Source organism: Aplidium turbinatum, chromosome 8, assembly GCF_918807975.1.
Source record: "Aplidium turbinatum chromosome 8, kaAplTurb1.1, whole genome shotgun sequence".
Lineage (NCBI taxonomy): Eukaryota > Metazoa > Chordata > Ascidiacea > Aplousobranchia > Polyclinidae > Aplidium > Aplidium turbinatum.
In genome coordinates, this window is record NC_137479.1 from 23300564 (window position 1) to 23444742 (window position 144179).

Here is a 144179-nt window from a genome sequence, read left to right on the forward strand (position 1 = left end):
ACTGGGTAGAGGCAATTATCGTAAAGTTTCTTGCCCAGAGAAACAACAGCAGTGCGGGTGGCTGGAGTCGAACATGCAGGCTCTCGGGATTCTATTGCATTCCCAGTGAATGAACACAGTAGCTTATTCACCACGCTATCGCAGCTGCTTTTGATTCTCGAATTATTTAGTTGTTTTTAAAACGCTTTTTATGGTGATGAATGATGATGGATGCTGACATTATGTATAGCCTACGCTAACAAAACAGATAATGAGGATGCCAGCCTAATTTATCGAACAAAATCGTTAGCATAGCTTCCAACCAGCGTAGCCTACTTTCTGTTTTCATAGTCTACACTCTAGGCTACAGTATGGCTGTACGTGTACGACGTATAGTAGGCTACATTTCATACTGCATAGAACGTTAAAAAATTTCGGGGGGGGGGGAATGTCCCCAATGCCCCCCCCCCCCCTGGTTGCGGGCTTGATTGTATTTAACCCTCAATACGAGGAAGGATTGAAGGAACATAATGATGATGATGAACAATGTCAATTATCACGTTGATTGACAACAATGTCCTTTCAATTTTCATATAAAGTGTTAGTGGTCGGTTTTATAGCCTTGAGCTGCTGGTAATTAATGGTGATTCACCGAAGCATCTCTGACAAGCAGTGATGTACGCGCATACAAAAAATATTGACGCCGTCAGCGTAAACGCAAACGTTCGAAAAACCATACGCCGTATGCGTTAACGGAACGTGTAAAAAAAGTTGGCGGCGTCTGCGCATACACTAGCGTAAACTCATTTTGTTTGCTAGGTGCCAAGCATTCACACGATAGGCTATAAACCAATCGAAACAAACGTGTTTTATTTTGAATTTCCACGAAGAAAAACAAGCATCTGAAAGTGTTCATCTGACATTTTGCTGCGTTTTGGTTTCCATATGTCTTTGCCCATTGAAAACATGCTTTCAACTTAGGCCTATTCAAAATTTGGAAAGTTTCATAAAAAAAAATGCAAACAACAGCTAAGACATTAAAAAGTATGCGTTGACGCTCGGGTTGACGCTATGCGCTAAAAAACCGCGAAAACTTTACGGCGTAGCCTCAAGCGACAACTATCCAAAAAAATGTGGCCGAAAGCGTTAGCGTAAACAAAAAGTCTACGGCGTAGAATTTGCGGCGTATACGGACATCTCTGCTGACAAGTCATCATTAACTGAAAAACTTTAGCTTCACGCAGTGTTGGGCGCGATAACTCATTTTTCAGTTGAGCGATAACGATAATCGATAAACGAAAAATGCCTAAAGCGATAACGATAAACAATAAATCAAAAAAAAGTTAAACGATAAACGATAAATTATCGCCGATAATGTCCGATAACAATAATTTTTTTTTTCTTGATTAGCGCTGCCCCATCCCATGCAGCACGAACTGTTTTCATCAACATGACGAAAAATCGAACATAATATACTGTAAAGGGACAAAACTTTTTGTAAGTTATGTATGAATAGAATCGCAACAGCGGCAGTGGGTATCGAATCTTCAACCTCTTGATCCAGAATCAAACCACTGAGGTAACCGCCGTGCTTATAACCTTCAGATACTAGTTGGATGCTTTTATCAATTGAGTTAGGCTACACTGCCGATTACGTGTAGTAGGCAAAATAATTAAATCAAATGAAAATACCATAAAAAAATTCAAACTTTGTATTTGCTTTCTACTTAAAGAGCTGTTTGGGGAGATGCAGGAGAGTTGAGGCACAAGGAGAGTTGAACCACCACCTCTAGCAGAAATTCTGTTTAACATAATTGCACTCTACTGTCACTAGTGGTATGAAAAAACAATGTTACAGCTTCACTGTTGTCAAGAAGGCTTTACGATATAGCCACGGAAAGTTATCTTTGAAAATGCAAAAAATGTATCAAAAAGTAGATTCGACAAATTTCAGCATTTGCTTAAATAACTCTAGATCTATAAAAGATACTTAAATTACAAATATAGTGCAGGGTACCTTTGGAAAAGGTGATTGTATGCAACAATTACCATGCAGCTTCTTAAAAGCGTTTTGAAGAAATCCACGCTAAATTCAAAATGGCTACGATTAGGAGAGTTGAACCATCACGTCAAGGAGAGTTGAACCACATGGCTCAACTTTCCCTTTTATTTAATGAAAACATTTTTTTCTCAAATCTACAATTCTAGCGTTTAAATTGTTGTTTTATGCTTAAAAACGACAGGCCTATAGGCGTACTTGCTTGCAACAGTTAATTATTGAAGCAAAAATATCAGAGCAACTGGACTTTTGCTTCAACCTATTTGTTAAAACAGTCTAGCCAATCATGCAAATGTTTCAGGCATTGTGGTGAGTTCTACAAAAGAGCCCAAGCTAATCTTTGCTGAATTATTTGTTATACTGTGATTGAATAGCTAACCTAACGTAACGGCTTATCTATTACAAGGGTCATCAACAATTAACGTTACAAGAGATCCAATTCAAAAACTGGCAAAGAAGGCGATCGTGGCCTATGGAACCATGTTCACAGTTCTCAAAAAGGATTTTAAGATGAGCCCATTAAATAAATGAAGAAACAGTTGCTAAATGTCAATACTATTGAGAAACGTCTCTCCAGAGCCAGTATTCTGCTCTCACGCATTGAAGGAGGCACGCTGCCAAATCTTGTGTTCAGCGATGAGAAGAAATTTGATGTCTAGCATCATTTTAACAGTCAAAATGATCGTGTTTGGTCAAGAAATGGTTACATGGAACCTCGGGTAGTCACTCGGAGACAAGGGGCGGCAAAAGCAGTGATGGTGTGGGCCGCAGTAAACAAATCAGCAAGAAGGAGTCCATTGATTTTGTGGACCAAGGAGTGAAAATGAACCAAGAAAACTACTGAAATGATGTTCTTGAGGGTTCATTGTTGCCTTGGGCAAAGAAACACTTCAAAAAAACTTAACTGGTCATTCCAACAAGATTCTGTCCCTTCACATGGAGCTAAGAGAACGCTAAACTGGCTTTCAGCTATAATGTGCCGTTCTTCATTTCCAAGGAAGAAGGGCCTCCTTCATCCCCAGACCTGAACCCCCTGGACTTTGGTATCTGGTCTTACCTGGAGAACAAGATTTCGACTAAACACAACCAAAGTTTGGAAGCGCTGAAGGCTAATCTGAAAAAAGAATGGACCTAAATACCTCAAAGAGTTATTCGTGACTCTTGCAGGTCCTTTTCGAAGCGTCTCCGACTTGTTATCGAAGCAAATGGCGGACACATTGAGTAAAACTTGTTTTTCCTAAATACAGTAGTCTATATGTCTTGTGGCTGAAAATGATAGCGATCCATTACAGTTGCAAGTTTATCGAAGAAGGTACCAACAGTGTATCTATTAGGCCTAAATGCCGTTGCCCATGCTAATCATGTCGCTTCAGGAGTAGGCTATGTATCGACAACTTCTGGCGATCTTTGAATCCCAACCAGAAGCTTTGTCCTGCTTTCTTGTCCTCTTTCCAGCTATCGGGAATAACAACGTTACTTCTCACAGCAAATTCGTAGGCAAGCATGCGACATTTGTCTTTTAACCAGCCATAATTAGATAGAAACCAAGTCTTTCACGTGATTGGCTAGCTCGGTTTCCATTTCCGTTGTAAATATCATATTAGCTGTTTTACATTTCTTGTATCCAAAATTGTCATGACGTTTTTCTTTGCGTTTCTTAATATATCGCTCTAAAGTTGACTTGTTGTTCACCCCAAATTCGTTTGCAGCTGATCGAATCCAGGTGCCACGTTCATTTTCTTCAGCAGCACGCTGGAGATCTTCTTCAGAGCTACTACGAGTAGAAATCCGGTTGTATTTTATGGCATACTGGTTACAAGCTTGATGTTTTCTTTTAAAAAAGTCTGCACTCATAAAATTCTGTGGTGCATAAATATACATTACTTTAGGCTTACAGATAGCTTACTGTTTAACAGAAAAACTCATTCCTAACTGCACTGATTGTTTGTCGAAAGCCCAAATTATGACTCACAAGGTTTATGAGGCTTTTGCAGAACATTGCTACTTTAACTTTGAACTTCTACATTACATGGATCAACTCTCCTTATCCGGCTCAACTCTCCTTAACACTATGATCAACTCTCCTGTAGGTGCAGGAGAGTTGAGCCATTTGGCAAAACTTTTTTAAAGTTAAATTCTGAAAATACGTTTGATATTGACTAACATTTAATCAGAGTGATTGGAAGCCAATTGGTTCTACTTCAACATAAGCACACAACATTTGGACCAGCAACCATACAATCGGAAATATGGGCTCAAAAGCAAAAATTGGCTCAACTCTCCCGCATCTCCCTACAGCAAAGTCAGCAATAATTGAAAAAATTCCAAAAAACGCAAAATCAAACGAAATTTATATCGAAACAACAATTTCGGATATTTCAATGTTAAAATTAGCCATTTAATGCCATAAACTCTCTGATAAACTCCCTGAGCTTCCGATCCTCGGATTCCACTGAGTGAGTTTGCAGCGCTTCCCTAGTTCTCTGGCTGAATTTTAAATGATTTTTCATTCAAATTCACTAGGCTATTATTTGTTACGTTTTTGTCTCTGTGGCCTCTCCTTATAAACCGATTTCTTATTATGTTGAATATACTTATTTGTTAACTCTGATTTGCAAAATTACCATTCAGCATTGATAATATTGTTGCTCCACCAAAACTTATGGCGTTTATTATGTGACCGGCTTTTTTATGACTTGTTCATTAGGTTAACATTTTGGTGCTCTCTCACTTTGGGCAGGTGCCCTCCCTCTCTACTTTTTTCGCTCTGGTGAGAGCACTGAACTATAGGCCTACTGTATTGTTCTTGCATCTTTTCTCGACGGTCAAACATAGCTTATCTACTTCATACTTACTGCATGGCTAGTTTTTTTTAACTTTAAACAGAAACAACTTTTAACTTGCTAAGCCCCTAATCTAAGCCTAGGCTATGCAATAAAATCCCACTCTCCAGAGTTTTGATCTTGAAAAGTGCGGTAAAATGCACGATGCTGCAATCAGAGTTCTCTTTCTGATGCAATGCTTAGGCTACTTGAAAGCGGCCTCCTATTCGTAGGCGTAGCCAGGGGAGGGGCAAAAGGGGCCATGGGCATGGCCCCTCCAAATTTTCCAAGTTTGGATTCCGAAGTTGAGCCCTTTGTTGAAAATGTAATAAAATTTGTAAAAATTTATTACATTTTCCAAGACATCTGGCTATTAACACCTCCAAGGACTTGTTTTAGACACACAGAAAGACACCAATAAATTTTGCAAATCGCAAATCGCGCAAAATTTACGCGATTTACGTTACTTTGAACTAATTTGCGGACGCAATTTCAGAATGGCTTACTCTGTTGGGTTTTTGTGTAGTTATTGAGTTGTTGTGTAGCTGAATTTTTGGTGTTCTCTAATTTTAGCCGCAGTTTTGCCCGTTCGTGTGTAGGCTAAGAGCTACCTTTAATAAGTTAATAGCTGTTTATCTGCTAATAAATTTCATACAAATATTACCCTAAAAGTGTTTCCACAAAGCGCTATAATCCATTATTTGAGTGTAATTTTTCAACAAATTTTCGGGGGGTATGCCCCCGGACCCCCCTAGGATACGCGTGCCTTAGGCACGCTCTAACTCCCTACCAGTTTTATTGCTTGCCTTGCTCAACCCATTACATATCACGTGGCGATGGCTTAAATCAAACACTTTGTTGTTCTCTTCAACTCATCAAATGTTTGCCCCCCCCCCCAAATTTTGTTTTTGGCTACGCCGCTGCTCGTATTGCGACACTTTCACAAACCACTTGCCAATTTCTTTCGCTTCGCTTCAAAGAAAGCTGTGCACCTGTGCGCTTACATTTTAATTGTAAAACTCACTCGCGATTGCCGATTGCAGCAAAACAACAAGAGAATTGTTGCATGCATTTCATTGCAATTTACAACTCTAAAAATTATTGTGTTGTCAGGGCCGTCGCTGCAGGGGGGCGCGCCCCCTCCCCTGACAACTACCTGTGCACACACACTTCAGGCACTGAAGAAGAACAGGTTTCAATTTTAATTTCATTAACTAGGTGGCTAGTAAAAATATCACTTTTCATAGTCCTTCCACTTGTGTGTTGATCCGAAATAAAATTTATCGGCGATTAATTATATCGGCGATAATCAAATATTGCCTTTGGCGATAACGATAAACAATAACTGAAAAAATAATTGAGCGATAACGATAAGCGATAAAAATTTATCGCCGATAATTATCGCCGGTAAATTATCGCCGATAATGCCCATCACTGGCTTCACGATATAGGCTAAGCCTATTGTAGGATTCGTAGCCTACGTACGCCGATAAAATGTAAGGTAAGCAGCTGGTAAAGCAAAATCTCAAGCGTTTGTGTGTCGTCTCGACCGCATCTTTAGATGTTATTTCTCGACCTTGCCACAAAGAAAGAAAAGTGAGTTTCGGTTTCGACAAGTCATATCTTACTGCAACGCTGTCAGTATAAATAAGGTGGATCAGTGGTTACGCGCCCTGCTCAAGACCACGCGGCGCAAATTCGACTCTCGAGGTGTGCGCTTGAGCAACGCACGTTAAGGACTACTTTCCGTTCAGCGGCACCCAGTGAATGGAATGATTTCCCGGCATCAACAATAGAAAAACTTCACTCTGCCAATCTCGGTAACCGGCCCTGCGTCAAAAGCCTCCTCAAGTATGCGAAACTACCAGGAATAACCAATCAAGGCTTTGTCAGTCCGAGGATAAAGATTCAAAACCAAGCAAATGCGATATTGTAAGATCATCATAAAAGCCGCTTTTGCTGTTTTGTAGTGACACTTTTTCTCGGAGGAAAAGGCCCGCTAGATGGCTTCAGTTTTCGTTTTACTTTATACAGTAAATCTGTAATTTTCTGAGCTGGCTGGCAGTGACAGTAAACGAAATTCGTCTCATGTGTCATGTCTGTCTGGGATCGATTTGTGAAGTTCTTGCTCTCTGCTGCGTGGTGTGCTTATGTTATTGACTTGTTAATTTTTCATCACTTAGTACTTCGCTAGTGTGCAGCATAGGAATCTACGGTAAACGTATTTGTAATCAACCATGGCCATGATTCTCTATTTTTGGTGGAGACAGGTTCACATAGTGTAGCTTTAGCCAGTGGCATAGCCAAGGGGGGGGGGGGTTTGGGGGTTACAACCCCCCCTTTGGCACGCGTGTGACGTCACGATATTGAGAATGATGCTTTCAGTCTAAAACAAATTGCCTTATTTTAAACAAAATTGCATTAACCCTTAAACGCCTATGTGTTTCACCAACCGTTATTACCTACCGGTATCTGGGTCTCAAATGATCCGGCCTTTAAAGGGTATTGCTTTATCTTTCAATTTGTATATACATCTTTCTTAAATATGGTTATAAAACAAATCACTGTGTTGCAATTTCACTATTATACACTCCAAAGCATAATACTCCGAAAAAAACTAACAAAATTTGCAATAATTGCAAATGTATAATTGAAATAATGTGTAACTTCAAAACTCAACAAATGCTAAAGTTAGTGAAAGAAAAGCAATAAATTGCAATTTTCTACTAGGCTACTAGGTGCTCTAATGTGGTAGCCTAGCCATGATGACTCTAAGCACAAGAATCATGCTGCACAATAGGGGCATAAAACCGTGACTTGTAGGTGATCGATACAACACGGCTCATTACATTCCTCGCACACATGAGGTGTTTTACGATCCAGAGAAGATGGACAAATGTGGCACCACCGTCTTTTACGCTTTGCACCCTCATGTGTAGCTGATGATTGAGAAGAGTCGATGTCAATTTTGTATCCACATTTTTGCAGCGATAGTTTAGCAGCTCTTGGAAGCTGTTTTACTTGCACTCGGCGTTGTAGCCATGGATGAAGCAAACTCATATCTAAGTTTGCCAGAAATATTCGGCGTCGATGACTTGCTTCTTTTTCCCTTCCTGGAAATTTAGCTCGGAAGACCACCATGCTATTGATACCCGCAATATTGAGGCAGTTGTAGAAGTAGGCAAGTGGCCAGCGATTTGTCCTTTTCTGCACACTGTAGTTGTGACGAAGTTGGTCAACTTTGTCAACAGCTGCTTTAGTAGCATTATCATAGTCTTGTATCATGTCAGGTAAACCTTTATCTGCATCAACTTTGCTATCATCAGGCCCGGATTTAGGGGGGGGGGCAGAGGGTGCAGGTGCCCCGGGCCCCCCGACTTTTCAAGAACCCCCTTACGTGGAAAAAATGTGATTTTATGTTATTATTATTTTTGTTCTTTTAGTCTTTGAAGTTTCTTCAAAATGCTGTGCAGTGCAGTGCTGGATTAATGCTACTGTAGACGTAGAGGTGTTTTGTTTTGAGCGGGGACCCCCCGATCTAAAAGTGCCCCGGGCCCCCCATCAGCTAAATCCGGCTCTGGCTATCATTATGCATAGTTGATCTAGTAAAACTACAACTTTTTATTTCTTTGGCACATATGATACTAACGTTTGCCTGTCACCAAAACCAAACAAGCTTGATCCAACCCTTTTCGTTTTTCTTGTTGCAAATTCAACGGGAAGTTCTCGCCTATTTTCAACTATACAAAACTTTCACCAATAATTGAAAAGATAGAAGTTGCTTTATGGTTTATTTATTATACAAATTAAGTTTAATGTTTGTGGTAGCCTACTTTAAAGAGTTACTGCTGGCAAAATAAACTGTTAGTCAAAAAAAGTTGCACTATTACCTAACATGGGTCTCTAGAGACCCTATAAGTTTTTTCTTCTAAAACAGTAGTAACTATTTTACCAGTGGAATATTTTTAAAATTATAAATATAAAATGGGAGAAGAATAAATGCTTTGAGAATACTGGAAGTCACACAGAATATGGCTAGACGTCCCAAGAGATATGGGGGAAGTAAAAACCGCTCGGATCACTAGAGACCCACATAGGCGTTTAAGGGTTGAAAGAGCAAGTTTTGCCAATACCAAACATCTCAGCCAGGAATTAGCAACAAGAAAACATAGAGACTTAGCTTTATTTCCAAAAAATGCCGAAGAGAACATGATCTTATCCTTTTGCTATGCCACCAGACACCACCATTTTACAGGAATATTTGTAACCACATTTTTGTTGAAAATGCTCTCAGAATGCATCAAATTCAAAGTAATTTTTCAAAATTTTCTGAGGGAGGACCCCCCGCCGCTGGGTCGTCAACCCCCCCCTTTCAAAATTCCTGGCTACGCTACTGACTTTAGCTTACGACCATTCAGTACTTTGTTTAGTATTTGTTGAAAAAATGGCCAAGTTGAACAACAATAATTCAATTCTCAGCAGATAGGCTGTGTACTTACACAGCTTCTGATTTATTTAAACCTATCATAGTAAATGAATAAGGTGTAGGAATGACAACAGACTACGTATTTGGTGAAGGCAAAGGGATAATATATTGAAAAGTAAGAGTGCTTTTGTTTACTTTTCTTTGTATTTTTCTTTATATTTGTAAATTTTTTCCTGTTTGGATGTAGGCCTACTGTTATTTCAATAACTATTTGTCTACACTTGGTTTGATCACCCTGTATAATATAGGCCTATAGCATTTTTTTCAGGACACAATATATAGTATAGTCCTTATACAGTGTTGTTGGCAGAGCCTGTCTAATATTAGCCCTCTATAATAAACTGTAAACTTTTGACTTGGTAATGAGCTACTACTGATCTAATTATTGTTTGACCAGCCTACAATATTTTGTATTTTCAAAGGTCATTGAAAGATCAACATTGTGTCACAGTATCTTATGAAAATATTTTATTAATGTTGCTCAAGAGAGGATTTTAAAGAATGTACAGTACTGGTATTGTTAATGTCTCAGTTTTGTGTGAAGAGATCAATGTAACAAACTATGATGCAGTTGTATCAGCGATTTGTGCAACACTATGCCTCTTTGGATTTGTATATACATTTTTTGGTAAGTTTTGTATTTTTATATTAATTCCAATAGATTTGTATACTATGATCTGTATCAATCATAAAAAGCTATATAGTGTAAAGGTAGCCTCAATAGCATTGCCAGATAAAGAATTCTGTCCTAATTTGAGAAAAGTTTAAAGCTGTTGAAAACAAAAACTTGTATTAGTCCTGGGCAAAGATCAAAACCCTAGGCTATAGTTATTCCTAACTCTAACCCTTACCTTAACTCTTCCTAACTTTAATCGTAACTCTGGCAACACCTAAGTGAAACTATGGCAACAAGTGGGTAAAAATAGCCACTTTGATCATAAAACAACAGGCTTGGAAAAAATTAAAATGACACACTCAAGATATAATAATTATGCTTTTAATTTTTGGATTTCTTTCTTTGAACATAATTAACGCTAGTTTATTTATATATGCTATTTTATCAACTTATTACTATTTTTTAATTGTAGGCTGTAAATCTTAATGTCATAATGTAAAAACTAAGTGCTATAAGATACAATGTAAAGTTTTAGTGACAGTCACCGGATTAAAATTAGAGTACTACACTACACACTGAAGACCTTTTGTGATTGAGACATTTATGCACTTCACCTGTCATCAACTTTGTCTTTAAAATCCGTGGGAAATCAGTGTACTGTAATATATCACAAGAAAAAAGAAATGAAAAACGACTGTTGGTGCTGAGAAAAACTTGGCCATTTTAAATTGCCTTATTGTTTATGCAGAAGATTTGTATCTTATAGTTTGTTGCATCTGGTCATTCATGTGATAAATTGTTGAGTGTCATCAATGCTAGTGGTGTTTAGTCTACAGAGTTAGGAGTGGTGGTAGTGATTTTTAAAAATTTGTATGTGATTTCAATGTGTATGCTATTGAAAAGAATAACATTAAAATCATCAGAATTATTGTTTTAGAAAGTGGTTTGTAGATCACCCGTAAGTTTGGATATAACTGTTAATAACTTTATCTGTGCAGGATATCGTTGTTTTAAAGCGGTCATGTTCCTGAGTGGCTTAATATTTGGTGGAACAATTGTTTTCTTGATGTGTCGAGAGGAAAGGATATTCGAACAAAGCCTTTCTGTTGAAATTGCTGCTGGTAAGTTAACAAGTGCAGTATAGACAATGAAAATGACAAAACAGTGTCCACTATTCAAGTCGTTTTAGCTACTATTCAAGCTCCACAATTCGAACTCTCACTCTGACTGTAATTCTTGAATCGTGGTGAATGGTGATATTGTATTTCTAGGAAGCTTCAGCTTCCTAGAAGCAATACCCTGCCTTCCAGGCCAGTATGGACAAGGCAACATTGCTAACTGAGGTGTTAAAGCATAAAACCCTCATCCCCAGATACTCAAGTGAATGCAATCTAAAAATTCCGGTCTGCTACTATTCGGCGAGTTCCCTGTTCAGCGAGAGCCTTTTTCGGCAAGTTCCCTATTCGACAATTTTTTGAAAATCCAACGACGCCTTCTGCAAATCCAACGATTGAACATTATTCAATATTCAGACATTGAATCAATGTAACTACGAACTGTAATGATTGTATTTCCTTTCGAAGACCAAAGAAATGTTGCAGTACTTTTCCAGCATTAAGCCACCTGACATTTGTATAAAGTGGTAAATCACTGAATTCTGCATTTAACTCTTCTAGAAACGTAATGAAAGGTAGAAACAGTATAGGCCCTGCAGTCTACAACTTTGAATTAAATTTTTGACACTTTTTATCTAAATGCTATATATACTTGTTCTAATTGAAATTACTTTCTGTAACATAAAAACAAATTAAATCAATACTATGAAAGCTCGTGGGTCGCAAAAGTTCTATCCGCGGGCCTGTAGTTGGACCACGCTGATCTAAGTGATTCGGAATAAAAAGTAACTGTTTTGTATAATTGCTTAGCATTTAGTACTTAATTAAATTATTTGATCAACTCAAATTGTTACCTTTGCCTTTAACCTTGGTCAAGTTAGTAATACAAAATTGATGACTTAAGTTTAAAACGAACGATTTGTCAAAAACTGCAAGCAGAACACATGATACTTGTATTCTTTAAATAACCACTACTTATTACAGTAGCAATTACGTTTAATGCAACAGTAATTGTTGTAGTACAGTTTGCGATAACAAATACAGTATAATCTCTAAATTATTATTTAGGGCTGTTTTCTTGCCATTTAATGTTTTTCTTTTTGCTTATTTTTTCTGCAAAAGTTAATATGTAACTTGACTTAGTTCAACACTTCATTTGCCGAACGATTTTCTTCACCTTTTCTCATATCCACATATCACAACTTTTCAATCTGTATGAGCAAAAAAGCAATTATTTTAATCGCCATTTGGTGAAATTATATCTTTTGCAATGTTTAAATAATAATTTAAATGTATTTAATTTCAGGTATAGCTGTTGGAATTGGCAGTTTGTGTGGCCTTCTTACCATGCTAATCAGACATGTGGGATTATTCTTACAAGGTTTTTTTCTTGGTGTACTCGTAGCGTTTGCAGGTGCGCGTGTGTCTTTATCCTTGTAACCGAACAATTTTTGTTATGACTGCTGATGACATACAGAATGATTATAGAGTTTCGCTTTCAGCAGCACCTGATTTAGCCTGAAGCTGCGAGTCCGCTGTGGTACTAGCGGTTTGCACTCGCTTTCGGAACACAGTTGCCTAGTCATGTGCTAGGGAACTGTGACTACTGACTAAGCACATGACTGTGGAACTGGGAACTGTGTTCCGAAAGCTACTGCAATTCGCTACTACCACAGCGAACTCGCAGCATCAGACTAAAACAGGTCGTTGGTTAGTATCTACATTGTGAAGTGAACTTTATGATTCTTTTTCAGGCATCCTCGCGTTACAGTCTTTCTATCACCCAAACACTCCATGGATTCCAGTTGGTATATTATTTGGAACTGGAGTTGTCTTTTCTGTGCTAACACTCAAGTTCCAGAAGCAGTTTGTTATCATCAGCACTGCTGTGTTTGGAAGCGTCCTAGTAACACTGTGCATTGATTATTTCATTGAACGCTTCCTTCTGTTTATGTACGTATTTACCCATTTATGGGTGGTTGTTTTTAACAGTTTGTGTAAAATTTCGCAACCATTGAGATTTGAGATATTAGGTTTTAACTACTGTATTGTTGCACAATTTTGAATTGACCAAGATGTATGGCGTTGTCAAGAGCACATTGTTCTCATACGCAAGGTTGTTTTTCCTTGGTTTAAAATCTAGCCGACCTCCACTGATTTTACTTGAAGTGTAACGTTGAACAAATAACTAATTGTAATTTTTATAAATTTTTCACAACTTCAAATCGACAACTTTTTTTCTATTAACTAGATTTAACGTGAAATCAATTTCCTTAATTTCTCGTCCACAAACTAATAACCACTAAGACAGCAGTTGTTTTTTCTTAAGTCGTGTTGAAAACTCTGCAATTTAAAATATATATATATTACGAAACATTTCTTCAGATTCTTAGCCAGGCATTGTGCATAAATCCTATGGCTCTTTGGTTAATTTTTGCAAAACTACGATTATTTTTGTCAAACCAAAAAATTTTATCAGGATCCTAATCAACTCATACCTTAATTTCACGTTTTCAACTTGTCGTTCTTCAAGTAGGCTACCGTGATCAAGACCAAACAAGCAATCACCTTTAGGAAAGATGCTAGCTGTGTAGCCGAAAAGTTCGCGCGTTTTGTGCATCATGATAAATGTCGAGTAATTGCTCTGTTTCGTCTCTTGTGATTCAACAAAGCAATTTTTAATCAAAACTCTGCATCAGTATGACTACTACCATAAACTGTCCATCTTGTGCAGGTACGCTTGGGAAGCTTTGTTGGCCGCTCCAACGATACCAGTATGCTGGTATACATGGGTTATCATATCTATATGGCCTGTTTTATCGCGTAAGTATTTTCTTATGAAACACTAAAGCTTTCAGTCATGTTAGTTCTGCCGTATTTGGGTCATGTTTATGTTACACATAAACTTTCTGTAAATTCTTATTTGATGTTACAACTTCGCATGCAAAACAAGATCTGTTTTCATTTTATACAAACAGTTGTCCTGTTTTCAGCCATCCTTGTTTCGTGGTACCTGCTGTTCATCAACTTTAGCATGACTCATAGAAAGTGTCCAATGTTGTCATCAATGAGAAACCGCTCTACGATTACAATTTTTGTAACTTCCCAGCCAGAAAATTAGTTCTTTTTTTACAATAATTAAATCAATGCAGACGTCGAATTTGTGTAAGATAGTCAGATTTGTTGGCTGGATTATGTTCATCGTAGGTAGCCTCATAGTTATGGGGTAAATATTTGCAAGAAATTGTTATTAACTTATTATTAAGTTTCACTTCCAACTCATAAGCAAGAAGAAGAAGATTTGTCAACTTACGTCATAGGCTTATATAGGCATTGTCAAACTTATCAGGAAGCCTATTCTCATAACGGATAAAAAAATCTTCACATCTAATCTTTTATTTGTACAGAATATAATTTTATTTAACGATTTTGGGTTATTCTTGCTGTTGCGTATACTATTGTACTTGTTGCTCAAAAAAAAAATGTTTCATTACTGTGTGATTTAAAACTTCAACCTCTACTGAAGCAAGCGTTTGCCTTCTTCTAAACATGTAAATTTGAACAAGAGGTATTGAATATTATATCAAGTGATCACCATGTGATTGTAAATAGGTAACTTTTAAACCTCTATGTAACTTCAACAGTATTGGGAATCTTGCTTCAGTGGAAAGTCACCTCGAAAGGCTATGATCACACCGATGGTAAGCTATTTGCACTTAATCAATAGAATCTTAGTTCAATCTAATATCGCTTGTTAAACTCTAATGTTGTAATGTAAAACAAATATTTTGTCTTGGTCAAAGCCTTGGTTACTGTACACTGGAGAAAAGAAGAACCATTAAAATTAGTCCTTAATAGTCCTTATTTTCCATAAGCGTATAAATGATTAAATCAAGACCTTTGCATATGTTTTGCTATGTTGCCCAACCCGTCAATCATTTTTAGCGTTTGCGTAAAGCTAGCTTATATCTTAATTATATGCAGATACCTTATTGAGAGCTTTAACATTTGCTGTTATTTATGCACTGTACAGCGCTTGAAGTTTCATAAGGTTAAAATTTATGTTAATATCTGCTCTTCAAGATGACCTCTAAGTGGTATTTAACTGATTAAAATATTGAGCGATTCAGTTTTAATGGAAACGATAACTCCATGATCAGTTTTGGTCGCGAAAACGTTTTTGTGAAATTTATGGGGTGAATTGAAAATTTGTGAAAAAACTAGATTTTGTGACTATTCAAAAAAGAGGTTTTGAATCATTATATTCGTCCGGTGGAATAGAAACAAACAACACACCGTTATGGAGGTAGCCCACACCGTTATGGAGGTAGCCCGAAATCGGCGATTCCTCAGTCCTCACCTACAATTATTAATTCAACGCTCTGATTATTTCAGTATAGGCTACACTAGAAATCTTAATGGTCTTTGTGTGTGTTAGATTTCACTTTGAAGCATCGTTGATAGATAGCACCGCATGTTAATTAGCAAGTTGCGTCGAAAAGACCATTTCAGTAGTAAATATCAATTCCCTGATGCATTGCTGAAGCTAAAGGGAGATGGAAAAGTCCACCTCAGCTTGTATCAAGGAAGATTGGAGTTTGTCAGAGTTTTTTGACATTTTAAACTTAACTTCATTGTATTGTAGTTCAGAGATATTCCAGGAATACCGGTAGAGACCGATGTCCGTTTTCAAGTCTCGATAGTTTTCAGGAGATGCCGCAAACTTCACCTCGAAGGCATAACAGGTTCTAGATAATTGAGTCGGTGCACGCATTCTAGTTTTCAGATCATCTATTGAAGCAGGGCACCCGTTTACCTTAACACCCTACAAGTACAGTGTATTGCACAGAAAAGTGTTGAGATAAAGTAACGTTTGTTTAAAATTTCACCTTGATTATGAAGACTAGAAAAGAAAGTCTCATAACTAAAATTTCAATGCAAATTTCGCGTAGATGACAGTCAAGAAATGTGGCTGCAGGCAAGGGGAAATCTTTATATGATGGGGTTTCCAGTTAGCGTCAGGCTAGTGAGAAAGGATTTGACCGAATAGGAAATGTAACGATTATATTTGTGAGATATTTTTACGTGCTAATGCAAGTACGCAGAGAGGTCATTGCCTGATTGGGTCATGTGTTTTTAAAATGTGACACATTGTCCAAAAACGACTGTTAAACAGATAAGAGCGTCTAGAGCCTACAAAATATAAATGGATATTTTTAACCCATTACTTAACCATCAAACGTAAAGTGTCAGTACAAACCTTTATGTTTTTGTATTCTGTTGAAGAGGTTGGTGAATTGTTGTATTATCATAAATGATATTTATTTTTTTAATGAAAAAAACTCTTGAAAAATATTGTGATTTCAAGAGTTGTTAATTTTTCTATGGAGTTGGTGTGCTTGCCTAAAACGATGCAATTCACATCATCAAATGTACGGTATGCAAATGTCGCACAGCGTTTATGAATATGCTTTGTAGAAGCACGTCAGTGCAAAAATCATTCCATAAACAAACCGATAGGTCTGCAGACGTTGAATTCATGTAAAAATGACGGATTTTGCTGTCTGGAAACTTGAAAACTTAACTTTACTTAATTACTAAATTTTACAAATGTGTGACACTGTGGCAGACGCGGTCATAACATTTTCTGCCAAGATCGTTGCCATTTTTATAATTAGATAAAATCAAACCGCGCAACCTCTTTAATGATTTTGTCTGCATTTCGAGACAAGTGATTCCAATGTTGGCCACAACTTGAAAGCCAAGAAAACATCTTAACTCATATTTACGCTATTCCTCGGTAGGCTATTTATGATTTCCAAGAACCCAAGCATGGCTGTGTTCTTGCATGGCAGCTGCTGACAATTTTGCAACAAAAAAATTTAAATTTCTCTGCTGCCGCAATTTATTTAAGTCAAGAGCTCCATGAAGGAGCTAAATTATTTTCCATTCTCCATTTTATAGTTTTCATTTACGCTTGCGACGTTGAACCAACGTAGAAAAAAAACAGTTCATATGATTAACAGAACAATCCCAGATTAATGACGTCCCTTGCACTGTTATGTTCAAGTTACTTCAGAGTATGACTGCTTAACTATGGTGAACTATTAGGCGAAAACAATATTTGAAAGTAATACCGCCTGCTGCAGCATAACATCATCATCATCATTTAAATAATATTTTGGAGCATAGATTTTCCAGCCGGATGCCCTTCCTGACGCTAACCACAGTTATTGGCAGTGGGCCTAGCCTTTACTTAAAAAGTATTTCCTGCAAGGCAGCAGGATTTCTAACAAGTTTTAGCCAACCAGTCGAGGTTGTTGCCCATGAGGTGGGACGTGGACCCACTTGTTAGTTTTCTATACGTTGCTGTACTGTTTTCTATACATAGCCTGAAATACCCCATATTGAATTACTCAGTTTGAATTACTCAAACTGGCAAATTGGGATGAAGTTTTACTGTCGACATATTCCAGTACGCTTGATGAAGATAGGCCACCAGCATTTTTCACAAACAGACTTTGTACAATCAATTTTTGCCATGTCATGTTTGTGGTTTACCGTACTGATTGTAAGCTTAGAAGGCTGTAAATGTTTCGTTCATCAATGCAATCTGTGCTCCCTGTTGGAGTGTTGGTCAAACCGCGTCCAATTTTGCAGTTTCACCGCCTTACCATCCTAGCGCGATTTCTAATCTAATCTTCATTCTTGTGCAGTCATCATATTGCGAGGTCGTCGCAAGCAAGTCCGGACTCACTTGGTCAGGCCCCATCGCAACGAGTCGTCGTCGGTCGGTGCCCGGCCTTCCGCCCGCCGAAGCACTTCCGTCGTCGACGAGGCTGGGACATCTCGTTCCGGCGCCTCGACTAACCAAGGCTTCACAAGAGAGAACTCGGCAGTTGTGCATGAGACGGAAGCGCAAAATTCCACGTCGTCCGCATCTCCACCTGTAAGTTGGTTTGCTTGAAATTTCTGGTGCTTATTTTATTAGATGGTGTCTGCGACAACTTAACCACAAAACGGATAATTGTCTTAAAAAATAATTTAAATATCCCAAATGTTATTAAAACATATTCTAATCTGGATCGTTTTAAAGAATCGTTTTACCTTCACAGCAGGTTAAGCTGCTGGACTGTATGTGTGTTGAACCCGAGTCAACACAACTATCATTTACATATTTTTTACGGGTTTAAACGTAAAAAATATTTACCTATCAAAATATTTTATTAACAATTTTTTTACTTGTGCTAACTGTTTGAAGCAAGGCTTATTTCAAGTAAAAAAAAATTGGTGTAATGTTATTTTTGTCTGCTCCTGACTTTTCTACTCTTATTGAAAAGCATAATAACGATTTTCTAGTGGTGTAATCTCCACGCTCGCAATGCGGCCATTGTTCGGACTTCTATCACTGCTTACGGTCAGTTTAATCCGGTTTGAACTGCACTTTGCATCGTGTGTTTGCGGTGGTAAAACACTAACTAGTTAACCAACTGCATTGGACATTAATATGACTTGTGATTGCAGTTGTAGTTTATTTAAAAATTACTGTATGCAAACAGCACTGGCGCAATTAGTGACACATCTGCGCGTTTCCACGACAGTTTTTTCAATTTGTTAAAACTGAAGTTTCTAGTTCAGTGAAAAATTGTTTTAACATCGGTTTTGGACATTTTTTGCAAATGAAATCATGCTGATGCGTTGGAACTACTTTCGAGCAAATAGTTTGTATTACAAAAATATCGGCTGCGCAGTGCACAACTTAATGGTGAGAACCCTGGAACGACGTTCGAAAGGGCGCCGGTTCGACACCGCTCAAGAGCATGCGGCTGTGTCTTTGACAGACCACGTAAATGCATGCTTGATGGTGGGCACGAAGATTGGCTTTTTGCCTTCTCGTTCACTTTATCTAAATCTTCAACTACTACGCGTAAGCCTGGATACGTCAGTAAAATCATGGGATTTTTAAGATACAACTTTAACAAAGTTTTGAATACTCCAGCGTCACTGTGCTTGCATGAAACGTGTTTTTTTCTCGATTGAAACTTTGTAATTTTTTCAATTCACTTGCACACACAAAACGTGTGGCGTTCTTAAAGTTTGCGAAACCCACTTGCTGCTATCAGGCATTCCAATGTTGACAGCGTGATCGTTCCGTTGTCCATTCATTGACAACATTTTTTTATTATTTCAATGAGTAGGTTTGCCTGTTGTGCAGCTTGAGCACCGATGTATGACCTTCGACAGTTGTTTTAATTATCCGAAAACCATCACAACTTAAAACGTTATTGACAAGCAAGAAGATTCATTGTTCAATTTGACTTGGCAGACATATGGCATGCACTTTTGTGCCATGGCATATTAATGTGCCGTTATAAATGTCCTATGACGTCCTTCACATATCGTCTCGCCTTATGATGCGAGTGAACTTTCACGTTTAAAGCACCCAAAGAATAACCGGCTGACACCTATGTGTTATATAATAGGGTGCGGTGAAAAATTAAAATTTTAGAATTTCAACAAAAAGTATGTCTTAAATGGTGGCCCTACACCTAAAAACATGTCTGATGGTGTTTTGGAGTTGTTGCACCCCTAACTGTCCGTGCAACTTTGGAAAGTTGTATGTGGGGGGGCCAAAATCATAAAAAATAGCATAACTCATGATCCATGTGTCGTAGAAAGTTAATTTTTGGCTCTATGGAATCAGAAACACCATGTTTCTATTTGTTCCAAGAGAACTTTTAGCTCTAAGAGCAATAGAATTTAAGTTATGCTCAAATATCTAAATTTGAGACATATTGTGGGCAAAAATGTCACAAAATTGACAACAAGTTTGGACAAACCAATGACAAAATTTAAACAAGAAAAATTTTCATTTCTGTCATGTGTCAGTGCTTGACTGTTGAGCTTACACTTCAAATTTCGATAATGGAGCACTGGCTTATAGTATATTGGTACTGTAGCCTACAAAACAATGATGCAAAATTGTGTATGATGCGCTCAAATAACTTTGGGACAAGAAATTCTGTAGTTTGGGCTAATTCCGGTACTTAAGCTAAGCTCTTTAAATGTTGTCACTTGACTAATCAACGTGTGGGACATTAATCATAAGCAATACATTACACAATCATAAGCAGTGCATCAGTAAACACAATACGATGTGTTGTCAAATTTATTTTCTAAGAGAGTTTGTCGACAGTAAATTGATGCTTAGTATGAAACTTTTTCATAAGTTTTCTTGATTTGATTCGCTGGCGTATCATGCCATCTCGTTTTTCAAAACTAGCTACTGCTCCAGCAGCTTCAGTAACAAGCTTGACATGTCTCTCTACTCTTTGATTGTGACAGGGATGCTTTAAACTCAACGGTTTGTCATACAGCACGTTTAAATCAGCATCACTTAAGTCCTTGACAGCAGGTGGCTCTGTGATGCTTTCGAGTGCCAAATCAGTAAGTTCATGATATGACTTTGCCTTGACATTAAGTTTTGGTAAAACAAATTTTCGAATTGCTTGGTTGGAATTATCAACATCTTCAACAATCACATCTTTTTCTTCTCGATGCCATCCAGAAGTAGAGCCATCTCGTAATGCTCGTATTTTATTTACACCCAATCTTCGAATATCATCATCCTCTTCACACAACATTGCAAGCAAGATGTTTTCGTGGTGGCCAAAATAAGCATTTCTTTGAAGAGTTTTCAAGGCCTCATCTTTTACTTGCTGATTTTAAAATTTGATAACACGTCCGTCGTCGTCAACATTCTGAAGAAATTCTTGCTGTCATCGGAAATCTTGTTATTCAGTTTGATGTCAAACCAAGAAGAAAAATATACTTTCAAACAAAATCAGCCAAAACATTAAGGTTCTTGGTTCTTCTACATCCAAGAGTTAACCACCGAGAGTGCACGATAGGTCCTACTTCCATAAATCTCAAATCCTCATCTACTTCTCCTAAAATGATGCACCAACAAATTCTATAAGCGTAGAATTGGTCTGAACTTAGATCATCAGTAACGTCATTTGGTAAAGTCGGGAAAGTGGAATATGGAAGTGGCTGAAACTCTGCAATAAGCCATTCGGAAACTGAACCGCCGATTTCTTTTCCAATTGCACCTGAAAAGCTGTCAGGACTTTTTGTGCAAGTGCAACCATCTAGTAAGGAAAAAAAATCGTAATGGCAGTTCATTGCAATGAAGTAAACAAATTACCCATTGCAATGGGAGTTGAGGGTGTCTCTCCAGGTTTACAATACAGCCATTGATATTGCCAGTGTTCACAGCAGTTCCATCAGAACCAATAATTTTCAGTTTATGCTCCAGATCAGTTCCTGACAAGACATGATACAAATTTTCAGCAAGTGTTTCTCCTTTACTATTGCTTGTTGTAAAGTGTGTCAAATAAACTAAGTCCTCTGACTCACCCACAACAACAACGTGGTGTCATGGACTTCTAAATAGTAGCATAGCATGCTACTATTTAGAAGTCCATGGTAGTGTTCTTCCAATTGTGTAGACATTGAAGTTTTTCCTGTTTGTTCTTTTACCAAAGTTAGAGTTAAATCCTTTCTGCCATCAAAATAAATCGCATCAACCAGCTGAAAAAAGTTCTCTTCGTTTACTCTGATTTCTGTTCTGAACTTTTCTCGTTCTCTTGGGCCTGAAATTCGATTTTTACGCGTAACTTAAATTTTATTGCTCTTAAAGTTAAAAGTTCTCTTGGAACAAATAGAAACATGGTGTTTCTGATTCCATAGAGCCAAAAATTAACTTTCTACGACGCATGGATAATAAGTTATGCTATTTTTTATGATTTTGGCCCCCCGCATACAACTTTTCAAGGTTGCACGGACAGTTAGGGGTGCAACAACTCCAAAACACCATCAGACATGTTTTTAGGTGTAGGGCCACCATTTCAGACATACTTTTTGTTGAAATTCTAAAATTTTAATTTTTCACCGCACCCTATTATATAATTGGCCAACCCCACTCTTAGATTATAACAACGATTTTATTAATGTTAATGTGTTTTATGGTTTTGCAGTTGGAAATTGCATTTGTGTGAATGGAGTGTTATTTTTTCATTTATCGTTTGTCTTTTTACACTTTAACGCACACGAAAAGAAAATCTGGGTGACTTGTTGCTTCATTCAACCTATAATATGTTAAAGCATGGGTGGTCTTAATGTGCATAAATAGGTTAACTGACTTACAAGAGCGGTCGATTTGCTACTTGCTACAGTCATTAAAGCATGTAGGACTGGCACATGCTTCCTCAAACCAAACAATTATGTGAACGCTGTGTCGTAGTGAGTCACTCGTTTTTACATTGATTCCACTTGACAAAATCTATTATGCTCTTTTTTTAATTCCCCAGAGTTACTTTGAATGCGTTGAGTTGGGAGTTGGAGAACCCGTTCGCGACGATCATACCGTCATACGTACTGACGCTGGGGCTTACGTCTCTCGTCCCTCTTCCATGCAAGTTGAAGCCATTCAAAATCCTGTGGTTGAACAACTTTGCAATGGGGATGGTTACTCGCTCGAGTTGAACCAGCCAACGACAAGCAGCGCACATGCAGAGCGCTCGCCTTCCCGCGCACCTCGACCCCGGCAACAAACCGATAGCCCCAGCCGCACAACCCCCTCTCATCAAGCGACCGGTCGCGCTAAGTCAAGTCCTCGATCAAAAACCCGCTCTGATCCGGATAAGCGGCATCGATATCCTAAAATCACTATCAACCATCGATCCCTTAGAAGCGGCGCACGGCGCTATGACGTGTCGCCTACGTCGTCAACTTCACGCTCGACTGAGCAGGCGGGTCGGAGCAATCCCACCCAGCTGCTTGTCTTCGATTCTGCCAAAGGTCGAAGCCATCGCGACAGAGTGGCCGCTCATTCTCAGCATATACAGGACATCGAGACCCGTCGCTTGTCACAACTTAATCCATCGCAACAAACCCCTGCCGACAACACGTCGTCGTCATCGACTGCTGCTCCTGGCGGTGTCGATGTGTGACGTGTTTGATTTAAGCCATCACAGCCATGCATTCTCTACGTCATAAGTAGTTCGTGTATTTTCGAACAGTTTAACACGAAAAGCAATCGAATGCTATGTCTGACACGGTTTGAAGCTTTTGTTTTGTGCCAATTCTAGCCGACTATATATTGACGCAATGTAAATTTTTACGTGATGGATATTTTTATCTTCTAGTTCGATTATTATATCTAGCCAGCAAATTGGTGATTTTTTTCATTGATTTAACTTTTGAAGATATTGAATCAATATAAAAAATGGTTTCTGGCTGGGTTGCTGTCTTTCGACGTCTGTGAAGCATGTTTTCTTTGTTGGAGTTTTTTAGAAATCCAGCTGTGGCAACATCGATTATTTTTGCTGCGGCCAAGGCTACATCTTGAAACAAAACAGCTACGAATTTAGGGTAATTCACGCCAACCATTGGTGGCTTTTAGTGATGATAAACGCTATTTTTAAATAGATTCAGTTTCGCTTTTAGCAGCATCATCGTTGCTTACTTCACAATGTAGATAATGACGACTTGTTTTAGCCTGATGCTGCGATTTCGCTGTGATAGTAGCGGTTTGCACTTTGCTTTCGGTGCACAGTTTCCAAGTCATGTGCTATGATGATCATAGAACAATTTTTCATAGCACATGACTAGGAACTGTCTTCCAAAAGCTAGTGCCGCTACTACCACAGCGAACTTGCAGCATCTGGCTAATACAGGTCGTTAGTTAGTACCGTATCTACATTGTGAAGTTAGCTTTAAATATGAGCTTTTAACATTAACAGGTGCATATCTAGAGGTAGTTATATTTTATGTTTATATTTGAAATGACTTGTCATATCCCAGCAAGCAAAATATACCTTTTTACATCGTTCTGACGTCGCTAAGAGTTAAAATGACGTCTCATTGAATCTATCTCGTGCAAGCAATCATTTTCATATCAGATATCCGAGAAACGTAATACGCTGACTCTGCAACCGAATATTTTGTAATAGCTTGGGATTTGGTTAGCATGAGGTGAAGTGAGATGTGCACACACGTGGTCTCTCTATTTTAACTCTCAACATATTGCAATATCCTTACAATGTTGTGCCTTCACTCTAGAATACTTTAAAACAACATTTACTTTTTCTTTTGCTTGACATTACCTTACGCAAGAACGCTTAATTTACAAAATATTTTCAAGGTTTTTGCTCACTTTAATTTCAGTGCGATTGCATTGGTTAACACATATTTTGTCATTTGTGTAGTCACTTATACGATACAAGTCTTTGTCTGCAGTTACGTGCCACTTTTGTAAAGTTGCGTGAGTTTTATACCGTTTTAAATATAACCTTTCTTCAGTTGCCAAAATATATCTCCGAACAGCTGCAATGCTCTGCGGCGACAAACGTTTTATGTGCAACTTTTTTTGTTCATTGTATGTGCTTTTGTTGGTACTACCTTTCAGTACAATATAACACTCGTTAGAAGGCAATTCTGTGTTAGCTTAGCCAACGAAAGTATTATTATTATCGCTATCACTGCAAGCTCGAAAATTGCCATTTTTGCTGCCATTACCATACTCAGACAGGAAAATTCGTGGTTTTCAAATTCATTCAACATCTGCAGACGTTGAATCAATGTAAAAATTATGGATTATGCTGTCCGGGTAACTTGTGGTTCATGGTTTTTTAGTGTCAAAAATTTGATGTAAACATAGTCAGGTCAATCAATTCCTGGTCGTTGTTGCAAGGAGTGCAATCCATCCAGGAACAACGTTCGGTACCTTTTCACATTCCCCCTTATTTGCTTGTGTTGATTTCCACACGCCGAATCAGTCCATTTTTACATTGATTCAACGTCTGCAGACGTTGAACTAAAAAGACTGATTTGCTCTTCGGGTTGTGAGTGTGATGTACCTAAAACAAATATACCGTAGTAAACACATTCTCACCCCTTGCCTTGGCACCGGAGGCGTGTGCTTGAACAATGCGTTTTTCGACGTCTTCCACAAGTTAGTCATCTTTGGTTGATAACACGTTGAATATAGCCTTCTCATTGACAAAATCTCGGTTCTTTACGTTCATCTGAAGGTAATTACTATCCATGAAATACTGGAAACAAACGACTTCCCGATCAAACCAATGACTTTAATGTAAAATAGCGAAAACGTTTCCGCAAAGCAAAGATACAGAATGCCATCTCATGAACCGATCAATAACTGCGATGCCGCATCATCTCGTTGTGTTAGTTTAAAACCTTTTAAATGCCACGGCATGAATATCTGCACAAGCAACTTCGAGCACGATGCACCACTTTTATCACCACATCAACCGCTTGATTTATTTTCACAAATTTTTATTGTAGACGCAATTTTTAATTTATGTATCAAGCATTGACAACAAGCGCGTGTGGACAGCTACAGACCCAACCAAAAGACAGCTTTTTTACGTCGATTCAACCTCTTTAAAGCATCTAGTAAATGTAAAAAGGTGAATATTTTGGCTTTGTTGCTTCCTTGCAATCGCCCACTTGCCGCATTGAAACCGAGATTTCGTTTTTTTTTTAGTTGAATGATGTGATGGTTGGGAAGTTACCCAAACAGCAAATTAACCGTTTTTTCACATTGATTCGACGTCTGCAGACGTTGAATCAATGTAAAAAACGGTTGATTTGCTGTCTGGGATACCGTTCGCATTCCATTATTTTTACAGTGGGAATCTAACCGAAATAGATGCGATCTGATTTGCTGTTTGACTTGTTTACCTGCACGTTACGTTTCTGTCCTTCATATATCTTTTAGAATTTGTGTTAATTTCGGTTTTATTTTTTGTTTGTTTGTTGCGAAACTTAATATAAAATAAAAACATATGTTACACCTCACTGTGGTTATGTTTTGTGGACACCGGTAACCCTCATAATGTTAAATTTTTTTCGATTTTCTCAAATGGTCATTTCGCCTAACAATCATATGCATTTTCTATTTTTAAGTAAGCCATTATTTTTTTGTCTAATTCATTTTACCGTGAAAGAAATGCTCAGCGTATTTTGCAGCGGAAATACATCGCCTGGAAAGGTAGGCTACGTAAGATTACCGACGCAAAAATAAGCAACAAATATTTTAGACCTTTCAGTGCCGTAGTCAAGTTACAAATTTTGCTAAAAAAAGATACAGATAAAACCAAGCAACCACACGGCGTTGAACATAATACATTAAAGTGAACATAAACTATGAACTACGAACGTTTTTTTTTAAATATACGAATAGTTTATGTTCACTTTAATGAATTATGTTAAATGCCGTGTGGTTGCTTGGTGTTATATGCCTATCGTTGAAGAAAGTCACCTCTTTACCAAAATTGTATTACTAAAAAATATGTTACGTTTTCAAAACGTAAGGAAGCTCCAATTGTTTTGTTTCGATGTATTACCTCTCGAAAGGGATCTTGCAAAATGTAAATCACATCGCGATATTAATCGATGACAACTGAGATTATAAAAATGACATAAAGTCACAGACGTCAATTTCCTGTAACGTGACGCATTTCCATTATGTCGCTTTGAAGCTTGAAGGGTCGCGAGAAGATTGAACTAGGCTCCGTTTTTAAAATATTACCGCTTGGAAATCTGTTTACTGCTTGCATACGATGATGTAAATTAACTCACCGCAAAAGCACAGCAAAATGTTTGGGCTGTTCAAATATTATTGGTGGTATTTTCTTACTTTTTTACCCTCTCTCCTCACATGGTACCATAATATACAACGCACAATTTTTGGTAATCACCTATCTCGAGGGCGTGATAGGAGTATAGACGTATACAATATTTAATGCAAACAAAATTTCATTGTGTTATAATTTTTGACTCCTGTTTTACATTTACTTCTTGCGCAGAACAGGCGTAGGAAACTGTGTAGCCTATCCAGAACCATTGTGAGGCCAGTTTGGGTCGGAACTAATGATATTAACAAGATACGTTAAAAGTACTCTTTAAAAAACCTAAGGAGGAAAAATACCAACAAAATCATCGACAAAAACGTCAGTGTTCTTCAAAAATCAGACGATGTTTCCGAAATAAAATGAACTTGATGTAAATGTACTGTAGAAAGTAAAACATGCTTTGTTTTCTTTAATTTCCTGGCCTCTTGGAAAGGTTCCGGACCCCTAAAATCATCTCAGGCCCAAAAATACCTCTTGGAAACCCGTCTGCGGTACTGAGCCTACCTGTGAAGAATTTGTAGCAGTTCTTCTGTCGGGGTGTCGCTAGATTTGTCAAGGAACCGTTGGTAGGCACTGACTGGTGTCTGGTGTCATCTTCAATGGAAACAAAGCCCTCAACACCATGAGGAGGTCTGCACAGCAGGCAGTCTTTGGTTATATGGCCTACCGTGTACCGTCTGCACCGTGCTCTCAGGCATCACTTTCTGTCAAGCCCAAACGCAGCATAACTGCCAAAGCGTCCAACACCAGAAAGCAGACGGTCACGCCTTGATGAGGCAAGTATGGGAAAGCAATTAGCCTACCGTACTCAGCTTACTCTCAGATGGAGGTCACTCACACATGTCAACCGGATTTCTTAACTATTTTGAGAAACGCTTCCTCAATCTAAGAGCAATTCTTTAGGCTATGAATTCGTTGTACTTTTTTTTACTTTAAAAACAAGATGTAGGCCTAGCCCTTCTACTTTTTCAGTTGAAAAAGTACGGCCCTGTACTCTAGCCTAGTAGGCTAGTATCGATATCCATACGGATGATTTATCGAAAGTTATCGTTGCATAACTTTACATCGCCATACTGGTTGGTCGGTTGAAAAACGGCTTCAACAAAAAACCTTTTATTTTTTATAATCGGATAATAATTATTCATTCTTTTATAAGTTGAATAACCTACCTGTCTGACTTCCTAATATGCACCCTACGCGCTAAAAACAGAAAAAAATCATTATTTTTCAATTTTTATTACAAAAATTTATAGACTGATAGTTAAGGTAAAGTGTCCAATGCGCTTTTGATTCACTTATTTCTATCTGTCACTACGCAATATATAAGCCAATACCTCCAAGTCATCAAAGCAAGGAGTCCAATAATTGAAATTCGAAGACTAATAGTGCTTAAAGTTTTTCGTTGACACCTAAAACCGTTGTAGTCTATTTCTCCATGACATGCATTAATTTTGGTTTTAGCATGCATCTATTTCACCTTGAAAATCCAGTATTTTCTTCTGATTGTACCGTTTTTGATAATTTCCTTACAAATTTCTACAAATAACTTAAATTTGTAGTTGGACTTTTTCAAATGAGAAAATGTCTTCACAAGTCAAAGCCCTGATTGGAAATTAATGTAATCTCGCTCACATCGAAATGCCCTGTGCTGAGAAAATACTTTGATATTTTGGTTGTTACTAGGTGGCGCACTGGAGCTAACACCATGCAATGTTTAGAAGGAACGATCTTCCTGGTGTCAGCTCTACCCGACTACTCACAAAAGAACAGCGAGCATTCTGTTTCGCTAACCATTCCGGTGCAGCCTCCACACTAGTCATCAAGACTTTTCCAAAAACCTGTGTTTCTCTGCAGTCAAGTGTAGCAAGAATTGACAGCGATAAATACCTTTGTGAAAAAAAAACAACTAAACTAACTGTCGCCAAGGATATGCACTGTTGAGAAAGAACGATCTGGTAAGGAGTCAATTGACTGACAAAAGCAGCGGTTGAGAACTACGTGGCATGAATTAGTAGTGCAATACTGATGAGCTCAGCCTCATGGGCAAAACACGTGTCTTTCGCTGTCAATTTTTGCTAAAACACTCAACCATTCAAATCATTTGCTGTGCCGGTAACAATCAAGAACACAGTAGCTTTTTCATGTGGTTAGCACTCAGTTAGGCTACTCGCCGTGATCATGCACTACTAAGGCCGTATTTGAACCAACTAAGGCCGTATTCGGCCAACTGCACACAAAGTCTATCCACCTACCGTAGCCTACTGGGTTTCATCAGTAGGCTACAGTTTTTAAAAAAGAAAATGGATTGAATGTAATTGCAGGACATTTAATTAAAGCGAAGTGCTGTTTTAAGTCTTCGGGGCCCTCAAAAAGGTTTTGGTTTCCTAAATTCATCTTGGGCCCAGGCTTAAAAGTCCCACCTGAACCCCTTATGAAAATTACTGCTTACGAAGCCGTGGTATAAACTCACTTATCATTAAACCTTTAGTGCAGAATTCAAGATTTGCAGAGCCATTAAAAGAAGTTTATAACCATCCATACATTTAAAATGACAATGACTGCAACTTAACTATAAGCTACAGCAAGTTTTTTTTTATGTTTAATTTTTTTAACCTACAGAAAAATGCTTATGTTTTTTCAATTTATTACTTTTGTAGTAGGCAGGGCCGGATTTAGCTGATGGGGGGCCCGGGGCACTTTTAGATCGGGAACCCGTGCAAAAATTTTTTTGCGCCGTGGGCGTGAAAAGCCACCTCTACGTCTACAGTAGCATTTATCCAGTACTGCACAGCATTTTGCAGAAACTTTAAAGGCTGAAAGGAAAACAAATAACACAAAATCACATTTTTTCCACGTAGGGGGGCCGTTCAAAAGTCGGGGGTTCGGGGTACCTGCGCCCTCTGCTCCCCCCTAAATCCGGGCCTGGTAGTAGGTAGGCTATATAAAAATATTTCATTTAAATTTTTTTATGTGAGTTTCTATTTTGACATACGCAGCTTATACGTTGTGCATCATAAACTTTCTCGTGAAGTTACAACAGGTTGCTTTAATTTAATTGTTTAGCTCAAGGCAACAAGGTATAAATTTGCGATGCTAGTCATTCAGCAAACAGGTGAATAGCCAGAGGGTGATTCAGCTACTTTCTATCAGTCATTGTAGACAGCTTTGTCATTGTGACGTGATAACAATATATTCTTCACCCATTGATTTTGCATAGCGGGCTAAAGTCACCTGTTCAAAGTGTAAAATACCTCACAGGGTTTAGCTTTTAAGTTAAGAAGAATCTTAAGTTCCAGGGGGGGAGTGAGTATTTTTTTTAATTACGCAAAAATAAATAAAACAATATTTTCGGTGATAACTTTTTAGTTTCTTTGACAATCGATTCAACACAGCCACTATGTAAACATAAGTGATGAATGTCTGTCATCAATTGCAAAAAAAATGCATTTTTAGAAAAGTAACAGGCTGTAGCCTACTTGTTTTGCTTTGTCTTGTTTTTTTTGCGCCTACATAGGCTATAATAATTATTACGTAATTAAACAATAAATGCTGCTGATACTACAAGAAGTGCTCAATGTCAAGCAAAACAGTCAAGCAGAGCATATTACATCAAATTCAGTTACTATTTTCTAATAAGGTCGTTTGAAAATAGCAACTGTATTTGATATATTATGTATTCTACTTAAATTGCTCTTTCTTTGACAAAAAGCGTTGTACAAAACAAAGGTTATTTGACTGATGCATATGAGTTTATAACAAAACAATAAATGCCATATTGAAACTACAATATTGAAACTTAATGCCAAACAAAAAAGCCTTCTTAGCAAATTACATCAAATTCTATTTGAATAATGATCTGATGATTCCAAGTAAGAGTGAAACAGGCTGTAGAGGTTTTTAGAGAATATTGCAGTAACTGAACGTGATGAGTTTGTACACAGGTTGGACTTAGTTTCTAATTCATCTATTTCTACGTAGCTTCACATTACAAGAAAAAAAATTGGACTACTCCATTTCAGCATTTTACTATTTTTGACCGTACAAGCTCTTAAACATATCTTTGAGAGTTGACTTTATGATTTAATTAAAAAATCACACAAAAGCCAGCCTGGTTTAATGGCTGAAGTCCTAACCCCGTTTCATAACGCGTCATTTGACGTAGGCTTTTGTTGTAAACTTGGTTCACTGCAAACAATGTTGACAACACCTCTTGTTGACGCAAGATTTTTGGGACAATGCAACGTTATCTAACTATGAATAGATATAAAAATTAACAGATATTCAGAAATAAATATAAATGAAAAGGCTAACGATTATGCCGTCACAAAAATTCCATTTTTAAAACGTAAGGTGTGACTTCGTGTTCAGCCATCCGCATCAAGTCCTTTCTTATTAGGTAGGTACCTGACTACGATGTTTGACAAAAAGTCAGAATGGTGGTTGCTGTCAAACGAAGCGTAGGCTCATGCATGTGCGTTTTTTCGAACTTCTATCATTATTTTCGACGCAGTTGTATTTGTATTGGTAAACACGAATATACTTCGCAGACGTTTAGAAATAGTTGTTTTGTTATAACTTGAATACTGGAAAGCTTGGGTGTTTATCAGGACAATCATCGTTGCAACGCTCATCAGATGAACGTCGCAACTAGTGCTGGAAACGATTGTTACAACTTGTTGCAGAGTTGAGGACCCAAACAGTAGCTTACAAAGTCAGAAGTTTTGTTCATATCAGATACGTACATTTTTTTATACCGCTATTGGATAATGTTGTTTTGAATTTACGTAGCTTATTAAACGAAGTTATAAAAAGTTCTTGTAAGTAAAAAAGAAAGAAAAGTGTCGGGAGAAATACAGCCTGTTGTGGAATACAGGATATAAAACGTATAGAAGATAGATAAGACATTTTTGGTCTGCTTTTTAGGTGGAGAACAATGTTAAAGTTAAAACGAAATCACTGATGCTTGACGTTTCTATGTCGCTTGCTGTGACCACCAGGTAGCCTACTACAGTAATAACACAGCCAGAGATTTCAGTGCTCTCTTTCTAGCAAGGTCTTTTCAATTTCCAAAAGAAACTGAGTTAAATATAAAACTATGCCTAAAGAATTCGAAAGCCACTGCCAATTTTACAACACCAACACGATCAAAGAACCACATTTGTCAGCTTCCGCCTCATTGCGTTCAATCAGGTATCAAATTTCAACCACCAAGTGAAATAGTATCTCAAACTTAAAATTGCCCCTTCTAGCGTGAGGTAGTTGCCTGGTAGCGCGCATTATTGTTTAGTTGATTTCGGTTGCTGACTGAGATGCCACAGGCCCCTACCAAACTTTTTGCTTCTTAGGGCCATTTTTCACTGCTTCTTTAGGACCACTTTTCATTGCTTCTTTAAGACCACTTTTCATTGTCCATTTTCTCTAAAAATGTTTGCTTCAATGAAACTCTGTTTCCCCCAATATTTTCTTTATAAATTCTGTAATTACAGGAACATGAATTGTAGGCTACTTTTCAAGCTGCATGGTAAAAAAATTAGCTTGGACAAATGTGGATTATCATTCAGCATCATGAAAGAAACCTACGTCACATCCTTTTACAAAATTTTACGTCACGTCACGTTATTTACAATGGCCACTATTAGCTGACTTGGTTGTCGGTTGTATAAGAAATAGTTTCTTGCAAAGTAACTTTGTGTAGGTTGGCTTTAAACTGTTCATAAATAAATGGTGAAATTTTCATAACAGCACAGTAGGCTACAAACACAGGAAAAAGTTGAACGAAAACTACAACGAATGACTGCTACTGCCATAGCATTCATTGGCAGGCCAATGGCAAAAACAGCAAAGCCTGAATGATAAAGTGTATAAAGCTTATGGTCAGGGAAGTAATGCTGTTTTTCAGTCAGTAATTTCGGAGGTCTAACTATTTTTGTGTTACATTATGCTGCCAAGGCTGTATTCTGTATTTTACAATATCTAAAAATAAAAGTTGGCCTAGTTGTTTAGCTTCGCATGTGCCACAAATTACATTGTTGCATCAAAGCGGAAGCTTATACTAAATATGAATATGAAAGTCCAACGCTATCAGAGTTAAAAAAATTGAAATGGCATTTATCAAATTTTTAGAAGCTGCTAATTTCAGCTTTGAGGTATTAGCTATAGCGTTTATAGAAAAGGATCACACTTTTATAAATTAGTAGTCTTCACCTTTTATCGCATTAATTCAATTGAACTCAGCAGAGAAATAAGTTAGATTTCATTAGTGAAGTTTATGCTTCACTGGAAGTTATACGGACCGTAGTGTATAGAAGTCGCACCGATATGGTTAGCAAAATGCAATAGGGTCTCTACTTTTGTGTTGATAGACAGAGAGAACTCCTTCTTATTATTTGTTTTACCCTGTTTTTACAACGCATTTGCAGAACTTCTATTCAACGTAGTTCTAACATAAAATGTGAGGTTTCGTAATCAGGAACTTGACATCAAATCAACCTCTTTTTCGATGCAAAGACTATAATCACAACATGGCTTCCTGTTGCAACATTCGAAAAGGAGACTTTTCCAAGTGCATGCCGCTTTACATCGTCGGAGCTATCCTACTGTTCGCGGGCATTCCTCTTATGATCGCTGGAATCGTTGGAGGTTTTCGGGCTTCTGACTTCATTGGCTACGTCGGTGGAGCAAGCACTTTTTTTGGGTTGCTTTTTTTCTTTGTTTGGTACATGATTACGATACCAAACTTAGAGAAGGCCCAAGTTCCTTTGCATGACGTAAAAGCGCCAGGTGCCACAAAACAAACTGTAACGAGCACACAAGCAGGAAAAGCTACAGGATTTACCAACCTCGGCTATGAAACAGAGGATTCAGCTCTGCGTAACGCGTCACAAGCAAGTGACACGAGTTTGACGTCAACCAGCAATGATGCTGTTGTAAGAACCAATTTAACTACCAGACATTCAAACAATAGTAACAACATATCTGCTTGGGAGAACGAAATTCTAGAACGAAACAGAAATAGCATTGATACACAAAATGGCATCTCTTTCATTTCTGGCAATAAAGTTTGTTATGATAACTTCAATGTACATACTTGATGGTAAGTTTTATGTTAAAAAGAATGGCAGGCCTAATCCAACTTGGTGATATTTTTGTACTTTTAGTCTGATGTGTTAGAAAAAGATATAGACTTACTGAAACTGTATGTTTGTCAATCGCAGATAAAACAATTTATTTCGACTTTCCGTGTTAATAGATAGCCTACCTTGCCAAAATGCTACCATTAACAGATCGTTGTAAAATAAAGTCAAATAATGCTACCTATTGATTTTCTTCCTTCTTTTTATTGATGCTGTGTGAGGTATTGAGTGTTGTGTTTTAAGACTGTTAGGTTATAGCCAGAGTGTTCATTGTTCAGCCAATGTAAACTTATCCCATAAAAGATTCAAACCGTTTGTCATACATAATTCAACAACACTTAAATTGAAATTACGCTACACGCTGTGCAATGACATATCAGTAACAATAAATCTACCGTACATCACTTCGTTTTCCAAACAGTTTGAAAATCTCCTCTGCGTTGATATAAGACTTAGTATTAGGCTATACGCCTAAATTGTCGCAATCCAGTGAAAAGCATCGTGACCCAGACCAACCATTTGCAGACTCTTGGCTTAACCGACTGAGTTGTCCTGGCTGAAATAACACCATGGTCTGCTAAAAACTATTATGCAGCCTATGTTTGGAATATCCCTGTGAAAGATTCACTAACTTTGCTTGATTTTGTTTACGAGTACGGTAGGTTACTTTCTCTCTCATAATAGTTTTTAAGAATATCTTTTTATAAATGTTAAAATAATTACGGATAAATGGCATCATCCTCAACATGCACTGTTAGTTCCCCTGAATAAATATTTAAATATTTGAGACATGCATCGTAGCGTAACAGATTTAAACGTTTCATTATGAAATTAATACTTTATTTTTCAGTAAAAAAATCAAATCTGCGTTTGGACATGTGCACTTGTGCAGGCCAAGTGGCCAATGGAGTGGAGAAAGTTGTTAATCTATGCTATACACGTCAGTGGAATTTTGGTCTTCAGTGATGCGGACAGACGTTCGTTCAACTTTTCTACCAAGTTCAGCTTTCGGCAACACTGCAGTGCGTATGGGCCATTACGTTCAAGAAACTTTGATATAAAACTTGTAATTCTGACAAACATTTAAACATAAAAACCTATGTTTTATATCTCATTTTTGTGCGGTGGTTAGTTTATTTATCAAGAAATAGTTTAGACTAGTAACCTTGTGGCCAACGATCTGCCTTAAAATCACAACGAATCCAGACGTTGAATCAACGTAGAAAAACAATTTTTCTATTTGTTTAAGTAAAATATTGCAGTAGGCTACGGTATGTAACCAAAGATATTTTTGCTGTCAGCTAGACAGAGTGGACTTTTGCATTAATGACAATCAAGTAGCCCAACAATCGTGTTTTAATCAAATAATACAATAATCATGTTAATATAACATAGGCCTACAGTATTTAATAGCGGTTTTTGTTTTCGTTAGCAGATATACGACTAGGTTTCCTGCAAAAAGTAAATATTGCATTATTTATTTTGTATTAGAACAAACACGTAAACACCCCTATAGAAACAAAACAATGAATTTTTGTTTCCTTATTTGATCGCCAACTTTCAACCTTTTTCTTCTTTATGTACATTGTGAAGTTGAATTGCTTTAAATTATTTCAAGATATTGGCTGAAATTTATGATTATTTTGTTCATTTTTAGTGGGTAAAAATTTATTTCTGTTTGAATTCGTGTTTGAAGTGGTATTTCATCGCAGGATATCAATCGCATGATGTCCATCAGAACTGCAGTTTGTGTCGTATCCAGGCTTACGTCACGTGGTTGAAAACTTAAATTAAGTTAGGCTAAGCAAAGGAAGGAAGCCGATCTTTATGCTGTTGAACGGTGTCGAACCGGCGTGCCTTTCGAGTGTCGAAGCTCAATACTCCGCTATGCAGCCGACGTTGTTGGATTGATAAATGACGACAACATCAAAAGACGTTTGTTGGCAAAATGTTTATCTTGGGACAGAGAAAGGTTATTCCTGGCAGTTTTGCATACAATCGTCTACTTGAAGAGGTGTCGAACCAATGACGCAGGCCAGGTCACCGAGTGAATTTTTGCTTATTGAAGTATTTTTGCCTGTGAAATGTTCCATCCACTCGGTGCTGCCAAATGGAGAACTAACCTTAAAGTTTGTTGCTCAAACGCACACTCGAAAGTTGAACCAGCGTTGCTCGATCTTGCGGTTTTTTGTTTTGTGAAGACGTGCGCCCAATTCAGCTACCGGCGCCTGTTGTCAATCACAACGGTTGGCTGGAAGTTTGAAAACAATTCATCTTAAATGAATTGGTTGAAAGTTCATTGGTAGACTGTGAATGTAGCCTACACAGTTCAAAATGGTCAATTAATTTTCACTCTAAGCCAAACTTTAGCTCAGTGGCTAAGCACCTGACTCAAGGTCAAGCAGCGCTAGTTCGATTTCCGGGGTGTGCCTTTGAGCAACGCATTTCAGAACTGCTCTCCATTCAGCGGCACCTAGTGGAAGGAGTAAATCCCCGGCAACAACACTTCAACAACCGTCGGTTGTCAATCTCGATAACCGGACCTACGTCAGTGGTTCAAAGCCTTTTGGGCACAAGTACAGACACAAAAAAGATCCATCTTTTCCTAGATTGCTGCTCTGTTTTCGGCTGAATGTACAAAGCCATGTTTGCTCGCGTGATACATTCATTGTTTTTTTGAAAAAGTATTAATCAAGTGAGACGTGACATGTGCAGAAAACTTTCACGTGATAAGTGTTTTTACCAGAGATGTGGAAGAGAGATTTTGGCGTGTCCGCAGTTGTTAAAAAAAGGCCGACTTGATTCAAAACGATAAACAAATGCCAACCTGCTTATCTTAGACATGACTTAATTCTTAAACTGCCTACAATGTGAAAACAACACAACTTTAATGCACGTTTTATAAAACTATAGAGAAATAAAACATAGTAACTTTAGCGGGTTTAGCATACTTTATTTCACACAAAATATAACATAATTAAATAAAATAAACTCATTTGACACACGTACGTGTCGAAAACGTTTGAGTTTATTTTATTTAATTATGTTATATTTTGTGTGAAATAAAGTATGCTAAACCCGCTAAAGTTACTATGTTTTATTTCTCTATGGTTCAACAAAGCAAACTCTCTACCAAAGTTTTATAAAACTAATAATTACTTTTTTTTAAATAATGTACTTGGGGATACGAAGGCTTTTAATACGTCTGACAGTAGAAGGGTTTCTTTTCTGTTATCATAAATAATCTCTGTTTACCACAAAATGACAATTGGCACCGATGGTAGGCACTTTAACATGCAGATATCCAATCCAGCACGAACCAATCAGAAGCTACGCTTTTCATGACGTCATCAAGATTGCGTTTGGGAAGAATAAAAGAAAAATGCAAATTCTAGCTAAATTAAATCATCGCTTTGCCTTCGGTTGGCTTGGCGCATTGGGTTAGGGCGGTAGTAGTCATTACAATGACGTGAGTTTGATTCCCACCTCTGCTATAGCTCTTTTTTTCTTCTGTAATTACCAAACAAAGGTCAAAGTAATTATTAATTCTCTGGCTGAATGCTGGAATGGTCACAATAGCAGATAACGTAGCATCTCATTGGTTCGTGGTTGGATTGGATACGCGCGTGGATTATTAGAAATCTGCTTGTTAAAGTGCCTACCGGCACCGATAGTAGTTTAATAAATCGTGTTATGATAACCTACATTGCGCTATTGGCATCAGGCCTGGACACTCACTGCATGCTCATGGTTACTTGTTAATTCAGTTCCCGTACAGTTGCTTTACATCTAGCCCACTGCAAAGGCTTTGTCAAGAAAAACCGCTTACTGGTAACTTTTCAACTGTCTTTTCAAACAAGTATTGGTTTAAATATGCTCTATGTAACATTTAATAACTGTCTTCTGTAGTTGACTGTACCAGCTGCACTACAAAACTTTCTGCAATTTAGAAAAGAAACTCATATTTTACGCGCTACAAACTACCGCCCTAGTAGTGTCATAAGAATAAGGCAATCGCTGTGCGCCTTTGCATTCCCTTCTTTAGATATCTACTAAACGTTTGAAAAAGTCTGGCAACAGTGAAGTCGTAGCTGTAAACAGTGCCGGATTAACCAAGTGCGGGGCCTGTAGCAGATTGATTTAATGTATTTTACAGATTTGATATTTTTTCATTATAGTGCAGCCGCTCTTGCCCCATTGTGTTTCGCAGATAGGCTAGTTTTTCATCAACTTCAATTTTGAAAATGATCTCTCTCCAGTACAGTTAGTTACCATCATACGTAGATAAATGCGTAACAAATTGTCAATGTCAGGAAACGTGGTGTCAATATTGTTATTTTTAATCGAAGTGAAATAGTTGAGTTCTGGGGAGGAGCAATCAATAGCAATGTGCTTTACGAATTGGTGTATGCCTTGCGACATTGCTCCAGCGCAGATTGTAAGCTGTCCAATACTGCAAGGAAAACTTCCACCGGGAATCTGCCTTTAGTTGATATCCATTGCATCTGAAACTGAACGGCCGCTGCCTACATTCTCATCGTTCGTTCGATTTTGGACAATTCTTCTTGTGCTTGTTGGTCGGTAATCCGCACTGAAGTCAGCTTCTACGCCTCTGACTCAAACTTAGTGAATTGTTCTCTGAAAGTCTGTAGGGATCCTGCCAAAGAGGCACACAACGCTGAAGCAATGTTGAGATTTTGCCGCTTTGTTTGAAGAGAGGCTTGACTTGCTTGAAAGCGATCGGGTAAGCAATTTCAAAAAACCACTAAGGTTCCAATTTCGAGCCACTCCATTTTCTCAAGGAGTCCATTTGCCTGCTGTTGACATTCTGCCTTTTGCTCTTGGTCATTTGCAAGTTTATCCGGTGCCTCCGTTTTAAAAAGAAAACGTTCTTTAATTACCTTAATGGCATCAGCTCTTCCGGACCATCGTGTTTCAGAGAACTTCTTTAGCACTCCACCACCTGAACACTCCAGGACGGACCAACGGTGTGTTGAAGCAGCAAAGAATAGCCTAGGATAGATATTTTCAACGAATTCAAAGAACTGAACTGTTTCTGGACACGATTGTGCAGCACGTACACCAACTAAATTCAACGAATGAGCATAGCATGGAACATATTCTGCAACAGCACCAATTTTTTTTTGACAAGTGCCTGTAGGCTTACTCCGTTATATTTCCCGCTCATGTTGGACGCGTTGTAATAACTCTGTCCAAGGCAATCGGCAAGATTGATACTCTTCTCACTGGTGTACAGTGCAGTCGAATAATCTTTCAAACAACTAGTATCGTGGGCTCGTGGCACTGGATCAGGCAGTTGCCTCAAGAGCAAATTACCGGTTTTTAAAGTTTACAATAATTAGGAAGGGATAAGACGTTGAGACTAAGTAATTTAATCCTAAAACTATGGTATTCTCCCATGCCATTCCAGTTTGCAAGCCAAAAATTACTTACCAATTATGTTCGACAGTTTTTTTGCAAAAAAAATGTTTTGCTCACCAAGCGCGGGGCCTTGTGAAGCGCGGGGCCCGTAGCAGCTGCTACATCTGCTACTATAGTTAATCCGGCACTGGCTGTAAATCGAGGAATCAGAGTCGTATATTTTTTGCCCGACTTCACAAGTTTTCATTAAATAGGCTAATCATTTCATACAACTGTGGAATTGAACCGATCAATGTGTGTCGATTACTTGATAGTGCCTGAGCTGTAATGACAAAATATGCCTGCTTGCACTAAAATTCAACAAACATCCATTTATTTTACTTGAGCAAAAACCATTAACACAAGACACTTGACGACAGATCCTGGACAGATCTCAATGAAAAATTAAAGCTGCACTTTGCTGTACAAGTACACCAAACACTGCACGAGCTATACGACAAATATCACCGTCGTTCCAAGTAACTGTACGCTATGTAAGGAACCTGCCACTTAGATAAGTATGTTCTGAAACCTTTTCATAGAAAATCTTGAATCATTCGAGCGAAGAAAAGAAAAAAATTGAATCCATCATTAGTTTAAATTTGCATTGCTATTAGAACAGTTAATAAAAAATGTGTGTAAATCAAGATAATTACAAGTAGGGTGATACAAGTAGGTGATACAAGTAGGTGATACAAGTAGGTGATACATCGCCGATGAGGTTTACTTGAGCAATAGAACTCACTACAATGCTACACGAACATCAATTTGATTTCCTATGACGCTGAAAAGGTTCAATACCAAACATTGTCCCATTCGCTTTTTACCTTAACCAGTTAACGCTGTGTAGAGAGCAAAGCTAATTTCTCGACAGTGGAGTTAGCTGAGAAATATCAGAATCACAGGTACAATAATGAAAGTATTAAGGAAATGAATTGATCAGACCGTTGCTCGGCTGAAGTCGCAGTAAATAGTGAAGATTCTCGAAACATAAACGGATGGATGGAATTTACAACTAGCAGTTCCTGGTGCTGACCAAGTAAATTATAATCAATCAATTCCCACGTCAATCATCAATAAAACGGCAGAACAACGACATTTCTAGAAAATGTTGTCGAGATAGCAGACTGGACAATGAATTACAATAGCAAAAATGAATCTAAGGTAATTTGAAATTGTTGGAAATAATTCAAGTATGACGTTAATATTATACATGGTGATGAAATCGAAAGACAGTTTTGCGCTTCACGAAGCCACACGGCAGCTCCGTTCTTTATGGCTCAATTACTATCAACAAAGGTAACTCATTTTCATTTGCTTCGATTCAACGTAGACAGACGTTAGTTATATTGATGTTGATTAAAGCGTATTTCGGCATAGGTATTGCAAGTTTAAGAGAAGATAACGTCTTTTTCACGTGTTGCAACGTGGATCCGACATAAAGATCACCAAGCAATGGCACAAGAGAAAGCGTTAGTCAAATGAGATGAGCGGTTCATGACTTTGCTGGCCAACTTGAGGTTGGTACATTTGCTGTTGCTGCTGCTGCTGCTGGTTCTGCAAATCCTGAAAAAGTCAGTTCGGTTGGTTAATTTACATTGATACAGGGTCGTTAAAACTACATGGAAAAACTTAAAAATTTTAACTTTCCATTGCACGGTTGGTGAAGTGTTCCCAAAAACAAAACAATCTTTTGTGATGTTACATTATTCGGCGCTATTCAAATCTATAGTCCACATACATCGAATCAGTCTCATTTAACATTGATTTGATATCTGCAGACGTTAAATCAATGTATAAAAATACTTGCTGGCTGAGGATTATCACCCATGGAAAAGTTTTCAACGGAAAAAAAGGCGACTGTTTCTTCTCGTTTGAAGCTAACAGCGCGCTTATCGCGAATGAATTTATGTTACTTTGTGGTCAATTTTTAGGTCAAGTTTATGTTATCAAATCAATTGTTGTTATTCATTTTGTAACAACACAACAACCCTGTCCCAGACAACAAATCAGTCGTTTTTTACATTGATTCCAGGTCTGCAGACGTTGAATCAATGTAAAAAAGACTGATTTGCTGTCTGGGGTGGTTAGCACACAAAGTATGGAGAGCTGCAGTCCAAATAAAAAATCAACTGCAAACCTGTGGCGGCGGTTGCTGTTGGTAGTAACCTTGCTGCCCCATCTGGTATCCAGTGTTGGGGTCGACAGGGCCTGCCATCATTTGTTGAGGGTTAGTAGGGGGTTGGGGGGTAGGCGGAGGGGCGGTGGCCACAACCTGGTCAAAATGTTTTGATTTAAATTTTAACCCACGTTAGAAAGGTTTGTAAGAAAAACGCTTAACCAAAAAATAAATTAATCAATCATTCAGCATTTCAATTTGCTGATGAAGAAATACGAACGGCACACAAGAAACACAGAAGCACAATTGCGTTGTGGTAGCGATGTTCTATGCAAAACAACATACGATTATACCAACAGTTACCTGCTGAGGTGCAACGCCACCCGGAGGTATCTGCTGTTGCTGTGGCAGAGATGCGTTCATGTCTTGCATGTTGTATCCGTCTGTCAACATGTCGTGCACAACACGTTGAGCAATAAAGTGGCGGTGATGGAGGTTGTTACGAGTTGAATTTATCAACATATTTGTAATTTTTGTGGCTTAAACAGATATCCAAAGGCAACAAATAACCACTTAATCGAAACAAGGCGTAAAGTTTTACAAAAAGTAATCAAAAAGGAACTGATACAATCTTATAAGAAAACGAAAAAGGCCTTGAAGAATGATTGCGAAAAGAATGTATGTTGCTTTCAAAGTGCTGTATTCACATTGGCAATCATGACGTATACACAAAGTAATAACACTATTAGATTAACGCTACAACGATTAGGTTAAAACCATCGCTATATGTCCGTGGACAAAGCTACTTGGTTTCCACAAGATAATATAGAGAGCTTCACTTACCTTGGCCTTGAGGCAGTACATTCCCTCCCTGTCCATTGGCCATTCCCTGGTGTGGAGATAAAAAGTTGAAAAACATACAATTATTCCGAGAGATTACTTTAACCAGAACAAAAACTATTTTTGACAATTTTCGCAGGAAATCGATAGCCTTTCAGCTTCAAAACAGCTTAATAATCCCAGCGGCAACAAATGACTGTACCTGTTGCTGGTAGGTGGCGTTATTCGTATAGTTCGGTTGATTGCTGTACACGGTTGTAGCAGGTTGTGCTCCAGGATACTGCTAAGTATGCACCAAAGGTTAGTGTAACTTCAGCACAAGAAGCCAAACACACGCACAGAAAAAGACTTTAATTGTATCAAGTGAACTCACCATTCCTTGAGCTTGAGGGAAATGTTGTTGCTGCTGCTGCTGTTGTGCCTGTGGATAGCCGCCGTAATATCCACCTAGTCATGCAAAATTGTTATCTAATCGGATACTTTGTCTGTTAATAAAATAAGAGTACGACAGACACATGGTTTTACACAGAACGTTTCTCGTTTTGGAGCGTCCGTTGGCAGTTCTTGACGAAGTACCGGGGTGAACAGTAGGGTGTTGCAGGCGCCCCTCAAAAAACTAAACTCCATCAAATTCACTTCTACTTTTTTTTATATGTGCCTTTTGGTAAAAAAACACATTGTGTGCAATTTCAACAAGATTGGTTGAAAATTGAACTAGCAGATTTAATTTGAATTTTTCAATGCTTAATTTCACTATTTTCAAGAAGAAATGTCAACTCACCGCCCGTAAATGAAAAAAATTGGTGTTATTTTTATATGGTTGTTTTTCAATGATGAAAATGTTTATTAATTGACACTTGTATTTGATTGTATCATATCCATACTTTAAAAATTTTGAAAAAATTACTGCCTATGTCACTGATTTTGAGTTTTTTTGCAAATAAATTATATCTTTGAACACTCATCTTCTATAATTAAGTGTATTTTTGGATAATTATTAACTCAAAATTGATTGGTCACAACACCTCCATGCCAACCAACATGCAATGACTTCCTTGTATTTTCTACAACTTGAAGAATGTTCTGGTAGCGTTCTTCAAGCTAAGCAGATGGAAGGAAGTCGTGTGCCAACTTGACACCCCGCTCTGCAGAATCATTAACAACATGGAAGTGATCAACTTTGTTTTTTGCTCCTGCATATGAGTGTTCATGACCCCACTCATCCACTGATTTGCTAAGAAAAAATGAATCGATCTTCATCAGTTGAAAGAAGTTCCATGAATCGGGACTTATGAAGCTGCAAAGCATTCTATCATTTGCACATTGTGTAAGATCAGGAAAACCGGTTTACCAAATCCAACTCCAAATCTTTTCTTGAAAATACCATCACCTTTTGGCTGCTGCATTAATGCCTGAGCAATGATTGTCTTTCACTGTTGGACACAACAGAACTAAAGAGAGATAGTGGAACCATTTCTTCTGTCATGTACCAGAGTTGTTTTAAAAATGCCTTCCTTGTACTTTTTGCCACCAAAGAATCTGTGTCAGTGTATTGTGACAATGTTTTTAAAAATTTGAGATCATTTGAAGGAGCAGCTCTGCTGATAGGATATGTAAGCCACCAGGGAACATATATACACAGCAAATTGAACAAATCTTTTCAGCTTCTTCAGCTGATCCTGCCTCAAAACTACATAAGGCTTTTGCAATTTGAGTATCTCATTTTCCAGAAGAACAATAGATAAGCTTGCTCATCCAGTTGGCTCGGTGCAGTGCTCCTGGTGGTTGCAATGTAACACCAACTGAAGAAGTAGTTCCCATATACAAACCACATAAATTTATAAGTTCTAGATAATCATTTCTTAAGAACTTAGTTGAATCCGGATATTGCTTCATCTGATTAAAGAGTAGAGATAATTCTTCTCGACTGTCTTTCCATAACGAATTACTTTCATGTGATTTTGATATGCAGAAACCATCTGGCGAGTTGTAACAAACACTTTCAAAGTTATTGTGAAATCGCTCAAACACAGAAATGTTAGGGCCTTTGCTGCTTTCAATTTTAAGATCACTCCAAACATGACTCAGGATTACTTCACGAACGTGATGCCTGCATGCTACCCAAAGCAAATCCTTCTTAACATTATTCTGCAATTGTATGCAGGCACCAGTTTTGTAGCCAGTATTGCTACTAGCCGTGTCAAAAACCATACCTGCAAGAGTGCAAGGCAAGCCCTGCAGTTCCAACTATCCAAGAGCTCTAGACTGGCATTTGCAACTAGCCTTCCTGCAGCTTCTGAAGAGCGTGTTGGCAAATGTGGAATACTGAGTAGTTTTGCACCACCTACACCGGACAGCAGTATAGGAAGCCGGTCAACTTCTTTATTGGGATCTTGCAATGAAGCCATTAACTTGCCATCCCAGTGGATGTTGCCAACTTCAGGGGGTGACCAAGATTCTGTAATGTCTTAAGTGATTTTGAAAATAGTCTTGATTCTACACCTGTGAGCAGTTGCAGGGTGCAGATTTATCCGATTGGTTTCTCCAGAACAACTTTGAATTAATAAATGGATGATAGTGGATAATGCGTTTGGTGTTATCTTGTTGCTTATACTAGTAGCCACTAAGCCACGTGATTGCAAAATATCATGGAGAACAAAAAGTGTTGTTCCTGTTTTCATAGTACGCTTATGTCTTCGTTTAGGTTCGGCAGATGAAACTTCAATACTACGGTATCCGTTAAATCTTCTTCACTGTTATTATCAGTTGAGCTCTCAAGAATGATGGTTTTCATGTCTTCTTTCCGCTTCTTTTCATTTTCCTTTCTTTGTTTCTGAACTGCAATTCTCGATAGCTTCCTTTTTACTTTTCGTTGAAGTAGCCTACTTGATCACTTCCACCCATTGTCGCTTTCCTTGTCATTTGCATGCTCCTTAAAAATTCTCTATCTTCAATCGGAATACGTTCTATTGCATCTCGAGGCCAGAAGGGAAAGGTCAGTTGTAGCTTGTCTTTAAATGATTTGATCCTTGTAGATTGCTTGCCTTCATTCTTTTTGTAGTATTCCAGCTGAATTTTGAGAACACCATTTATTTCATCGTGAAATTTCACTATTTTCTGAGCCATTTTTACTGAGTGTAGTGTGGGAATGTTAGCTTTTTTATAAAATATCAGAACACCATTTGTTGTCTGATTAGCTGCTTGTGTTAACAATTCTCTTTTAAATTTTTTTATTGAAGTTTCTTCCTCCATCTCTTCTAGGAAAGACAGAAAGCTAAGAATAACTTGCCGATATGTGGGAAGTTTGCTCCCCTTGATTTTTTGGTCGTCTTTAGTAGGGATGTAGACAGAAGGAAACGCATTTTTTCTAATTTTTGTGATCCACTGGTCATAATAGTAGATTATAACACACAGTGTCTACACCCAGAATGGCCCATTTCGGCGAGTCCAATTCGGCTTGTCCGATTCGGCGAGTGTCCTATTCGACAAGAGCCTTTTTCGGCAAGTTCCCTATTCGGCGATTACCGATTAATGAAATACCATAGTATAAATAAGGATCATTCAAAAATGGAGTTAGCGTATCAGGCATTGTAAAATATTTCATGACTTGTGACATAAGAAAGGTGCTGTTAAGATTGTTACAGTAGTGTATTACCAAAATTAGACTTACCCGAAAATTAACGCACTAGCTAATGCCCACAATGGTGGGAATATGGCAATTTTGTACTAGTAAAATTCGTTTGCAATCTGCTCACTCAGTTTTTCTGCAATCTCAATAAAACTCCACAAAGTGTCCTAATATGCCAAAAGGAATACCAAAAAAAAAGTAGAGCTGTTTTTGACCACATGAGGGCGCCTGCAACACCCTAGTGAACAGTGCAGTTGAGTTGACAATATCAGAGAGCGCATGATCAAAAATAAACCAACTGGGCTCAAATAAACAAGACAGGGAGGAGAAAGTCTACGTGTTGTCTGAAGGTGGCTCTGTGCATGTGGTTTGCACTGCAGAGCTTGATCTGACGAAGCGTTTGCCCCAAAATGTCAAAGTTACCAGGCGAAATTGACAAGAATAAAAATGGTAATCGCTCACATGTCGCTAAAATAGCGTGGACATTAATAAAGAACAATTAAAAAACATCTTTGAAAACGAGGTAGGTGACTTGACAAAAATTAAGTATCTCCGCCAGCTCTTTTTACGTTGATTCAACTGGTTTCCTGGCTGGAATACTTAACAAGCTCACCTGGCTGTTGCTGTTCGGGTGGAACTTCGCCTTGCTGCGGGATGTACTGACGAATAAAATAAAAACATATGCACTATGCAGTTTGATGTACAAGTCTTATTCATATTATATACGTTGGCTCAACTGAAGACATTTTTAGAACTACCAAAGTACCAAGAGCTTGCTTGCTACAGTAAAAATAATTACGATTGATGGCATCAGTGGATCGAATCAACATCTTTAAGGTAGAAATCATATGTTATATACTCGCTTGTTAACTTCCGATTGGCAATATAAACCAGCGCGGAGACGTTGGAAAAGAAGGACCAAGACAAAGCCACCATGCTGACCTGGGTGTTGTATCCAGCAATAAGCATCGACGGTTGCATGGCGCGCTGTTGTATGAATTGCTTCTGCTGTTCGAGTCTGGCTTTCCGGGCCGCTTCCTGTTCCTGCATTCGCTGCAATGCCATTTGCCGCTGATAGGCCAAGTACTCCTGGAAATAATAGACATAGGTATGAGAAGCGTATTGTAAAAAATTCTATTTTTTATTATTCAGATGGCCATTTGGGCTTGCAAACCCATACAGCAAAAGTTGCATTTTTCAACAAATGATGTAAAAACGGTAATTTTCGATGTCTAGGAAGTTTTCATGTCAAATGTGGAGGCATTGCCACTGAACGAACAAGTGATGCACTTGTATTCCGACGCTTGTGAATAAAAAAATTTACTAAAAGAATAATTTTCCTAAGTAGGATTTTTTGCACTGGAATTGATGTCAAATTAACCCACAGCCTTACCTCAACCTGACCAAAAACGACGCACAGCACTATTGCACTCATAAAGCAAAGTAAATACAGCGAGAACAACATTAACAAAGCGAGGATTATGATTACAAGCAGCAGCCGAAGCCGAACACCTACCTGCTTCTTCTGCCTCATCACTTCAAGTTTTTGCGCCATTTGTATCTGGCGCTGTCGGTCCGCTTCCTCGGCAGCTTGTCGCAACTTCTCGGCGTGCTCGGCCCGCAGTGCGTCCAGTGCTGCTCTGGCGTCGCGGATTTGAACCAGTTTATCTTGCAGGGCTTCCTGGTGCACTGAGGAAAGAAGTTTCTGATACAATAAAGTAAATCAAGATGTTGTTTGGACTCACGTCATACGTGAATAAACGCGATCATACATTCCAAGACGTTGAATAATCGTAAAATTAATACCCAACAGGTGAAATATTTGTATTCAAAAATTAGATAATCATTCACGTCTGACGGCCCGGTAGTGAAGGTAACTGAGTGGAAGTTGCCGGATCAACATTCACCAAGAGCAATTGAGCATGCTGCTTTCTTTTCGCAAGACACTTGATCGTATACTTTCCTGCTATCAAGTACGTTCGTCTAAATACACCACCAAGCGCAAGTTTCATCAAAATGACAGTGATTTGCAACGTATTTCTACATTTTCACAACGTTTTCTTACATCTTTTTTCTTCCAGCTCATTCATGAATTGTATGAGGGTCGGATGCATGTTGTTGATGCTTTGGAAGAGCGACTGAACAGTGGAGTCGTTTGCGATTGATCTTCCTCTCATCTCGTCGGACTTCATCCGGTTCATGAAGATCTCCACGCTGGTACGGAGGTTGTTGAGAAACTCCGAGTTATCCGGTACTTCATCGTTCTGAAGAGACTAGAAATGCTGGCTTTGTTTAATGTCAGAACTACACATGGAACATAGAGTGGCAAAGCAACACCTCCCGACTCCGTGATTTCCTATCCGACGTCGATCCCCACCCTCCGGGAATGTCCCTCGCAAGACTTGCGTGGGTCCGACTTAACCACCTACGAACCGGCGTCGGTCGCTTTCGTTCAGACATGTGCAGACGGGGCCTGGCTTCCTCATCGAGATGCGAGTGTGGTGCCACAGACCAAACAGTAGACCATGTCGTCCATGACTGCCCAATCCATCAACCACCACATGGAACGCTTGAACTGAAGGCCCTGGATAACGAAACTATCGAGTGGCTGATGACATCATGCCCAAACATATAATCCGGAAGAACAGCTCATACGACGAAGAAGTTTAATGTCATTATCATTTCCACACAATACTTGTAATTCTAGTCAGATAGCTGTAGCAAGTTTTCCAAGCCTAGGCAGAAAAAATTGCTATTTTTACATCGTTTCAACGACGTCAGATTACTTTGCTGTGGTTTAGAATTCGTCTCATTATTCTTGGAAATGCTTCAGTCAATCGCCACCGTGTTTTTAACGTCGCAAGACGCTGGAACCATAAAAAGGGCAACATTTACCCAGACAGCAAAATCTGTCACTTTTACATTGATTCAACCTAAAAAAGACAAATTTAGCTATCCGGGCACTAAGTATCGAGCTATCCTCACCTCTTCAGCTAACGGAGCATCAGTGATGGTCTCAGCGGAGGATTCAACGACAACAGCATCTTGCTTGTTTGAAGCAGGATTACTCTTTTCCTCCTGTAGGGAACATACACGCCAAGTGAGTTTTGAAATCGTGGCAGCATCAACGTCAGTGAAAAAGTAACTCAAATTTTTGTTATTGACCTTGTTTAAAAAAACAAAAACACACATAATACATGTGAAAAGAGACAAACCCTTCGGTGTGTCAAGAGGTTTAACAACTGCAGGGTCGTTACAGGTCCAAAGCGGTTTTGATAAACTTTTAAACATTTTGTCAAACGACATTCGCATCCAATCCTCGCAATACAGGAAACAATAAACGTGAAATTGTATAGATATTCAGGGAGACTTTGCTTTATCAAACAAAACAAAAAATTAGCGATCATTGATCGTCATAACTATAGCTTTCAAATTCTAATTAGTTCCAAAATCGGAAAATTCCAGTAAACTTAGCAACAACAAAAAGAAAAATATCAAACAGAAAACTTTTGTTTCACCTGTTTCGTTGAATTCTTTTCCTGTTCCTGCTTCTTGTTATCCCAGTACGAGCGGTTCAAATACCGAGCCAGATCAGGATCAACTTCAGGGTCCTGTGAGGGGAGAAAGACAACCGGGATTAGCCAAAGACGAAGTAATAATAATAGACTTCCGCGCGAGTCAATGTGACGTATGTGGGTTTTATTTAGTTAACTAAAACAGTTCAACAATAAATCTCTTTCAAACAGGCATTTGTCTAATTTCGTGTAAATTTACTTAAACTGCATGACAAGTGATGGCAAGCCATGTCAGAGGGGTTTCACCCAGTGCTGCCGTAACATGCATCCTGTTTGGTGCCTCATAAACGCAGCATTCAAAGATGGCATGGTGAGTCGTTTATTCCTCCCGCGCAACTTTCGTAGAAGAATAAGTCAAATTTCATTTTTCAAAAACTAAAACTTTTTGGTATGCTTACCACTGTGTGAGGGACAGAAGGTGTTGCCGATGGTGCAACTGACGGTTTCACAACCGTCCCGTACACCGCATCACTAGAGATCTGCTCCTTCCGTATCCGATGCTTGTTCTCCTGCTCATCCAGGGAGAGTGCAAGAGCAAGTTGGAGTTCCTCTTCCTCTTTCAAGGCTGCCTCGTCACGCTTCGGTGGTTCCTAAACGTGAATACGAAGATGAAGAAAAAGGTCTGCTTTCGGGCACCATGTATCTTTCTTAATTAATAGTAAGGCTGGATAGCGTTAACAAATAGAAAACTGATTTAATTCTTAAAAGGACAGCAATTACAACAAGTAACAAAATCATTTCTTCTTACATCGATTTACCATCTACAGCCGTCTTTAGACGTTAAATCGATATGAAAAGGACGGATTTTGCTAATTGATTAACCACTGACCAGTTGCTTAATCATGAACTAAAAGTAGGTAGAAAAGATTAGAAATGTATGTGAAGAATAACATAAAACGTACGAAGATCTTCCTTTAACAAGACGTACCTGACTTTGCTTGGACAAGGAACTATTCAGGTATTCAATGGGGAGGCCATTTTCAGACGTACCACCGGTGGTGGTTGACTTTCTGTAAAAAATTGTGTGAAAGCGATTTTATGTCACATGGTTTGCAGAAGTGTAATGTAAATAAAGTTATAATGAGGAGTCTTACTTGACGAGATCGCTGAAACAAGCATCGCATACTCTCACTTCCTTCTCAATCCCGAACTTAGGAATAATGGCTTGCTTGCTGGTGCACTTGTTGCAGAAAATGCCACCGCACGCACGACAGTGATGCTGGAACGAATACGTTGTTTGAGTTTAATGAGTAGATTTTGTGCTCAGTTTGTGAGTGATATTTCGCTTCGAAGCAACTGCTCATTAGAAGTTTCACTAAAGCACTAACCTTTCTATTCAAAAGCCCAAATTCTACTTTGCATTTCGAACATTCGTTTCCATCATTCCACGTTGGCGCCTAGAAAAAACAGAAAGTTCATTGGCAACGTGTGGAAAATACAAACGCCTCAGCAAGCAAACCAGTCCTGTTTTACACTGATTCAACGTCTGGAGACGGTGAATCAATGTAAAAAAAGGACTGTTTTGATAGCTGGGGTTTGTAGTGCATGATGGAAACAACAATCTGCTTAACATTCAACGAAACTTTGTCACTGTTTCACAGATCGTCCTAAAAACTGAATGGCTGCTGTTACATGAAGTGTGTAACCGGCCAGCAAAGCAACAGCTATGGAATGGTTGAAACTAATAGCCAATCAGGATTGCTTTGGTTGTTATATCTCTAAAGGAATAAAGTCATTCGTTTTCTTAACTACATGTCTTTGTGATTGGTATTTCATGGAGCTTAGGATATTAATCTCATATTCGTTAGAACTAAAACAGAAGTAAAATGGCGACAACAACGTACACAAATCAAAAATTAAACGGAAATCCATGCAAGAACCCACTCACTTTTTCTGCCTTGAACATGTCCGTTGTATCGGTTACTGGAGGAAACTTGTAGCCTAAAAAGAAAAACATCAAATGGAGCATTAAAAATAATCAGTTTTTTTTGGAGGCGCAACATTCACTTTTATATTAAGGAAAGCAACTCTGTTGCCTCAAAGAAAGAAAACCATACAATTATTGTAAATCAATGATATGGAAAGGTCAATGGTGAGAGCAATGTGTAGGGTGAAAACGAGAAGGGAAAAAAGGACTGAAGAATTGTTGGATATGCTAGAGATGAGAGAGACCATAGACCAACTGGCAAGGGCAAATGGAGTAAGATGGTATGGACATGTGATAAGGAGGGAGGAAGGAAGTTTTCTTAGAAAGGCACTAGATCTAAAGGTGGATGGGAAGAGGAAATGCGATCGTCCAAGAAGAACGTGGAAACAACAAGTGAAGGATGAATTTAAAAAAGTCGGACTGAAGGAGGAAGATGCAAGGGACAGAGTGAAATGGAGAAAAGGGATTAAAACAATTGCTGCGAGGAAACAATCGGCCACCCCCACTTGTGGGGAACAAACCGACGATGGATTATGATGATGATTGATAGTCCACATTTCAGAACGTAATCTACAGTAAACTCATATCGTTTCGGACTCACCGAATCAGACTCACCGAATCGGACTCCCCGAAACGGGCCATTCCGCATATGCTAGGGTCTGCTACTATTGGGAGAATCCGATTCGGAGAAATCCCTATTCGGAGACAGCCTTTTCCGAGAATTGTAAAATCACAGCGGCATATGTGCAGTATATTGAAATGAATTAGCTTACAATAGAGAAATGAAAGATAATCAATGAAATGAATGATCACCCAATTTAAAAGTTAGCTTTAACAATCTTGCTTTCTGTTGCTTAATCAATTTCAGCCACTTGCTGAAATGTTGCTAGCTCAGTTGTCACTTGCTCAACTGTAATATGCAGAGTTTACAACTGCTGAATTGTAGGAGACTTTATAAAAATGAAACTGAGTTTCGTTTCTAACAAATGAGGGAGTAATACATTCAGCTGCTGGCTGCCCCTGGCTAGACTGTGTTTCTATACACCTACATTAAAAATCTCCAATCCGCTCAGGATGAACTGACTGTGCAACAAAACAAATGATGTTATTCGTCACCTTCGGCTTTCATGATGTTGTACAAGTTATTGGCAACTTTCAGTTTAGCTTTATCCTTGAAACCAAATCCCCAGAGTTGAATCATCTCAAGAAGTTTGTTCTTCACATTCTCAGAAGTTGTTGACTGCAAAGAAAATCAACATTTAAAAAAAAAAGTTTAATGTACGAAAAAGAAAAAAAAAGTTACAAATGAATACCAGAAGTAGCGCTTGTGTAAGCTGTGTAAAATAATTTGATGCAAAGTATAGGATTCAATAATAACAGTCTTTAGTTTTACATTCAACACAAAAACTGTATCAAAGAGTATTTTTTCATACACAATACAGGCATGATTCTTAAAAGTTTAGTTAATTTCTGACCATCAAAGCGAAAAATATGCTTGCTATAACACAGCACAGATCAAAAAAAGGTGGAAGCGACAGAACACGATTTTCAACAATACTATGGTCCATGACATAGACAGAGAACAGTGAGGCGCGTCATTTGGACATATATATAAGTTTCCTACACTATCACTGTAAGTGGTACTTCTGAAGCTAAACAGAAGTTTTCTCACCGGGTTGCCAGATTAGCAGCTTTCCATCCCAATCGGGCTCTTTTTAACTTCGGTTGGTGTGTTATTTTTTGGTTTGACGAGTGGCGGATTTTTGTGCTCCTTTTGAGTGTGTTATTTGTCAAATGTTGAATTTTTATCCATAAAAAATCTCTGCTGAGTTTGCGGTGTTTAATTTTTATCACGTTTTGCTTGAAACACTGCAATCTGTGCTGAGGGGTAGGCACTTAAAAATATAAAAGCTTTGTAAGACAAGTGAATCATTGAACCATACTGAGGTTACAGGAACAGCGTTTCAATCAATCAGAAGTTGCAGGAAAAACAGAGCAAAAATGCAAAACATTTCTGATTCAAAGTAAATTAAGTCAAGGTTTTGTCGTCCTTATCTTGGCGTAGAGGGTTAATGCAGTGGTAGTCATATCGATGACGTGTGTTCGATTCCCGGGTCTGCTACTATTCGGCTAGTCCAGCGTTTCTTAACCTTTTTCTGACTCTAGCACCCCTGTAAACAGGCCTGAACAGTCTAACACCCCCTACCTGTCGTTGACATACGACTACTACAGTGCCGACTCAAATTTTAGTAGAGGCCGAAATTTTGACATGCCTTTAGATCGCTGGCGATATATTTTGTAATGAAGTCTCTTGTTGTTTAACAAACTGTGCAAGTTGTTTTAACGAAGTTGATTCAGGATTTGGTAATTGACTTTCATTCACCAACAAAAATTCAATTAAAATCATATGTAAGTGAATCGACTCTCTTAAAACAACAGCACAGTTTGTTAGGCGACAAAAAATACAAAATATACCGCCAGTGATCAAAAAGCATGTCAAAATTTCGGCGCCGCCAGTAAACTTTGGTCTGCACTATTGCAAGGAAAGCGATGTGCAAATTGATCATTTTGTTTATTCTTCAAAACTACTGTCGTCATTGGTGATAAAGAAATAGAAAAACCCGAGAATAGTGAAAAAACATGGAAAAACTTAAGCATACTTAAGTTACTCCGCTGGGTAACTAGTTACACATGTAGCCTATCAATGTGATTTCTGTTGTTGCTTATGTGTGACCAATTGCTCTATTCGAGACTTCGTGTTGGTCAAAGCCATTCTCATATCGTGGAGCAACCCATGTTGAAGGCGGTTCCTGTCAATTGTTTTAATTTGGAGCATCGTGGAGAACGCATTTTCACACAGTTAGGTAGTCGGAAATGGAAAGCTCGATTCCAATGCTGCTCGTGCCAATGCAGGATATGCTGTCAACTGATCATACCAGAAATCAGCAAGTGGAAGGAAGAAATTTTGTCCGACAACTCTGATTCACCTGCATGTCAATCAGCTCCTCCTTTAGTCTATTATCATCACTCATGTCTGCCAAGAAGGGCTGCTGTATCCACTCTGGATATGAGTGATTTGTGGGAACGTATTTTGCCATGGTAGTTGCTAGAAGCTAGAGGTGACCAGTAATATTACAACAAAGCACCCACCAGGTAAGTTCGCACAAACTACTCAGGATCAAGTTGCGTACTTGACTGGGAGATGACTACAATAACAACAAACCATGTTGGCTACTTCGACAAAGCAATCATTGATATGACAACTGCTGATGCTGGCAGAAAGACAAAACAATGCAGAAAAGTATAACGGCACTTTTTGATATTATACATACTGCATGCATTTAGCACCCCCTACAGTCTACTCCAGCACCCCCAAGGGGTGCTGGCACCCCCGGTTAAGAAACGCTGGGCTAGTCCGATTGGGCTGATCCGATTCGGCTAGTCCGATTCGGCTATTACCCTTTTCGGCTACAGCCCGATTCGGCTAGTCCGATTTGGCTGATCCGATTCGGCTAGTTCCCTATTGGGCTACAGTCTTTATCGGTTAGTTCCCTATTCGGCAATTTTTTGAAAATCCAACGATAATCCTTCTGTAATCCAACATCGTTTCTTTTGCATTCTGACAAAGAAAAACAAATTGAAATGAAATTTAGCGAAAAATGTTTGATCTATTAAATTGAACTGTTTGCTCACATAAAATGGACAACGACGTCTTTTGTTTATTTAGAGAATGTTGTAATATCGCTTCTTTTATAGTTGAAATCATCGAAGCTTTAGATGAGTGGGGTTTAGACCTAACCATAGAGATCTTAAAACTAAAAAGCGAATTAAATTTATTTTTGAACTATCAATGTTTGCTCAGATAAAATTGACGTGTATCATGCGTCGCTGTCTGCATGCAAACTTAGAATATATTAGAATCCTCAACTATTACAAAATTCTAAATCCAACGACGCCTTCTGTTTATTTACAGTAGAGAATTTTGTATTTTGATCTCGAAGCTTTAGATGAGTGGGGTTTAGACCTAACTACTGAGATCATAAATCATATTTATGACACCGGAAACATCCCTAGTGATATGGTACGTTCCATATTCATAACTTTACCAAAGAAAATCGGAGCAACAGAATGCTCACTCCACAGAACAATTAGCCTTGTGAATTACGTAACAAACAGCTTACTCCGAATCATGTTGATGAGATTGAGACCAAAACTACAATCGGAAATTTCAACAGCACAGTTTTTGTTTGTACCAGACAAAGGGACCACAAAAGGAATTTTTACATTAAAAATGATAACAGAGAAATGTATGTCCGGTTCTTCTGTTTATTTAGAGAATTTGTATTTTAATTCGACAATATGGTATCTTTTGCATTCTTGCATTTTATCCAGTGTTTACCTTTGAGGGCCTTCCCAGACGGCAAAATCCGTCATTTTTACATTCATTCAACGTCTGCAGACGTTGAATCAATGTAAAAATGACGAGTTTTGATGTCTGGGTTCGTTCAAAATATGTGTTTTACATGAAAACAACAGTTTTCATGATTACCAATAGGGGTTAATGAGATAAAGTCTCAGCGAAAACGTGTCAACGAAAAAGACAGTTGCCAAATAGCGTTTGCCATAAAAGATGAAGTTAAAACCTAAGTGGCAGTTTAGAGTAAACCTGGGTTTCGACGTTACATGACCTGAAATGCCTTTGGTTAGTTTCATCGTTAGACTCTCAGTTGATGTTACTTGATCATGGCAGAGGAATCGATTAGTAGGCTACACAGCGCAAAGGTGAGGTTTTTCTGCATGATGGCTACATGTTTCAACTAGCTCAATATAGTCCAGACGGGCTTAAGAAATACTGGCGTTGTTCCCGACGTGATGACAAATGCAAGGCTCGCATCCACACTTGTGCGGCAACAAATCAGGTAATAATGTGTGTTATGATGACTATATTTTGATCATTTGAGAAAATGTGATAAGAAATGTCAAGTACTTGAATTGTAATAATCGCAACCATTGTTTCACCTGCATTGACGTTGGACCTGGGAATGCACCACGGACTGGCCTACCGTAATAATTACAACTGCTTTGATAGTGACGTTGTGCTATTACTTATTACTAGGGCCATTTTTTTACCTAAAAAATTGAAAAATATGACTTTATTTTTTGAAATATATGATAATATATGACTTTGTTTTAAAGCATCAAATTTATGCTAATCTCTAATTAATAACTCGTATGTAAGTTTTTACATGTATTTTGAACAATAACACACTCGAACAACTAACAAAACACTTCTATTTCGGTGGAAAATCACTACAAAAATTCAAATGTCTTATGCATCCACTGGCGCCGACTTACGGGGTGGCCAGCCACGCCACCCCATAACCTCTATGGCATGATGGCAGCCACCCCGTTTAGGTTACATTACTTACTGCAGTGCAAATAAATGTAATTTGAACGGACGTTTAAATCTTTTTTTGATCATTGGTTTTCGCTTCAAGTCCACGTAAAGCAAGAGGGGAACCAATACAGGATTGCGAAGAAAATGATTGTTTTTGTCACGTAAGCATGATACTCGCGTAACATCAAGCAAGCTACGTGAAGGTTACGCAACACGTGGCTACGATTTTTTTCCTTGTTGTTGTTGCGATCGTTTTATTTGTTACTTTTCATAAGTCATTGTTACATTTGTTAGGTTTACAATGGGATTTATTAATCAATAAAATACGATCTTTCCATTGCTTCTCCCAAAAATCTTTTTTGAAAAATTTTAAACTGCTCAATATCGCTATAAATAATGACAGCTATAAAATACTCGGACATAAAATTATCTCGATGATTGATAGCTCCACCCCCTAAATGAATATATATTTTCAAATTTCATTAAAAAAATGCAATTTTCGAATGCTTAGTAAAAATCAAACAAAAACATGCAGTTTGAAAGTTTATAGGTTGCCATATTGTGCTATCTGCCACCCCGTGCAAAAATAAAAGTCGGCGCCTATGTGTAGGCCTACCTACCAAACCAGCTACTTAGTAGTAAGAGTCAAAGCTCTGTAGTCGAAAAGTACCCTTGACTCTTGAGGTCTCCGCACTGGTTGACTTAGTCGCCGTTAATAAGCTGAACTATCGTAAGACCAAATTTTTCAAAATTGCGTTTTTGATTGATTTGATATCATTATAAACTACAGTTTATTTTGTTAAAGCATCGTAAGTCCATCTGCTTTAGTTTTGATGATACAGAACGATGAACTATCGTAAATTGGAGTTACGATAGTTTTGCAAAAAAATAAAATAATAAAATGGGACTTACGAATACGATACTCTGCTCTGAAAGTAATTTTACACGTTTCATGTTAACACTCCCTTTTCTGTTAGTTAATTTTTCTTTCAATCGTTTTTTGCATGTTGATATTTAAGGCTTACTTATATTTCTTTCTATTTCGCATAACAATTTTGCTGTTTTATTGTAACTACATTTCGACAATTTTTTATTGTTAAACTATCGTATGTCCATATCATTTTTCTAACGTTCAATTTTTGCAAAAAAGAATTGTATTTTTTTTTTCAACAACAAAGCTCCATGAAAAAAAACAATGTATATATAGTTTTCATGTTTTTCCGTTAGAGAACTTTTAGAAAGATCAAACAATGTACAGCAAACACAGCGTGAACTTTAAAATTCAATTTTCTCAAAACTGCATTTTTTAAGTTACGACGGTTCAGTTTATTAGCGACGTAGTGGCCTACTGCAAGTGTTTATAATGTTCAGAGACTGGATTGTGTGTTGCAAAATAATGTGTCAAGATGATGTCACAATGCAAATTAACATCAAACAGCAAGCGCTATTACTAGGCTACAGAAAGTAATAAAAATGTTGCTTCCAATGCTTCGTGAGACTCAGCGTGAGAACTCTCATTACCTCCCTTATTGACAAATTATCAAATTTCAATGTCTACAGCAGCTGTTTGAACTGCATTTACAAAGTTACTCCGGCTCAATCTTTGTATTTTGAAGTAAAAATGAAGTCATATTTTATGATCTAAAACAGAAAATATAACTTTTTATGACTTTATAACTTCTTAAATAGACACCGTAGAAACGTCGTTGTTTCACTGTTATCGGTTTGACAACTTTCTGCATTACCAATAAAATATGACTTTAATGACTTTTACTGGCCCTACTTATTTCACAGGTAGTGAACACTGGCCTAAATCGCGATTTTTAGAAATGAAGACGATGTTCGATCAAGCTCAAACTTTCAGGAATGTCGTTTTATGATTATTCGCAAGAAAGAAAGTTTGTAGCAATGAAATCGGAGAAAAAGTCCGTTTCGACCCACCCTACTTGTTATGTACCGTATTGATTGTATTGACTTGTTAAACTAGGGATTGGATTTTTGTAATAGTTGAGGATTCGAATATATTCTAAGTTTGCATACAGACGGTGACGCAGGATACATGTCAAGTTTATGTGAGCAACATTATAATTTAATAGTCCAAAAATAAATTCAATTCGCTTTTTATGTTTCGCTAAATTTCAATTCAATTTATTTTTCTTTGTCGGAATGCAAAAGAAACGATTGATGATGATTATGTGTCTCATCTGATACAGACGTTGGCGATCATGGTCTTCCAAACATTTCTGTCATTTGCCATTCGTATAAAATCGTTCGTTTTGACTGTTGTGTTTGTGGTCCATTGATTCAATCTGTTTAAATAAATTAATCTTTGACGACCACTGCTTCTTTACCCATCCCAAATGTTTCCAAATCTCCATGTCTGTGAATATGACCTACAAATTGCATCTGGCGCCATCTAACTGTTCTTATTATCATATCGTTACTTATTGTCCAGCATTCACATCCGTAGGTTAGAATTGATTCTACATATGCTTTCAAAAGTTTAATTTTGGTCTTTGTTGTCATGTTGCGATTCCTGAAGACTGTGCCCATTTTACTGAAAGTATCCTTTGCTATAGCGGTTCTCTTTTTAATTTCAGTGTCACTTTGCCATTGCAAGTTATAGTGTACCCAAGATATTTCAATTTATCAACTTGTTTCACACCATTGAGTGCAACACACCATTGAGTGTATGGTTGCAATTTGGATAAGTTTTCTTTTTTGATACGGTCGTACATTCTGTTTTTGAATTTAACTCTAAACCCATTGGTGTACTGTTATTGACAGCACAATTTAATAAGTCCTGTAGATCGTTTGCAGATTCTGCTACCAGGACTGTATCATCATTCATCAGCGTATCTCAAGCTTGTTACATTTTTTACCCCAACCTTTACTCCATTCATATGTTCGATGTCTCTCAAAATCATCTCACTGTAAGCGTTGATAAGATCTGGAGATCGGACACATCTCTCTGTTATCATTTTTAATGTAAAAATTCCTTTTGTGGTCCCTTTGTCTGGAACAAATAAAAACTGTGCTGTTGAAATTTCCGATTGTAGTTTTGGTCTCAATCTCATCATCATGATTTGGAGTACCGTAAGCTGTTTGTTACGTAATTCACAAGGCTAATTGTTCTGTGGAGTGAGCATTCTGTTGCTCCGATTTTCTTTGGTAAAGTTATGAATATGGAACGTACCATATCACTAGGGATGTAACCGGTGTCATAAATATGATTTATGATCTCAGTGGTTAGGTCTAAACCCCACTCATCTAAAGCTTCGAGATCAAAATACAAAATTCTCTACTGTAAATAAACAGAAGGCGTCGTTGGATTTAGAGTTTTGTAATAGTTGAGGATTCTAATATATTCTAAGTTTGCATGCAGACAGCGACGCATGATACATGTCAATTTCATCTGAGCAAACAGTAATAGTTCAAAAATAAATTTAATTCGCTTTTTAGTTTTAAAATCTCAATGGTTAGGTCAAAACCCCACTCATCTAAAGCTTCGATAATTTCAAATATAAAAGAAGTTTAATAATTCAAACATTTTTCGCTAAATTTGTCGGAGTGCAAAAGAAACGATGTTGGATTTTGTTGGATTACAGAAGGATTATCGTTGGATTTTCAAAAAATTGCCGAATAGGGAACTAACCGATAAAGACTGTAGCCCAATAGGGAACTAGCCGAATCGGATCAGCCAAATCGGACTAGCCGAATCGGGCTGTAGCCGAAAAAGGTAATAGCCGAATCGGACTAGCCGAATCGGATCAGCCCAATCGGACTAGCCGAAACGGGCCATTCCGTCGATTCCCACCCAAACCATAACTCTTGTTTCTTCTGTAATTATCAAACAAAGTTCAAAGTAGAATCAACTCTCTGGCTAAATAGGTCACAATTGGACGGAAGTCACTTAACAATAATCTGTTTGGTTGGCGGTGTCATCGGGTCTTACCGAGAAGTATCATGTAAAAGTGGCTACCAGGCTGAGAAGTAAAGTTGAATACTATATATCAGTGGTTCTTAACCTTTTTTTCCCCAGCGCCCCTTTTCAGAGATTTCCATAGTCTGGCGCCCACCATAATATAAGGGCTGTAGCCTACTAATGACATTTTCTTCCAAGACTATAAGGCTAGCCTACAGCCAGTAGTAATTAGTTATTAGTTAGTAAGAAAAAACTAGTTTAAGCCGATGTTAGTTTTAATACTAAAAAATCAGCACAGATGTGCCTTAAGGCTCTTAACTTAAAAGTCTTAAGGCACATCTCTGCTGATTTTTTAGTAGTTAGTAAGAGTTACACTAATAACCATTATTGACTGACTATTATTATGACCAGTCCTTATGGTTTGCTTGCACTGCCTGCCCGCTGTCCCTGCCAAAAGCTGACCACAAAATGCCCTTTACTTACTACAAGGAAAGGGAAACAATGCCCATTATCAACAACAAAGGCCATGCACAACACCATCCGACGTCCACGCTTGTCGGATGGTGTTGTGCATTGTGCTGTATAGGCCAACATAGAATGCTCTGAGAGAGAATCACTACTTTCCTTGTTAAACACAATCTCTATACTGTATATAGCTCCTCATCCTCGGTGTATTCTCGTACCCCCAGCAGAACTACTAAAGCAAATTTGCAGTGAGGAAAATATCGTTACACCTTCTGAATGTAGCGCCCCCTATAACGCCCCCTGAATATTTCCGCCCCTCTAAAAGTTAACAGCGCCCACTAGGGGGCGGTAGCGCCCAGGTTAAGAACCACTGCTATATATATACTGTCAGGCATCCGAAGTCAATGTCAATCTCTCAGACCACGGTTCCAAGGGTGAGTTCACTAGTTCTCTGAAATCGAGCTGTAGAAGTCCACAAACAACACTCAAGGTTTGCAGGTTACGGTTTTAGTTGAAACAAGTTTGTTTAAAGATTTTATCACACTCTGCATCCTAATTGGATCATCAGTTAAACCATAAGATTAGATGAAAAGTTTAATAATGAAGTTTTGTTTTGGAATACGGTTTCATTGTTCATATTTTTTGCAGACTGCAACAAGATTATGAAAAAATCAATGAAAAGTTTATGTACGTTTTAGATAGGTGTTTTCCTAAATTTTAAAATCTTACTAAAGTGTTGTGATCTGCCATATTTTAAACTGACCCCTATTTTGGTATCAAGCACCATATAACATTCGTATTTTGCCGCTTCTACCTTTTTCTAGACCTCTGCTATGTTTGGCATTTGTTGCTTTTCCTTGTCAAAAATAGAAACTAACTGAACCTTCACCAAGATTGTTGAAATGATAAGACATGTTGGACGATGTGACATTTGAAAGCAAAGTTTTTTTTGTTCCCTAAAGATAGATAAATGTGCAGAACTGAATAATCATATGAATAAAACCTATTTTGGAAGCATTTTAGTCATTTTAAGTGTGCATAAATTACCTACATGTTTTGGCTCCCCTTTTTGGCTTGTTGCAAAAAAATTTGGCTCGATTTGGGCTGATTAAAGTTAGTTGAAAATGTCTTATTATCCGGCAATCTTGGCTACCTCAACAACAGAAACAATGAATAGCTTAATCAAGTCTCAAGTCATTCAGGCTTCGCGGCACTTGGACCACATCAAAATATTGCGGATTGGTTGATGTATCCAGCCTTTAGAATTCTATTTGGACCAAAACACACAGTGTTGACACCATATAAAAGTGTGTAGCCTATATAATATTTTATAAAATTCCGAGCCACCCACTACATCCCTGCATATTGACAAAGGCCATCTTACTTTCTTGGTCATTATCACACCACTAACTATAAATAAATATATAAATGCAAGCATGATTGTTAAATTGATCTAACCTTGGCAAGATCTTTAAGTGCTTCCAAGTATGATTCAGTCAATATTTCAGCATGGACATCTTCACCACAATTTTTCATTACTGTGTCCAAAACCTGAAAGTGAGTACCGGTATAAATTCAAATAAACTGCAATAACAGCAATACAGGAATAGGGAGTTACTGGTGAACTTTGAGTGAAGTTACAAAGCTTTGTACCAAAGCTAGACCAATTCTATTTACGATAACAATACCTTCATTGTGTTTATAATCTTAAATTGCTGACCAAGCTTTTATTTAGTGACAATAGAATGAAAAGCTAGTTTTTAAAAATACGGTACGCTATATACACATATTTTCTATCACAGGTTTTTAAAATATCACAGCGCACAATAAAAAAATTTTCATAACTGTCACAGTGCATTAAGTAGATAGAAATAAAAATCTGTATACTGGAACTGGAAGAAAAAAAGCAAGAAAACGAGGCCATGTGTACAATATATAAATTATAAAACCACTCCACGGAAAAAATCTGAAAAATATCAACTTAACGTAGGCTACTCCGTACCGTAGTATAGCCTACTGCTTAAACGCATCAATCGTTTTCTTGTATTAAAATCTGAAATCCCAAACCAAATCCTATTTAATGGTAAGCAAAACTATTGATTAATATATCCCACTTAAAGGAATATATCGGATAAGTGTATCAGCATTTTCTTCTCATTTGCATACTTCATTTATTTAATCATATCATTGCGACAAAGACAATGAGTCACAAATAGGGTTGCAAAATTCCCGAGAATTTTCAGAGCCGAAACTTTCCATGGAAATTTTGGGAATTAACGGGAATTTTGGGAAACTTTCAAAACAATCTTAATTTGATGTTGAAACAGAAAAATAATGGCCTTATACTGTTTAGAATAAAAGTACTATGTACATATAACTAAAATACTTAAGAACAGACAAACACATGGTATAGTTTAATAACTCCAAAAATGAATCATCACCAATCTGTTTTTTTACAAAGAAAAACAATACTGAGTCAGTTACAAAGTCGTTGTTCTAGTTGCTGCCGGTTAGCATCTCCTCCTGCTCGGCTTCTTCAGATGATGTTCTAATGACTGTTTTGGCAGCGTCATTGACTTCAGAGTCAACTTCAACTTGACTTGTCTTCACACGGCTCAAACAATGCCGTTTGACCTGGCTGATACTAGTTTTTCCGCCATTTTATTTGCGAGCCCATTGCGGACCTTGGTGTGAGTGTTACCAAATATGATCAGTATTTTTTTAATAAGGTATTGAAAAAGTATGCATAAGCCTCATTCTTAATTAACACCAAATTAGTGTATATACTAATTAAAGAAAATAAGAAATGCTTAAAATAGGTTTTTGAAATTTTTTTCTAATTGATGAATTATTTAACATGTTTTAAACATAATAAATGCCAAATGAAAATTCCCAATATTCCCGGCCCTTCAAACTTCCTGGAAAGTTTCCAAAATTCCCGGAAACTTTTCACCCCTTTACAACCCTAGTACTCACAAGAGAAAGGTTTACTGATAAGAAAAAGGAGAACGTCCCTTTTATCTTTGGCATAATTGTCTGCCACGTGCAAAAGCAAAGTGAAGAAAATAAAGTCAACAGACAGATGCAATGATGCATGCCATTGAAAGAAAAACACACGGCTGTAATCCAGTGCTGTGATCTCACGTGCAAGACATTGCGCCATAAAGATTTAAGTTTTGCACAATGAACTTTGCTAAGGCGAAAAAACGGACAAAGGAAGTAATCACACTGCAACATATTTAAAAATAGCATGCTTGAAACAAGGACACAGATGGTCTAAGTTGGTCTTGTGACATCGCAGAAATCTTTAAAAATAAAAGGAGTCCGATTGAAGCAGTTAGCAGCAAAGTGCTGTGGTCGTATAAGCAATTCACTGTGTTATGTGAAACAATATAATTATAAAGTCACTAATAAATTCCTTCGAGTTTAATTAGACTTGCAAGCAGTTGTAAGATTAAACCACACATTTGCAAAGCCCAATACAACCGAGTTAGCATACGCACATTCCCAATAATAATGCCTGATCACAATAAACATGTCTTCTAGAGCAAATTGGTTGAACGTAGTCGTATATACTCATATGAAAACATCTGGCAAATGGCTGATAGATTAACCGATTTTGTCTGTATTAATCATTGTCGCATGCAAGCAACTCAATTTCCATCAACACAAAATAATTTAATAATAATATGAAACCAAAAGTAAACAAACTTTACTCAGCTATAAAATTTGACTATATTAATATATTAGCTGGTACACACTTGATAAATAAAATAAAGAACACTTTAAAAACAGCTTAGAATAGTGCATTTGTGTTAGGTACACTTACAGAAACCGCAAAAAATTGTACATGGGGATTTTTCTCTTCAATAACCCTTGTTTTAATTATATCCGTTGCTTCTCGAACTTTCACATCTCCACCTCTGATCATGTCACACAACTGCAACATGCAATCCAAGTCTGGTTCCAGCAACAGATTACTTGTTGCCTTGTCTGCAGATACAAGTTTTGTTAAATTAAAGTTAATATACAAAAATATGGTGGGTTTTGTTAAAATCTACTAGCTATTGTATCATACTGTGGACACAAACTGCTCTTACTCTGGCAACCTGGTGTTACCCTTCGATTAGTATCAACTTTCGTACACCTGTTTTCTCTCAACGTTTAATTCCAGTACTTGGGCTTCAAGTTAGCTGTATAGTGGGTAAAGAGTGCTGATACCACATTCAAAACGCTGTTGAATTTGACAACAATTGAGAGTATACAGCTGTAGCTGTGTCTTTGGCAATGCGATTAAAGCCATACAGGAAGGATTGAATGTGGAGTTGATGATTGTCTTCCTTGACTTCCAGTTCACTTAATCTGAATTAACTGGGCATTAGCCTGAATAAACAAAAACTAAACAATGCATGGTGACAGTTGTGTGAAGATAGAAGTTGCCAAGTAGTTGCGTGTATGAGCAAGGCCAATTTGAAGAATGGTAATAACAAGCCTAAGAAGTGTAAAAAGATTTAGTAACTCACCGAATACTTTTTCAAATGGAGTCTTCGATTTAAACATTTTTAAAATGTTGTGAAAACTTACCAATAAAACAAGTTAGATATTAAACACTTATACACAATACTAAACATGAAGCAAAATAAAATACAGTGAGCTTCAGCAGTATAGCCAACAAAAAATTGTTGAGGGGAAGCAAATAAGTAGGCTACAGTATCATTGCACATGTCAGTGAGCCCATTAACGATCCAGCAAAAGCGAAGCACCCAGAGGGGGTCACTCCCAGAAAATTAAAAAAAAATACTTTAAAATTGCGCATTCTGAGAGCATTTTCAGCTTAAATCCATAGTAAAACTCAAATACAGCTGTAACAGAAAGTGAAATGTTTATTCAAACAATTGCCCCACCCTGACTATGCGCTAGTGAGTTTCTACTGTGCTTCAAAAAGTAAAGTAGGTCTGTTTACTTCCCAGGTTCCAACACCTGACGCAGTAAAAACTGAAGTTCAAGCTCCTTTGTGGCACGAAACAGCTTAATCCGCTTTTGGGATTTTGCTTTATTTGCATACCACAAACCTAAGTTGTTTCTGATAGAACACAAGGGTCGTCTTGCCTTCGCTGAGCACACCAACATCGGGAGCTCCCACTTTCGTGTGTAAGGCAACGTCGACCAAAGATGTAAAGACTTGACAACCTCCCCCGCACCTTCTCTGATTCTGTGTTGTTTAATCTTATTTTATTGTCCTGTCCATCCATGATCTGATCAATGTTAGTGTTGCCAGATGCAAACAATTGCTTTTGACCATGCCCATATTGCCCAACACAGCGAAAAATTTCCACAGTCTTTTTGTCGTTTTACCAACCCTTAATTTACTGGTTTAATTCTAAACAACAGTTTCTTCACATTTAAAAGCATAGTAATTTTAAAAAAATGATCCTCCCGCTTGGTGTCGGCGTGTCGCAGCTCTCTGTTGCTTTTGTTCCAATTTTTACTTCAAATTTGGCAACACAGTTCTAAATACGGCCTAATCAGAATTTCAGAAACCACATGACGTCTTTGTGACGTTTCGTTTTTGTTATGAATGATCATGTGCCTTTTATCTGCTCTCCGTAAGTATTTGCAAATTTTTGTCGCTGGAACAAAATGTCCCAGAAAAAATGATCATAAAATGTTTATGATTTTATGGTTTAGGCTTGCTTCCTTCACCAACTTTCTTCCAGACGGTACCTTATAAAAACTTATGAACACTCACGGCGCCCTAGTCAAGTAAATGTTTGCAAGTATTTGATGCACAAAAAATGATGGAGTTTCTAACTAACTTTTAGAGTCAGCCGCTTCACTTTTTCAAAATGGAAAATTTCCTGCAAGCTTTGCAGTGCAAAGTAAATTCATCAAAAACAAAAATTTTCAAGTGCAGTTCAGTTTGTTTTTATTTCTGACCGTCACAACGAAAAACAATATACTGTATATCAAACATAGCAGAGGTGCAGAAAGTGGTTTTGAATCACATTCACAGTAAAAGCAAAGAACACAAATTGTGAACACTAACTCCTGTTCAGCAAACGTATTGAAAACTGAACTGTTTTTATCCTCAGTGGTACCTCTACCTATTGAATGAAAACGAAAGCCTTGTGCAGCAAAGTTTCTAATTAAAGTGCGGATGGCGTCACACTCACATACCTATGCATTTTTACAAATTGAACTTTGAAACTGTCAATCTAAAACGCATTAAACAAAAAGCGATCTACTAATAGCAAGCTTTTTATTTGATGAAAATGTAGCAGAGTAAAATGGAGAAACTGCAATTCTCTTACAGAAAAGTTTTCTTATACGAATCTAAATCAATTGGGATGCAAAAACAAATACAGAAAGTTGCAACTTCTTCTTTGCAATAGCACTGCAGCACACCAGGGAGGGGTGTAATTTTAGCAGTGAAGTAAACTAAAGCCAGGGTTGCAGTTCGCAAGGGTTGCAAGTCTCAGCACTTGTATATACCCCCAGCTGTGCCTGCCAATTGCCAAACATTTCAGTTTGGCTGTGCAATATGTCGAGAAATCAGATTGAAGCAATCATAGTTCAAGTATCGTATGTAAACTTGCCAGGATTACGCTTTAAAAGAAGGTTTTTCAGTCCATTGCTAAAGATTTCCATCATCAATCAAACTCTCTTTTAAAGATCGCCTCATTGTAGCCTAATTGTGTTTATGGGATTTATGACTGATAATTTGAATTATTTTATACACTAAAGTCTTGCCTAAGTTAGGAATAGTAAGATTATTGAGGTTTTGCAATTTTATATATCAAAACTTGTATGTATATACTTGTCTACTTCAGTGCTATTGGTAATCAAAAGTATGAATCAACAATACTGCTATTTTGATATGCTGTGAAAGCTATGAATTTCTAGTGTACTACTGTACACCTTGTCTCGGCACCTTTTGTGGGAAGAAACACTATTACTTAGAAATGAGCACTGACATTGTGGATGTTTTTACAACTATTAAAACACCACGTGACTTGAAGCAGAAAAGGTATAAAGATGCTAAAAGCAACGATTACACTGAACAATTTATATCATATGGCTCTGAAGAAGAAATAAAGAATGTTTGTTCAGGTTGGGTACCGTACATCTTATTATTTACAAAATTTTACAAACTAAGTTGTGAAATATACAGTATACAATATACATGGACACAAGTAATTTACATTTAAATTGTTTTTTTAATATTTCTATAAACAATTTTTTCTACTTTATTGTCAAAAAGGTACATATACTAACTAGCCTACCATACCATACTGTATTGTGCATTTGTGTGATGTGGTTGACATCTTGATAATAATTGTGCTCACTAACTTTTTTATTGCTTTGTTTATCTGTAGGCCTAGGCCTACATCCACTTTCAATCACCACCGTTTTTTATCCTTTGGCTTTTTGTTTCATCTTTCTTCTGTGTAGGAAAGATATCTAACCAGTGCAGTGAAGGTTGTTTTGTTTAACCTCATTGAGAGTATGCTGCTATGCTTTGGAAAAATCCTACTGGCATACCAAAATACGGAAGGTGGCATGATGACAAGTGTCTTTTTTATGCTGTATTGTAATTGATGCTATGCAGCGGTGGGCACTGGGCACCCGCTACTTTTAAAGTAGCGCGCTACCCGCTACCGCTACTTGGGCCAAAATAGCGCGTGCTACCGCTACCAATTTACAAAAGTAGCGCGCTACCCGCTACCGCTACTCGGGCCAAAGTAGCGCGCGCTACCGCTACTTTTGTCTAAAATGACACTAGGAAACACTCAAGTCCCTATAGTGATGCAAAAATGACATTGAAAACGATTATTATCATTCGTTTACGCTGTCATTTTAACGTCGTTATAGAAAACACATTCTAAGGGAAATTTATTGTTACGTATCTTTTAAAAACACGAGCATTTCAAAATGAGAGTCACTAAGTCGCCCGCTTTCGCTTAAGCACATCTTTTCCAACAGAGAAAAGTCTCTCCACCGCAGCACTGGAAGGAGTGGGGGTGTTGTATTTAATAAACAGATGTTTTAACTCGGTATTCGAAAAGCTCAAGGGCTTGCTCTTATCCGAAAAAAGGCGTCCACAATGTTGCTTCCTTCTGCACCGACGTTTCATGAGATGGCGCAAACACTCCAAAAAATACATCGGTGTCACTCTTGTCGGTATCAACCTGACTTGATGTCTCCCGCAACAGTCGAATTACACCTGTCTTGACTTTTTCTCGCAGTGCGTCAGCATCATTTGTGGAAACGTAGGCCTAGTGCAGAAATTGTAGCCACGACGTCTTGAAGGAGGGATGAAGACATGATGCCATAACGCATTTCATGTTGTTAAAGCACTTATTGAATTGTTTCGTCACCCCTTCAAGGACTTTCGCTTTCAACTCCTCACAGGTCACAAGATCACTGATCTTGGTCAACTTCTTCCCGCAAATTGTGATGGTTGGAAACAAGACTCCGTAATAGGCCTATGCCTTGGACTCGCCCTGGAGAATGTCTAAAGCCTGACAGATAGGCTTCATCACACGGAGATAATCGCCGAAGAAGTTGACGTCAGCTAGAAGACCGAAACTTTGCAACCAAGCCGATTATATAGCTGCTTGACCACGCCAGTATTGCAAAAAAACAAGCATTTTTTTCAATTTAAATTAAAAATTAGCGGGTAGCGGGAGTGCGACTGAAAAAAAGTAGCGCCTCTCTCGCTACCGCTACTTTGGAATAAAAATAGCGCCGCTACTGCAGCCGCTACTCCAACTAAAAAGTAGCGCCGCTACCGCTACTTTTACCAAAAAAGTAGCGCGCTACTGCCCACCTCTGACGCTATGTGTGTCATACTGTAGTACTGCCTGTCGTCATCATAGACAAATGACAACTTTTGCCGATTGGGGATGACAACTCAACCAAACTGTCCAAAATATGAAACACCCCCAAATCAGTCCACTGTCTTACATTGGAATGCCTAGTAACCCAGCTTCAAAGAGAATACCTCACAGCCCACCAATGCAACAACATTCTCATGGCTAAATAAAAACTGCTTTAACTTGTAACAAAATAGTACGGTATCATACAAAATAACAACCATAAATATAATGTAGAAAAGGTGATTTTAAGTTTAAAAACTTTAGGTATTGAACAGAGAAGATTGTTCAGTGCTGCAGACTCAAGAGAAATTGAAGACCGCATCGATGAAGTTGTTCATAATGCAGAGCAGAACATGTATAAAAAACAAACTGTGGATAGAGCTCCACTCCGGGTCAAATATTTTTTTGGAGAGGTATGATGATTTTGTTTCCACACATTCTTAAAAAACGTTGTTGAGTTATTTTATGACAAACAGAAAAACTGAAATGAAATTTTGGGTGTAAGTTAAGCAATCATTCCCATTGCAACTTTTAGATTTATTGTTGGTCTACCTCTGAAGTAACAGACTTATAAAACTAATATGATTCATTATCAGGGTTATACATACGGCAAGCAAATGAAGCAAAAAGGGCCAGGTCAAGAACGATTATATCAGAAAGGTGTTGTTGATCCCATTCCTAACTGGATATTTAGACTTTTGGTTAAGTAAGTAGTCTTTTATCAAGTATTTTTTACTATAGTTTAAATATAGAATGATTAAAACTAGTGGTGCTTTGGTTTGTCTCCAGCAGTAATTAGTTTATCTTTGAAAAATACCAGCCCAAAGTGAAGAGTAATTTAGTTTTCCGTCAAAACCCCGACTAGGTTTTACAAAGCTGAGCTGATACAATCTGCAAACTTTACTAGGAATAGCACATAAAGGAACGGCGCCACAGTGCTCCGCATCTAAATATCCTGACGCCACAGTGTGCGCGCCTATTTGACCGGTGCCTATCTGTCAGCGCCTGAAGGACTTGCTCCCAATGTTTGATCATGAACGGATTAAAAAAGTGAATTAACCTGTATTTCCGTCCACTTGTATCGCATTATTTTTATTTAAGAAGATTATTAAGGCATTTTCTTAAAGCGGTGAAAGTGGGTATACTTCGGTTGAAAGTGCTCGACTGCTCGTATTTCTATCTATAGATCCTTGTAGTACAGGCTGTTGGTCATCTGACAGGCCCACTGGGAAAGTTTCTCAATTCCTTGTGGGCTAACCCATTTCTGGGTTTGACTGCTACCGTATATAAATTATGTAGTTGATTTAACTGTCAGCTGCTTATAGTCCTGTAGAATTTTCGGTCAACCTAGAAAAAATTCTTATAAAGACGTATGATATATTGCTGGAAAGATAATTTTATCAGCTTTTCAATGATGGGATTTGTCATTTTTTTTTACATTGGGGAAAAAGGTTGCGGTCAAAAACGTGCCAGGGGGGTAAAACACTAATTTGCTCAATATTATAATACAATTGTAAGTTAGAATACGTTACCTTTGTAACGGAATACAACACCATAAATTGGAATATTACTATCAACAAAGCAAACTAACAATCAGAAAGCAAAAATATAAAACATAACCTAATTAGGAGGTATTTATCACACGTGTAAGGGAGTAAAAATTGACCGAGACGGAGATAACAGGATAGATTTCACCGAAACAAAAGGTTTTTCTTTTACAAGCAAGGAAAGCAACACATAAAAGCCATCTAGGACGTAGTGAAGAAGGTTTTAGTTTAAGTGCCATTTCATAGGGTATCATCATAATCCATCGTCGGTTCGTTCCCCACTAGTGGGGGTGGCCGATTGTTTCCGCGCAGCAATTGTCTTAATCCCTTTTCTCCATTTCACCCTGTCCCTTGCATATTCCTCCTTCAGTCCGACTTTTTTAAACTCATTCTTCACTTGTTGTTTCCACGTTCTTCTTGGACGACCGCGTTTCCTCTTCCCATCCACCTTTAGATCTAGTGCCTTTCTAAGAAAACTTCCTTCCTCCCTCCTTATCACATGTCCATACCATCTTACTCGTCAGGTTCTTTTGTCATTTCAACTTTGTGCAAGATGTATGACTTCAGTTTTGATTTTTGCGCAGTTCGTAAAACTCCATCTTTGAACAGTGACATTGGGTACGGTGATAACTTGTAGAAAAAGTACCGGTAGTCTGCAATTTCGTTTTCTGGCTTTCTATGACAACAACCAATCTCAAAAAGAGTAGGCTACTAATGGATCAATGGTGATAGTATCATGACCAATTTTTAGACTGGCATAAAGGCTCTGTAGCCTATAGCACTTATTTGCTTCTTCCTCTTGAAGGAACAATTAGTAAAGGTTTTATCATCAAGTTCAATTTGGATAAATGCCCCTATCTCCTCAGATCGGTCACAGGTCACACTGTTGTTGTTATCAATCAACCCTGAGTCTAGAGCCATAAGCTGAACTCCAACGGATTATGTGAACGAAACCAGGATTGTACTTTTTTAAAATCATCATTATCACGTTTGATTTTTCCAGCAAATGCCTCTTTGTGTTTATCATCAGAATTTGACAATGATGAGACTGTACTGAGTGCATCTGTCACTTCTGCACACCTGTGCATGGTTTTATTCCACACCCTTAATACATTATCGGTGGTGCCCTTGCCGATGACTACGCCTTTTCCTTTTAAAGAGTTCATGAGAATCTGTTTAATAGACAAATCAGTTCAGAATTCTGCCCATTGTTTGTTAGAACGCCTGACGGTGTGATTTCCGTACATAAATTGCTGGTACGGTAGACATCTGGGGGACTTGTTTCCAATTCAGCAACTGTTTAAAGATACAGGCGACATGTTTTTGCATAATTGTTGTGACCTGTGGCAGCAAATAGCTTCAGCATGCTGTTTGACGCAGAAATGTGTAGTAACCAGTTGCTTGTTCTCTCTGCTTGAATAAACTCCAGCACAACTGAAACGTAATTAACATAGCTCAACCACAGAGCTGATGTACATGATTCTCTTGTGAACTGCTCCTTTTTATCGGTGAAAAATGCCATCATCTTATGCCCAATGTTATCATTATTACGATCAGAAGGACTGTCTGAGTCATACAATTTCTCCAAGGCAGTCTGCTCTCCGGGCGTCAACTCACTCCAAAATTCTTCCAACATAAGGGACAGAATAGCTGTTGCGCATAACAGATGATCTCGAACAGCGCGGGAAACTGCCTTCCCACTAAACATGTGCCCTACCTACAGTTACAGGAGCGTATGCTGTCTCAAGAGCTCTTAAGCCACTTCCTTCCATAAAAGAACCCATTGATCCCAGAAAACTCATAAGCTGGTGAAAGCCGCCCAATCGAACAAATACGCTCATGTTCTTTGATGACTCTATGTCATATGCTTTTACATGAAGCTGTTGGTCGAAGGTTACATATGCCATTCGGACATTCAGTTTTTGGCACTGTTCAACCACAAACGATAGAAACGAGTGTTAAGCTGTTAAATCTGTGGCGTGTAAGTCGATCACCGGTAACATGGTTACAACAGACTTTGGCTTAGATTGCGATGTTGTTTTCGCACTCATGTATCCACCACCTGGAGGGTGACTTCTTGAAGATTTAAGCTGCGCTCCAGAGAAGATCAATAAAGCGATTGTGAAGGTCCTCCTGAAAGTAAATATGAAAAACAATACGGTTTGTGTGACATTCTGTAATCATATCATGATTCCAATCTTATACTGACAACGGTGTACAAGTCCATATCATGTTCCATTTTTTTTACATGCAGTATTAAACAATGTCATTTTTTCAATGGATGTTGGACGACCAGGTGTTGAATACTAAGCAGGATTTTCAAACCTTGTTCTGCATGGTATACATGGTATCTGGCTTCAGCAACCACCAGGTCGTGTGCACTAAGCAGTCGTTTCTGAACTGTTTTAACAAGTTTACCGTCTCTACTTTGGCACAAAGCAAGTGTTACGTAATATATTCCTGACGATTTTGTCCGCACCTCTTCAAATTTATTTCGATCAGGGTGCGTTCATCAAACATATAACTACTGTATATCTACAGTAAAAACACTGCTTTTTAAAGTCGAACGACTGTTGATCTGACCTGGTCGATACTGTCTTGCTACTGAATTGTTCATTGCTTGAGGCTGGACGTTTCTTGGATCTCGCATGGTTTCTCAAGAAATTACGACATGATGTATCGATGCATGAAATAATTGTAATATGGCCATTTTCTCTATTTTTCTCCATTGCAACCAGCGTTTCACAATCCATTTTCAAAGCATGACCAAATTATAAGGTCCATAGGGTGTGTGGTAGGCTACTATCACTCTCGCAAAAATAAGCTCCAACATGACACAGTGAATCACCAGTCCGATAGACACTTAACACAAATTGCTGTTTCTTCTTGACTTGAATCTATCTACAATGTATCACACTAACCGTAGTAAGTAAACTATAACATAATAAAGTTATAATGAACAACGACAGCTTTACTGGTCCCCCCCCCCGTGCTCACTCTTACCCCCTGAAACAGATGTAGCCTATAATTCTATTTTCATTTATACCTTTTGCATCTATATCTTGCTTTTCTGTTGATAATTCATAAGTTTCTAACCTTTTGTTCACCCATTACAGGAAAGATAAGAAAATAAATATTCTTATGTTAATTTTTTTTTCCTAATTTCAATTTTTACCCCTCTGGCACGTTTTTGGTCGTAATTTTTTTTCCCCAAAGTAAAAAAAATGACAAAACCCATCAGTGAAAAGCTGATAAAATTATCTTTCCAACGATATATCATATGTCTTTATAAGAATTTTTTCTAGGTCGACCCATTTTTAGACCAAATTCTACATGACTATTAGCTGAATTGTGACAGCTCTGAAGCGAAGCTCAAAAGAGCGCCGGTATGACACAGCTCAAGAGCATGCGGCTGTAAGTTTTGCAGGATACTTAATGGCATGCCTGACGATGGACATGAAGATTTGCTTCCTTGCCTTCTTGTACACTTGATCTAAATCTTCAATTACCAGGCATAAAGACTAGATAACAGACTAGATAACTAGATAACTAGATAACAGACATAAAGACTAGATACAAAAAAAAAACAAACTGTAAAGGCATTTTATGTTGATTTTACTGCAGTTGTTCCAATGATTGTCTTTCAGACCTCTCGAAGACTCCGGGATGATCAAACGCAATTGGATTACCTCTGCTGTGATAAACGATTATTATCCTGGAGGTTGCATTGTTTCCCATGTAGACCCAGCACACATATTTGAGCGACCTATTGTAAGGTTGGTGCGGATGCTTTACATAACATTGACTTTTATCAACCAGTATTAAAGTCGCTCATTTTGTTCAAAGTACTTCAAAGTGATATGTCATCAGTAGTGTGATGCTTTTTAGTGTATTTACTCAAGTGATGAATAGTGTTTTTGAAACGGACTGCTTGCCAGCGCTTGCTAAGACCTGAATCAAATCCTTAACTATCAAAATTGATTCGTTGGCTGTGTGGCCGAGTGGTGAGAACGTCTTCTCGACGTTCGAAAGGACGTGGGTTTGACATCGCTTTAAAGCACGCGGCTGTGTCGCGGCAAAGACACTTAATGGCATGCCAAAAGAAGAGATGACTCGAAGATTAACTTGTCACTTCGCTGCTTCTTGTTGTAGCGCATCTGTGATCGCACTGTGCTGCATGTTGTCGCAGTGTGCACAACATAAAATACGGTTATTGTTTGTTGCAGTGTTTCATTCTTTAGCACAGCAGCACTGTCGTTTGGCTGCAGGTTTACCTTCAAGCCGATTCGAGTCTCAGATCCTGTGGTTTGTCTTCCTCTCGAGCGAGGGGTTGCCACCAGTATTTCGTGAGTTTGCCGATACTTTTGTACAAAAATGTATTTCTGTATGGCCTGCTAGAAAGTTTTGGGCTTGTTATGAAATACGTATAAGTTGTTTTCTGTATTAACTACAACACTGAGTGAAATGATACACATTCTTTAAACAGTCATTTTTTTTATTTCATCTGTATGCTTTTAATTTAAACACTGTGGCTATTTAGCCGTTTAAATACCATTCGTCGGCTGTGTAGCCGAGTGGTAAGAACGTCTGCGCGACGTTCGAAAGGACGTGGGTTCGACACCGCTCCAGAGCACGCGGCTGTGTCTCGGCGAAAGACACTTAAAGGCAAGCCAAAAATAAGGGGAGCAGCTGACTCTAAGACTATATGTCACTTCGCTGCTTCCTGTCGTCTGTTGTATCGCATCTGTGATCGCAGTGTACTGTATGTTATCGCAATGGGCGCAAATAAAAGCATGATTATTATTATTATTTGACGTTCTTGGTGTGGGACAAGGAACAGTGGGAAATAAATGCAAGGAAGGGCGCGACGTCCTATATCTGAACAGCCCCTTAAAGTTTGATTTAAGACGATGAAATAATTAATGTTGCGTTTAGAGGTTACGCCGCCGACTCCATCACACATTGTGTGCGCCCCCAGGACATCAAAGCAAGACGAGCGGTCATTATATTGAGAAGGTGAAAATTGGCCTGTTTGATTTGAACAAGTTTGTCGTGTAAATACTACATTTGCAGTCGATACTGACAAAACACGTACCCAACATTGCAGGAGGTAAGTATACGGCATGGCGACCTATATACGCATGATATGTCTGCTCTTGATTCTCATTTGTAACAGCTGGTGCAGGAACTTCTCGTAGTCTTGTGTTTTTTGTTGTTTTAAATCTATTATGTCTTCACCGATGATTGTTTGCATCAGTTTTATGTTGTTTGTGATCGCAAATTAGGTTTTTTCATCCTTATGATTAATATTGTAGAACCTTCACCGATGCTCCCCGAGATGGAGATGATGATCCACTAACCAGGCATCATTCTCTGCTTCACTCATCCTCAGGCTCGCACAGGTAGCTCCCATGACACTTACATTTCTTTGTCATTTTTGGTCACCCAGTCAAGCAATCTCTTTGCAACTGTAACGAAGCTGTGGTGTTGCGAAGTGTGGAAGAGCTATTCTATTCCCAGCCAAGTTGTAAATATGATAAAGTATTGAAGTTTAAAACTGCTGTTTTGCTTTCAGCGAATGCCGGCATTTGGACAACAAGCTAACATCTTTGTTCTTCCAAATGATATAGGAATGCTTTGGCTATGTAAAAGAGATATAACAAATGGTGTAACGTTACGTTATCTTTATGCACTCTACAGAAAACGGCTTTCAATGGATGTAAAGAAACTTTCAAGCAACGAGAATTATGGAAAAAGGTCGCGTAAGAGCGAAGGCGACTGTGACGCAAGGAAGAGAGAAGCAAAGCGTCATTCCTCTCGCAGTGACTCCCCCGTTAAGGTGGCTTATACACTGCACGATGATTTGTAGTTACAGAGACTGATCACAGCATTTGATAAATAAAATGGCTTGCGTCCTTTGGTAGTCACCAGAAGAGTTGTAATAAATTGTAACGACGTGTGAATGTAATGCAGCAGTGGTTTCGCAATATGTCGCCGTGTTTCCCATCATGAAATGCACAATTCAGCTTCACTGCAGTAACTTTCCTGTTTATTGTTAAAAATTGAATGAGGATGCTCACCAGGCATTTGGTTAAATAACATGATACGTTCTACTGGTGCAAACTAAGCTGAACTATCACAATGATGTATGGTAATAGTATGTTTTTATTCCGACGTTTCGTCAATCAGTCACGACTGACTTCTTCAGGGAGCTAGATCAGGTAATGACGACCTGTCTAGCATGGCAAAACCATTGCTGAAGAAGTCATTCGTGTCTGATTGACGAAACGTCGGAATAAAAGCAGATTATCACCTTATACATCTTGTGATGGTTCAGTTTAGTTTGCACCAGTAAAACGTATCATGTATTGTTATTTCCCTGTTTATCGTCGTACTGCAGTATGACTTTTTAAAAGGTTTCACTCGTGCAGATAGAACAATCCATTTCACATTTATAAAATAATTAGCGATCATGCCGCTAAAAACGAAACTCAATCTATTACAATCTCATAATTATCGTTTCTTTGCAGAAGCGTACAGATGACCGAAAAGCGACGGAGAAAGCGGAATCCAAACAATCAATTGTACAACGATCAAATCGCAAACGAGCGAAACCTTTCTTTCTTTGAACGCTATGCGCCATCGTGCGTTCGATTCCTGACCACTGTGGTCCAGATCAAAACCTCAGTTTTTAGAGATTGTTTTGTACAAAGGATCATTTTGCATAACTCCATACAATATTTATTTTTTTCTTTATTGAACTTTTTAACATTGTTTTAACAATACCCGGCTTGTAAAATTAGCTGTATTTCTATAGATTCCATATCTGCAGACGTTGACAAAGACCAGTTTTGCGGGTTGGTTACTTCACAAAATCTAGCGTTATCCTTTTTTTTGCAGCCTGTATAGTTAGTAAGAAAAACTAACTGGTAAAGGTGATCAGGTACTATGACACTTCCTCAAATGGGCGATCAACCTAACGCAGAAAGCAATCATTAAGAAAATAAATCAATAAATTCATATATTCAATATATTCGTTGCTTGTGTATAGTTAGCGTTAGTAGTGTTTATGGATAACATTTCTAATGTTTGCCACCAAATTGTCGGTATTCTATGGACGTTGTTTTAGGCTACATGCATAACTTAGCAACACTCTCCGCTGAAGATCTCATTAGTATTATCGTCGAAGTACATTCTCCACTGCCTCGAAAGCAGGATTCGATAAACTCCCTGTCAACCAAGTTTGAACTTGCATTGTACGTATTTCGTTACGTGGTTACAATCGCCCTCAGTTTTCACCTGTACAAGCCTGCGCATCATGTTCCAACAATCTCTTTTAAATATACAACATCAATGGGTCGGTGAGACGACTTGATTTCAAGCTTCAGGTTTTTATTTTCATACTGCTAGTTTTTTTACCGTGAAGACAAATGTACACTTAAACAATCATTATGCGCAAAACCATGCGTCCAGCAGATTCACTGTATACATTGCAGAAAGTAAATGTACAAGGTTCGAAAGAAGAGTTGTTTCAAATATCAAATGACGACTTTTGAGCGTTGTAGAATTTAAAGATTTGGAAAACTCGATACATCATGACGTCAACTCCCAGCCTATTGAAGTCTGAAGATATTGTAAAAAGGGCTGATAGCGGACCAGCTTCTCCTGTTATATTCGTTGCTTGTGTATAAGATGCACGAACCAGCGAAACCATGCAAACGTTCGACATGTCATTTCACGAATAGCGTCTTTATGCGTACATTAAACGTAGAGACGATAGTTGCAAAAAGGAAGGAAAAATTGCCTAAGAAAAGTGACAAAAAGCATGACGGTTTTTATAGATAAGTTAACTTAACGATATCAGGAAAATTACATCGACTCTTGGTTGATTTGAGAACGCCGCAGAAACCAACCCAAACAGTTTTTACATGTCGCCCTCCCAGAAGTCAACAGATTTGGAAGAAGGAGCCAGGTTCTTCTTTGGCTTGACTATCTCGATCACATTTCCTTTTTTAGGCTGAGCTTTGACGACATTAGCAGACGGCTTCTTCACGGGAACTCTACAATCAATGCATTGTTCTCGTTATGTTAGTGAACGAAAAGGCAACATTAGAGCTTGACTGAGAAATAGAGAAATTTAAACACGTTTAACTTGTTGATCTTAACTTCCTTTGCCATAAATAAAAGACAGACGTTAATGTTTCAAAACTGGTCACTTGACAGAGTATGCCTTCGTCACCAGAGTTGCTAGGTAATCCAAGTGGAACTCGGACATATTATGACATGTAATCAAAAATAACACTGGCATCAAAAAAGTCGATAGGGGCACAAATCAATGTCTGAATGATTTGCTAGCTGTCGGACACAACATATGCAATTAGACCAATTTATCGTTTCTGTCCAAATAAAAGGCCACCTAGCAACCCAGTTCGTTACAACACAAGCAGAAAGCCTTCGGGACCACCTTGCGTATTACCAAGCAACTGACACACTCTTAGCCAAAGTGAGAATTTCAACTGAACAAGCAATTTACTCACTTCACCGCATGATCAGCGCTTTGCCCCCTGAAAAATGAAAACGATTAGCCACAAGCAAAACAAGAACAATTACGTATATGTAAGCTCACAAGTCTTCTTTCAAAGTTTTCCTTGCATAAAGCAGAGAGTTGTGGAGTAGGCCAATGCAGCTCGTGGGCGTAACTAACGCAGTTCAATGTTCAGCGATGGCATCAGTCCGTGGTGTCTAAAGCATTTGGCATGTCCGGCACCGGTTCTTAAACTTCAGATCAGTGTATTTTTGATGCGATTCCACACTCCTGGAGCCGATTGGAAGGTTCAAAGTTCATCAACCTCAAAGCAAAAAGGGCCCAAAAGACTACACCACAGTACACCAGTATTTGGTGAAGTTTATCACCGCAGCCAGCTATTCAGACACATTGATCTGACGGTAAATTAATGTGAAAAAGAATTGAATTCCTGGCTCATGACCGCAGTAAAAGCTAGAGATATCAAACAAAAAAAGCATACTTTAAATATCTCTTGTCTTGTTTCATGACCTTCTTCTTCAGCGATTCTTTGTAGCTTTGAATTCCTCCCTTCCAAGGGGTCACGGTCTGGTTCTCACATACCCAGATGTCTTTCGCCACCTAGTGAAGAAATTATTGATTTGTTTTCGTGAAATAAAAATGATGCAAAAACACCACAAAAATGTTTTAAAAAAAGCAAACATCTCAAAAGCTTCAGTTTTCTAGAAAACAAAAAAACCAAGACAACTGCTACACGTTTTCCGATGGTTGATTTTATCAAAGCAGGTGTTAATCAACAAAAGTTAAATTGATTGCACGCTTGCTAACCATGCACCAGCACCACAGACTTCCAGGAAGAAAATCTATAAACTTGAAAAAAGAAAATTCAATAAAAAAGCAGAATCAAAAACACAAAAATCTTCTTCTACCTGGTTGATCAGTCGGAAGTCGTGAGAGACAAGAATCATTCCACCGTTGAAGTCATTGATGGCTTCGGCGAGGGAGTCGATGGTTTCGATATCCAAGTGATTCGTCGGTTCGTCCAAGAGTAGGAGGTTTGGATTTTGCGACGCTAACCAAGCGAACACAACCCTACACTTCTGACCGTCTGATAGATTGCTTATCGGGCACAACTAAAACGAGGGAAATGAGTTAGGAAGTGGATGTGTTTCATGAGCATTTCAGGTGACAGGTAATTCAGAAAGTGGCTCTTTCCGGCAGGAATGGCCCGTTTCGGTGAGTCCGATCCCTTAACGGGGGATTTTTTCAATTTTTTTTTTTAAATTATCGGGTACCGTAGCCTAATTATCGTTGCCGTTTTAGGGTTAGGGGTTAGAGATTAGGAACTCACCGAATCAGACTCACCGAATAGTAGCAGACCCCTTTCCGGAGGCTATAAGATGGGGAAAAACCATTAAATGATACGCTAATAAAACACATATTTGCGGACATACCACGAAAAGTTATCACAACCAAAGTTAAGAGATGTTAGCTAAGCTTCCAATATCAAAATGTGCATGTCGGTCTGCACTGGATGCCGAATCTATCGCAACAGTGGATTTTTGATATAATTTCCATGCAGCGAAGGACAGAAATATTGCAAATTTGACAAATCCACATCGCGTTAAGTTGCATATGGAGACACACAGAGCAGTGGGTACCTGCTGCTTCCCACTGATTCCGTACCGGCCCACCACCTTCCTCAACTGCTCCAAGTCTTTAATCTCAGGATAGCACTTGGACATGTACTGCACTGGTGACAAGGTGAGGTCAAGGAGATCTTGCAAATGCTGGAAGTTTGTAAAGTCATTTTCTTAATAAAACTATTCGCATGCAAAGGATAGCGGTAGAGCCGTTTGGTATTCATATTAGTCCAGTCGCTGAACTTAAAAAAATGGTCAAACCCGGAAAAAAATAATACCAAGCTGAAACTTTGCCAGGTGGTTCTATTGGTGATGTGGAGTCACCAAAAAAAAAGCCCCATGATTCCCCTTTGGGAATAGTGAGTTTTGGCCATTTTTCCATAATGGCCGCAGCCCCCATAGGCCAAAAATTCGAAATCGTCTAAAATTGATGTTTTATACATCATTCGAAAGATAATTTCATACTGAATCACTTTCACAAAAGAACTATGGTCAAAAAATACACACGTTTGAAGTTATTAGCCATTAAATGCGGACTATAAGGCAGAATCCACCATGAGGCTTTAGCCTGGTGCTTTCCGCATTAGATATAAAGTCAAGCGAACAGCACATAGATATGGGCGACTCCAGACGCAAGCGCGACTATGATGATTATGTAATGTTTAGAGATTGGCTTGAACAACGCAATCCGTTTACTTTTGCTGATGAGCATCTACAATCCTTGACATCCGACTGGGTTTCTATATCTGGAGAAGATTTGGTTAATTGTGAGAGATCAGAGGAAATAGGAGCAATCATTCAAAAAACATTGGATGGTCAAAATTTAGCAACTGCAACTATTCAACGCAAAACCTGCATTAAACGACTTGAGGTACTTGGAAATGTTGTAAAGATAGATAAAGAACACGTAAATGTCATCTAATCATTTTTTTTACAAGACTGACCGCTATTGCAGAACGTGAAGACAATGTTGAGAAGTACTTTTCATTCGAAATGACACCATATCCTCCTTCACTGTTCAAGGATGGACTTAATAATCAAAGCTGCTTTGAGAACAACACTAATGAATGATACAGAAGCTGTTGGTAATGACCAGATTGATAAAAATTCATTGTAGGCTATGTTGTTGATAGAGGTGCCCTACTTCACAGAGTCAGATGGTTGAAAGCCTCAACATTTGCTGAATTGGCTCAACTCTATGTATCTTATGTTAGCAGACACTATGATTCTGCTCATGCTATCTTTGATGATGATGGCGTATGAGCAATCTTTTCAGGCAAGATCGGAGGAAAGGAAATCATCAACCACTCAGCAGTCTCGTCGTCCAAGACCCTCAGACCATGCGCACCATGTGGAGGCCGGTGAGTTAGGCAGTGGTGGATGACATGGTCTGCGGTCTGTTCCGTGGCACCACACTCGCATTCTGATGAAGGAACTAGGCCCCACTTGTGCATGTCCGAACGAAAGCGGCCGACGCCAGTTCGCAGGTGGTTAAGCCTGGTCCACGCAAACCTTGCGAGGGACATCCCTGGTGGACGGGGATCGGCGTCGGGTATGAAGTCACGGAGCGTGGAGGTGTGATTTTGCCACTCCGTGTTCTACATGTGGTTCGTCCAGTGTGCCGCACTTAAACCTCGTTCTTAAGTAGTTGTTGTGCGGCAGACACAAAGGGGCGTCTTGATTTCAGCCGCTGCTTTATAAGTGGTTGTCGCTTGAATGTTGCATGGAGGAGATGGTCGGGGTCCAGAGCGCTGCGAGAGAGAGAAATCGTGGTTCCTTTACGGCGTAGCTCAGCGGGTTGGATGCCTGCTGGGATGGGTAGGCAGTCCGTTGGAGTGGGACGCAGGCATCCAGTCACAGTACGCAATGCGTCGTTGATGGCGGTATCAATCTGATGGGTGTGAGAACTACGACACCAGACCGGTGCGCAGTAGCCTACTCAGCGGTGGAAATCTTTGATGGAATGTTATCTTTGATGGATATAAATACGCTTCTACAAAGTCAAATGAGCATATTTGACAAACTGCTAGTAAAAAGTGTCCAAATGTTGAAGTGGCGCCCGGAAGTGGCGTCTATCAATTCTGTAGGCTACCAGCTACACAAGATCGTTTTCTTTTGAATGAGCACAACAAAGCTCAATTTATTGATGATTTCTGAGAGATTTCTAAGAAAGATGGACAGCAAATAACTAACTGTGATGGTGATGCTGACACTGAAATTGTGGAAACAGCAATCAATCTTTCTGCAAGCAGACGAAATCCTATTGTTATTGTAGCCGACGACACAGACATCATTGTTATGTTACTTTATCATTGGAGGGAAGATTTTCAAGATGTTGTATTTTTCCAAGAAAAGGCTCAGAAGGGATGGAGCATGAAAACTGTTCCACCACCACTGGAGACAATCAGAGAACATCTTCTGTTTATTCATGCATAGTCCAGCTGTGATACTGTTTCGGCTCCATTTGGAAAAGGAAGCTTTCTCAAGCTTGTGAAAAAATCTGATGAACTAAAATATTTATCCATGGAAATGAGCGATGTTTGGGAAGACCAAGCTACGCAGAAGAGAGGCAATTTAAGATAATTTCCTTGATCTTTTAAATATCCATGTAATAAGTTATTATTTCATATACCTTCCATTATTAATTCTACTTTAGACATAGAAAGTATATGGAGATGGCAACCCAGGGGTGTGTTGGAACCAACCAAATCTCGTCCGCCCCGATAGCTCAGTTGGTTAGCGCGTCACTTCTGGAACGAAGAAGCTTCAAGATCAAGCGCGCTGGTTCGACTCTCGGGTGTGCGCTTGAGCAACGTACGTTAAGGACTGCTCTTCATTCAGCGGCATTTAATGGATGGAATAATTCCCCGGCAACAAGACTTCAACAATTGGAAACTTCATTCTGTCAATCTCGGTGACCGGGCCTGCGTCAATGATTCAAAGCCTCCACAAGTATGCGAAACTGCCAGGATTAAGCTCTGCAAGAAGTTTTAGATGTTGTTGTTTATATATTGAGTTATCCAAAATCAGTTTGAGGAGTAACTTTGGATGGAAAATTGTACACTTTTTCGTAAGCTCTGGTTTACCCATGCAGTAATTCATTGCTTGTCACTCCTCACAAAAATCCACCAGGCTAAAGCCTAATGGTGGAATCTACCTTATAGTCCGCATTTAATGGCTAATAACTTCAAACGTGTGTATTTTTTGACCATAGTTCTTTTGTGAAAGTGATTCAGTATGAAATTATCTTTCGAATGAGGTATAAATCATTAATTTTAGACGATTTCGAATTTTTGGCCTATGGGGGCTGCGGCCATTATGGAAAAATGGCCATAACTCACTATTCCCAAAGGGGAATTATGGGGCTTTTTTTTTGGTGACTCCACATCACAAATCGAACCTCCTGACAAAATTTCAGCTTGGTATTATTTTTTTCCGGGTCAAATCATTCAGCGACTGGACTATATGTGGCCTCTTTCCTGTTTCAGCCAGACTTAGAAAGCACATTATAATCACCATTGTTTTGGTAATTGGGCAATCGTAACCAAAGGGTAACTTGAGAGCACGACTACAAAAAGTTAGTGGTGGCATCGTTAAAAGCAGCAATCAAAAATACCGACCAACGCAGTAACATTATGAAGCATTGGCTACGCGAACCAGATGTAATCAACTTATTGACAGATTTTTTTAGCAGATTGCGAAATATTAAAATGAAACAAAGAAATTGATTTCCGGTACAACTCGACGACGATACATGGCAAACATACCCACCTGATGATACCTGGCAATCTTCAGATGACTGTGCCGTCGAATGATGCCGTCTGTCGGGCTCAACTATAAAAATTTAAAACTGCTATGTTCAATCGAACCACAAACGATCTACGACTTTTGATCGCAATGAAATAAAATCAGTCACGATGAAAATGAAGTTTATTCAAGTGTCGGATGTTAGGTAAGCTCTTTGGTAAAACTACTTAACAGGCAAGGCGCATCTTTAACAGAAAGCCAAGACAAAAGACAATATTGCATTGACTTTGACACAACAGTAGAGCTGAGAAAAGCGGCTACTCACTTCCCCGCAGATCAGTTTCAACAATGTTGACTTGCCTGCCCCGTTTGGGCCGACCAAAGCCAGTCTGGTGTCCATGTCAACTCCAAACTCTACATCCCTGTAGATCCACGGCTGCGGATGATAACGAAATTATAAACTAGTGCTAACACTTTGTAGCCTTGTAATGGTAAAGTACTGGCAAATAGGTTGAGAACCAATTTTCAAACTAGATTGCACATAAACCTGAATACATTAATTAAGCAATTTTTGTAGTACAAAATGTATTGCACAAACACACGAATTCAGACAAATTCGGTGACAAAGAACTGATATATTTAATACCGAAACTTTGAATGATATGAGATGTTCTACTGGTGCAAATTAAGCTAAACTATCACAAGATGTATACAGTGACAATCTGCTTTTATTCCGACGTTTCGTCAATCAAACACGACTGACTTCTTCAGGGGGCTAGACCAGGTAGTGACTACCTGTCTAGCATGGCAAAACACAGGACATATTGCTGAAAACAACTAAACATGCAAAATGAAAATTCAACTTCTGGACAAAAACTTATCGCGCGCAAAGTTTGAAATAAGTTAGAAAAAAGGGGGGACTTAATTGCGATCAACAAGGAACTTAAATAACAACAAGATAGGAATAAAAGCAGATTGTCACTGTATACATCTTGTGATAGTTTAGCTTAATTTGCACCAGTAGAACATCTCATATCATTTAATTTAATGCCTGGTGAACAGCCTCATTCAATTTTCATCGAAACTTTGATGTTCACATTTGAGTTAGGCGTGCATGCAAAAGGTGTCAGCTTGCCAAAATAACGTGAAGACTAAAACGTAACGAACATCCAGTGAAAACAATTGAAACAACGAACCGTTTCGTCAGAATACCGAAAGCTGATGGTCTGGACCATAAGAACAGGAGGAGACAGCCTCGTGCACTCCGGGAAGTAGAAATTGAAGCCTTGCTCAGATCGAATCTTCTCAGTCAGACCTGTATGATTAAAAGGTGAATGAATGCACGTCTAAAGAAAGATATTTTAGATATGCTCAGTATTTGCTCAAATTGTTTTCATTTTGGCATAGACTTAGCGATATGTGGTAAAGTGAAACATATCGCTAAGTCTATGTATGCAATGTTATTTGTGCGGGATAAATCTTTATTAGTAAGAGTTACTGATTTCATTTCAACGTAATTGTGAGTGGTTGCTTTGAGTTTGAATAGGTTAATGAAGCGCCCTTTAAAAGCCAACTTCACTTTTAAAAAATTCTTTTTCCACATTACTTCAACTTCGCTAGGCTATTGCTCGAAGAGAAGTTATGTAATCTAGACGGCATGCAGTGGACGGAAATTACAAACAATTTTTCGAATGAAGACGTTTCCAGAAGCGAGTCTAAAAGCATGAGCAGCAATACCTTTTTCAACCATTTTAGCCAGTGTCTTCTCTTTGCTTTGAGCCTGCCTAGCAAGCTTCGCACTGCCGTGTCCAAACCGAGCTATGTAGTCCTGAAACATACAACAGCTAAATGTTGTTGTATACAACATACATACAACAAAAAATTGCAACTACACGGCAGTCTGGTACTTTTTAAATGCAGGTTTTAATAGAGTCACCAAAAATTTCTGGAAGACAAAAAGCATCCTCTACCACGCAATGCTTTGGGGAGCATTGGTTTCATCACTGACCTTCATGTGGTTGATCTGGTCCTGTTCTTTCTGATATCGTTTCATTTGATTTTCATCCAACTCTCCTCTAGTTTGAATGAACGCGTCGTAGTTTCCCTGGAAAGCGTCATTGTGATGTTATTTAATGAGAAAAACGGAGCACATACAAAAGCGAATCCAACCCAGATTTTTATTGCTCAGGTCGTCTTTGGGCTCACTGTTCAGTGTACACATCATCTTATTATCAGAAGAACATTGCTTTAAAATCACACCACCCATAAGAGTTAGCAAGCTTTTTAAGCGTGAGCGTAAAATAGGCATGGACAGTCAACTTTACGTTATCGCAATATCCAAATCTTGGTATACCGTGAAGTAGTGTAGCTTCTTTTGGTGCATGTGGATTATTCTAGTGCAAACTCCGTTGAGGAAATCTTGCGAATGGGAGATCAGCACAAGGATGTTTTTGAACCTAAACGCAACCAGAAAAAAGGTAAGATTTTGCCAAGTTCGACATTAAAATATCTGAGGTTCCATAACTAAATCATGCTGAACACCCTTTGGATAATAATACACGCCGATACAGAAAGCAAAAGTGACGACATCATCAGCAGTAACAACAAACTGACTTTTTCAATTCTTCCTCCAACCACACGCAAGCATCAAGATCGAGATGATTGGTCGGTTCATCCAGCAGGAGCAAGTACGGTTTCAGAAATAACGCCCTGTTGTTGTTGAGAAAATATTATTTTCAACATTATCCTGAGTCACAACCCTACGTCGTCCGTGTAGTCACACTTATGACGTCACATTTTTCATTGCTTTTATTCCTTCCTTAGATTTGGTTAGAAGTGCACTAGAGTCTCTACTAGAGTATGTACATACTGAGATCGCACACCATTTTGTAACGAGTCATGTTTTGTTATCCTACAACAAACCTCTGGACAAATTAAAAAAAATCGTGAAGTAAAAATAGATATTGAAGTACTGATAACCTAAAATACGCATCTATGTTCTGTTTGGTACAAGTATTGACAAAACAGTAAAACACATGCTACTTTTTGTACGTAAGAACAAAAGGCCATGCTTGAATTTTAAAAAAATTTGCAAACGGTTATCAGAAGTGAACTAACAAATAAGGCACGAGTAGCGTCCACACAGAGCATATACTTTTGAACGGGACCAATATTGCATGTAAAAAAAATCACACTACCTGGCCAATGATACTCTCATTCTCCAACCACCAGAAAAGTCTGAAAGTTTCTTCTTCTGCATTTCAGCAGTAAATCCGAGACCGAACAGTATTCTTGCCGCTCGCACTTCGGCCATGTCTGACCCAAGCTCATCAAGGCGTTCGTAGATTTTGAACAGCTCTTCACTTTCCGCTAATGAAAGGAAAAGAACAAGTAAAAATACAGCACGAATACACGCAATACTCACTGAGAATCTTCAAGCGGATAAATAAAAACCTTAACTTTTAAATTAATATAATATAAAGAAAAGATTAGACGTTGGGATTTCATCAAACACGATTGTTTTGAAAGTGAAGTCTTTTAGTATGGTATAACTACGATACTACTGGATTCAGAAACATTGCAAGTAAGTTTTCGTTTGCATGGTGAAATCGACCTTTGAGTTTGAAAAACAACGGAATGGCCCGTTTCGGCTAGTCCGATTCGGCTGATCCGATTCGGCTAGTCCGATTCGGCTATTACCCTTTTCGGCTACAGCCCGATTCGGCTAGTCCGATTTGGCTGATCCGATTCGGCTAGTTCCCTATTGGGCTACAGTCTTTAGCGGTTAATTCCCTATTCGGCAATTTTTTGAAAATCCAACGATAATCCTTCTGTAATCCAACAAAATCCAACATCGTTTCTTTTGCATTCCGACAAATTTAGCGAAAAATGTTTGAATAATTAAATTTCTTTTACAGTTGAAATTATCGAAGCTTTAGATGAGTGGGGTTTTGACCTAACCATTGAGATCTTAAAACTAAAAAGCGAATTAAATTTATTTTTGAACTATTACTGTTTGCTCAGATGAAATTGACATGTATCATGCGTCGCCGTCTGCATGCAAACTTAGAATATATTAGAATCCTCAACTATTACAAAATTCTAAATCTAACGACGCTTTCTGTTTATTTACTGTAGAGAATTTTGTATTTTGATCTCGAAGCTTTAGATGAGTGGAGTTTAGACCTAACCACTGAGATCATAAATCATATTTATGACACCGGTTACATCCCTAGTGATATGGTACGTTCCATATTCATAACTTTACCAAAGAAAACCGGAGCAACAGAATGGTCACTCCACAGAACAATTAGCCTTGTGAATTACGTAACAAACAGCTTACTCCGAATCATGTTGATGCGATTGAGACCAAAACTACAATCGGAAATTTCAACAGCACAATTTTTATTTGTTCCAGACAAAGGGACCACAAAAGGAATTTTTACATTAAAAATGATAACAGAGAGATGTGTCCGATCTCCAGATCTTATCAACGCTTACAGTGAGATGATTTTGAGAGACATCGAACATATGAATGGAGTAAAGGTTGGGGTACAAAATGTAACAAGCTTGAGATACGCTGATGAATGATGATACAGTCCTGATAGCAGAATCTGCAAACGATCTACAGGACTTATTAAATTGTGCTGTCAATAACAGTACACGAATGGGTAAGAGTTAAATTCAAACACAGAATGTATGACCGTATCAAAAATGAAAACTTATCCAAATTGCAACCATACATTCAATGGTGTGTTGCACTCAATGGTGTGAAACAAGTTGATAAATTGAAATATCTTGGGTACACTATAACTTGCGATGGCAAAGTGACACTGAAATTAAAAAGAGAATCGCTATAGCAAAGGATACTTTCAGTAAAATGAGCGTAGTCTTCAGGAATCGCAACATGACAACAAAGACCAAAATTAAACTTTTGAAAGCATATGTAATATCAATTCTAACCTACGGATGTGAATGCTAGACAATAAGTAACGATATGATAATAAGAACAGTTAGAAGGCGCCAGATGCAATTTGTAGGTCATATTTACCGACAGGGAGATTTGGGATGGGAAAAAGAAGCAGTGGCCGTCAAAGATTAACTTATTTAAACAGATTGAATCAATGGGCCACAAACACAACAGTTAAAACGAACGATTTTATACGAATGGCAAATGACAGAAAAGATTGGAAGACCATGATCGCCAACGTCTGTATCAGATGAGACACATAATCATCATCAATCGTTTCTTTTGCATTCCGACAAAGAAAAATAAATTGAATTGAAATTTAGCGAAACATAAAAAGCGAATTGAATTTATTTTTGGACTATTAAATTAAAATGTTGCTCACATAAACTTGACATGTATCCTGCGTCACCGTCTGTATGCAAACTTAGAATATATTCGAATCCTCAACTATTACAAAATTCCAATCCCTAGTTTAACAAGTCAATACAATCAATACGGTACATAACAAGTAGGGTGGGTCGAAACGGACTTTTTCTCCGATTTCATTGCTACAAACTTTCTTTCTTGCGAATAATCATAAAACGACATTCCTGAAAGTTTGAGCTTGATCGAACATCGTCTTCATTTCTAAAAATGCTGATTCTTGCCAGTGTTCACTACCTGTGAAATAAGTAGGGCCAGTAAAAGTCATTAAAGTCATATTTTTTTGGTAATGCAGAAAGTTGTCAAACCGATAACAGTGAAACAACGACGTTTCTACGGTGTCTATTTAAGAAGTTATAAAGTCATAAAAAGTTATATTTTCTGTTTTAGATCATAAAATATGACTTCATTTTTACTTCAAAATACAAAGATTGAGCCGGAGTAACTTTGTAAATGCAGTTCAAACAGCTCCTGTAGACATTGAACTTTGATAATAATTTGTGGAAGGGAGGCAATGAGAGTTCTCACGCTGAGTCTCACTTAGCATTGGAAGCAACATTTTTATTACTTTCTGTAGCCTAGTAATAGCGCTTGCTGTTTGATGTTAATTTGCATTGTGACATCATCTTGACACATTATTTTGCAACACACAATCCAGTCTCTGAACATTATAAACACTTGCAGTAGGCCACTACGTCGCTAATAAGCTGAACCGTCGTAACTCCAAAAATGCAGTTTTGAGAAAATTGAATTTTAAAGTTCACGCTGTGTTTGCTGTACATTGTTTGATCTTTCTAAAAGTTCTCTAACGGAAAAACATGAAAACTATATATACATTGTCTTTCATGGAGCTTTGTTGTTGAAAAAAAGATAATTCTTTTTTGCAAAAATTGAACGTTAGAAAAATGAGTATGGACATACGATAGTTTAACAATAAAAAATTGTCGAAATGTAGTTACAATAAAACAGCAAAATTGTTATGCGAAATAGAAAGAAATATAAGTAAGCCTTGAATATCAACATGCAAAAAACGATTGAAAGAAAAATTACCTAAAAGAAAAGGGAGTGTTAACGTGAAACGTGTAAAATTACTTTCAGAGCAGAGTATCGTAAGTCCCATTTTATTATTTTGCAAAACTATCGTAACTCCAATTTGCGATAGTTCATCATTCTGTATCATCAAAACTAAAGCAGATGGACTTACGATGCTTTAACAAAATAAACTGTAGTTTATAAAGATATCAAATCAACCAAAAACGCAATTTTGAAAAATTTGGACTTACGATAGTTCAGCTTAACGGCGACTAAGTCAACCAGTGCTGAGACCTCAAGAGTCAAGGGTACTTTTCGAGTACAGAGCTTTGACTCGTACTACTAAGTAGCTGGTTTGGTAGGTAGGCCTACACATAGGCGCCGACTTTTATTTTTGCACGGGGTGGCAGATAGCACAATATGGCAACCTATAAACTTTCAAACTGCATGTTTTTGTTTGATTTTTACTAAGCATTCGAAAATTGCATTTTTTTAATTTGAAAATAGATATTCATTTAGGGGGTGGAGCTAATTTTATTTCCAAGTATTTTATAGCTGTCATAATTTATAGCGATATTAAGCAGTTTAAAATTTTTCAAAAAAGATTTTTGGGAGAGGCAATGGAAAGATCGTATTTTATTGATTAATAAATCCCATTGTAAACCTAACAAATGTAACAATGACTTATGAAAAGTAACAAATAAAACGATCCCAACAACAAGGAAACAAATCGTAGCCACGTGTTGCGTAATCTTCACGTAGCTTGCTTGATGTTACGCAAGTATCATGCTTGTGACAAAAACAATCATTTTCTTCGCAATACTGTATTGGTTCACCTCTTGCTTTACGTTGACTTGAAGCGAAAACCAATAATCAAAAAAAGATTTAAACGTCCGTTCAAATTACATTTATTTGCAGTAAGTAATGTAACCTAAACGGGGTGGCTGCCATCATGCCATAGAGGTTATGGGGTGGCGTGGCTGGCCACCCCGCAAGTCGGCGCCAGTGGATGCATTAGACATTTGAATTTTTGTAGTGATTTTCAAGTGAAATAGAAGTGTTTTGTTAGTTGTTCGAGTGTGTTATTGTTCAAAATACATGTAAAAACTTACATACGAGTTATTAATTAGAGATTAGCATAAATTTGATGCTTAAAACAAAGTCATATATTATCATATATTTCAAAAAATAAAGTCATATTTTTCAATTTTTTAGGTAAAAAAATGGCCCTAGTAATAAGTAATAGCACAACGTCACTATCAAAGCAGTTGTTATTATTAGGGTAGGGCAGTCCGTGGTGCATTCCCAGGTCCAACGTCAATGCAGGTGAACAACGGTTGCAATTATTACAATTCAAGTACTTGACATTTCTTGGCACATTTTCTCAAATGATCAAAATATAGTCATCATAACACACATTATTACCTGATTTGTTGCCACACAAGTGTTGATGCGAGCCTTGCATTTCTCATCACGTCGGGAACAACGCCAGTATTTCTTAAGCCCGTCTGGACTATATTGAGCTAGTTGAAACATGTAGCCATCATGTAGAAAAACCTCACCTTTGCGCTGCGTACTAATCGATTCCTCTGCCATGATCAAGTAACATCAACTGAGAGTCTAACGAAGGAACTAACCAAAGGAATTTCAGGTCATGTAACGCCGAAACCCAGGTTTACTCTAAACTGCCACTTAGGTTTTAACTTCATCTTTTATTGCAAACGCTATTTGGCAACTGTCTTTTTTTCGTTGACACGTTTTCGCTGAGACTTTATCTCATTAACCCCTATTGGTAATCATGAAAACTGTTGTTTTCATGTAAAACACATATTTTGAACGAACCCAGACATCAAAACTCGTCATTTTTACATTGATTCAACGTCTGCAGACGTTGAATCAATGTAAAAATGACAGATTTTGCCGTCTGGGAAGGCACTCAAAGGTAAACACTGGATAAAATGCAAGAATGCAAAAGATACCATATTGTCGAATTAAAATACAAAATTCTCTAAATAAACAGAAGAACCGGACATACATTTCTCTGTTATCATTTTTAATGTAAAAAATTCCTTTTGTGGTCCCTTTGTCTGGAACAAATAAAAACTGTGCTGTTGAAATTTCCGATTGTAGTTTTGGTCTCAATCTCATCAACATGATTCGGAGTAAGCTGTTTGTTACGTAATTCACAAGGCTAATTGTTCTGTGGAGTGACCATTCTGTTGCTCCGGTTTTCTTTGGTAAAGTTATGAATATGGAACGTACCATATCACTAGGGATGTAACCGGTGTCATAAATATGATTTATGATCTCAGTGGTTAGGTCTAAACTCCACTCATCTAAAGCTTCGAGATCAAAATACAAAATTCTCTACAGTAAATAAACAGAAAGTGTCGTTGGATTTAGAATTTTGTAATAGTTGAGGATTCTAATATATTCTAAGTTTGCATGCAGACGGCGACGCATGATACATGTCAATTTTATCTGAGCAAACATTGATAGTTCAAAAATAAATTTAATTCGCTTTTTAGTTTTAAGATCTCAATGGTTAGGTCTAAACCCCACTCATCTAAAGCTTCGATGATTTCAACTATAAAAGAAGCGATATTACAACATTCTCTAAATAAACAGAAGACGTTGTCTATTTTATGTGAGCAAACAGTTCAATTTAATAGTTCAAACATTTTTCGCTAAATTTCATTTCAATTTGTTTTTCTTTGTCGGAATGCAAAAGAAACGATGTTGGATTACAGAAGGATTATCGTTGGATTTTCAAAAAATTGCCGAATAGGGAACTAACAGATAAAGACTGTAGCCCAATAGGGAACTAGCCGAATCGGATCAGCCAAATCGGACTAGCCGAATCGGGCTGTAGCCGAAAAGGGTAATAGCCGAATCGGACTAGCCGAATCGGGTCAGCCGAATCGGACTAGCCGAATAGTAGCAGACCCGAAAAACAATGAACCCATATCCTTCTGAATCCGAGTCTCTTGGTCATATTTTCAAGGTAGCCTTAGAATCTAAGACTTAGATAGGGGTAACTTAAAAGAAATGAATGTTTTTTTCGAGACAAATTATTTTTTTGTGAAAGTTTTGGCTCTCAGTTTCAACTGATGCTAGAAGCAGGAGAGTACAAGTAAAACAAAGCAAGATTGCGTTACTTTAATTGTTCTATGTTCAAATACTGTATAATACAAACTCTTTTTAGCTAAAAATAAGTCAACAAACAAAAATGTCAATAGTTTAAATTCAAATAAGCAACAAGACATCATTAACAGAAAAAATAACGTCAGTGTAACATTTTCACCAAAAGGTTGTTTGGATATGAATAATAGACTAAGTCTAGCCTTCAACCAAAACTTTTCATGTCAAACAAAGTAACTTTGTGGATTGCAAATGGTAATTGGTCAATCTTGGATCTATACCTGCTTTCACTTATAAATAGACTACTGAAATGTTTCCAAATAAGCAAAATTTACACTCACCTTATGACATCACAATGCAAAAATACAAGCGTGCAATTAAAGAAATCGTGTTTTATCTGTAGTACCCTCTTGCTCCTAGCGGAATGGCCCGTTTCGGTGAGTCCGATCCCTATTCGGTAATTTTTTCAATTTTTTTTTTAAATTATCGGGTACGGTAGCCTATTTATCATTGCCGTTTTAGGGTTAGGGGTTAAGGGATAGGGTTAGAGGTTAGGAACCCACCGAATCGGACTCACCGAATAGTAGCAGACCCTGTTCCTAGCGTCAGTTTAAAGTTTAAACTGACGGTAGTAAAATAACTACAAAAATTTTGTAAGTGTATCTTTAATTTATGTTTCGCATAGAATTGCTTCAATAAGATATTTTTAGTCATGTGTAGGAATTTTTCAATTTTATTCTTATTCATAGCCGTTGGACAATGGACAGCAGTTAACCCAAAATTTAAAGGAATTAAACAATTAGCTGGACTCTCCATTATCAGATTAACACCAAAGCCGGATTTCTAGCATCAACAAGCTTGGAACTCTTCTTTATGTGCTGTCAGTTTAAACTGACGTTGGGAGGATAGGGGTTAAACAAACTCTACCGGTCATAAACTATTGTGGATAATAGACAATTGAACTGAAAGAAAATACACCATAAAAAAATATGCAGAGCTGGAGACCACGCCGATCATGTCAAACACCTCAAACTTACGATCATCATGAGTTAGTCGTTCAGCCTCCGCTTCCAACCGATGTCGCTCCTCATCAACATCAAGGACATACACGAGAGGAGTCTTGTCCATGGCAGGAGCTTCGTGCTGGAGGTGAAAGCTGTCAATGTGATCTGGGATAGGGACTTCTCTGGCCCCCAAAGTTGCCATCATGGTAGACTTGCCTGAACAAGAAGATTCAAACTTGATTAGTCGACTATTCCTTCGCTCCATTAGGCTAAAGTTGATATCACAATTTATTTGTTAAAAATTTTTATTGTAATTATTATGTTAATAACTCACCACACCCATTTGGCCCAATTAAGCCGTAACGATTTCCGGAGTTCAATTCTAAATTTGTGTCTTGAAACAAAACCTGTAAGAGGAATGCAACACATACCATATTTCAAATACAGTTTTTCAATGGAAAGCAAATGATAAGCATAATTATGCAGATAATTAGCAATGAAAATTACAAAGTTAAAGAAAAAGCAAAATGTATATTTTTATTGTTGCATTTTTTATAAGAATCATTGTTATTAAGACAACTTAAGTTGTCCAAATACTATCAGTTATACTTTCAATTAAATAAAAAGTTTTACATAAGAATTTCACAGTCAAAAACATGTAATCACCTATGAACAAAAATGCCTCAACTTTACTGTACGGCACTATTATAAAAATATGAAGTTGTATAAAAATAACATTAACACAGTTAGCTGTTACGACCTGTCCATGAAACGTGCATGAAAAATTGTGAATGTGAAGATCTGATGATATGGGATGGGAAGCAAGCACTCCTGTGCAAGAACGTGTGTGTTTGTCTGCTTCTTTTATATTAACTGATGCCACCCCATTACCTGTAACACAATGCTCTGAAAATGAAACAGATGGTTTTCTATGGCAATGTATCAATAACTAATATCAGTGATACCTGTTCTTGTATCATGTATCAATAACTAATATCAGTGGTACCTGTTATTTTACAGATAATTTGATGGGGTAAAAATATGTGGTAATGTTAGTTGTAATAGCAACAACAATGCAATGGACAATTGGACATCATAATTAAAGGTTTTACTAATTTAACGTTTTTGAAGAATGGTATATGGAAACATTGAAGCTGATTTAGACGCTTAATCATCCTCATGAATCACACAAGGAAAGCTTCTGTTACATAGACATATGAATTCTTATAAATCTGATTTTGATATTTATTGAAAATACAACAAGAACCCTAAGAGTCACAGAAGTTGCCAAATATTTTGTTCAAAAATTTCAATAAAAAATAATTTTCAAGCATGTTACACTTCCACTTCAAAAACATACAAGAAAGTATACCATGTTCAAAACATCTTTCCATAAACTAAGCTACATTACATTTTAAAATCCAAACAAGCTTGTTTAGCTGTGAGGCAGATGCCTGTGAGAATCTTAACAGACTGCAGTGATCAGTCAAAACTGTAGCGCACCCAGCATGGGGCTAAGGGGGCTCAAGCTCCCCCCAAAAAAACTGGCACCAAAATGAAGCTTTTGTATGTTTTCCATTTATACCTTTTGATTACAGGTTAGATATGAATAAGGACCGGAGGAATAATTACAATTGTGACATCATAGATACAGACTCTGCACAATCATAAGTGATGGTTTGCTCTGCCTCATTCATAGTCAACTATTTAAATCAGATATTTTTCCAAGGACCCCTGGCACAGGTATCGCAACCGGTGGGTTGTGGGCCGTGAGTGCCTTTAAATATTAATCAAAGGGATATGCATAAGCCAATTGTCACTATCCCTTTGTCGCAAATCACTCTGCCGACATTCCTGAAATAGCCACTCCCCTAATTTTTTTTCTGGGTGCGCTACTGAGTCAAAATCATCCATCTCGGTTGTATGGCTTAGATTAACTTCTTTAAAAAAACTTGCTTTACTTTGGGTTTTGGAATTGGATCACATTCACTCAAATCAAAATTTTTCCTCTTGTACCTTTATCAGCATTGCCACATCAGGCCTTGAAACTGAAGGCGGCCATGGCCGCGATTAACCTACAAAAACCAACATTTTGTCCGCCGGTTTCGCCCTTCCGTCGGCCGCATTTGTCCGACATGAAGTTTCGAGAAAATTTTACGCAAGCGGCCTTGTGAATAAAGTATAATACTTTGCCACTTATAATCACAAAGGATTAGAAAGCAGTCAAAGCACCTGATAAATCACAATACACACTGTCTATGCTTGAATTGTTAACATTATTGACTGACCAAGTAGCAGCTGATGTCTGACGATAAGCAGGATGCAAGTGACATCACAATACACTTTATTGATGCGATATATTCAGTCTTCGAAATTAGCGTCGGCAATAAAAATGCCGAGGCCACACGAGCGCTTGTAAGGTTAGGGTTAGACATTCCTCCCAGTCGTTATGGTACAGCCATAGATTTGTTCCTTAGACAACACCCTGATGGAGCTCTATGAAAAAGAAAGAGGTGTGTGGAAGTGTGTCAAAGCCCGAAAGTCGCAAAACGTGGACGCTTCATTGCGAAAGGCGAAGACGGTGTAGATTTACAGCCAAGCCTCTTGATGTGTCAGATTCCAGTGATGACGTGACAACATCGTGCTCCGATACAGCATCTGATGATTCCGATTCTGACAGCTATTTCTTTATCAAACAGACTTTGTGTTGTTCGCAGTGTCGCAATTGTGCCGAAATTATGTTAGTGTATACGTAAATCGAGGCAATCTGCTCGCAGGGAGCTATTAATTTGTTACCGGTACCTGGTTGGGCAATTAACGTTATTTTATGATAATTCAACGTGGCTAGATGTCGAATTAATGTAAAACAAACGTAAATTTCTTATTGGGCATTGTTGTTACGAAGTAGCCTATAACCCGCCGGAAAATTAAATCGATCTGTGCTGACTCGAACGTTGAATCAACCCAAAATAAACTTACTTTTCCGCCCGTGAGTTATTTAACGTGAATTAATGTAACAGCGTGCGACGTGCGTATCTTGTTGCTCGCTTTATCGCTACTTTTGGTATTATTACATCACAACAAATCAAACAGTGCGGTCGTGATAGACTACTCTCTAGTATATTTTTCGCTTCTCGTTTTGGTACAATTGTTTCGTAATAAACGTTCACAGCAATTGCCGAGGCAATTTCAACTTTTTTCGTTTGGCCTCGGCAACGTTTCTGCCGAAGTAAAAATGTGCTAATTTTGAAGACTGTATGTTGATGCGTGTCGACGTTCCGATGGCCGCCATGTGCTTGTGATTGGCCGCCGAACAGCTTGCTTCAGTCGGACACGTTTGGCCGCCGGATAAAAAAAGTTGTTTCGAGGCCTGCACACGCTTTAAATTTGTAAGTCAATTTCCATCAAACACAAGGCCAAAAGTACTAATAACTTGCATGTTGAAAAGAGCTCATAGTTTGTAAAATCAATCAAAGAAACTGCTGGTGTTTATCTGTGTAACCCGAAAGTTTTTTTAGCCTACAGCAGGTCTCTAAGCACTTGGCGGCCATCAAGTCGTTAAATGGCCTCCGAAACTACCGCGCCGGCAGGCCATGTTTGGTCGCTGGTTTCCATAAGCCAGCATTTCTCTACAACGTTCCTATTTCAAACTTTTTTCTCCACTCTTGTTTGTACGTGAAACATTTTCTCTTCACTCGTATTTGCAACATATTTTCACAAACAAGGTAAAGTCTGTCACATGCCTATAAGAAATATTGATGATAAAAGTTTCGCAAAAAGTCTGAGCAAAGTCCTTTAAAATAAAAAGTTTTTCCAAAAACGTAATTTGAAAACCAAAATAAATTCACATATTTAGCATAAAAAGATAAAACTTATATAATACAAGTTGTGACAACATTATGATAAACAAAACTGATAATTTTTTTTTCTGTTAAAATATTTTCAGTTTTAAAATATTTACAAATTTGTGAAGTGATCGCAATTGTCTCAATGGTAGCCTAACAAATACGCACATCGAGCCTACACCACTTTAATTTTTTTTAAATAAACAACCAATGACAATTTTTATACTTAGTGTGTCTTCTGTTGAAGGTTTTTCATTTTCTTGGCCATTGACAGGATTTTTAGAAGAACGTGATTTATTCTTTGCAGCTTCTTTCTTTTTAGCGGCACGCTTTTTTGCAGCTTCAGAAGGCATTTCTTTTTAGTATTTTTTTTATATTTTTTAAAGTTACTATAACAGTTTTAAAATTTAAATCCTGAATCTACATTATGTGAAATAATTTATTTGAACACTTGGTAAAAAATGTAATCTAAAAAATTGAAGTCAACACCTAGATTTTATTTTAGCATACAATATTATATAATTTTTTCCAAGTCTAAAATAGTTGACAGTTATTAATAGCTAGCCTCTTTCGTTATCAATGCACCTAATCACTTTCTAGACTAGGGATGTGCTAGTAGTGCTGATGTGCGAAATATACATAACAGGTTAGTCCGCCAACCTCAACTGAAAAGCTTGCTATTTCTAAGGGAGGCCACCGATGTCGTCCAATAAACACGTCGTCCCCCCGATGTCGTTCCACATCGATGTCATCTCTTCAAAGCAGTGTTGCCAAATATTCAATTTTTTGTCTTCTTTAAATGTAGGTAAAAATTAGGGTTGTTCCAAAGTAAAACTTTTTCAAATCGAAAAAAAAAACAATTAGCATAGAAATTAATTTTTAAAATGTAATCGAATAAAATCAGACACTTTTAAAAACAGTAGTCTACCAAATTGATTGTTTTTTTTTTTGGTTTGTTCATCCACTAATCCCACAAGTTGTACCAAACTAAAAGAATAATGTAACATCATAAAAAATATTGAAAATGTAATAGCCTACTTTTGCAATTCTGCTTTTGTGGCCTACGTTTCAGCAAATAAGCGTATTCCCAGCGATCATCAAGTTAGCAACACCTCCTCGTTAGCTCAGTGGTTACGCGCTCGACTCAAGATAATGCGACGCTGGTTTGACTCTCGGGGTGTGTGCTTGAGCAACGCATTTCAGGACTGCTCTCCATTCAGCGACACCTAGTGAATGGAATAATTCCTTGGCAACAACACTTCAACAATCGGAAACCTTCACTCTGTCAATATCGGTAACCGGCCATGCGTCAAGAGCTTATACAAGTATGCGAAACTACCAGGAATAACCAATCAAGGCTTTGTCAGTCTGAGGATAAAGATTCAAAAACCAAACATTACCTATCTAGTTTTTTCGGCAGCGTTACTCATAATTACTCACTGGGATTGACATGGGCATTGACGCTCAAGCTGAAATGCAACAGCCCGCATCATATGAAGTCAATTTGGCAACGTTATTCGTAATCACTCATCGAGGATGACATGGACATTGACGCTTGACCTGAAATCCAACATCATGCCGCATGTGAAGCTTTTTCTAGCAGAGTAAATTATTGCGCGTCACGATGTATGAGAGGACGACATCAGGACTGCAACCTATTTTGTCCCCTGAACACTTTGTACCCCGATGTCGGAGTTGCCGCAAACATTTCAAAATTTCTTTTGATCTTTTCAGGGGACGAAATAGGTTGCAGGCTTCGAAATTTGATTTTGTTGACAGCGGACAAACGTGTCCGGTCTGAGCAGCTATCTCAATGGACAAATTAAGTCTCACGTCAAACACACTAGTTTTAACGTCGATCATCATGCTTAATTACTTTATCTTGAACTAGGTATATCTACGGTTTAGAAGACTTTTTAAAATTTCAGCAAAGTCACTCTGAAAGGCTTGCATCAGTCCAACAACCTGTGCTTGAAGAGTCAAACGTTTCACTAGGCTTTTTTTCTTAGGTTTGTTTTTGCGTGTCATGTGAGTAGGGATGGGCAATATAGAATTTCGAATAGTTGTAATCCGAATATCTAATTATTCGAATTGAAATGAGATTTGAAATCGAATTTTCCAAACCGAAATGAAAACATCTGCTTTTCCGACTACCAAAATCTTTTATTGATTTTTCGCCGATCAGTTACGTTCGGCTCAGCGATAGCTATTCGCTTAAGCGAAAACAGCTCGTCAGCTCTCTTTACCAGTGCGGTTTGTAGACGTCGGAAGATCGTTGTGCTGTGGATTTGCATTGTAGGCTACTATATACATGGAACACAATTCAACTCTGGGTGAGGCTACAGCTACACCTAGTGTCATAAGTTCCGCAACAATGCAGCAATCCAATGAAATGGATGATCTATTGAGCTCCGGTGTTGAAGCGACAAATACTTCAGCATTAAGCAAAGACGACAACGAACAGCTTTTAGCTTCTGAAGAAAACCGATCGTATCTTAAGGCAAAAGTGCCAAACAGCGATGCAATTGAATGGTGGAACAAAAATAAAGAAAAGTTTCCGCTGTTGTTTGATCTTGCGAGGAAGTATTTAGTCACTCCTGCATCCTCAGAAAGATTCTTCTCAAGTGCTGGATTAACAGCATCAAAACTGCGATTGCGGCCGACTGGCGAGCAATTAAAAGCGTTAAACATTCTTTACTGCAACTAAGACTTGCTCTCCTAGGCAGTTACTGCTGTTTTTTCGTTTGGTTGCCACTTTTCCATTATGTATCTTTAATAAAACCAGAATAAAAACAAAGCTTTTTGACATTTTCTGAAATTGAAATAACTTATTCTAGAATAGGTATTCGAAATTCTAAATATTATTCTAGAATAATTCTAGAATAGCTTATTCTTCTATTTTGCCCATCCCTACAGGTGAGCGAAAGTGATGAAGAGCAAGTAGATTCATCGTATTTATTCTCACTTATAGAATTTTCCCTGGGCCTTTTCTTTCAAGAATTACTGTAATACCAAAACTTAGCCTATTTGTATAATTTAATTTTGTAACCAACCTTGCCTTATCAATATTGATCGGAGATCAAAGCCAGACATAGTGATGTAAGGGGCACCACTAAAAGGTGGAAACGTGGTAATGCGGAAAAGCCCCGGCGTAAAATGGCATATTATCTGCAGAAGTGAAGAATTAATGCTGATGTAAAAAAGCTGGAAATCTGATGTAGCCACCGTTAGGGATGCACAATACAGAATATCGAATCTTAGAGATTCGAATCTCAATGTATTCGAATCGCATTTGCAGTTTCTTTTCGGATATCAGGATTCGAAAATAAATCTGATAAATGAACAGTGTGCGACGTTAAGCAAATGTAACGTTGATATTTTCCGTCTTGTGCGCCGACTTTTTTCCTCTTTCATTGGGTTCACGCAGTTATCCGAACTGCAGACACGCAGTGCGTTCCCGTTGTTGTTAGTTAGCCAAGTTGTTGCTACAACATTCACTCTTTATGCGTCCATAGGGCCTAGGTGTAGGGGATTTCCTATAGGCCTAATTGCTTTTATTAAATTTCGTTCCTGAAAGTGACAGACAACGTACCCGTACCCGCCTCCATTTTTCTGTTGATTTAACATCTGATAACGTTGAATCAATGACACATATCTATGTGTCTTATCTATGAGCAGTTTTTGTGTATTGCAACAAACTTAAACAAGTAAATTGTTCGATAAAAATCACAGATTCACAGTAACACAAGCATCAATTATTGGGAATTTATTCCAGGATTTAATAATAATTAATCGAATTTCTTAATAGTTGTATTAGTAGTCTTTAGCTTGACTAGCATTTTTTTTTGCTTTTTGTTTGAAATTAAGAATAGATTCGAAATTCTGGATTCGAAATTAAGTATTCTAGAATATTCTAGAATAGCCAGGTATTCTGTATTGTGCATCCCTAGCTACTGTCAAAAAGGCAAAAATCTGATCTTGGCGTCTATATATATTGTACAAACGTACAACAAGTAATGAAGTCATGTTAAAAAAAAAAATTAAACATCGTTTTATGGCTTCATAGATTCATTTAGGCTATACTTTTCTATAGTTGTAAATCACGAGCAGAACCAGCATTTTAATTCCAAAAACCGTACCATTCTCGTTTGTATTTTCTGAATGATTTTGTTTTTGCCTTGATAAATCATCTTAAATTGCCTGTTGTTACTTCAATCCGGCGTCATTGCTGTATGTTGTACATTATAAAACTTAGACGCCAAGATTGGATTTCCGCCTTTTCTACATCGGCATTAATTCATTACTTCAGCGGACAATGCGCCTATTTACACTGGGGAAATTCCGCATTTCCACCTTTTAGTGGTGCCCTGATGTAAGATTTGAACTAAATTGTGCTAATTAGTGTAGAAGTAGGTACTTCCATCTATTCCTAGCGAAGAATTCACCTTTGTTACGCTGATTCAATGTCATCAATTGTTAAAGCAACGTAAAAATCCAAAGCTTTTCTACTTAAATGGAAGCTAAGGGATACAGTATTAACATTTTCTAGATGCGCTGGCAAGTATATTCTTGCAATCAATTGTTTGTGCTATGCAATGACGTTAGGGTTAGATATGTTCTAAGCTAAGGATTCAACCAATTTTGTCCCCATAACACTTCGTACCCCAATTTTAGAGGATGAAATCAGGATACAAATTGTTCAGGGGACGAAATAGGTTGCATCCCGACATCGGCAAGAGACGACATCATCGCTATCCATTTCTAATCCACAAATTGCAGCCCTCGAAATTAGCTTCCATCTACGACGGCAAAAACATTGCCGTCGCCAAATCAACAAACCTTGAATTGCGGCGGCAATTGCCGTATGCTTTAATCAAACGAAATTTCATGCACTTCATCGTGTCACACGGCGGTAGCCCAGAGTATTACGCAAGCTACTGTATTTTATGCGCTGACAATGCTCTTGTGAACTGTAAAAAGTTTGCAACCTTACAAATACTGGCTTAATTGTTACGCAAAAGTTACTGTTTCATCGAATAAATGGTTCTTTGGCAGTAAAGAAAAGTAATGCTTCCGGTGATATGGCATCGCGTTCATAAAAGGGCAGTTTTGCGTTTTCAAGTATTTCAGTGACGACGCGACAACCTCATCCTCCGATGATTCCGACTCTGACTAGTTCTTTATCCAACAGACTTTGTGTTGCTCGCAGTATCCTAATTGTGCCGAAAATATGTGAGTGTATACGTAAATCGAGGCAATCTTCTCGCAGAGAGCTATTGATTTGTTACCGGTACCTGATTAAGCAATTAACGTTATTTCATGATAATTCAACGTCGCTAGATGTCGAATTAATGTAAAACAAACGTAAATTTCTTATTGGGCATTGTTGTTACGCATTATAACCCACCGGCAAAATTAAATCAATTTGTGCTGACTTGAACGTTGAACCAACCCAAAATTAACTTACTTCCTCCCCCCCCGTGACTTATTTAACGTGAATCACCGTAACAGCGTGCGTATCGCGTTGTTCGCTTTATCGCTACTTTTGGTATTATTACATCACAACAAATCAAACAGTGTGGTCGTGATAGACTATTCGAATGTTTTTTTTCTCTTCTTGTTTTACATGTTTTGGTACAATTTTTTCGGTACAAATAAATTGTTTTGGTACAAATAAACGTTCACAGCAATTGCCGAAGCAATTTCAACTTTTGCCGTTTGTATTGACCTCGTCAACGTTTTTGCGAAGTAAAAATATCCTAATTTCGAAGACTGCGTGAGTGCTCACAGCAAGTAAAATAATCCGAGGTGAGGTCTTGGTGCGATGTTTCTGCTGATTAAACTCACGCTGCGAGTAAATCAAACAGGAAGAAATTTTGAACAATTTTTGTCCGAATTAAATGCTTATTTTGCGACGGCATTTTTATTGCCGTAGCAAAATGGCCATTATGACGTTTGCGGCGGCATTTACCACGGCAATTGCCGTGTGCCGCCGCTAATTTCGAGGACTGAATTGTGATGTCTAACTTCAACAGACATCGTCTTACCGCAATCTACTGCCTTAACTGACAACTGTTCTCAAATTCTATACTTTATTCACACGATATTTTGTCGTAACCTCAAATACTTCGAGTGCAACCTAATTCATACCCTGAACAATTCGTACCCTGAAAAGATCGAGAGAAAAAATAGCAGAAAGCCGAAGTCGCTAATCGGAGTTTCTGCAAACATTTCAAAGTTAGGGTTTTAAAAGCGAAAAATTTGATCCAGGTGCTATTTTGGCTTTTTTAAATTTTTTCTTGTATTTTTCAGGGTATAAAATGTGGGTAGGCCTACGAATTGTTCAGGGTACGAATTAGGTTGCATCCAAATACTTTAAGACCAGTGAGCAGGCCTGGAAAAAATGTGGAATCCGGGAATCACATTCCCGGGAAATTTGTCGGTTCGCGGGAAATTTTTACCGTAAGAATAATGTTACTAACGTCTTTCATTCACCGTCAACCGTCATCGTAACTTGCTGACACATTGCAGTTCCGACACTGATTCATATCACTGCGTAGTGCGTACGGTATTTACGATTTCCAACTTGTACCTCAGAGCTGAACAAGTTCTTAGCAAAATTGCACAAATATATTGCAGTAGTCCGCCCGAAAGCTTCATAAAAAGCACGGGAAGTGTAATTGAAAAAATTCGAAATGTTTCTAATTTATTAAGCCTATTTTATTAAGTCTAATTTATTAAGCCTATTGTTGTTCTAATTTATTCCGATCAAAGTGGGCACATCAGGCACAAACAGTGCCATGCCTGCTTACGAATACGATACCAAGATTCTTTATTGGAACTATGAAGCTACAGATGTCCGTCTATACTTTTTGCGTGAGACTTTTCGCCGGAAAACTGTAAACAGTGTAATTATGACGTCATTATCGTGATTGTAGGCCGCGGGAAATTTTTTCGCCAAAAAAACAGATTCCCGGGAAGCTAAACATTTTTTCCAGCCCTGCCAGTGAGTATTTAAAAAGGCTGTAGCTATAATTACATTATATAGTGTAACAATAGCCTCAATAGTGTTGCCTGATAAGGAAATCTGCCCTAATTTGAGAAAAGTTTAAAGCTGTTGAAAACAAAAACTTGTATTTTGAAATTTTTTTTTAGTCCTGGGCAAAGATCAAAACCCTAATCTTATTCTTAACTCTAACCCTTATCTTAACCCTTCCTAACTGTAATCCTAACTCTGGCAACCCCTGATTGTAACCGTGGCACTAAGTGTGGAAAAAATAGCCACTTCCTTTAAAAAATCTGGTTTTACTGTTAGAGGGCTGACTGATATACGGTACTGTAGTCTTTCGTTACTTCCTGTCTGCTGCTAAATTCATTTTTTACTGTTGATCATATTTAAAATCCCGTGGTTTCTTTGTATTCATTAATCTTATACCGTACCTTTTCACAACACACAAAAAAAAATTCTTTCTCCATGGGAAGCGTTGTAAGCCAGCAAAGCCACTCTCAAACAGTTAAGTCAACCTTTGCTTTGACACACGCTGGTAGAGTTGCCAGATTGTTCAGATTTGGAAATTAAACTGTTTTTTTATTATAGTAAAAAAACGATGTAAGCCTCGTAAAAAAATATAGAAACAATGTCAGATAAAGAAAAAATTCAAAAGGAAAACTGTCTTGAAAACTATATGTAATGTAAATTTAACATTTTTTGATATTTTTGCATTGCTAACATTAAGTATGAATGTGTACCGAGTATTTAATTAAACAATGCTACAGAGTGCAGACGATTGCCTAGCCTACTTCAAATAATATAATTCATCAGACATTTTTGCCAAACTGCTGTGCACCTGTGTGGTGTCGTCATACTCTCTACTAGTAACCACGCACATTTTCGTCCCGCACCATTTGACAATTGCTATATTTTTAAATACTGAAAAGTTTTGGTTTTCATCTTGCTGGCATCTAACATCATTAGGAATATGTCGCTCGGTTTTTGAACTTTGAAGCCAAACCACCCTTTCTAGAGTGTTACTGCTCTTTCAAACAAGCATATCCGTCCACCAAAACCAAGACATTTAGATCTGCCGCATCAGTTCAGACTTTAGCGGACTATTTTTTAGGCTTATCATGCTTATGCAGCTACCTTATTGAAAAGTGCGTAGCCTGGTTACGTCAAAACTATTCTATGCTATTAAACGTGATTTGTCGAGGGCAAATTTGTTTTTAGAATTTGATAACATAGAGTTTTAAATATTTTTTAAAAAACTTGAAATACCGATACAAATACACTGTTCTTTTTGAACATTTTGTTTTGGAATCATCACATGCAGAAGTAATTATAAACGCAATATTTTCCATATGGAAGGTTCAACTAGTTTTTACTGTAAATTATAAAACATGACTTTAGAATTAACAAAAAAGAATCTTTAATTTCCCGTTTTTAAAGCCCACAGTATTTTTTTACAACTTATGCTTTTCTTTTATCCTGGTTAATTGTGCACGAGTACGACATAAAGGTTTACCTTTTCGAAATCCACACTTTTACCCCTGGCAGCTCATGCTTTTTTTTTCTTTATCGTCATTTCTATGGTTATGTTCTGGAGTTTACCAATTTTTTCCCAGGAAATTAGGCTAACCTAGATTAATGCCGTAGTTCTCACTCACGTCATAGAAATAACATTAAGCAATCTTTTCTTCTGGATTTATTTCCACTTCAAGTCTTTTCCACGCCTATACAAATAGTAGTTCTCCACTACCTCCCAGGAATGACATTAACAAATAATGCCATAAAAATACCAGAAGTAACGACATTGGGTTAATAAGTGCACTGACGGCATTTGTTTCTCATCGACTGAAAATGTAGAAAATCGCTCCACATTCACCTTAAAATGATCATGGCAACACTGAATTCGTGACATAACTTGAGGGGTTTCCCGTCACCATAAAAGGTTAAATTCACACAAAAAATGTGCAAATTTATTAAAAAATGTATAATTAGCTTTGGAAAAATGAAATTTGCCAACGATGTAGGCGATTTGTTGTTTCAATATCGAAACTCTATATAAAAAATGAATTCGTTTGCGGAAAATATTGATAAGTCACATTTTGGAGAAATTGAATTCAGGGATCTCTAGAGAAGGGGATACGAAGGCTTTTATTACGTCTGACAATAGAAGGGCTTCTATTTATCTTAAATAATCTGTGTTTATCGTAAAATGACAATTGGCACATATAGTAATTTAACGAACTTTGTTATGACAACCTGCATTGCACTGGTACAACCAGGTATGTATATTCAATGAATGCTCATAATCTCTTGTTAACTCAACTACCCGTATACTTGCTTTACACCTAGCCAACTGCAAAGGTTTTGTCAAAAAAACAGCTAAACTGGTAACCTTTCAACTGTCTTTTCAAAGAAGTATTCTTTAAATATGTTCTACATAACATTTGCTAACTGTCTTGTGTAGCTGAGTGTACCAGCTGCACTACAAAACTTTCTGCAATTTTAAAAAGAACCGCATGTCGCGGTACCAACTACCGCCCTTTTAGTGTCATGAGAATCAGCAATCGCTCTGAGCCTTCGTATCCCCTTCTTTAGATGTCCCTGATTGAATTAAGTGCACATTTATAGTCAGAAAAGCATAAAGAATAATCTGTCAGAGTTTCAAGTTGTAATTCGTTCTATTTCGAAAAAAACAAGGCAGCCCATTTTTGCCATTTTTTCTATCCTTTGAACTTTAAATCGGTTATAACTAGGGCCATTATTATTTTGACCTAAAAAATTTTTTTTGATTTTATTCTTATCAGATTTTGACTTTATTTTGATCTAACAAAATTGCTTATGTGTAGAGGCCGCAGTTCTTCCTTGATTCAATACCAGTTATCCAAACATAATATTTTGTCGAAAAGTGAAGTTGTTTTATGGATTATAAAAAGTGCGTCGTGTTTTTTGGCGATAAATTTAGGTAGCCTGTGTTATTTCGTCCTTGTGGAAAGGGCACCTTGCCTCGATTTTCTCCGCATGGTAAATTAAATTCATCAAGAAAATCTCGACAAAGGTCTAAATCTGAAGACGATTTAGCTTGCTTAGTCATTTTTGTACTACAGAATGTCAGTAGGTTATTCCTAAAATCCAAACTGTTGATATTCGAAAAGGCCACGTTTGTGAAGAGGAAGTGTTTTATAAAAATTATTTAAATACGTAACAATGAATAAATAATGGACAATTTGCGACAAAAGTGACTAGATTCTGTCAGTTGGTTTCAAATAGGCCTGTGAGTTATGAAATAGACGCTGATGTGTCTTCACCTTTGTTTCCTTTACGTTGTCGATGTTATTGAGAATAAAAAGTTGTTTAAGATACACCAACGAGATATAACACAATGAGTTGAAACTCCTCTTTTTGCTCCGTTTTACGTGTCGGCCGTCACGCTTCACTACAGACACTTGCGCAGTAGATTAAACGGACATCACAAGAGTTTTAGATGGGATGTTCCTTCGATTTTATGTGCGTTGAGCTCTACCACTGAGCTATCTCACCGCCTAAGGTGCTTGGCTAATTAGTAATATAGTTTTGTACCATGGGTAAGGTGCTATCCACATGTTAGGCTATTTTCAACCTATTATTTAACATTATGTTATTGTCAGAAGCCTAAAATTAAACTCTAGTGCAGCCCTAAAGTTAACCCAGCCAGGCTACTGTTAGCCTGTCAGCAACTTAATCAGTTTTGAAGGACCTGAATTTCTAATAAGCCGTTTAGACTAGCGTCGTGAGTCTTACAATGTTTTTAAAACCTTAGGCTATAGTCTTGCACTGTTGCTAGTTGAATCGTGAAATTGTAATAATAACTTAATAATAATGATAGCATTTATATCCCGCTCAGATTAATGTAACAAACTAAGCAGAAATTTTGTGAACTTGACTGCTCTTGTTTCAAATATAAGTTTTTGAAATGTTGGTCAAATATTCAATTGTCGGTCGGTAAAGACCAGTCTTTACATTTTACATTAGAACTTGTAAGTGAATGCATTCACTCTATGTTATGTTCTTTCAGAGGGAAGTCGTAAAGAGCTAGTGATTGGTGCCCTGCCAACTTTAAAGCTGCCACAGAAGTCAATTCCTAAAGCTGTAGCCAAAGTCAGACCTTCACCTAAGAAACGGCCTCTCTTAGAAAGAACTTATGCAACAAATTTGAAAGACTTAATGAAACAAGCAAACCAACACTTGCGGCAACCATGGCAGTTTGTCGCCGATGATGATGAGAAATACATTATTTTTACTTACAAGGAAGCACCCTGTGACCAAACGAAGTACACCGTTACTGTAAATGAAAATTTGGAAATAGGTGTTACATTTTTTGGGTGGGCTGTCTCCCTCACTGCCACTTCTGCACTAAGTGCCAGAAACTGTACTATTTCTCAGTTATTAAGTGCAATAGAAGCATACAAGGTATGCATTGGATGTCAAAATGCTCAGCCCAATGATAACATATATTCACGCACATTACCACAAAATCTGCTGAAGCATTTACCACAGGCAAAGAAGCTGTCCCAAAAACAACCAGACTGGCACTAAGGTATTTTTAAACTAGAACCGCATCAGGATCCCCTCTACAAAATGGTGGCTGAGAAAATGCCCTAAATTTTTAACCTAAACATGCCCAGCATTGTATGGCTTCTCACTTTATATTGAGCAGTGTGAACATGCCCAAACAATTTTGCATTTCTCTCGCCTCAGAGGGAACACTGAACCGGATGAGTTTAAAAGAATGTTTTGTTGTTGATATAAATTTTTCTATGTTTATTGTTCATGTTTGATGTTGATTTGAGTATTCCAACAAGTTAATTTACAAACGAAAACAAGCTTCCATGTGCAAGCAGTGAACCATGAAACGAACCACGTAGAGAAACGAGAAAGATAAAAGAGAAACACTAAGAGAAGAGTGAGTTTCAACTCATTGTGTTATATCTCGTTGAGATACACAAAACAATTAAATATAGGCTAAATAACATAATAGGCTACAACAAGTTATATCGACAAATATGCTTTGTTTTTGTAATTTAAAAAATTGGCTGTTCAGTATAAGCCAGGGTTACTCAACTAATATTAACAAAGGTCCAGTTTGACAAGTTGAATATTTTTAACGTGAATAAGTTTTCACACGCAACGACGAAAGTTAATCAGTACCAGTGCCGAACCATTTTATAGGTAAAATGCAACTCGCCGTGGATAGTTGACAAAGTGTTGGGGAACGAAAGCCTAGGGATTGTATAGATCATAGGGATGCGAAACTTCATCCGCTTTTGGCTTATCCGCAACGCTAGAAGGGTTACGTTTTTTTGTAATTTACAAAATATTTTACTTTTTATGAGTTATATAAGAAGAGTGAAGTTGGTTTTAAAGTAATTTAAGGTTTTTAGTTGAAAGCAAGCCAGCAGTAGCCTAAAGCGTAAAAAAATGTCAAATTGGCAATTGACCCTTCTAATGTTTAAGGAACAACGGAGTTGCGCGTCCCGTCATGTACTGTCCCTACGAAAGCCCCCCAGCTCATAAGATAATCACAAAGAAAATTGTTTCCTTCCAATAGAAATCTGTTTAAAGAGGCCCTGAAACTTAGCAATGAGGTTATTCTTTCAAAAGCTCGAGGTCGACCATCAACGCCCAGAAGATCCGAATTCGGACCGCGGTCCACCAGTTGAGTAGCCCTGGTATAGGCTATTGAAAATCTTTGCCATGTTACAATTGTATGAGAAAGTAAGTAGCCTAAATTAGATGACACCGTTTTATTTTCATATGCGACAACGTGTGAATGTGATTGCTTTCAAGAGGCCTGACTTCAACTCGGTTTTGCTTTGGGTGTTTGAACTTTGAATAGCGGTCGAGATTGTCAGAGTGAAGTTTCCGCTTATTATTAAAGTGTTGTTGCCTGGGAATTATTCCATCCATTAGATGCTGCTGAATGGAGAGCAGTTCTTAACGTGCGTTGCTCTTGCTCAAGCGCAAACCCTGAAAGTCGAACCAGCACGTTTAATTTTGAAGCTTCTTTGTTTACAAAATCACGCGCTAAACAACTAAGCTATCGGGGCGGACTGTGATCGAGGCGAAACTTTAATTGTTTGAAATGTGAAATTGCAGAGTAAGCTACAAATCTCGATCAAGATAAGCTGACGAAGATACAACACCATGGCAGCTATTAGGAAATAAATAATTAATGAATTAAAATTATTATTTAATATAACAAAAATTTATAATTAAAAAAAAGCACTGCACATCAAACTGAAAGGTAAAATCCTATGTGGTGCGTGGCGTAGCCTAACACCGTATGGAAGGGGCGAAATGAAGACGGACCTCCCAACTGACCCCGTCTGCTCGTAAATGCAAGAAACATCATTACTGATTGTCAAAGATCTTGGAATTTTTTTTTTGGGTTAGGTATACTTTCTGACTTTTTAAACTTGACATATGCTTTCCAAGAACAAAATCATTATCTAAAATAAAAGAATTTCTAGTTTTGTTTAATTGAATATATTTTTGCTCTTTCAAAAAATTAAATAAATATTGGCGCAAGATGGTGTTTGAGCGCCATAGTGGCGAAGATGAAATACGTAAATTTATATTTAATGATATTAGATTTTGGATGCTATAATTAGAATTAGATAACAATGGAACAGTTTGCACGTCTGTTGTCTGTTTTGGAAAAAGATATAATTGCTACATTGTTTATGAGTAAAAGGCAACCTCAATTTTATTTGCCTTGTTGTGATTTAGCTAATTTGTAACCATGTGAAAGCAAATATGATGAGGTGTTAACTGTTAATATCTGAAATGTTTTGCCTCTTTTGAGAACAACGCTGGCCGCTGGGTTGTGGCAAGTAGTAAAAACTTACTCTTAAATTAACTGCATTTGCTTAATTTATGTCCAAGTAATTTTTCTGTACTTTAACATTTATGACAATTAGATTTTGGAAGCAAACTGGGGTTTGAAGCGAGCACATTGCCCATGTCACTTTTCTCAATTTTCGTATACAGTATGATAAATAATTAATATGTTATTCTATAACACTATATACTATATAGGCTGCACAAATAGCTCAGAACATAGGTTACAGAGTAAATATTATAATTAAGCTTAAACATGTTTAAAGATCCTTTACCAACTATTTTATTGAATCTTCTGTTTTGGAAGCTGAATTTGTGTGTGTTCAGTTAGGCAGCTGACTGGATGACCAAATGGTCTTTCACTGTTCCTGGCTAATCAGATTGAAATTGTTCAACACTGATCATACTTAAGCATTTCCCTTTGTTTGTGAATTGTATGTTATTATGATGTATACGGTACTTACTACGGTATATAGTATGTACTATTATCGAATATTTGATTGGCAAGTAAAGTTATTGCAAGCAAGTAGGCATTTAAACTCTCCATTCAATTGTTTGCTATGAACTTAATGTCGTTAACTCAATGCAAAGGGGGACTTTATCTACTGCAAATGCTACATCATTTTATAAATTTCTTAAGAAATCTTTAGGTTTCAGGCCTTAAAACTCGTGTTTTTTTCCGGCAGCCATCGTGGCCTACTGAGAGCTGCTTCTCGGCGGCCAAATCTGCGTACTTGGAGGCCAAAAGACAAATAACGATAACACAAGTAAATAGTTCTAATTCAACTTGCAACAATGCTGAAATGATCACTTATAGCGTTGTTGAAGTCTGGGCAACGTCCTGCTATAGAATCGTTGTACCACGCAATAACTGCTTTATCGGGATTGTAATCTGGTATTGCGGGACCATCTAACGGCACTAAATTGTTTCAACTGCTCGCTGCTCAGTAAATTGTTTCAACTGCATACCGCCTTTCATAAAACCTGACCATTCATACCGTTATGATGTCACCATTTAGGGTGTGAAGTCACTAACCCACAGCGAAAATATTTCTCAAGTCTGAAGACACGTGTTTTCCCCTTGGATGTTAACTAACCTAGACCCAGACAACAAAATCCGTCATTTTTACACTGATTCTACGTTTGCAGTCGTTAAATCAGGGTAAAAATGACGAATTTTATTGTCTGGGTAGTTCTCCTTTTTAACAACGATTCAATGTTCGACAACATTGAATCTACATAAAATCGACAATATTGCCAGCCGATGTAAATTAGCACTTCGGATTAACACTTTGTTATGATAAACGTCGGGAATTACAAACAAGACTTATAGCTGGTGATCGCAGCTGGATATTTTCCATACAATAGCAAATGTTCCCGCACAATACAACAGTGGTGATTATGACATGCTGACCTAATTCTGCGTCACTCTTTGATACTAGATATTTTCGACAGTTAATCCACGATCATTCTATTGCAAAATTAAATACTTAGCTAGAAGAAACCGGCGACCAAATTGGCCGACGGAGGAGGTAGCACTGGCGGCCATTCAAGCACTACTTAGCGGCCATGGCCGCCGGCTGCTTTAAGGCTTGGGTTTGCTGGTATATGAGGGAATAAAAATTGGAAATGATGATATCTATGGTTTGCACATGTAGGTCGTTGATCCGTGTCAATTTTTTTATACTTGTAAGACTTTTAATGTGCACTTGCATATTGCATAGTCATACATAAAATCTCATTGGGGACTTTACTTTGAAGTATAAATGAGAATTCTTGTGAGCGGTTATAATGCAACATATTTATCAGTTTAGTAAGAAAACATACAATGATTAGAATGTGTCTTGAGTTGAGCAATGACTGCAAAGAGTGCGAATCTATTTTTAATGAGGGATTGAGGGCCTTAAATTTTGTTATACCGGTACGCATTAAAAAAATCGAAAGAAACGACTCAAGAAGAAGAAAATCAGTTTCCTTTGAAAAAAAGGCAAAATAAAATTGTTGAAAACTCTAGGAGTAGCCTAATTCAAACATGCACCTAAAAATAATTTTTTGTATGATTGCAAGTAGTTTCTATAAAAAAAAATTGAGCCACAAAAAAAATTTATTTGATGTAATATTTTTCATTTTCACAAACTTCAACATCAATCAATGGCACACCTAAGGTTGTAAAGGGGTGGAAAGTTTCCGGAAATTTTGGAAACTTTCCTGGAAACTTTCTGGGAATTTTGAAAGACCCGGAAATATTGGGAATTTTCATTTGGCGTTTATTATCTTTAAAACATTTTTTTTAAATTTCATTAATTAGAAAAAAATATCAAAAACCTATCTTAAGCATTTCTTATTTTCTTTAATTATTATAAACACTAATTTGGTGTTGATTAAGAATGAGGCTTACGCATAATTGTTAATTATGCATACTTTTTCAATATTTAAAAAATACTGATCATACTTGGGAACACTCACACCAAGGTCCACAATAGGTTCGCAAGTAAAAGGGTGAAAAACTGGTATCAGTCAGATCAAACTTGGCATTGTTTGAGCCCTGTGAAGACAAGTCAACTCAAATTGAAGTTGACTCTGAAGTCGATGACCCTGCCAGAACAGTCATGAACAATGACGGCAGCTAGAACAATGACTTTGTAACTGACACAGTATTGTAATACTGACTCAGTATAATATTGTTTTTCTTTGTAAAAAAACATACTGGTAATGATTCATTTTTGGAATTATTAAACTAAACCATGTGTTTGTATTGCTTAAGTATTTTAGTTATACATAGTACCACTGGCGCCGACTTACGGGGTTACGGGGTGGCGTGGCCACCCCGTAACCGCTGTGGCGGGGTGGCAGCCACTCCGTTTAGGTTACATTACTTACTGCAAATAAATGTAATTTGAGCGGACGTTTAAATCTTTTTTTGATCATTGGTTTTCGCTTCAAGTCAACGTAAAGCAAGAGGTGAACCAATACAGTATTGCAAAGAAAATGATTGTTTTTGTCACAAGCATGATACTCGCGTAACATCAAGCAAGCTATGTGAAGATTGCGCAACACGTGGCTATGAGTTTTTTCCTTGTTGTTGCGATCGTTTTATTTGTTACTTGTCATAAGTCATTGTTACATTTGTTAGGTTTATAATGGGATTTATTAATCAATAAAATACGATCTTTCCATTGCCTCCCTCAAAAATCTTTTTTGAAAAATTTTAATCTACAGCATAGAGTCCATATGATTGTCGCAACTGCTTGATCTATTTGCAAGCAATGAAACAATTTCATTAATGCTTCCAAACGTGATCTGCATTGTGAAAATATACTTATTGTTGCCTTTCGCCACCTGCGAGGCGGAGCGATCGTTTAGTGCAATCAGGCGCATAAAAACCTACTTGCGATCTACCATGACGCAACAGCGATTGAACCACGTCCTAATTTTAAATGTTTATCAAGCTGAAGCTTCACGGTTACAACTTGACCAGTTGATTCACAGTTGGATTGACAGAGCTGCTGTTCGCAAAAATACTTTTGCCAAAATAATGTTAAGTGTCAGAGCAGCAACGTAACAATAAAATTTACGACATACCTCCTGTGGTTTGTTTTAAAGTTGCTTTGTAAATTATCGAGCTACAAATCAGGTGTGAAAAGACAATTGCATCTACGAAACACGCTTAGTAAAAATCAAACAAAAACATGTAGTTTGAAAGTTTTTAGGTTGCCATATTGTGCTATCCGCCACCCCGTGCAAAAATAAAAGTCGGCGCCTATGCATAGTATAAGTCAAGTGGGGTAATTACCGGACATTTTGTGAAAACGTTGCAATATTTTGTACAAGGACTCAAGCTATTTATATGTAAAGTATCTTGATTGCAAGGGTTGGCCTTCATCTTTACATTACAAATTAATCTGATTCTCTACCATGTGTATTTTAGCAGAAATCACAAATTTTCTTTGTCCGATAATTACCCCATCAAATGAGGGAATTATTGGACAGGGTAGGGGTAATTGCTGGACACTGTCCAGTATTCACCCCTTATGTAAAAACGTACTAGGAAGTTATTATTATTTGAATTCCTTGACCATTCTGAAGTGAAATTAGATGTGATGTAGTTTTATGTTTTGTTTATCTATTGCAATAAATGAAATTTTGTTTAAAATACAAGCATAAGGTTCTATCTACTATGCATTAGGGTGCGTCGTGTGCCCTCAAAAATTTAAAAAATGATTGCAAACAAAATTATTTTTTTGTGGGTGAGGCTTGGCTAAAAAAGAAAAATTACAAAATTTCAAAGAATTTGGTCAAGGTTTAGGTGCTCCACATCCCAATCGCCCGAATCCCCTTGTTTGCTTGACAATAGGGTGGAGTGAAAAAAACTGTTTTTTTAATTAAAAAAGGGGGTCTATACCCCTGACAAATTGGCAAAAAATAATAGCAAAACTAGTTTCAGGGAGTTGCACCCCTTATTGGCCATGCTATGTTCTGGGCAGTGGCGTAGCCTGGGGGTATCTTCACCAAAGGCGACACCCAGTGGCGGGGGGGTCTGGCGAAATTCCTCCAGAAAATTTTGAAAAATTACTTTGAATTTGGTACATTCTGAGAGCATTTTCAATGGGTATAATTAGTCCTGTAAAATGATGCTGTCCGGTGGCATACCAAAAGGATAAGATCATGTTTTCTTGGGCATTTTTTGGTAATAAAGCTAAGTCTCTATGTTTTCTTGTTGCTAATTCCTGGCTGAGATATTTCAATGTTTGGTATTGGACCATTATTGGCAAAACTCGCTCTTTTCATGCAGTTTCATTTAAAATTAGGCAAAGTTTGTGTTAGAGTCGAGACTGAAAGCATCATTCTCAATATTGTGACGTCACACGCGTGCCAAAGAGGAGGTTGTAACCTCCAACCCCCCCCCCCTTGGCTACGCCACTGGTTCTGGGCATTGTTAAAAAGCTAGCTACTAAAAATACGCTATTTAAAATAAGTCTGAAGAGTGCAGAGGCAATATTTCATGAGCTATCATTCAGTGTTTCTGGTGAAATTACAATCTTCAAGTGTCCAATTATTACCTCAGAACCGAGAAATTGTTATGGGGTAAATATTGGACACATTTTGTGGAAAAGTGGTTACAGCTGCTGCTCACACTCTGGCATTTTTAGAAGGTTCCATGCTTTTCTAGTTAGTATTGCCAGTTTGAAAATCCAAATACCTAATAATGTTGCCTACATTAAAAAATTACTTTTTTCACTTAGCTTCAAATTAATGCAAAATTTGACACCATCCATTCCAAGTCTTGCCAAAAAAATGTAAAGTCAGATAAAATAAGAGTTGCAACTGATTCATTTAGTTCAAAGCTTTGTCTAAATAGATGACTAACTTGCAAGGTCACATTGCACACAGGAAAAAAGTAAGCAGGGTGTCCACTAATTACCCCGTCATTTTAACTGTCCAGTAATTACCCCACTTGACTTATACTTTTATTCTAAACAGTATAAGGCCATTTCCCTGTTTCAACATCAAATTAAGATTGTTTTGAAAGTTTCTGAAAATTTCCGAAAATTCCCCAAAATTTCCGTTAATTCCCGAAATTTCCATGGAAAGTTTCGGCTTTGAAAATTCCTGGGAATCTTGCAACCCCAGGCACACCCATAAAGCACAAGCCAAAACAAGGCCAAGTTCTTTGAATTTCCACTGCTAATTGTTATACAGTGCAATCAAGCCATGTTTTGCTTAGTGGTAGTGTTGCTAGATAAAAAATATTTCTGTCCCAAATTTTGAATTATAAACAAATTCTTTCATTATATACATTTGCTAATTGTTTATCCATTGCACTATATTTTTGCAAAAGATAACATGAAGTCTTATCTTTTAGCTAATGTATTTTCTGCCAGTGTCAACATCTTTGGCAACAGATTTTGTTTGTTTATTCTGTTACTGTATTTGTTTGTTTTCTCATTGTTATTGCCTCTTCTTTGTTTAGTTTTTTTGTTTTGTTTGTATGAAGGTAACAGCTGACTTTGTTGACGTTGTGATCTTGAGCTGTCATCCTAGTACCAGCTCCATATTCAAATTATGTTATTTATTTATACAGTACTGTGATGTTCGCCATTCATTTCTGAAGATGGCCAATTGAAGATGGGTAGTGCTGTACTGTTAGCATATGTATGCATGCTTTGGTACCAAAAATAAGAAAGAATGTGAAATGCAAACCAATGTAAACTTTTTCTGATGTTCACCAGTGAAACTACTATGGTGGACGGTGGTTGTTGTAGCAAATAGGCCTATGCAGTATTGTGCATAGGTTTAATGAAAATCCTGTATATATATACATTTTTTGCATGAAAAGGCTTTGTGTACAACATCAAATTTACATGTTTTCAAAGTTTCAATGGCAACTTTTTTATGTAATTTTTGTTGTTTAGAAAGTAATAAGGCTTAATTAAGTTTGGCATTGGATCAGGGCCTCCTTCAAAATTTCTTTGACGATTAAATTTTTGAACTAGTGATGTTGTTGCTTGTTCTTGGATACTAGCAATGGCAAAACCCTTCTAAATCTTCACAAAAGCATAATAACACTAAAATCATGGCCGAGTGATCAATCAATTCATAATGTGAAGCTTACAATTTGTTTTAGAACAATTTGTGGTGAAATATGTTATAACACACATTTGTGATAACATCAGTCAGAACTAGTCTGCAATAAACTAAAAAAGGTCATGTTTTTGTGTAAAAATTGTGCCAAATATAATTGTGCCACTGACAAGAAAACTTGATAAGCAAAAAGGGAGCTTAGATTCTCTTATAATGAAATATGGCACCTACAGTTACATAGGCTGATGAAAAAACTTTTATGATATCAGGCCTCAAAATTTGTACTTTTTTCCGGCGGTCAAGCATGTCCTACCGGACTGGCCCTTTCAGTGGACATTTAATATCTCAACCGGACATATTTTTTGCATGTAGATTTTGCACAAAATCACATTACAGTATTATGTAGTCGAGTTTGTAGAAGAAGATTTTAAATAAGGTTGCCACGTTCGCCTAAGCGCTTACGGAACCCAGCTGAGACTTGCTTCTCTGTGACGTTTCTTTTTAACAAACGATCAATGTAACGCAATAATCCTCATTGTTAAAATTAGAATACATATCTTGCCGAAAAGTTCAGACAACTTTATTTCAAGGCAACATTGCAAGGCGTTGAAATGATGTAAAAATGGCTACTTTTGCCATCAGCTTGTTAACCACGCCACTCCAATGTGATCTTTAAAGCAATTGCCTGTACTATTATTGTTTCAGCCCCGTATTTGTTCGCGTTAAACAAACAATTGTAACAATTCAAATTTAAAATATATGTTTGCTGCATTAGCTCTATTTTTGTCAATAATTTTGCGGCGGTCATTTATGACCGACCAATGAGTCGGCTTCGGCAGACATTCAAGGCATAGGCGCCGGGGAGGGCGGAGGGGCGGCGCCCCCCCGTGAATTTAGCTCGGGGTGGCTGCCCTCCCGCAAATTATTTAAAAAAAAATCCTAAAGCAAATGTTTGTAAGTTCAAATTTGCGTTAGTTTGACCTTCATTGCGGATCGATCTCAATTAAAACATCTACTTGTTGCAACAAGAGCGCTGCTCCTAAGATAACAAAAGAAACAGAAGTACGGTAACGCCAGCATGGTGCCGTTGAAGCATAGCAACAATGATTGAAAAAGGTTTTTCTTGATTTCTTCCACTTTGTGTTTTCTTGGGAGTGTCAATAACGAGGTGCAATTTGCTCAGTTTAGTATCTACCCGTATTAAGAGCTAAAGTTCAAAGTGACTAGGATATAATTTGAAGTAGCCTACAGGCCTCGAAATTCGTTTTTGTTGACGGCGGACAAACGTGTCCGGTCTGAGCAGCTATCTCGGCGGACAAATCAAGTCTCACGGCGGACACACCAGTTTTAGCCGTCGATCGTCATGCTTAATCACTTTATCTTGATAATCATTCTTCGCCATTTCAGAACTATAACTACGGTTTTAGAAAGCTTTTTAAAAAATCAGTAAAATCACTCTGAAAGGCTTTCATCAGACCAACGACTTGCGCTTGAAGAGTCAAAGCGCCGTGTAGCTGGTCAATACGTTACATAACTGATTAACTTCTCCTGAACGAGGTCGTGTGGCTTATTGCGTCACAATACTCTGGGCAGGAGTCGGAAAATTTCTACACCAACGCTACTATTTTCTGCTGTGCAAAGTTTCACAGGCTTTTTCTTTAAGTTTATTTTTGCGTGTCATGTGAGCAAAAGTGAATTTTCCTTGGGTCTTTTCTTTCTTACTGTAATACCAAAACTTAACAAATTTTGTTGCATCTTGCTGTAATAGCCTACTCGTATAATCTAATTTAGTAACCAACCTTGCCGTATCATTATTACTCGGAGATCAAAGCCAGACAATGTGACGTAAAACTTGACCTAAATTGCGCGTGATTAACTGATTAGTGTAGAAGTACCAGTACTCCTATCGCTTCTTAGCGAAGAATTCACCTTTGTTACGCTGATTCAATGTCATCAATCGTTGTTCAAAGCAATGTAAAAATCGAAAGTTTCCCTCCTTGAATGGAAGCTAAGGGATGCAGTATTCACATTTTCTAGATGCGCGCTAGAATGCGCTGGAAAATATATTATTGCAACCATTGTTCGTGCTATGCAATGACGATTTATATCGCTAGTTCCTGTGTTATTTCTCGGCGGACAAATATGACCGATCTAGATGGTACTTCCCGCGGACATCACATGCTGTGACGGCGGACATGTCCGCCGTGAATTTCGAGGCCTGAGCCTACATTATAAAGCTTGGCGATATAAAATGGCAGATAGACGCAAACAAACATCAATGATGACAAACAAACATCAGCATTTTGAATGTAAGCAATCAGTCGGCTAGAAAGTTTGCCCCCCCGGCAATTTTCAAAACCCGGCGCCTATGATTCAAGGTCATTCCGGAGGTCATTACTGCTGGATATTTGGAGGCCTGTCATATTGTATTTTTCAATCAATGTGGTATCCAGCATTGTTTGTATTTGATGTCATTCTTGAAACAATGTGCAACTTGAAAAAGTTTAAAATCCTATAATAATTTTTGTTACAAAACAGTACCAACACACCTTTAACTGTAAGCTTAATGTAAATACTAAATAATGAATTCTTAAAATAAAAAAACACAGTTTGTGCTCAGACTATGCCTGACGATTTTGAACTTGTCAACACTCACATGATTTGCAATTGAACTCGCAGATAGTTTGTAAATGTATTGATAATACCATAAGAAAATTGTGTGTAAAATTTCGATAAATTTTATGCTGTTATTGCCAAAAAAATACTTAAACAAAAAGCAGTTCACTTTTTCTAGTACAGCGGATATATACTTAATAAGTGATCTTTTCAATTTTACCAATACTTCCTAGATTTTTAAGTTTTGTAGACATGTATGAGAATGCCATTAGAATATGATATAACTTTACACAGTCCAACCAATTCCAGAACCTTTCCTTCCATCATGGATGACAAGCATTATGAGAAAAAGTTTGAGAAAATGCGTCAGCAGCATGAAATGGACAAAAAGGTATTGCAATCTCAATATTTTGTTCTTTAAAATAGTTCTTTGCATTGGCATAGTCTGCCTTTTATCAACTGATTGTAAACTGTTTGTTCTGGAGTATGATTGCTAGAAAACAATTTCATTTTTTAACTATCATGTATAAATTGTATATGAAAAGATGACATTACTGAATTGAATATACTGGTCAGCGAGATAAAATTGCGAATTGTATCAACTGATTGTAAATGTAGTCAACTGATTCTAATCCAAGACTAAATTAAAAATGTCAAGCATTCATTAATTTGAAACGTGATTTTGTTTGTGTTGTAAAAACTCTTACAATACCGTACCGTACTTTTCATTGTTAATATCTAGCCTATCTTTAAGTCCACATAGAACAGTGGTTCTTAACCTTTTTCCTTGTTGGCACCACTTTGAAATTACCAACCAGTTCTCACACCCCTTTCTAGAATGACTCAAAAGTGATGTTGTTTACATGTTTAATTATCTTTATTCACACAACATTAACTAACAATGATGAAACACAATATGATACTTTCCTGATATGGGGGATTTTAAAGTTATATACGTTTTTTTTCGTTTTGTGTCTCAATCCATCTCCACGATTTAATGTCTCCTGTTTGTCATACAGCGAGGTTTGGTGGCTGTTATGTCTTTACACTACAGTGGTCACCAATCTTCTATTCTGTTTGATGACATTTCTCCATACCCCCAGTCTTGAGGATCGACTAAGACAAGATCTGTGGTTCTGCCAATCGCAGGTCTTCTTAAGACATACTCGAGGGTTATTTCTATGGATGTTAAAGGATTAAATTTTCTTGGCTTTGTAATTTTTTCCATGGGTTGCACGTGTCCCTATGAAAGCAGTCTTTCCCATCTAATGACACCTGATGAGTGATGATGGTGGATAGATGCGGATGCCAAGCCTGGATCTAAACTCTTTCATCATTAACCAATCAGAAAGGCACGTGGAACAGATTAGACGTACCATGGCGTTGTCATTATGACATAGCTGATCTTGCTCATCGACAGTGATGTGCCAGGTCTCACTTGCATACAATAGTACACTCCTCACATGCACATTATACACGTGATCTCAACCACCGAAGGGAATATACCTGTTCGTATGGATAGGGATAAGCTTACAAAAACTTTTTCATGCCAATTGCATCCTCATTGCGATGGAATCCATACATCGTCTCGACTGCCCAATCATGCCTCCAAAATAGCAAAAAGCAGGCACAATGTCGACTTCTGCATTACCAATTGTCAACAGTTGGCTCCGAAACTGTTCTTTTTATTTCGTTAGTTATTTGAAAAATACAAAGTAGTTTCTCCGTAGCAATGGTTAAACAACAAGTTCAGTGACGTTTTTGCTGTTTCCTGTTGATGATGGCATCAAATTGTGTGTTGGTGCTGAGTGCTACTCGCATGTCACGGATTCAATCTATTTTTTGTTTTGATTTGAAGCAGGCAAGAAAATTTTGATACTCCTCTAATCAGTCATTTATATCTAACACCAATAATTGAACATTCTCGCACCCCCTAGAACAAGCTCTTGCACCCTTGAGAGGTGCGAGCACCCCCGGTTAAGAACTCCTGGTCTAGAAGGTATTCAAAAGTATCAGAAGAATAATAAAAGTTTATTGAATGTTAATGAAGTCTTCTGTTTTGATGCACAGAACGTTGTTAAACTAATTAAAGTTACACAATACACAGTCATATTATTTGTTTTTGGTAATAAAATAGGCTATGCTGTAACAACTTCATTCTCCATAATACATGAAACAACTTTTGTCTGTATGAATTGTTACTTACACAGTTATTGGTATCAGAAGTCATGTATTTTAGAAAGGGCTGTAGTGCTGTACAGTATACACCTGCTTAGCTTACTAAACTATGCTGAGTGGCTTCAAAGCATTCAACGGAAAGTACTATCATGGTTTAGGAACATTGGGAGTTTGGGACATACAACATCTCTTTTTTTTTGTGTGTCAACTTGTCGTTTGTTGAATGCTTTGATCTGAAATAATTAGGTTTGTATAGTGCTACCAAAATTATATTTTGTATGTTGTGTTTTGTAGGTGCTGATGGCACAGTTTCATTACCAAAACAGTTCCTTACAGCAACAACACCAACTACAGCTTCAGGAACATCTTCAGGTCACTGTATCATCAAGTCTTCAACATTTTGTTGTTACACTATTTCAACACATCTTTGTAGAGGACCAGAGTGGGCTGTGATATTAATTGTGCAGTCTATATTTATAATGAAAATAGATGTCTCATTTGTATATTTGTCCAATTTCACTTGAGCTTAATAATTAATTAGCCTATTGTATTCAATTTTTTATTAGCTATTTTATGAGAACGTATCTTTTTTACTACAGTCAATATTTATTAATGTTGAATGCTGGCAAATACATAACTTATTTTTTACCTGTTGGAAATAAAAATGTCTCTTTATATATACTAAAGTAATCATGACCAATTGACCATTGATAAAAACACAAATGATTTTGTCAATTAAAGTGTGATATTTGTCTTGTATCTACAGTAACTGATACACTCAAACTGATAATATAAACCGCTAGACAAAGCATTTTTCCACCCACAATACCACATGATAATAAAAACATGTGTCATTGTGTCATGGTTGTGCAGATGGTGATCTCAAAGCAGCGTGAGCATCGTGATACTACCTTGATGGCCCCTCATCAATCTGATGAACTCATGGATGTAATAAAACATAAAGACAAGAAAAACGAAAGTGAGCCTTCTGTAGAATTAGTTCTTATCAAATGTGGTATGTCTGTTTTTTTTTCTTTGGTAGACTTGGTAGTCCGGGAACATCGTGAATCGGAGGTGATAGACCTTGGCACCAAAGGCTCACGACGAGTTTGATATTTAAACTTTCCAACAGTCCAGCATAACTGTATTTTACCAAATAGCGAGACACAACTGCAACTACTTTTCTAAGTAAAGTGTGTTGGATGGAGTTAGTTTATGAAGATTTGCAAAGCCAGACTAGCTTTTAAAAGTCTAATGCTGGCCTCTATGTATTATGTAAAGATAACAATCTTATGATTTAAACTTATGTTCAATAGCATAAACCGACATTGCAAGGCTATGTCTGGTCAGTAAATATTAAACGTTACAAATGTTTATTACATTTATATTTGCATAGGTGCTGTCGCATCGAATGCTGTAAAGAAACACTTGCAGAATTTTGTCATCGGGCGGCAGAAAGTCAAAATGGACCCTAACCATTCAGGGGAGAGGTACTGTCTTTCTAGTATCGCTCTATTGAATAGCCATTTGCCTACTTGTTATAGAATATGTTATTGATTTGGTTTAAGATTACTTGATTTCAAATCATGAATAAATTAAAACTCGTTAAACAACAGATTTGCATTTATTGCTACTCCAAAGAACAAGCTAGCGTCTTTGTTTTTGAGAAAATTTTTTAAACCACTTAAAAATTAACATTTCCATTAAATCATAGGGAATAATTCTTTAAGCTTAAAATGCATACGTGAATGAATTAATGGGTGAAGTTTTGCAGCGAGTAGCTGGATGTAAGAGTAAAGGGTTTGTTGAAGTTTACATGACGAAGTTATTATCTTTATGTCTTTAAATTTGTTTTGTTTCAGGCCTGTAAGTTTAAGATGGAATCCTTTGGTTGACGAAATCGACGACAACCACAGTGAACAATCATTAATCTTGAACTCGCCGTATTACAATAAAGGCGGTGACTTTCCACTTAGAAAAACAGGTTTGTTTTGACATGGAGTTCAAGTTCCACAAATGCAGCATGCATGCTATGTGCAGAAAATCAATTTACAATAAAAAATGTATTTTAACATCTTGAAATAGTTTGTTGTTGATTATTCAAATGCTACAATGCTATACATGGTAAGCCTGAATGGAAAAATTCGAGCATCATTTGAAACTTCGCATTGTTATTTTATGATTTGTTTTTGCTTTCATGGTAGGAACTTGTACCCAAAATGCTGTCTTGACCAAACGGCCTAGTGAAGAGGTTGAAATCGTGTGTTTGATCTTAAAGAGATTTGTTGCCAGGAGAAACATCGTCAAAACTTGATTTCATAGTTCCCCTTTGATGCTCTTATACAAATACTTCAATAATAATTTGTTTTGTTTGCTGCAATATGATTTAACCGCTGCTTATAAATTGCTTGCAGCATCGGAGCCGAATTTAAAAGTTCGTTCACGACTAAAGCAGAAACTTTCCCTGGACCAGCGTTCCTCCCCACTACTCACACGAAGACATGATATCAAGGTTGATATTGCAAACAGAATTAAGAAGAAACTCAATTCCGAAAGTGGTATGTCACTTCAATTATGTCGCGCCCATGCTACACCTCTATGTTTGGTGATAATCATATGTTATGCACTACAATTATACATTTTTCCCTTTTCAAATGTTTTTAAACTTTGAGCTAACTTTTTAGCCATGTTTCTTTCACCTACTGTTGGCTGCGCTACGACGGCAGAAAATAAATCAATGATGCTTAGATCTGCTATTTTGCCGTAAATTGGATTACAATGGATTAAATCGTTTAAATACATTAATTCTGCATAGCTAACGAGGCTTTTATCTATTTTAAGAACTTCATGTATGCGTAGGGTTCCTTGTGCAGCTGGAGTAAACGGAAAAATAACGTATTTTCAAGAACAAAATTACATTTTGGTCTTAGACTTTTAAGTTGACGGACCCGTGCGTAATTTTTTTGCTTTTGCCAGAACCCTGCATTGCAAAACTTTTTTCCTTAGTTTTGGTTTAGCGTTTAGTTAGATTGTGTTTATATGCCACGCCATACGGACATTTCAGCATTGCGACGTAGACAACCAGCCATAAACAAACATTTTTTGAGTCTCCTTTGTCACGTTCACAATGCATTTATACACTTCGGGATATTACAATAAACTAAATGAGAAAAAGATTCATTCCAACTAAATAAAGGGCATTTCGTGGAGTGTGTGTTTTGGTAATGATTTTTAACTTGTTTGCTGACAAGAGAGGCCAAATTAGTTCAAGGGCCTTCAAGTTGATTTCCAGTTGAAGCTACAAACGATATATTTCGGCTTCACACGTTTTCGTTAGCAGGTTGGAAGCTAGACAGCAAAACGTACCAATATTTCACATTCTCGGTTTTTGAAAATCTTTCAAAACGATTTGCACCCCAGTTTGTTTGACATTTTATAAATTTTATTTTACGTTTAGTTGCAGAGGCCAAACATAACAATGTATCAAACTCTTCACCAAGCTCCCCGCCAGGCATCAACAGTGATGCTTCTACGTCCGGGCATCATATGGTGAGTACTTGTTGTAAGTAGAATACTTGCATGTTCATTAGCGTATTTCATTGCTGCTCATGGTTCTTTTGTAAAATTACTCAAACTTTTCAGGTGTTTATTAAATAACTCAGTCATCACCTGAAACTTAGCGATTTCAGCTGAATTTAGTTAATATCTGTAGACAAATTTTCTACAATCTTCAGCGGATTAAATAGGAAGTAGGATATCATATTTCTTTATGCAGACCTTATCTCAGATTTATCATATCCCTCTTATTCTATCTGAAGTCCAAGGTTTAAAATCTGAATTAAAAGATTTTTTTTCGTTTAAGTTTACCGAAAGTTGTTTTACTTGTAATTAGTACGTAGTTGACATTCTTTTCATTGTCGCAGAGTGATTTGCGTAATAGAAATCCACAGATGCCTGGCGGGATTGCGGGAGATTTGTACACCTCTCCTTCCTTGCCGAACCTTTCCATAGGGATCGCCAAGAAGCCCTCAGTAAGTGCCTTGTATTCTTAAAAAGTTTGCGTTGAGAATACATACTTCTCCAATCGTTTCATCTTCTTTAGAGTCAAACAGTTTGCATTGTTTTCGTCCTCTGCCTTTCCGCTGACCGTCGCTTTTATGTACATCTTTACATTTTTATTTTTTTCTCTTCACTTTAAGAATATCAGTTATCGAAAAATCCAGCATTTTGTTTCTTCTAGGGATGCTTGAAACCTCAATGCATAGATTGAAGCAATTAATGTAATTAGAGACTTGAACCTACGCGCATATACGTTGAAAACATGTAAAAAGACAACCTTTGCTAGCTGTGGTATAACCTGTCCATTAGGGTGTTTCATTTTTTCACCATTTTTGAAATTCAAAATGCCTGGAGTCCCATCTGGTGGTATTTGGGGAAAAAAGTTTACACCCCAAATTTTTTTCAATTATGACGTCATATTGAGGTGGTCCACGAGGTTTGAAATTTTTGGGCCTCAAAATCTCGAAATTTGGCCGTATCTCCGGAACCGCTCATCATAGATCGACAAAATTAGTATCAAAATGCGCAGAAGGGTCGGTTTCCTACACTTGATGTAGAGAATATTAAGGTCTATCTGCTTCAGAAAAAAAGTTATTTCAAAAAATCTGATTTTCGGTCTATTTTCTCCTGATGAACAGAGATCAGGTGATTAAGATAAAAGTTTTTCTGTATTTTTCCATCTTGGAAGCTGTTATTGCGTAATAATATTTGGTGTTAAGGTTTCAGTACTGGGCTTGTCTAGTCTAGCTATCTGGTTTTGCAAAGCCCCATCTTGCAGTGCTCCGGGACTCTTCTTGGCGCCTTCCACAAAAGAAATGACATGGGAAAGATATATTTCGTTTATGTGGAACATGCATTAAAGGGTATGAATATCATGACCAACTTCATCATTAAAATAATTGACCAGTCGAGTATTGACTCCGGACTTTTTTCCTGCGCTGAGAGCAGTCGTATCAGCCATGACTGAATATACTTGGGATAGGTGAACTCTGCAAGCCTACTGGATGATGGTGCCAAAAATCAGTACTGCAGTGACCGACACACTTTTGGGAAAAGATTTAAAAGCAAGCACACTTGCACACTTTCGTGCTTCATGCCATTATCATCAACAAGTTGGCCCAAGAAAACGTATCGACCTACTTTATCGACAACGCGCCCAACCGCCCATCATAACATAACTGCATGACAGAAGCTGAGTTGAGAAGGTTCTCACTTTCCATTAGAGATTTTTCTTTCGTTTTTTGTCGTTGGCGGTATACTGTTGAAGGTGATGCAGCATTGCAGCTACTTGATCTTTTCCAAGAACCGACCTCATAAGATCTGACTGCTGGCGTACCGAAGTCATCCTACGATCAGCAAGTACACAACTTCTATCATTTATGGAAAAAGAATGTACTTTCTTGTACGCTTTTCCTCAAACAGCTGGTTTCAGAGGCTCGTATTCCTTATCATCTTCCCAATTCATGTCACCATCAGAGTCCCTTTCGCTACTGTGTAGACATCTAACTACTTCATTTCTTTTTCTCTGTTTCCAACATAGTAGTGCCGATGCTTTGGCAAATTGTATGCCAGAAGTGCTAGGTAATAGGTTTCTCTGTTTGCTAAGCACTGGAAGACCACCTTTGTTCCATATGCCAACTACATCTTTCAGCAGTTCATCTTTTAAATCTTTGAAATGGGATATTTTCTTCAAAAACTAAAGATTAGTTTCGGCTACTTTCTTCCTCAAGTAAAAATAGTGACTGACTATGTCTGAATTCAGGGGAAGCACATTTCTCTCCAATTCCTTGAAGTTTTGTATCGACTTACAAATACCTGACCTTAATGCCGTAATGACACTTAATCTAAAGCAGGTGAGCAGCATACCTCTTCCTCAACGGTTACATTAATATTATAATAGTAATACCTTTAAATTGCCATTTCATCTCTTGCAAAACGAACAAGGACTATTATTGCGCAATAGCAGCTTCCAAGATGGAAAAATACAGAAAAACTTTTATCTTGATCACCTGATCTCTGTTCATCAGGAGAAAATAGACCGAAAATCAGATTTTTTGAAATAACTTTTTTTTTTAAGCAGATAGACCTTAATATTCTCTACATCAGGTATAGGAAACCGACCCTTCTGCGCATTTTGATACTAATTTTGTCGATCTATGATGAGCGGTTCCGGAGATACGGCCAAATTTCGAGATTTTGAGGCCCAAAAATTTCAAACCTCGTGGACCACCTCAATATGACGTCATAATTGAAAAAAATTTGGGGTATAAACTTTTTACCCCAAATACCACCAGATGGGACCCCAGGCATTTTGAATTTCAAAAATGGTGAAAAAATGAAACACCCTACTGTCCATGTTGTTTTATAATCTCTTTGATTTACTCACTGATGACTGATTTACTCACTGATTACTCACTGAAGTACTAGAGTTTGATAACTATTTGAGAAAGAACCTTTGTATCCACAGGATCAGGTCATGTTTGGTCCTCACGAAGCTGACTTCAGTCGTCTCATGGCGAGAACGGCCTCATTCCCCGACCCACTTATTAATTTATCCAAAAAAGAATACGCGGCTTCATTGCAAGGTAAGTACTTCGCTTGTCCATGCGCTTACAGGCGATGCTGCAATTCATATGAATCTGTGGCTTATAAATTATTGACATTTTTTCTAAATATAAGACTTTATCATGTAAGTTTACACTTAAATTGTCGCAAAGTAAAAGAACAAACTACTTGCCATACTTCATACAGTGTAATCTTTTATTTTTTGTCATTAACTCTTTACGAGACTGAAACTAATGCTTCTATTCACAATAGGCGATATACCAGCGTCCCAGTACTTGACTGAGAGGAAAAACGTAGCTAATTCATGAAGGGTTTAACTTACATCAGAGATAAGCGTTTGGTTAGCAAGGTGCATATCAGTTGCTTGCACCGCCGCAAAACCCAAACTACGGTCATTCTCTGCTGTTGTTCGATGTTGACGTGTTGTGTTACTGAAAGTTAGCGACGATGCCCAATCGGATCGGTGTTCACACCAAATTCGCTCATGGGTTGAAAAGGTCGTCTGCGTCTGTCATGGACCGATGTCCAATCAGAAACGTTTCGGCTTTGATGACGTGAGGCGTTCTTTTTCAAGTCGCAAATGGCTGCAACTACATTCCAGATCATTCAAAAGCAATCAAGCTCGAACCAGCACTCGTTGCCAAAAACTTATTACTGAATAACCAACACAAGCCAATGCTATATGGCAATGGTAAGATTTTAAAAAATGTTGATTTGTTTAAGTGAAAACCAAAGTGAATTCGAAATTTTATTTACTAATTTGAAGTCTTGATTTTGTACAAAAAGACATCATCAGCAGCTGAGGTTAAACAGCAGCGTCTAAGCTAAGTCTTGACTGTTAAGCAATTTTTCAGGCGAAGAAACAGCCGCCCCATCACACGGCCCGATACGGACATCCCAAATATCGCGGCCTCATAAAGCCCTCATTCGCACACAGTCCGCCCCTGGCAGCGCCACGTCACAGCTGCAACAACACATACTGCAAGTAAGTTCAGAATGAAAAATCCTCTCCCTTCTGATCGTTGATGTGATGTGTTGCGACGTTGATATGACGGTTAATAATCACTAATCGGATAACACGTTTAATTTTGGTGAGGTAAGGATAGTTTTATGAAGTTTATAATCACCACATTCACTGGCAGACAAACTGTACCGCTTTTATTTCGAACAGTTGTGATATGTTACTTTCTGAAAATGAGTTTGAAGTGCGAACAAACATGAAAGAGATTTATAATCCTTTCGTTGTTTTTCTGGACTGCGGTGATGTGATTCTATTTTTAACTCGCCGGAAGACTGATGTCAGTAAACCATTTATAGAATTTCACGATGTGACGCAACGGTTGACGTCATGTCTTTTGATTTCTGCAAAGTTTACGTCGTTAGCCCCGATGTGGAAAGTCTCGCAAAAGCATCCTTTGTCAGACATGCGACATCGCTGACTTCGCATTTCATACAGTACATTAGATACCACGAATTAGTGATCAAATTTGGCCAAAAAATGCATGTATGTTGAATTTAGCTAACAGCTGTTTAAATATTTGAAAGGTGTTGAGTTTTGTTCAAGCTTCATTAAGATGTGGTAAATGCTGCATCGCTTAGTAATTGTTAACGTTTTCTTGCCACAGCGAAAGCACAACAAATGTCTGAAACAGCAACAAGAAAGGCGACTGATGATGCAGTACCACGAACACCCCTCATTGCTTTCTGCGCACCCGGAAAGTGAATTAGAAAACAAAGACGTCTATTCTCGGTTTGTTTTCACTGTCTCAACATCAGAAATATAACCAAATTCTGTAGCAGCATTGCAGTTGTAAACTGATTCACTTCAGTAAACGTGTTTTTATGTCTTCGGTCCCTTTTATTAATAAAAAAAATATTCAATTTAAACCCAATCGTAACTTGTAGGTTGAGAGAAAACTTGAGGCTCGGCTTACATTCATCCATAGAGAAAGCCAACCCTTCTTTCGACGAAAAGGTTATTTTCCATCGAAACTCGCCACAGCCCATGACCGTTGAACCCTCGTTACCCATAACTGCCGCTAGTGGTGATTCCGTAAGTAAAGCCACCTTACAACTTTTTACGTACTGAATTGTGTACAATCTCAGACAGCAAATCAGTCATTTTTTACATTGATACAACGTCTTCAAACGTTCAAGATCTCATCTATCGATTGCATATTTTCCCAGGCGATGACTGTTGATTTGCAACGACGGATCAATTCAACATTTCTACCAACCACTGCCCCACGTACACCTCAAACCATGCAGCCGTTTCTGCACAGGCCTCTCCAACGCACACGAAGTTCGCCAGCTTTCATGAAGAAACTAACTGTTTGCAAGGTTTCCACATTAGTACTTTTGCTTTTAAAGCAGAATTGAGTAAAACTGAATAATTTCACCCTCAGAAATAACCTTTCCCAGTCAGAAAATCAGTTTTTTACCTTGATGCCACGTTTGCAGACGTCGAATCAATGTATAAAAGGACTGGATGACTAGAAAATTTTTCAAAGAAAAGTAGCAGAATATTTCGTTTCGGGGCAGTTGTTGATAACACAAAACTAACTTGTTGAATTTACGATATTAATTTATCGGAAATTGTACAACGTTGTGGTAAGGTAATTTTAACGTCGAACGATGTCAAATTAATAAGTAGTGGATGTACTTTTATCGTTGCGTTCAAACTCTTTATCACACAATGAACTTGCGTGCCTTATCTCGTTAAGATTAAACATGGTATTCAAGTTCCATGAACGGCTTGAGTTGTTTGTATAATGCATACTTTTCATAATATTCAAGCTAGCAAATTGCCCATTTCTTACATTGCTTTAACGTTTACAGACGATAGATCGATGTTAGAAAGGGCTGATTTTTGATTGGGATATTACTGAGTTCCCTGATCATACTGTGCTGACCTAAAAGCATCACCTCGATTTTGCACCGTTCCGGAATGAACCGGTTGATTCACGTATTTTGCAACGCGCTTTCAGAAATACCGACACACGACGGGGATAGCTTACAGTCCTGTCATGCTGCAGCATGGTTGCGCTTGTGGCGACGATCACGTAGAAAACGCCGGAAGGTTACGTGCTATTTGGGAACGTTTGACAAACTGTGGTCTCGTAAAAAACGACAGCGACGCCGAAGACAGCCTCTGTGAAATGCTTGAACCCCGGAAAGCGACAACGGACGAGTTGCAACTTGTTCACTCACAAGAGCACACTTTACGATATGGGACTTCTTCACTTGCGCGAAAAGAACTCGGTAAGTCGAAATGAAGAGCAGGTTTGTTGCTTATCTTTGGTTGTATAGCCGAGTGCTAAGAGCCCATGTACAACGCTGGAAGATGCACACTTTCGACACTTCTTTAGAGCGACATGTGTGAAAGTAGACACGAAAATAGGCTTTCTTGTCTTCCTGTCCTTTTAATCTAAATCTTCAACCACAAGGCGTAAGCCTTGATGCGACAAAGTGCTTTGGTCTAACGCAACCAGATCTAAGTTTACTTCAACATTCTATCAAACATTGTTTTAAATTTTATGATTCGCCATGTTTTGGTTTTGTTGGAAGCCATCTTGTTAATTTTTTTTTTTTTGTTGATTCAACGTCTTTTGTTTGATTCAACGTCTGCAGACGTTAAATCAATGCAAAAAATGGCAAACTTGCTGACTGGGATGTAAACCCACAAAGGTTCGATTTTTGTTTGTAAGTTATTTTTGGAATTAAAATATTGCTCCACTCTGTGATGTATCACATTTGTTTCATTGGTTTGTGGCACCGCAGTGTTAACACTTCAAAGTTTTAGCGTGGTGTCTCTGGAAGTTTAAACAACGCGTGGTACCAAGAATAGACCATTGTTTGCTGTGCAAACTTGAAAACGTTTTGTCTTCCAAATGCCCTCAGTGGCCTACTAACCTTCTGCATATTATAATCATTGACTTTCCAACCTGCAAAATCCGCCCTTTTTACACTGATTCGACGTATGCCGACGTTGAATCTATGCAAAAAACAAACAGATTTTGATGGCTGGGTGGACTCGTTCAACATTTTTCAAAGCAATTTACCAGCTTTGTATCCCCCCAGACAGAAAAATCCGTCTGCAGACTTTGAATCAATGTAAAAGTGGTGGATTTTGCTGTCTGGGCCATTATGTTTTGTTGATTTGACATGTATTACAAGTAGATATAGCACAAAAGCGGCATATCTGCGTGATTGCATGCTAACGTAATATACACCATTGTCACTGCAAACGGTTTGTGTTCTCAGACCTTTGCAGCAAGTTCATTGTGTTACCTTGTGGCGGTGTGGGTGTGGACAACGGCATAGACGTGGACACTGTGTGGAATGAACTGCCCACCATCAATGCAGGTTTGTATTCTTAGACTGTCTTTTTGAAATTACTGTATTGTTGTACTGTATAATAATGTGTATTTTTATATAGCGCTGTACCCATCGCAGGTATGCGTTGCTCCTCAGCCTATACAAATCTATTTCAGTTTTTTTTTGAAATAGCTATACAAAGTCTTTTTTCAAAGATTCTCTTTATAAGCAGTAACTATTCTCATGTCTTTTCGAATCTTTTTTTTCTTTCAAAAAACCCATTCTTTTTACATTGATTCAACGTCTACTAACGACGAATGTTACAATTTCTTCCAATTGTATATTTTTCAGTTAGCTTCTAATATTGTCTTGTGCGTTGGTTTCTGAAGGACAAAAGTTTTTTTCGCATATCTTGCTGTCTAAATTTAATACGTGTCAAGATTCAGTGTGATGTCTCTGAGTCTTTTGTAGCCATCCATGGCTTGCCAAGATAACTACAAGTCTGGAGTCCAATGGTGGAAACGCAAAATGTATCAGACTAATTTATGTTTATAACAGTGATAACGCTTTGTAGATGACGTGTAATAGAAATTACGTCACAGTGTTGTTGAACTGTTTCATGAAATAAACTACGCCAGTGTAGCTTTGCAATAGTTAGGCAAACACAATTACCGTGAACCTGCAATTCGCCGTCAGAAAAGGTCAGAGATTTGAAACGCAGCAAGCCATATTGATATTGGTGATACATGTAACATTGAAAATTCTGTCTTGTATTTCACAACAGCTCGCATGGCGGTGGGCTGTACCGTAGACCTGTCTATACTGGTTGCTCAAAATCAACTCACGAACGGCTTTGCATTGGTGAGACCGCCTGGGCACCACGCTGAAAAGAATCTTGCCATGTAAGTTTACTCTTGGTTTTAATGCGCATCGGTTGACAAGCCAATGTGTGTTTTCAAGTAATTTAAACAAAACGTTGCAGAAATTATAACAGCCGTGGCCTGGTGAACACTTTACAGCAATTTTATTTTGACTTTTAGCCATTTCATTTTACAAGAGTTTTTTCAGAACATTATTTCAACGTAGACAGCAAAAAATTATAATCGCATTGATTTATCATCAGGGCTTTCTGCTATTTCAACTCCGTCGCTGTGGCAGCGCGGAAGTTGCAGAGCTTGGGGTTGGCGCGGAAGATCCTCGTGTTGGATTGGGACATCCACCACTGCAATGGAACACAGAACATCTTCTACAACGATCCATCAGTCTTGGTCATCTCCATCCATCGATACGACAGTGGCAACTTCTTTCCAGGGACCGGCGCTTTGGACGAGGTGGATGATGGATGTTGTTTTGTGACGTTTTTTCGCATTTTATTTTGTCTTTAGTTTTACTGTACGCTCGATAACAAAAGATTGTAGGAAGCTGGTTGGGATGGCATGAACATCAATCAAGTGTGCTGCCAAGTCACAGCCATGTGCCTCAGTGGCGGTTCCAAGGGGGCTGAGCAATTGCCTCCTCTAAAACACAGAAAAGTAACTTTATTTACGGTGTATTTGCAAGGTCAGATTAATGTAAACCTACACATGATTGTGTTTTGTTGAAACCCTCCCCCCTAAGCTACTTGCTGGATCCGCTCCTTATGTGCTCTCAGTCAGTGACAAACAGACGATTTTTCGAGCATTAATGAGACTATATGAAATTAGCAACGCAGTCGACGTTTTGTCATCACGAGTGAAAAGATTTTTTTCTCCAGTCAACTACATACCTTGATATCAAAGATCACAAATCAAGTTGACAGGCTGCAACCGCGTTGTTCAGGTTGGTGTCGACCTAGGCGTTGGATTCAATGTCAACGTTGGATTCAGCGGAGGCGTCGATCCCGCGACAAGCGACGCCGAGTACTTGGCCGTGTTCCGAAGCATCATCATGCCGATTGCGCAATTCTTCCGCCCGGACATCGTGCTCGTTTCGTCTGGATTTTCCGCCGCGAGCGGGCACTCATCTCCACTCGGAGGCTACGCCGTCTCTCCACAATGTAAGTTTTCAACAACTCGTTTTTTTTTTCGGAAGAATTAACGTAAACTAACATCCATATAACGTTGGTTGATGTTTCTAAGATGGTTCTCCTTCTCAGGCTTTGGCTATCTCACACATTGGTTGAGGCAACTGGCAAACGGTCGAGTTGTTATGGCGCTTGAGGGCGGATTCGAATTGAGGCCTCTTTGCGATTGCACGGAGATATGCGTGCGCACCTTGCTTGGCCAGACCGAAGCGTCCAAGTTGTCTGATGTCGCCTTAACTGCCAAGCCTCATTTAAAAGCCGTGGAAACTGTGGACAGAGTTATTGCAGTGCAAGGTAATGCATTCTACTATTATTGTATGGAAAGTATTATAGAAAGTACACTAACTGTAGTCTCCATACTTTTGCTTGGAGTTTTGAACATTACTTCAAGATGGCTCTGAGGTGGTGCTTTGTGACCAACGAGCGAAATTGTCTCCTTTTCCAACACGTGGCTTCAACGTTTAAACAACACAACTAGAAAGTTTATGCTGCCTTGGTCGGGGTCGTAATTAAGCTAATAGTAATTATTAAGTAGCGATAATATAATCACATCTAAATATACCTTTTTTCTCATGGTAATTTTGCCAATAACGTATAATTCTATTGACAACTCCCAACACAAAGTTATCTGCGAACTGGTCCTGATGACGTCATTGGACTAATATAGCTATCACTGGTTGCGGTTCAACATTGAACCAACGCGGTTTCACGTGGACATCTACTTGTCGTATCTTATTAATGTTGTTCACTGCAGACGACACGAAGTAGTAGTACCTTCGAAGTAAAAATATAGCTGTGCGATTTTGTATAGCGTTGTAGCGATGGCAGATATGCGTTTGCTGTTGCCGTTTTACAAGACAGACTGTTTCAATGCAGACATTGATCAGCATTAAAATTTCATCAACATTTGATATTGTTATGGATTACAGCTCGTTCTGCTTTAGTCACAAAAGCTTGTTTGAAAAGCACCATGTTTTTGCAGGGAAACACTGGAAAGGATTGAACGGAAACCTGGCTCGAATATCGCATGCCGAGTGGATCAGCATGTCACGCGAGAATGAAACAGTGAACGCCATGGCATCTTTAAGCGTTAAAAGCCGAAATAACAGTAAGTGTCAAGTAGGTTGTCACATTTCTGGGCAGTTCACGTGTCGCTCAGTCTTTGCAGCAAACATCCGTTCTGTTGCGCCATAGCCAACGTTTGCGTAAGTTGTGGACGATTATGTATCAGCCGCTTTTCAGCACATCAGTTTTTATGAGTGGGATAAGATCTCGGCTATTGATAACTAAGTGTCAATCTTCCAGTACAATTTACAATTAAGTTCAAACTAATTTTAAATTTTGCAGTTATTTGAGGGAAAGATGTCCTCTATTAGTCCTTACTGACTACAAAAGACGAGTCAGATTTTGTGGGGCGCGTGCCCTATTTTCGTGGGCCACTGTGGGACGCTTATTTTGTTTGGATTAAATCGAAATCATGAGAAGAGAAAGAAACGAATTTTCATGTTAATCGTCGTACATGTGCTCGCTTACTAACAGTCAGCATATTGAATGAACAGACTTTTTGTTCCGCCTAATTGCTGACCTTTTTTGGTTTCCGAACTATCAACAACTAATTATTCGTTTTTTCAGCTGTCAGACAGTCAATGAACTCGCATTATGGTGAAAACTCTTCGAAACACGATCCTGCTCCGTCGCTTCCTGACGATTCTGACAAGTCCAATGCAACTTCAAACAGTTTGGAGAAAAGTCCCGCCGATGTGTCAATCAGCGACGAATCGTCGCCATTGGACGTTGTTGGAACCACGCCCCCTTCTTCGCCCAATGAGGAGGAGCAATCTTGGAGGGAACGATTAATAACGAACGACGGAGATACAACTTAAAAGTTCAGCCGCATTTTTATGTTTTCCAAACGCGAATTCGTTGTTTTTCTTAGCTTCACGGAGGTGGAAGCGACAAAATCGATGCGTTGGCACTGCATACCCAACAGTTGTAACATTTTACCTGTTCTCGGTGGTTTTGGTTGGAAATAACGCGATTTCAGGCTACAAGTTTTATTAAGTCTGATAAATAACCTGAACCGACATTTATTGCCTGTTTCCAAATAACATCATTTTACGCTGAACTGATACAAGATTGTTGAATGTTGATTTTTTTAAGGTTTGTACAATAACCTGACTGTGCCATCATTTCTTTGTTTATTTTTTTTCCTTTTTTTTATTTACTAGTTCTGCTGCGCTATCACCAGTAAATTGACCGTTTTTGCGTTGGTCTATTGTCGGAAAGGCAATGTTAAAATAACCCATTTCGTTCGCTTCTCAGTCAAAATAGTTCGCATGTTGAGCCCATTTTTGTGTGATGTTGAACACACGTTTGTCAGACAGCCTTTCACTGCGTTGATGATTATCTGCAATTTTTTCCTGGTTTTATATTTTACATTGCTTTCCGCTTTATCGTTGTTTGAGGCCAACTGTCCGTTTTCACTTTCCCGCGTTGTGCAAAGCAAAATAGTTTCACCTCGTACGTTACTTTCCGGTCTGTGTTGCGTCGCTACGATGCAAACATTTGCCTATTGCAGGGATGGCGAACCTTTTTTATTGCATGGGGCACAAAAATATCTTAATGCTTAAAAGTGGATTTAATACCATACGTTAAATTACATGTTAATATGAATGCGAAACTTGCTGCTGCATCACCTCTGCAAGTTTTATCCCTGGCTGAAGATAGTTGGAGTTTTTCAGCTTCCCACGCATCACTCATACCTGATCTGAGACGATTCCGTGTGCTTGATTTTATCAAATTCATGTGCGAAAACAATGATTCGCACGAATATGAACAACCAAACAAAGTTCTCAAATATACCACAAATGTTCGTGGTTTCAAACGACTTTGATATCTTTAGCGTGGGTTTCAACAGCATAAAAGTAGCAACTATCCATAACCGTTTTTATTTTTAGATCACACTAATCCTAAACAGCCAAGAGGCATGCAGTCACTGTTTGTATCAAACAAGTAAAATCATTTGCTAACAATGAAGCGCACGATGCCTTTATTGTGTTATAAGCGCCCAGTTAGCCTACTTGCTGTGATGGTGCACTGCTGCGGCCCTAATGGTGCCAGGCTGCTAGATGGCAAATCGGTACTGTACCAGATTAAAATAGCATGTGGCCTCACAACAAATATTTAATATTCGGTGAAGCATTTGCTTATGGTTCATTATTTTATTAATAAGACAAGTGAGTCACTGAAAATCTGCGTAGAATTACTTAGAGACCCGCAGTTCGCCATCTCTAGCCTATTGTGGCGTATTTTCAGAGCTGCTTACTCACGAGATGAATCTCACCAGCAGTCGAAAACTATTCTTCCATCGATATTTTGAGCAAAGATTACATCCATGGAACTCTTTGAGAGGGCTACCGAATTTGTCGGGAATCGGAATTTTTTCCACAATAAAAAAAGTATAAAATTTTCTTGAAGATGCATAACCCCCTAATAAAGGCTGCAAAAATTATATCAGACACTACAATACTTGCCACATAGTACACGTGATTTTATTTCGTTCACTGACTGTTTAAAAATCTCCGCTTATTAAAAGGTGATCACTCTGCAAGACTGAATTTCGTTTCGACATGTTTCCACAACATTGCATATCTGAACCTACTGTGCAGTACCTTTGCCGTGTCGTGGGTTCAATACCCATCCAGCGAGCTTTTGAGACGAGAGAAATTTTATAGAGTTTTAGAAATTGTCATTCGTGTTATTTGTAACTACACCGCCAAAAAGTATTGTACTACATCTGATTAATAAATTGCGCTATTTTCATACCGGTGTCAAGTTTTGTGCCTTCGACATATAAGATGAACTACACTATGACATCACAAGCTGTAGGCTACCGAGCATTATCTTGTGTGATTGCGCAAGTAGCCCACATTGAAAGGCAATAATGTTCATTTGAAAGCGTAAAACAATGATAGTTTCATACGTTGTTTGCAATAGGCTAGGTCTGTTTGAATAAAAAAAAGTGCGTTCGATGTGAAACTGTCTTGGTTCCGTTCCGAAAAAATAAGTTTTCGTGAAACCAAAATAAACATTATGCGGATGCGCTTCAACACCAATTTTTGTTGATGGTGCTTCGATAAAAAAAAGAAAATAAAGCATGTGAAACAGCCTTAATTTGCAGAACGCACATCACCCCAAACCGGAATAATGAACCCACTTTAAAAGCTTGTTTATAAACTATCAATCAATCAATGTTTTATTTGTCAGTAACAGGAACATAGGTACATGTTTGAAATATGCAATATACACAGTACAAAAGTTACACAAGTTCCCATACCGACAGGGAGACAACGAGACGACCATACGGTCTACTAGTCAATTGCCACCCTAAGAAAACTAGGTTTTAAAATATCATGCTCGTTAATTTTAAACTTCTAAAAATATTGTCTTCATAGAATGAATAACCCGGCAGCAACAACGGTTGGATGCCCTGGCAGATTGCAAGTAAGTTACATCCCCAGTAGGCTGGCACTATTTTTTTAAACGACAGGCATTGTCAAACAGTGTTACATAGTTGGCGCCAAAATTCGAGGTTAATATTATCTTCTTAAACTTATAAATCTCGATTACTGATAGGGAGTATTTGACTTGTGTAGTATTCAAAGTATTGTCCACATTGCCTTGGTGATTGTCACAGGCCAGTCTATCACCACCAGCTATGACAAGCTTTCGCACAGTAACAGCCGACTGGATAGGATGACATTGCATTTATTTACGGCGCGATTGTTTCTACAATTTATGAAAACGTGCTTCACACGATCGTTCTTCAGCCTCCTCGTATGGCAACTCCCTTCTCCCCGAAGGGGTCAAATGATATTTCAACAGCCCACCATGAAGTCGCAGCTTTTGTTCAACAATACACAAAATAAGTCAGAGGAAGTTAAACGTTATATCTATGCAACAATGCCAATATATAAGGAAGTTGTATGTACATTTAGAAGAGCTGATGACGACAGGAAGTGATGTTATAGTATCGTTTAGACCAGGGGTCACCAAACTTTTTTCTCTGAGGGCCGGATTACTGCGAGATTAACAGCTGCGGGCCGGATGCAAATTGCGAAAAGATATACAACTATTTAGAATCTCCATTGACTTGAATTGAGCACAATAAATAACAAAGTCAGCGGTGGAATAGCAAAGTTGTAATGAAAATCGAAAGGTTGCTGGAAAAGTTATCCCCTGCTGTGATAGGGGAGACCGGGGATATTGCGGACGCGGGGATACCTCGGATAAGACATTTGACGTCACAGTAGAGTATTGTTAAATCACGTTTGCTAAAGCTTTGTGGCTCCATTACAAATCAGGATAAAGTTTGCAAGTATGTCTGGTTTTCTTAGAAGGTTAAAGTCGAAAAAGTAACTTTATCAGTGATATCGAGATTTCAAAATTGTACGTGTAAGGTCATAATTCCGTTGCAGTTAACCAAAACAAACTTTTTATTGATTGAGGTTGTAGTTAGAAAGCTATACTCAGATAAGCAAGTGATGATTTTGACCAGCAGTTAATCAGGTAGCCTAGCCATATTTTATTCATTTACCTGTAGTCACGTGGTCGGGGATACTTCGGACACAATGGCCGAAGTATCCCCGTGGAAAAAATCAAACTTAAACAAAATCTTATTTTCAGATCTTTTGAATAATTTATTAGATTTTAAAGACATAATGGTTCGGACATATAAAAGAAAAACAAATATTCTGTATTAACTGTCAAATCAACTCAAAACGTCTGCATAAAATTGCTGTCCGAGATGACCCCAGGCATGTCCGAAATTACCCCAGTACCGGGGTGACTTCGGACATTTGAGGACCTTAGAAACTATGCTTTTTATAAGCATTTTCGGTTTTCTGAAACAAACGATACTCCTACCCTTTTTTG

General features: G+C 37.9%; 6 protein-coding genes and 1 pseudogene across 8 annotated transcripts in view; 4 read left to right on the top strand and 3 right to left on the bottom strand.

Moving 5' to 3' along the window:
- The first annotated feature begins 9385 nt into the window (after positions 1–9385).
- On the top strand, positions 9386–25953 carry LOC145775383 (uncharacterized). Its single transcript, XM_082586672.1, has 9 exons — positions 9386–9461; positions 9769–9974; positions 10961–11083; positions 12384–12491; positions 12832–13030; positions 13812–13900; positions 14722–14778; positions 17794–18026; positions 22450–25953. Exons 2-9 carry the CDS (start codon positions 9848–9850, stop codon positions 23089–23091), a joined length of 1578 nt encoding a protein of 525 aa, XP_082442798.1. The 5' UTR covers positions 9386–9461; positions 9769–9847; the 3' UTR covers positions 23092–25953.
- A 7273-nt stretch (positions 25954–33226) lies between these two features.
- On the top strand, positions 33227–35609 carry LOC145775762 (uncharacterized). Its single transcript, XM_082587127.1, has 2 exons — positions 33227–33892; positions 34783–35609. Exon 1 carries the CDS (start codon positions 33321–33323, stop codon positions 33888–33890), a length of 570 nt encoding a protein of 189 aa, XP_082443253.1. The 5' UTR covers positions 33227–33320; the 3' UTR covers positions 33891–33892; positions 34783–35609.
- Positions 35610–39670: 4061 nt separating this feature from the next.
- LOC145775237 (hepatocyte growth factor-regulated tyrosine kinase substrate-like) lies at positions 39671–65855 on the bottom strand. 2 transcript variants are annotated; one of them, XM_082586490.1, is made up of 21 exons: positions 65754–65855; positions 65060–65223; positions 62689–62781; positions 52559–52682; positions 51404–51456; positions 50844–50912; positions 50610–50734; positions 50444–50525; positions 49914–50105; positions 49459–49551; positions 48926–49018; positions 48006–48213; positions 47457–47629; positions 46883–47029; positions 46554–46599; positions 42686–42759; positions 42515–42592; positions 42316–42361; positions 41836–41915; positions 41494–41628; positions 39671–40919 (listed from the first exon to the last, which is right to left on the bottom strand). In XM_082586490.1, the coding sequence occupies exons 1-21, from the start codon at positions 65788–65790 to the stop codon at positions 40827–40829; spliced, it is 2205 nt and encodes a 734-aa protein (XP_082442616.1). In that variant the 5' UTR covers positions 65791–65855; the 3' UTR covers positions 39671–40826. The 2 variants fall into 2 exon arrangements, with proteins under 2 accessions (XP_082442616.1, XP_082442615.1); XM_082586489.1 differs by having other exon boundaries at positions 42515–42595.
- Positions 65856–68064: 2209 nt separating this feature from the next.
- On the top strand, positions 68065–78327 carry LOC145776364 (RNA demethylase ALKBH5-like). The gene is made up of 9 exons (XM_082587760.1): positions 68065–68340; positions 70374–70522; positions 70706–70815; positions 75304–75432; positions 75883–76002; positions 76592–76672; positions 76972–77058; positions 77357–77495; positions 78187–78327. The coding sequence occupies exons 1-9, from the start codon at positions 68193–68195 to the stop codon at positions 78283–78285; spliced, it is 1062 nt and encodes a 353-aa protein (XP_082443886.1). The 5' UTR covers positions 68065–68192; the 3' UTR covers positions 78286–78327.
- A 147-nt stretch (positions 78328–78474) lies between these two features.
- LOC145776363 (ATP-binding cassette sub-family F member 2-like) lies at positions 78475–100400 on the bottom strand. Its single transcript, XM_082587759.1, has 17 exons — positions 100211–100400; positions 96900–97030; positions 96474–96546; positions 96173–96355; positions 88768–88939; positions 88184–88279; positions 87924–88026; positions 87579–87674; positions 87308–87398; positions 86767–86885; positions 85896–86006; positions 85595–85657; positions 81842–81970; positions 81110–81313; positions 80683–80801; positions 80194–80220; positions 78475–79716 (listed from the first exon to the last, which is right to left on the bottom strand). The coding sequence occupies exons 1-17, from the start codon at positions 100335–100337 to the stop codon at positions 79581–79583; spliced, it is 1980 nt and encodes a 659-aa protein (XP_082443885.1). The 5' UTR covers positions 100338–100400; the 3' UTR covers positions 78475–79580.
- Positions 100401–123301: 22901 nt separating this feature from the next.
- Positions 123302–142067, top strand: LOC145775846 (histone deacetylase 5-like). Its single transcript, XM_082587228.1, has 22 exons — positions 123302–123455; positions 125537–125614; positions 126116–126221; positions 126639–126732; positions 127105–127226; positions 127657–127800; positions 128700–128791; positions 129166–129273; positions 131769–131886; positions 132468–132557; positions 132721–132851; positions 133492–133616; positions 133772–133919; positions 134054–134206; positions 134854–135127; positions 136130–136231; positions 136968–137085; positions 137307–137514; positions 138002–138218; positions 138318–138539; positions 139228–139353; positions 139878–142067. Exons 1-22 carry the CDS (start codon positions 123321–123323, stop codon positions 140126–140128), a joined length of 3162 nt encoding a protein of 1053 aa, XP_082443354.1. The 5' UTR covers positions 123302–123320; the 3' UTR covers positions 140129–142067.
- Positions 142068–142467: 400 nt separating this feature from the next.
- Positions 142468–144179, bottom strand: part of LOC145775847 (methionine-R-sulfoxide reductase B1-A-like) — a 7320-nt pseudogene continuing 5608 nt past the window's right edge. The window contains exon 4 of the transcript XR_014290176.1: positions 142468–144179. This exon is cut by the window's right edge and continues 2499 nt beyond it. The product of XR_014290176.1 is annotated as a methionine-R-sulfoxide reductase B1-A-like (transcript).

Bases quoted from the DNA above. Each gene is read 5' to 3' on its own strand.
- LOC145775383 (XM_082586672.1), top strand. From the start codon at position 9,848: ATGTACAGTACTGGTATTGTTAATGTCTCAGTTTTGTGTGAAGAGATC. The intron at 13,031-13,811 runs GTACGTATTTAC...CATCTTGTGCAG, and splicing joins GAACGCTTCCTTCTGTTTAT to GTACGCTTGGGAAGCTTTGT. The intron at 18,027-22,449 runs GTAAGTTGGTTT...TTAATTCCCCAG, and splicing joins CGTCGTCCGCATCTCCACCT to AGTTACTTTGAATGCGTTGA.
- LOC145775762 (XM_082587127.1), top strand. From the start codon at position 33,321: ATGGCTTCCTGTTGCAACATTCGAAAAGGAGACTTTTCCAAGTGCATG.
- LOC145775237 (XM_082586489.1), bottom strand. From the start codon at position 65,790: ATGTTTAAATCGAAGACTCCATTTGAAAAAGTATTCG. The intron at 62,782-65,059 runs GTAAGTGTACCT...ACTCACTTTCAG, and splicing joins TACAATTTTTTGCGGTTTCT to GTTTTGGACACAGTAATGAA. The intron at 50,735-50,843 runs GTTAGTGCTTTA...TATTCGTTCCAG, and splicing joins TTGGGCTTTTGAATAGAAAG to CATCACTGTCGTGCGTGCGG.
- LOC145776364 (XM_082587760.1), top strand. From the start codon at position 68,193: ATGAGCACTGACATTGTGGATGTTTTTACAACTATTAAAACACCACGT. The intron at 77,059-77,356 runs GTAGCTCCCATG...TGCACTCTACAG, and splicing joins TCATCCTCAGGCTCGCACAG to AAAACGGCTTTCAATGGATG. The intron at 77,496-78,186 runs GTGGCTTATACA...GTTTCTTTGCAG, and splicing joins GCAGTGACTCCCCCGTTAAG to AAGCGTACAGATGACCGAAA.
- LOC145776363 (XM_082587759.1), bottom strand. From the start codon at position 100,337: ATGCCTTCTGAAGCTGCAAAAAAGCGTGCCGCTAAAAAGAAAGAAGCT. The intron at 86,886-87,307 runs GTATTGCTGCTC...TTAATCATACAG, and splicing joins GGCTAAAATGGTTGAAAAAG to GTCTGACTGAGAAGATTCGA. The intron at 80,221-80,682 runs GTATGCTTTTTT...TTCATTTTTCAG, and splicing joins CAAGACAAGAGATATTTAAA to GGGGCAAAGCGCTGATCATG.
- LOC145775846 (XM_082587228.1), top strand. From the start codon at position 123,321: ATGAGAATGCCATTAGAATATGATATAACTTTACACAGTCCAACCAAT. The intron at 132,852-133,491 runs GTAAGTTCAGAA...TTCTTGCCACAG, and splicing joins TGCAACAACACATACTGCAA to CGAAAGCACAACAAATGTCT. The intron at 138,219-138,317 runs GTAAGTTTTCAA...TCTCCTTCTCAG, and splicing joins CTACGCCGTCTCTCCACAAT to GCTTTGGCTATCTCACACAT.